General features: G+C 41.3%; 1 protein-coding gene and 1 non-coding gene across 2 annotated transcripts; one reads left to right on the top strand and one right to left on the bottom strand.

The window, feature by feature from the left end:
* Positions 1-66,468: 66,468 nt before the first annotated feature.
* On the bottom strand, positions 66,469-142,258 carry GALNT1 (polypeptide N-acetylgalactosaminyltransferase 1). The gene is made up of 12 exons (XM_040264867.1): positions 142,189-142,258; positions 132,401-132,642; positions 122,466-122,640; positions 100,722-100,888; positions 93,713-93,920; positions 89,109-89,279; positions 86,891-87,008; positions 85,238-85,418; positions 84,102-84,241; positions 75,272-75,370; positions 74,662-74,796; positions 66,469-68,684 (listed from the first exon to the last, which is right to left on the bottom strand). Exons 2-12 carry the CDS (start codon positions 132,537-132,539, stop codon positions 68,538-68,540), a joined length of 1,680 nt encoding a protein of 559 aa, XP_040120801.1. The 5' UTR covers positions 132,540-132,642; positions 142,189-142,258; the 3' UTR covers positions 66,469-68,537.
* On the top strand, positions 94,650-94,722 carry TRNAG-CCC. Its single transcript has one exon. It is a non-coding gene; the product is annotated as a tRNA-Gly (tRNA).
* Positions 142,259-144,179: the final 1,921 nt, after the last annotated feature.

Below are 144,179 nucleotides of genomic sequence, written 5' to 3'. Positions count from 1 at the left end.
ACTCAACTCTGTTTGACTTATAAGTGTCCTCCTGTTGGTCTTTGATGAATATCAACAGGCCCAGACCCAACTCTCTGTGCCGATTCAGGCAGCCGGGGTGGCTGGGTGCCCTGGAGAGACTGGGCCCCAGGGAACTGAGGCTGGGGGACCATCAGACCATTCTAAAGAAAGGGCTGATTATCTAAAAAGGGCCTTACATGACTGATGACATCATAGCAAGACTACCATGCCCCTCTCCCAACCTGGTTCCCAGAAAAGACAAAGCAAAGAAAAAAATCAGAAATCTCACAGGAAACAGAGATAAAAAACAGAATGTCTAAAGCTGAAGCATATTCTTCACTAAATAAATTACATGGAAAAAAGAGTTGGAAGGGAAGTTATACATTAAGAGACTTAAACGCTTTATCAACCAACAGGGAAGTGTGGCGCTTACGTGGATTCTGATTTAAACACACCGTAAAAATAAAGTCATTGATGAAATGTAGGGTTCAGAACAAACCTGTCCCAAACGCGCCATTTTTGCATGAGGACTCCTTTGAGCTAAAGGCAATCGTGATCCTACAGGTTCAAAAGAAACTACTGCCCCTCCCTTAAGTGCCTGGAAGAATTTAAATTGGAGATTTTTCCCAGAAAAGAGTCATCACCAGCAAGAAATTGTATCTAAGGGTTCCCATCTGTGTGATAGAGCGAACATCTAATTACCAAACACGTGCCCCTCTTATTGTTCTGTGAGCTTCCAGTCTCCAGAAGCCCCATTCCTCAGCTCAGGATGGCACATCCCTCATTTTACCTGTCTCTGAACCTCTCATGTATGTGTGGTTGAAGCCAAGCAGGACACTCTGGAGCCCTCCTGGGTACCAAAGCTTTTCTGCGTCCTGTGTTTCTTGTTTGTCAGAAAAAGGTTTCAGCCTCCTAGATCTTCCCTGAATTCCAAAGGGCAGATTCAGTCAGTTACCAACAGGGAAGTGAGGGAATGCAGAAACAAGGGGAGGATAGTCAAGAAACTTTAGTGTGGCAATACAGCAGGGTCCTAGCTCCTCCTCAAGGGATGTACAGAGCCATCTGATACACGTCTCTGAGTTCTATAGGAACGAAGGTCCCCACCCAGGGGGAGGATGGTAACTTCAGGCTGAGCTCAAGCACGTGGACCCCAGATTGGTCAGAACCGAAAGACTGATGAGTGAGATTCCTGAACCACCACCCTGTCATCTCACCACCAACCAATCAGAAGACAGTCCCGCACCTGCATCCCTCACCCCAAATTTCGCCTATAAAAACTCTTCCGTCAAAGCCATGTGAGAGTTTGAGTCTTTGCAGCATGAACTGCCTGCTCTCCCTGACTGTAAGCCTCTCTGCTCCAGACTCCAACATTTTGGGGCCTCACTATGCTTTGGACACATGAACTTGGCTTTGATAACAGGATCTCTGACCCTCTTGTGTATGTGGGTTCCTGTATGTACAAAATTAAAATTTTTTATTTTCTCCTGTTAATCTGTTTCACATCAATTTAGTTCTTAGACCAATCAGAAGAATCTAAACATGCAGAGGAAAGTTTTCATCCTCGCTGACAGAAACAATCAAGGAAAGAAGACTATTGACAGTGCATTTGATATTACGAGAGAATTATCATCAAAAGTTTCTAGATGTAGCCATTGTATTGTGGTTATAATGACATAAAAGATTCTTTATCTTTCAGAGATATATATGGGAATATTTTTAGGTGAAACACTTTGAATTCTGGAATTTGCTTAAAAACAATCATCTGAGAATTGGGGTAAAGATGAACCAGGACTGGCAGATATGGAATTGCCAAAACTGTATGGGAAATATATAGACATTTATCATTCTATTAGTTCTCCTTTTGCATATGTTTGAAGATTTCCACAATAGAGAAGAAACAAACAAACAAAAAAAGAAAACATAAAAACATAAAAATTCCTAACGTACATAACCTCCTTGAACCTTGAAAAAATGCCTCAGTTTATTTAGACCCTCCTGATGCCCCTAGCCAGGAAGATGTCAGAACAGTTTTCTGAAAGCCTATGGACACAGGAAGAAGGCTTTAGAAAATGTCATAAACCTTAGAAGGATCGTAAAGCAGGGAGGTAAGAGGGCAGCCCGAGCGTGGGGGTACAGGGCTGTCTCTCCTCCCGAATCCTCTGCACCCACTTGAGAGAGCCATTGGTATCCATGGACAAGGCCTTTCCACCAGCCAGAAATCACCTTGTTGGGCGTCTTGTTTGGGGGGGAAATCGTCAATGTGAATGGAGAACTAATAGAATGATAAACGTCTGTATATCTCCCATACCGTTTTGGCAATTCCATATGTGCCAGTCCTGGTTCATCTTTACCCCAGTCCTCAGATGATTGTTTTTAAGCAAATTCCAGAATTCAAAGTGTTTTGAATTCTATAAATATTCCCATATGTATCTCTGAAAGATAAGGAATCTTTTATGGAGGAAATGCAGGTGGCAGCTCTGGGTCAGATTTGGCCTTGGAGGGCAGGGGGTGGCTTGCCTTTGATGCAAAGGAGCCCTCCAGTGACCCAGGTGACAAGTGGGAAGTGTGCCCCAGGACAAGGGAGCAATTCTGTTTGAGTTGCTGGCAGACTGGAGGGCGGGGTGTGGAATTTGACTCCTGGAGGCAAAAAGCTGGAGCTCAGGGTTTTCTCTAAGGGCTGTTGCTTAAGGGGCTGTGACTTAAAACAACTCCCTCTGACATTAACTTGATGTGATTCTTGGGGGAAGAAATTTTTCATCTTAAAGTTCACTCTGAGACCCAAAGGCAGCTTGAAACAGAGCGTTCTTTTTTCTTCGCCAGGAAATTTCCAAGGGCTCTACTGCTTTTGAGCAACTTATCTCGCTTTTCATATTTTTGTGAGACTTGTTGCTTTCAGCCTCTTTGATGTATGATATTATTCCATCTTAGTAATAGAGTGTAGAACCTTTAGGCTTTACAAATAATGGGCTTCACCAAGTCCATGTAACTGGGGACTCTTTTAATGAAGGATGGATGAAAACTGTGGCTAATAAAGATCTGTTTGCTAAAAACAGACAATTGCCAAGGCAATTAATTCACCAGGAAAGGGCACATCAAGACAGTCCTGAAAAATAGGCACAAGCCAGGGTCACATCTTCTGAGCCTTCTGGAGTAACAGACCCTTCAAGAATCTAATGGAAGATATGAATGCCTCAGAAAAATGCACAAAATGCTCACTCACACATATTTTACCTAAAATCTTAGAAGGTTCACAAGCTGCAGGAAAGCTCAAGAACAACACAGAGCTGGGAGGAGGCGATGGATCATTTACATCACAAAAGAACTCTGCTTCCAAAGAAGATTTGCTCTGGACTCCAAAATACGTCCTGGTGTGTTCCAGTTGGTTTATTTGCTTTGCAAATATTTCATTTCTATGAGACTTTACAGGTAAGACACTATTTAATGAGTTCAAGCCTACTTCCCTCACTGATCCGTTAATGGAACAACACGTTCTTTTAACAGGTGCTTATTGTGTCCCGTTTCTGTGCCAGGCCTGGGGCCACAAAATAGATGCAGCTTCTTCTGTCTTGTGGAGTGTAGGGGAGCAGCTGAGCAAGAGAGCGAGTCTGGATTGTTCCGGGCTGTGTCTCCAGCACCTGGGACAGCTCTCAGGACTAGTGATTGGATCAATGTAGGCTTCCCTGGGGGCTCAGCTGGTAAGGAATCTGCCTGCAATGCAGAAGACCCCGCATTGATTCCTGCATCAGGAGTTCCCCTGGAGAAGAGGTAGGCCACCCACTCCAGTCTTCTTGCCTCAAGAATCCCCATGGACCGAGGAGCCTGGCGGGCTACAGTCCATGGGGTTGCAAAGAGTGGGACAAAGCTGAGCCACTAAGCACAGCACAGCACAGGAATGAATATAAAGCTAAATACAAAATACCGTGAAGAAAATGAGTGCTAGAGAGGTGGTCAAAGGGTGGGGGTGGAAGGCAGAAACCTCAGTGGAAGGAGGTCAAGAGGAGTCAGGGAAGGGGGTCCCAAGAAGGAGGAATTTAAGCTGAGCCCTGATGGATGAGACATGGGGCAGAGCATTTCAGAAGTGAAGACCAGGGAGTGCAGAGTCTCCAGTCAGGTGAGGTATACCTCGGTGAGGACACGTGATGGGCCTGGACCATAAGAAGGACCCAGAGGACTTCCCTGGTGGTCCAGTGGTAAAGAATCCGCCTGCCAGTGCAGGGGACCCAGGTTCGATCCCTGGTCTGGGAAGACTCCACAAGCTGCAGGCAACTAAGCCCAAGTGCCCTAAAGTCCCTCTCTGCAACAAGAGAAGCCGCCACAATGAGAAACACACACACCACAGCTAGAGAGTGGCCCTCGCTCACTGTGACTAGAGAAAATTGCCCACAGCAAAGAGCCAGCACAGCCAAAAATTAATCAATTAATACATATATGCTCAGTTGCTCATTCATGTCTGACTCTTTTTGGCCCCATGAACTGTTGCCCTCCAGGCTCCTCTGTACATGGGATTCTCCAGGCAAGCATACTAGAGTGGGTAACATTTCCCTCTTTAAGGGAAGCTTTCCAATCCAGGGACCGAACCCAGGTCTCCCACACTGCAGGCAGATTCTTTATCATTTGAGCCACCAGGGAAGCCTAAGTAGACTGAAGTGGGTAGCCTACCCCTTCTCCAGTGGATCTTCCTAATCCAGGAATCGAACCAGGGTCCCCTGCATTGCAGGCAGATTCTTTACCAGCTGAGCTACTAGGGAAGCCCCACATACATCCATGGTGCCCCCCAAACCACAGATAACATGAATAGAGCTCTTTAGGTGCCCTGCTGGAGCCCCATTCTATACTTGAGGTGAGGGGGACCTCTCATATTAAATCTTGGGCCTTTTTATGCCCTGGACTAGGTATTGGTGGGAGAGTCACAGGGCTTCTGAAGTTGTCCTGGACTGTGGGCTTGTGTGCCACCAGGGAACAGGGGGCAGCTAATGAATCTGCTGCCTTTGCACTACCTTTGACAATAGTGTTACACATAGATTTATGACCCTTTGTTATTGTTGTTGTTGTTTAAATTGGAGTATAGTTGATTTAAATGATGTGTTAGTTTTAGGTGGACCACAAAGTTAATCAGTTATGAACATATATATATAGCATTTCTTTTTCATTTTCATATTCTTTTCCCATATAGGTTATTACAGAAATCTGAGTATAGTTCCCTGTGCTATATAGTAGCTTTTCAGTCAGTTCGTCACTCAGTCATGTCCGACTCTGTGACCCCATGGACCGCAGCAAGCCAGGCTTCCCTGTCCATCACCAACTCCTGGAGCTTGCTCAAACTCATGTCCACTGAGTCAGTGATACCATCCAACCATCTCATCCTCTGTCGTCCTCTTCTCCCACCTTCAATCTTTCCCAGCATCAGGGTCTTTTCCAGTGAGTCAGTTCTTCACATCAGGTGGCCAAAGTATTAGAGTTTCAGCCTCAGCATCAGTCCTTCCAATGAATATTCAGGATTGATTTCCTTTAGAATGGACTGGTTGGGTCTCCTTGCAGTCCAAGGGACTATCAAGAGTCTTCTCCAATTCCACAGTTCAAAAGCATCAATTCTTTGGTGCTCAGCCTTCTTCATAGTCCAACTCTCACATCCATACGTGACTACTGGAAAAGCCATAGCTTCGACTAGAGGGACATCTGTTGGGAAAGTAATGTCTCTGCTTTTTAATATGCTGTCTAGGTTGGTCATAGCTTTTCTTCCAATGAGCAAGCATCTTTTAATTTCATGGCTGCAGTCACCATCCATAGTGATTTTGGAGCCCCAAAATGGAAAGTCTGTCACTGTTTCCACTGTCTCCCTATCTATTTGCCATGAAGTGATGGGACCGGATGCTATGATCTTCGTTATCTGAATGTTGAGTTTTAAACCAATTTTTTCACTCTCCTCTTTCACTTTCATCAAGAGACCCTTTAGTTCTTCTTCGCTTTCTGCCATAAGGGTGGAGTCATCTGCATATCTGAGGTTATTGATATTTTTCCTGGCAATCTTGATTCCAGCTTGTGCTTCATCCAGCTTGGCATTCTGCATGATGTACTCTGCATAAGGTAAATAAGCAGGGTGACAATATACAGCCTAGACGTACTCCTTTTCCTATTTGGAACCAGTCTGTTGTTCCATGTCCAGTTCTAGCTGTTGCTTCTTGACCTGCATACAGATTTCTCGGGAGGCAGGTAAGCTTCCTGAGGTATTCCTTGGGAATGGTGTTCCCATCTTCCGGATGGTATTCCCATTCCTTTAAATGTTTTTCTGGAATTCTCTTGCTTTTTCGATGATCCAACAAACATTGGCAATTTGATCTCTGGTTCCTCTCTTTTCTAAATCCAGCTTGAACACCTGGAAGTTCTCAGTTCACGTACTGCTGAAGCCTGGCTTGGAGAATTTTGAGCATTACTTTGCTAGTGTGTGAGATGAGTGCAATTGTGTGGTAGTTAGAACAGTCTTTGGCATTGCCTTTCTTTGGGATTGGAATGAAAACTGACCCTTTCCAGTCCTGTGGCCACTGCTGAGTTTTCCAAATTGGCTGGCATATTGAGTGCAGCACTTTCATAGCATCATCTTTTATGATTTGAAATAGCTCCCCTGGAATTCCATCACCTCCACTAGCTTGGTTCATTGTGATGCTTCCTAAAGCCCACTTCACTTCACTTCACATTCCAGGATGTCTGGCTCTAGGTGAGTGATCACACCATTGTGGTTATCTGGGTCATGAAGATCTTTTTTGTATAGTTCTTCTGTGGATTCTTGCCACCTCTTCTTAATCTTCTGCTTCTGTTACATCCATACATTTCTGTCCTTTATTGTGCCCATCTTTGCATGAAATGTTCCCTTGGTATCTCTAATTTTTTTGAAGAGATCTCTAGTCTTTCCCATTCTATTGTTTTCCTCTATTTCTTTGCATTGATCACTGAGGAAGGCTTTCTTATCTCTCCTTGCTATTCTTTGGAACTCTGCATTCAGATGAGTATATCTTTCCTTTTCTCCTTTGCCTTTTGCTTCTCTTCTTTTCTCAGCTATTTGTAAGGCCTCTTCAGACAACAATTTTGCCTTTTTGTGTTTCTTTTTCTTGGGGATGGTCTTGATCACTGCCTTCTGTACAATGTCATGAACCTCTATCCATAGCTCTTCAGGCATTGTGTCTATCAGATCGAATCCCTTAAATCTATTTCTCACTTCCACTGTATAATCATAAGGGATTTGATTTAGGTCATACCTGAATGGTCTAGTGTTTTTTCCTTACTTTCTTCAACTTAAGTCTGAATTTGGCAATAAGGAATTCATGATCTGAGCCACAGTCACCTCCCAGTCTTCTTTTTGCTGACTATATAGAGCTTCTCCATCTTTGGCTGCAAAGAATATAATCAATCTGTTTTCAGTGTTGACCATCTGGTGATGTTCATATACAGAGTCTTCTTTTGTGTTGGAAGAGGGTATTTTCTATGACCAGTGCATTCTCTTGGCAAAACTCTGTTAATCTTTGTCCTGCTTCATTTTGTACAGCAAGGCCAAATTTGCCTGCTACTCCAGGTATCTCTTGACTTCCTACTTTTGCATTCTAGTCCCCAATAATGAAAAGGAAGTCTTTTTTGGGTGTTAGTTCTAGAAGGTCTTGTAGGTCTTCATAGAACCATTCAGCTTCAGCTTGTTCAGCATTACTTGTTGGGGGTTAGACTTAGATTACTGTGATATTGAATGGTTTACCTTAGAAACGAACAGAGATCATTCTGTAGTTTTTGAGACTGCATCCAAGTACTGCATTTTGAACTCTTTTGTGACTATGAGGACTATTCCATTTTTCCTAAGGGATTCTTTCCCACAGTAGTAGATATAATGGTCATCTGAGTTAAATTCACCCATTCCAGTCCATTTTAGTTCACTGGTTCCTAAAATGTTGATGGTTACTCTTGCCATCTCCACTTTGAGCACTTCCAATTACCTTGTTTCATGGACCTAACATTCCAGGTTCCTATGCAATATTATTCTTTACAGCATCGTTCTTTACTTCCATCACCAGTCACACCCACAACTGGGCATTGTTTTGCTTTGGGGTTTGATTCTAAATGCTATTTTGCCTCTTCTTACATCTTGCTGGGGCTTCTCCTTTGCCCTTGGACGTGGAGTATCTCTTTTGGTGGGATCCAACATTCTTCCTTCGATGATTCTTCAGCAGCGAGTTGTAATTTTGGAATTCCCACAAAAGAGGATGAGCACACATCCTTCTACTCTGCCATCTTATTCCCAGCCCATACTCTATTGTATATAGAATATATGCATATATTAGAATATATACATATATCAGAATATATACATATATTAGAATATAGCCCACATACAATAATGTGTATATGTTAATCACAGTATCCTAATTTATCAACGTCCTCCCACATTTCCCCTTTGGTAACTATAAGTTTGATTTCAAGATTTGTGGGACTGTTTCTGTTTTGTAAATAAGTTTCTTTGTATATATATTTTTTACTAGACTCCACATACAAGTGATAGCATATGGTATTTATCTTTCTTCTTCTGACTTACTTCATTTAGTATGACAATCTCTGGGCCCATCCATGTTGCTGCAAATGGCAGTATTTCCTTCTTTTTTCTGACTGAGTGACATTCCATTATATACATGGACCACATCTTCTTTATCCGTTTTTCTCTTGATGGACATTTAAGTTGCTTCCACGTCTTGGTTATGGTGATCAGTGCAGTGAACACTGGGGTGCATTTATCCTTTCGAATTGCAGTTTTCTCCAGATATATGCCCAAGCACAGGACTGCTAGATTGTGTAGTATTAATGGGGCTTCCCTGATGGCTCAGAGGGTAAAGAAACTGCCTGCAATGTGGGAGAGCTGGGTTCTAGAGGAGTTGTTTCCCAGGTGGCACAGTGGTAAAGAATCCAGTGCAGGAGAGTACGTTTGATCCCTGGGTCAAGAAGATTCCCTGGAGAAGGAAATAGCTATCTACTCCAGTATTCTTGCCTGGGAAATCCCATGGACAGAGGAGCCTGATGGGCTGCAGTCCGTGGGATCACAAAGAGTTGGACACAATCTGGTGACTGAACGTGAGCGAAATAGTAGAAAGGAGAAGCAGTGTTGGCTTTCACGTGCCCTGCCCAGGTGCAGGATTTAGAAAGGGAAAAGGAGGAGGTGAGAGCAAATTTGAACCTCACGATACCATGGGGCAGAAAGCTCAGGGAATTGGCATCCAAGCAAGTTCAGTGATTCTCATTTTCATAAAAGGATATTTTGCCTTGGTGATGTCAGAATGGGCAGATATTCTTTTTTTTTTTTTTACCAACTTACATGCACAAAGATGTTAGTTCCTTGCTCCCTCTCTGAGCCTCATTCTAAAGAGTGAGTTTGGGGGTAGACTTTGGGAGTAGTGTGGAGCCCTGAGAGCCAGAGCGGGGAGTGGCCAGGGTTGTGGCAGGTAGTAGGGAGCCAGCCCAGGTGCTAGAGGAGAGGAGGGGCATCACGAGTCCCCTGATGGGACCATCTGGCAGGCGGGGCAGGGCTGAGGGCTGAGAAACCAGTGAGATGCCACTCCTGCCATCCAGGTGGGAGGTGGGAACCTTGGGCTGTCCTCAGGATCAGAGGACGGGCTGGGCCTGAGGCCCAGGGAAGTCTGTTTGGGGGGTTTTCTTAGAGCCAAGAGAGCGAGGGCGTGTGCAGGTAGCCAGGAAGACCTCTTAGCAGTCTTGCTCACTGCTTTCTTTGCTACTTGGGGCTCATCAATGCAAACATCATGTAGGCCTTGGGCACTGGCCCAACCATCTCAGGAGGGCAAGAGCTGCCCTTCTAGGAGTCTTCCCAGCACCATCCTGCCCAGGCTGAAAAACAAGACAGGAAGGAGGCCTGTAGTTACTCTGGGTTGTGTGGTTATCCGTGGTGTGCTGTTATGGGTCAGCAACCAGCTCTTTGAAGGAAAATGGTTGGGTGGGAGGGCATTGCTGGTTTGCTCCCACCAGTTTCATGGCTGGTTTGTTCCCACCAGCATAACCTTACTAAACACCATTATATAGTCCTTTCACCTGTCCATGAAAAAAACAATCAATAGGCAATCTAAGAAAGAAATGGAAAATTTTATTCAAGCCAGCCTGAGCATTATAACCTGGAAGGCAGTCTTTCAGAAAGCTCTGAGGAGTGTTCTACCCATTAGAGGTCAAAGCACAATTACAAGGTTTTTGAGACAAAAGATATATGTCAGGTGGTATATTGACAGTTTGCAGAGAGCTGCACATACAAGGTGACTAGTGGGTCATCTACATCTTAAAATCAAGAAGCAAAGTGAAAAGTGAAAGTGTTAGTCGCTCAGTTGTGTCAAACTCTTTGCAACCCCACAGACTGAAGCCCGCCAGGCTCGTCTTTCCATGGAAGGCTGGTTAATGCAGAAACACAAGAAGGGAGGGAGGAGGCCTGAACACAGAGCAAAAGGTTATGTTTAAATTTTTCTTGTCTTGTCATAAAACGTACATTTTATCTCAACATCATGAATGTGAATGACCTCAGGAACATAGCTGGTATTACCTGGGCCAAGTCTGGTTGGATGTGCAGCAAGTCAAACGCTGAGACACCGAGGTTCACAGCAGAGAAAAGGTTTATTCACCAGGCAGCTGAGTGAGGAGACTGGAGAACAAATCTCAAGTCTGACTCCCTACAGGCAAGGGGCCTGGGATATTTATGAGATAAAGCTGAATGTGGGGAGTGTGGGGAAAGCTAATTGGAGCTAAGAAAAAGGTGAAGTGAAAGTGAAAGTCGCTCAGTCATGTCCAACTCTTTGTGACCCCATGGACTATGCAGTCCATGGAATTTTCCAGGTGAGAATACTGGAGTGGGTAGCCTTTCCCTTCTCCAGGGGATCTTCCCAACCCAGGGATCGAACCCAGGTCTCCCGCATTGCAGGTGGATTCTTTACCAGCTGAGCCACCAGGCAAGCCCAGAAAAAGGTGAGGTGATGGTCATTTTGTGTAGGTGAAATAAGCTACAGACTTCTCCATGGGACGTGTTCAGAAACTGATGCAGTCCATACACTCTGGGGGTGGAATTGGGGCCCTCTCACACCAGGAAGTCACTGAGATGCTTCCCTGGTGGCTCAGTGGTAGAGAATCTGCCTGCCAATGCAGGAGACACCAGTTCTATTCCTGACCCAGGAAGATCCCACGTGCTGCAGAGCGACTGAGCCTGTGCACCACAACTATAGAGGCTGTGCCCTAGTGCCTGGGAGGTGCAACTACTGAAACCCACGTGTCCCAGAGTCTGTGTTCCACAACAGGAGAAACCACTGTGATGAGACGCCCCCACAGCACAGCTGGAGAGTAGCCCCTGCTTGCTGCAACTACAGAAAAGCCTGCGCAGCAATCAACACCCAGCGCAGCCAAATATATAAAAAAGGTCACTGAGCTGACATTTGCTCCTATCCAGATGAAGGGCCAGTGGTCTTAACCAGTCTTCACTGGCTCAAGCTCAAACTGGACATAGCTGAAGCCAAGTGTCTGCAATTACAACTTGGACCAACATCATATTGTTGAGGCTACATGAGGCTTGGAGGATGTGCAAAGTTTTGTGAAATCAACTAAAGAGAGCTTGATGAGTGAAGGCGGGTTACAGGTGTGATGAATCTAACTGATGACTACCCTCTGTTTCAATACTAATACAGCAATAACGCAGTAATGAATTTTAGAGATTTTTCACTTTCATTTTTAGGATAATGTGTTTACTTTTAAGTTTACATAATTTAAGTTTTAATAATAACTGTGGAAGAACTGGCTTCCCTGGTGGCTCAAACAATAAAGAATCTGCCTGCAGGAATCCCAGGTTAGGTTGCAAGTTTCCAGAAAATTTAATAATTAGACCTTGAGAGGTGGTTTTCTGATACATGACATTTCTGATACACCACTGCTGATGCTGAGTATGGGTCCTAGTTCTTGGCACTAAAAGCCCTTTTCCCCAGAGCTCTCCTGCAAGACACACAACTTTCTACTGTTGGGAGCCCTTGTTTCCATGGAGGGAAGCTGCAGAGGGCAGGAGATATGACTGGGCAGCTCCTAAGAAGAGCTCAGAGCAGGGCCAGCCAGACTGGCCTGTGAGAGGAGCATCTTTCCTGTAACACAGGTCCAAGAATTGTTGGATTTTTAACCAAAGAGAACAGGAAAACTCATTAAAAATTTGCATTTTTTCAGTGTCATTTGAGCTGGAATGGCTATGATAAGACAATGTATTGGTGTTAAAATTAAAGTGAAAATTAAGCACACGCCTCCCTATTAGTCAGCAACTTTTAAGGCTATCTTACTGTGAAGTTCAGAAAAAGAGCTAAAGAATCTATTTAAATGCAAATGTGCCATAAAACCGACTAACAGCAATGCGTCTTCAAAACACTCTCAGCCTTTCTTTCAGCAGGCTCTGCTCATCATAGTGTTGTTATTTTTTCAATGTAGAAAATAATATCTCTCAAGGCGGGTGTCATAGCAGTGCAGCTGGTGTGATTACCTGGGGTTTGGGAGGCCCTGACTGGGGGGGCAGGGAATCTGGGGCTTCTTCCGGGAGCAGTATCAGCTCATGTGCCCCTGTGTCTCCTGGGCTGGCAGGGCTCTGGACCCCGGGGGGTTCTTCTGCCTGGAGTTTCCTCCCCGTCCTTCCTAATTACACTGCTGCAAGGAGCCAACCCTTACCTCTGTGTTCCATTAAGTGGGAGGATGTGGTGCCTGGACTCAAGAACTGAATCAGACTTTGCCCAAAGCGACGCAGGCACAGCATCTGACTCAGCAGAAGCCACCTGCATATGCTGACCACGGGCCCACGTGCCCAGTGCGGGAAGGAGGCCGGGAGGCGACTGACCATCACTGTGCCCGAAACCTGTGTCTCCTGAGGGGCCCTCCTGGACACCAAAGGCCTGCTGTGCCCCCGTTTCTTGTTTGTAGAAAAAAGCTTTAGTCTCCTAGCCCTTCTCTGAATTCCAAAGGACAGACTCAAGCAGTTACTAGTTAGGAAAGTAAAAAATGCAGAAACAAAGGAAAAGCGGTCAAGAAACAACAATTCAGTTATACAATTTTAGTTCTTCTCAAGGCATACATCATAATCTGTCACATATCTTTATGTCATTCTTTAGGAACTAAGATGGAGGGTGGGGCCTACATGCTGAGCACAACCCTCTAGACACCAGTCCCTGAAAGGCTGACGATTGATAGGATTCCTGAAACATCATCCTGTTACCTCACCACTCAGTCAGTATAAAGTCATACTCTTTGCAATCCTCACCCCAAATGATGCTTTTACAAACCTAACACCATAGTTGGTCAGTCTTGACCAATAACCCTTTCTTTTGCTGCAAACCTCGGGCTTCCCTCATAGCTCAGTTGGTTAAGAATCCGCCTGCAATGCAGAAGACCCTGGTTCAATTCCTGGGTCGGGAAGATCATTGGAGAAAGGATAGGCTACCCACTCCAGTATTCTAGGGTTTCCCTTGTGGCTCAGCTGGTAAAGAATCTGCCTGCAATGAGGGAGACCTGGGTTCAATCCCTGGGTTGGGAAGATCCTCTGGAGAAAGGAAAGGCTATACCCACTCCAGCATTTTGGCCTGGAGAGTTCCATAGACTGTATAGTCCATGGGGTCACAAAGAGTCAGACACAACTGAGCGACTTTCACTTTCATATACTCTTGGTGAGAATTTAAATGTTATGGCTGCTCTGGAAAATTCTGTTTCTCAAAACGGTAAGCTTAGAGTTACCATATGACCCAGCAATTCCACTCCTAAGGGTATACGCAAGAGAAATGAAAACGTATGTCTGCATAAAAACCTTTACACAAGTGTTTATAGTTATTCATAACAGCCAAAAAGTGGAAAAACCCAAATGTCCATCAGCTAATGAATGAAACCATCAAATGTGATATATCTTTATAATAAAAGGTTGTTTGACTATAAAAAGAAATGAAGAACTTGCACACACTTCAACATGGACAAACCTTGAATACATGATAAGAGAAAGAAACCAGTCACAAAGACCATGTATTATATAACTCCATTCATATGAAATGTGCACCGTAGACAGATCCATAGGACAGAAATTACATTGGTGGTTGCCTAGGGCTGAGGAGTTGGGAGGAAATAGAAAGTGATTGCTGTGATTGCTAACGGATTCAGGGTTTCTTTCTGACGTGTTGATGCGTTCTAAAATTGATTGTGGTGATGGTTACTTAACACTAAATATACCAAAAACTATTGAATTATATACTTTAAATGGGTGACCTGTGTGGTATGTGACTTATATCCCAATAAATCTATTAAAAAAATAATTTGAGAATGAAAGCAACAGGGCTTGGCGATTTTAAAGTACAGCTTTAAATGACAAATTCAGTTCTTAAAACTGTTATAGGACTGGCTTATCTTTCATGTTGTGGGTGAGTCTGGAGAGCTTGTGGTTTCTGAAGATTTGACCTAAGTCATGTAGTCTGTCAAATTCATTGGCACAGAAACATTATTGTTTTAAAGTCTGTGAGGTTTAGAGTTATAGTCACTTTTTCGTTCCTGATTTGGTCATTTCTGTCTTCTCTGTTTGTCAGTCTGACTAGGGGTACATCAATTGTATAGTCTTTCAAAGAACCACCTTTTGATTTCACTGATTTTTCTCTGCTTGTCTATTTTCAGTTTCACTAATAACTGATTCTTATTATTTTCACCTCCAGCTTACTTTGGGTTTATTTTTCTCTCTCTCCTTCCCACACCCCCCCTCATTTTTTTTATAGGCGAAGGTTAGATGGTTACTTTAAGATATTTCTTATTTTGTAATATAAGCATTTCAGGCAATAAATCCCCCTCCCACTTTAGCTACATCCCACAAATTTTGGTATGTTATATATTAATTTTCTTTCATTTTAATGTATTTTTAATTTTCTATTTTAATTTATTTAAATTTCAATTAAAGTGTATTCAATTTAATTTCCTTTGAGGTTGCTTTTTTATGTGTGTTGTATCTTTGGCAGTGTTTGGAAAATTTTTAGTTGTCTCTCTGTTTCTGCTTCCTAATTTCATTATTGTCAGAAAGCGTAGTTTGTATGATTTCAATCCTTTTAAATTTGTGAAGGTTTGATTTGTGACTCACAATACAGTCTGCCTTGGTAAATGCTCCGTGTGTGCTTGAAAAGACTGTGGAGTGTTCTATCGATAGCAATTAACTCCAGTTAGTTGGTGGTTTCTTCAGTTCTATCCTTGCTAATTCTGTTTATGTAACGTATTACATACAGAAGAGAGCTTCTCTGTATAACACATACAAAAGTAGCCAGAGAATTCTTGCCTGGAGAATCCTATGGACGGAGGAGCCCCATGGAGCCCTACAGTCCATGGGGTCACAAAGAGACAGGACTGAACAGCTAACGCTTTCACTTTTTTCAGAGAAGTGTGCTGCAGCTTCCAAGTTTCATTGTGGATATGTCTATCACTCATTTGAAAAGACTCTGATGCTGGGAAAGATTGAGGGCAGAAGGAGAAGGGGACGACAAAGGATGAGATGGCTGGATGGCATCGCCGACTCAGTGGACATGAGTTTGGGTAAATTCCGAGAGTTGGTGATGGACAGGGAGGCCTGGAGTGCTGCGATTCATGGGGTCGCAGAGAGTTGGACACGACTGAGCGACTGAACTGAACTGAACCACCACTTTTCTGCTCTGACAGTTTTTGCTGCTTATATTTTGAAGCTCTACTCTCAGGTGTTTATACATTTAGAAATGTTTTCCCTTCTTGGTGGATTGATTCTTCTAACAATGTGTAATGTCTCTCTTTAAATCTGCTAATTTCTTTGCTCTGAAGTTTGCTTTGATATTACTATAGCTACCCTTCTTTGGTTTGTTGGGGTTTCCAAGGTTGGTTTTTTGTTTGTTTGTTTGTTTTTTCATACTTTCTCTTTTTAACCTACCTATATTATAATAGGGGCTTCCCAGGTGGCGCTGGAGGTAAAGAATCCACCTGCCAGGGCAGGAGATGCAAGAGACATGGGTTTGATCCCTAGGTCAGAAAGATCCCCCGGAGCAGGAAATGACACTCCACTTCAGTATTCTTGCCTGGAAAATGCCATGGGCAGAGGAGCCTGGCAGACTACAGTCCATGGGGCCACAGAGTCAAACACAACTGAGCTCACATGTGAAGGGAGTTTCTTGCAGATAGCAGAAACTCTTTGGGTCATTTTTTAAAAAATCCATCTGCCAAACTGTTTCTTGAATTGGTGTGTTTACCATATTTACATTTAACATAATTATTAACATGCATAGATCCAGACCTCCCCTTTTCGTTTCCCATTTGTGCCCTCTGCTTTTCATTCTTCTGTTTCCCCTGCCTACCTTTGTTTAGGATACTTACACTTTTTTTTGGCTGTGTGGCTGGCATGTGGGAGGATCTTAGTTCCTGAACCAGGGGGCCAACCCCTGCCCCTTGCAATGGAAGCAGAGTCTTAACTGCTGAACTACTAGAGAATTCCCTTAAAATATTTTTAGTACCCCATTTAAGTTATCCAATATATTTTTCACATTACCTCTTCACATAATTTCTTCAGTGTTGGGAGAGACAATTTTCTTTGAGCTCCTTGCTCTCCTATATCTTTTACTGTGCATGCAAAGAGTGTGAAGCCCTGACCCCTGTTTAGCCTGGGTCATTTCTCATCACTGGGTTGGGCACAAAGGACGGAGGATGCTGGTGGGAAGGTGGTGGCCTGCGCAGAGGAAGAAAGAAACCCTTGGGCCCATGCACCAGGCACCAGACGCTGGGAGCCGTAAGTGGCAAGCTCAGGTGTAGACCCTGGAGGAGTGGAGACAGGAGACTGGCCCTGTTTCTTTCCTGCTGCCCCCACCGTCCGCCGGTGGGAAGGGCTAGCTCCGCTGCTGCGTTTGTTCCCTGAGCACCCAGCCAGGGGAAAACGTGGCGTCCTGGTGTAAGGGACTCTCATCACTGTAACCCCTGCCTCCTGTGCAGGTGAGACTCCCGGGTCCATGTTCTCCTGGACTAAGGCTCCCGAACTCAAAGGACAGGGATCTGGCAAAGTTTGCAGAAGGGCATGAAACCTTCAGTGGCCTTGTGGGTGAGGTCCTGTGGGCCATTCACCATCCTGTGGTTGTGACTTCTACCACGGAACGGAGGGGCAGAACCGAGGTGTTGTAGTGCCTTCCCATTGGGTGAGTGACGGAGGGGATTCTCCTGCCCGGGGTCACCACGTGTACAGAAGTGCTAGCGGTACATCTAGGCCACATCGTCCCCTCCCTAAACCATCCCTGGTGGTCCAGCAGAAACAAAACAGAATTCCAGCTAGTGGAGAAAACAGTTTTAACGGTTTAATGGCTGCCACACTACGCAGAGGCATCGCCTAGTATAACAGTGCCACCTGCTGGAAAAGCTACATACTACACTTTTTGTTTTTGGATTTGAGGGCCGTTATTGTGAACAGCTGCGCTCAGTTGTGCCTGACTCTTCCGGTCTGACTCTTTGTGACCCCATGGACTGTAGCCCTACAAGCTAGGCTCCAACCGTATGTGAATTGAGAACTTTCAGATGCACAAACTGGACCTAGAAAAGGGAAAGGTAACAGAGATTAAATTACCAACATCCGCTGGATCATCGAAAAAGCAAGAGAGTTCCAGAAAAGCATCTACTTCTGCTTCATTGACTATGCTAAAGCCTTTGACTGTGTGGACCACAACAAACCGTGGAAAATTCTTCAAGAGATGGGAATTACCAGACCATGTGACCTGCCTCCTGAGAAATCTGTATGTAAGTCAAGAAGAAACAATTAAAACTGGACATGGGTCGAGGGACTGGTTCCAAACTGGGAAAACAGTACGTCAAGGCCGTATATTGTCACCCTGCTTATGTAGCTTAGATGCAGAGAACATCATGCAAAATACCAGGCTGGATGAAACACAAGCTGGAATCATGATTGCTGGAGAAATGTCAACAACCTCAGATATGCATATGATACCACCCTAACAACAGAAAGTGAAGAGGAACCAAAGAGCCTCTTGATGAGGGTGAAAGAGGAGAGTGAAAAAGCTGGCTTAAAACTCAACATTCAAAAAACTAAGATCATGGCATCCGGTCCTATCACTTTATGGCAAATAGATGGGGAAAAAGTAGAAACAGTGGCAGATTTTATTTTCTTGGGATTCACAGTTACTGCTGATGGTGACTGCAGCCATGAAATCAAAAGATGCTTGCTCCTTTGAACAAAAACTATGACAAACCTAAATGGCATATTAAAAAGCACAGACATTACTTTGCCGACAAAGGTCCATGTAGTCGAAACTATGGTTTTTCCAGTAGTCATGTATGAATGTGAGAGTTGGACAATAAAGAAGGCTAACCCTGCTTATTTAACTTATATGCAGGGTACATCATGAGAAACACTGGGCTGGAGGAAGCACAAGCTGGAATCAAGATTGCTGGGAGAAATATCAATAACCTCAGATATGCAGATGACACCATCCTTATGGCAGAAAGTGAAAAGGAACTAAAAAGCCTCTTGATGAAAGTGAAAGAGGAGAGTTAAAAAGTTGGCTTAAAGCTCAACATTCAGAAAATGAAGATCATGGCATCTGGTCCCATCACTTCATGGGAAATAGATGGGGAAACAGTGGAAACAGTGTCAGACTTTATTTTGGGGGGCTCCAAAATCACTGCAGATGGTGATTGCAGCCATGAAATTAAAAGACGCTTACTCCTTGGAAGGAAAGTTATGACCAACCTAGATAGCATATTGAAAAGCAGAGACATTACTTTGCCAACAAAGGTCTGTGTAGTCAAGGCTTGTATGGATGTGAGAGTTGGACTGTGAAGAAGGCTGAGCGCCAAAGAATTGATGCTTTTGAACTGTGGTGTTGAAGAAGACTCTTGAGAGTCCCTTGGACTGCAAGCAGATCCAACCAGTCCATTCTAAAGATAAGCCCTGGGTGTTCTTTGGAAGGAATGATGCTAAAGCTGAAACTCCAATACTTTGGCCACCTCATGCGAAGAGTTGACTCATTGGAAAAGACTCTGATGCTGGGAGGGATTGGGGGCAGGAGGAGAAGGGGACGACAGAGGATGAGATGGCTGGATGGCATCACTGACTCGATGGACGTGAGTCTGAGTGAACCCCGGGAGTTGGTGATGGACAGGGAGGCCTGGCGTGCTGCGATTCGTGGGGTCACCAAGAGTCGGACACAACTGAGCGACTGAACTGAACTGAACTGAGTGCCAAAGAATTGATGCTTTTGAACTGTGGTGTTGGAGAAGACTCTTGAGAGTCCGTTGGATTGCAAGATCAACCCTGAATATTCATTGAAAGGACTGATGCTGAAATTGAAGCTCCAATATTTTGGCCACCTGATGGGAAGAGCTGACTCACTAGAAAAGAACCTGATGCTGGTAAAGATTTGGGCAGGAGGAGAAGGGGGCAGCAGAGGATAAGATGGTTGGATGGCATCACTGACTCAATGGACGTGAGTTTGAGCAAACTCTGGGAGACAGTGAAGGGCAGGGAAGCCTGGTTTGCAGCAGTCTATGGGGTCACAAAGAGTCAGATATGACTTAGTGACTGAATAAAAAGGACTGTAACCTGCTAGGCTCTTCTGCTCATGAAATTCTCCAGGTGAGGATACTGGAGTAGGTTGCCATTTCCTCCTCCAGGAGATCTTCCCAACCTAGGGATTGAACCTGCTTCTCCCACATTGTTAGGCAGATTCTTTGCCACTGAGCTACCTGGGAATCCTATTCACATCTCAGCAGAGCCCTAAATGAGCCTCTCAACCGCCCTGGAGCCTCAGGGTCCTTACTGTTGTTCAGTCATTAAGTTGTGTCTAACTCAGTGACCCCATGAACTGCAGCAAGCCAGGTTTCCCTTCACTGTCTCCCTGAGTTTGCTCAAACGCCTGTCCCTTGAGTCAGTGATGCCATCCAACCATCTCATCCTCTGTTGCCCCCTTCTTCTCTTGCCCTCAATCTCTCCCAGCATCAAGATCTTTTCCAATTAGTCATTTGCATCAGGGGGCCAAAGTATTGGAGTTTCAGCTTTAGCACCTGTCCTTCCAATGAATATTCCGGACTGATTTCCTTTAGGATTGACTGGTTTGATCTCCTTGCTGTTCAAGTGACCCTCAAGAGTCTTCTTCTCCAACACCACAGTTCAAAAGCATCAGTTCTTCAGTACTCAGCCTTCTTTATGGTCCAATTCTCACATCAATACATGACTACTGGAAAAACCATAGCTTTAACTAGACAGAACTTTGTTGGCAAAGTAATGTCTCTGCTTTTTAATACACTGTCTAGGGTGGTCATAGCTTTTCTTCCAAGGAGCAAACATCTTTTAATTTCATGGCTGCAGTCACCATCTGCAGTGATTTTAGAGCCCAAGAAAATGAAATCTGACACTGTTTTCTCTTTTTCCCCATCTATTTGCCATGAAGTGATGGGACCAGATGCCATGATCTTAGTTTTCTGAATATTGAGTTTTAAGCCAACTTTTTCACTCTCCTCTTTCACTTTCATCAAGAGGCTCTTTGGTTCCTCTTCACTTTCTGCCGTAAGAGTGCTGTCATCTGCATATCTGAGGTTATTGATATTTCTCCCAGCAATCTTGATTCTAGCTTGTGCTTCATCCAGATGTACTCTGCATATAAGTTAAGTAAGCAGGGTGACAATATACAGCCTTGATGTACTCCTTTCCCAATTTGGAACCAGTCTGTTGTTCCATGTCCAGTTCTAACTGTTGCTTCTTGACCTGCATACAGATTTCTCAGGAGGCAGGTAAGGTGGTCTGGTATTCCCATCTCTTTAAGAATTTTTCACAGTTTGTTTTGATCCACACAAAGGCTTTGGCATAGTCAATAAAACAGAAACAGATGTTTTTCTGGAATTCTCTTGCTTTTTCGATGATCCAACAGATGTTGGCAATTTGATCTCTGGTTCCTCTGCCTTTTCTCAATCCAGAGAGAACATTTGGAAGTTCACGGTTCATGTACTGTTGAAGCCTGGCTTGGAGAATTTTGAGCACTACTTTGCTAGCGTGTGAGATGAGTGCAATTGTGTGGTATTTTTGAGCATTCTTTGGTGTTGCCTTTCTTTGGGATTGGAATGAAAACTGACCTTTTCCAGTCCTGTGGCCACTGCTGAGTTTTCCAAATTTTCTGGCATATTGAGTGCAGCACTTTCATAGCATCATCTTTTAGGATTTGAAATAGTTCCCCTGGAATTCCATCACCTCCACTAGCTTTGTTCATAGTGATGCTTCCTAAGGCCCACTTGACTTCACATTCCAGGATGTCTGGCTCTAGGTGAGTGATCACGCCATTGTGATTATCAGGGTCACGAAGATCTTTTGGTATAGTTCTTCTGTGTTTTCTTGCCACCTCTTCTTAATATCTTCTGCTTCTGTTAGGTGATACCATTTCTGTCCTTTATTGAGCCCATCTTTGCATGAAATGTTCCCTTGGTATCTCTAATTTTCTTGAAGAGATCTCTAGTTTTTCCCATTCTATTGTTTTCCTCTATTTCCTTGCATTGATCACTGAGGAAGGCTTTTTTTTTTTTTTAATCTCTGCTTGTTATTCTTTGGAACTCTGCATTCAGATGAATATATCTTGCCTTTTCTCCTTTGCCTTTTGCTTCTCTTCTTTTCATAGCTATTTGCAAGGCCTCCTCAGACAACATTTTGCCTTTTTGCATTTCTTTTCCTTGAGGATTGATGGTCTTGATCGCTGCCTCCTATACAATGTCATGAACCTCCGTCCATAGTTCTTCAGGCACTCTGTCTATCTGATCATGGCATCTAGTCCCATCACTTCATGGCAAATAGATGGGGAAACAGTGGAAACAGTGACAGACTTTATTTTTGGGGGCTCCAAAATCACTGCAAGTGGTGACTGTAGCCATGAAATTAAAAGACGCTACTCCTTGGAAGAAAAGTTATGACCAAAGTAGACAGCATATTAAAATGCAGAGACATTACTTTGCCAACAAAGGTCTGCCTAGTCAAAGCTATGGTTTTTCCAGTAGTCATGTATGGATGTGAGAGCTGGACTATACAGAAGGCTGAGTGCTGAAGAATTGATGGTGTAGGAAAAGACTCTTGAGAATCCTTTGGGCAGCAAGGAGATCCAACCAGTCCATCCTAAAGGAAATCAATCCTGAATATTCACTGGAAGGATTGATGCTAAAGCGGAAATTCCAATACTTTGGCCACCTGATCCGAAGAACTGACTCATTTGAAGAGACCCTGATGCTGGGAAAGATTGAAGGTGGGAGGAGAAGGGGACGACAGAGGATGAGATGGTTGGATGGCATCACTGACTCAATGGACGTGAGTTTGAGTAAACTCCAGGAGTTGGTGATGGACAGGGAGGCCTGGCATGCTGCAGTCTGTGGGGTTGCAGAGTCGGACACAACTGAGCGATTGAACTGACTGAACTGATTTGCCATGAAGTGATGGAACCGGATGCCATGATCTTCATTTTTTGAATATTGAGGGATTTGGTCTAAACAAGCCCACCCTATTACATCCACAGTCATTTCCCCCAGAGGGTGCTTTGCTCACAGAATCCAGCACCTTCATCTTGCATCTCTGGCGGGAGTCACCTCTGGTGAGAAAGACTCCATGAAACACAAGAGACCTAGCTAGGTTTTGTAACCTGTAGTTTCCCAGGCTTACAGGGCTGTCCATTTCCCACAGAACACCTTTTAAGATGCCATGACATCTACGCTGGGAAACTCCTTGATGGTCTTTTTACCATTTTAGCCTTGTAGGGTTGGGTCCTTCCCTGCCACCTTTCTCCTGGACAGGCTGTGACCCCTGGGACCTAAGCGCATGGTCCCATGGAGTGTGTGTAAGGGCTGGGCTGAGCCTGAACCACCGTGGCCTCCCCAGGAGCCGAGATCAGCTGCTCATTTTTAAAGCTAAGGCTAAACCTCCTCCCTCAGGACAAAAGGGGTGTGGGGAGTCTGATTTCAATAGAAGCAGGGTATAGTGAATGCCATCGGGACGGTTAAACGCATTTCTCCAGGACCTACTGTGTGCCAGGCACTGACTAGTGGTCACTTTGGGGCACCTTTTCTCCTCGAAGAGGTTCTCACTGCTTTGGAAGGTGCAGTATTGATTCAGGAAGGACAGTGCCCTGTCTGGCTCATCGTTTCTGTGGTCAGCCACACCTGGGGGCTCATTCTCCAGCACCGCCCTCCTCAGGTAGTGCAGGCCAGGGTCTGAGCCAGGCTGAGTGAGGGTAAACCCAGTGACATGGTGTGGGCTGAGGGTGGGGTTGGAACTTGGCCAGAGAGGTGACCGGTCACTGCTGTCCTGGGGCCTGCCCCCAGCCCCCATCTGTCTCACTGAGGTCCTGCTAAATCACAAAGGCTGATTTCTCCAGAAGCTGGCTGTTGTCTCCTAGCTTCTCACTGTTAAAAATAGGTGGAGAGCTGTAGAAATCCAACAACTTGAGATTTTAGAGACAGTTCTAGTCATTTGGCACATACACGCTACTATATACAAAATAGATAACTAAAATAAGGACCTACTGTACAGCATAAGGACCTACTGTACAGCATACGGAGAAGGTAATGGCACCCCACTCCAGTACTCTTGCCTGAAAAATCCCATGGACGGAGGAGCCTGGTAGGCTGCAGTCCATGGGGTTGCTAAGAGTCGGAAACGACTGAGTGACTTCACTTTCACTTTTCACTTTCATGCATTGGAGAAGGAAATGGCAACCCACTCCAGTGTTCTTGCGTGGAGAATCCCAGGGATGGTGGAGCCTGTTAGGCTGCTGTCTATGGGGTCGCACAGAGTCAGACACGACTGAACTGATTTAGCAGCAGCAGCAGCAGTACAGCATAGGGAACTCTCCTCAATACTCTGTGATGGCCTATATGTGAAAAGAATCTAAAAAAGAGTGGATACATGTATATGTATAATTGATTCAATTTGCTGTATGCCTGAAATCAACTCAACATTGTAAATCAGCTATACTCCAACAAAAACTTTTAAAAATTGATGTATACCATTGATGCTTCTGAACTGTGGTGTTGGAGAAGACTCTTGAGGGTCACTTGAACAGCAAGGAGATCAAACCAGTCAATCCTAAAGGAAATCAGCCCTGAATATTCATTGGAAGGACAGGTGCTGAAGCTGAAGCTCCAATACTTTGGCCACCTGATGCGAAGAGCTGACTCATTAGAATGCTGGGAAAGAGTGAAGGCAAGAGGAGAAGGGGATAACAGAGGATAAGATGGTTGGATGGCATCACTGACTCAATGACAGGAGTTTGAGCAAGCTCCGGGAGATGGGGAAGGACAGAGATGCCTGGCATGCTGCAGTCCATGTGGTCGCAAAGAGTCAGACACAACTGAGTGACTGTATTTGCTCTAAAGACCTGCAATGTCTGTCATAATTAAAGTCAGGTGTTCCCTGGCAGATTCATTCATTGCTTCATTAGAAGCAAATTATTTCATGGACTTCAAAAAAATAAGTTGCTTATTTCCAGTGGGTTTGGAGGCATTCAGAGATGTTACTACAAAGTCTTGAGGATCCTCGCCACTGGAATCCAAATTCCCTGTTAGGCTGACAAGCAGCATGCAACTGGGGGTGGGGTGGGCTGCCAGATTCTCTCCCACTCATCAGGAAGGGTGATGTGGCTGGGGTTTCCAGGGTTAACTCAGGAGTCTTGGGCCTTGCTATGGAGTAACCAAATTCTGCTGGGCGTTTTCAGCTGGGGTTCTCAGATGTAGGTGAAATGTATTTTTCACTTTGGGATTATCTGATTCTGGCCTTTTTTCTTTATTTTGCCAAAGTGTTGCTGCTGCTAAGTTACTTCAGTCATGTCTGACTCTGTGCAACCCCATAGACCGCCGCCCACCAGGCTCCCCGGTCGCTGGGATTCTCCAGGCAAGAACACTGGAGTGGGTTGCCATTTCCTTCTCCAATGCATGAAAGTGAAAATTCAAAGTGAAGTCGCTCAGTCGTGTCTGACTCCTCGCAACCCCATGGACTGCAGCCCACCAGGCCAAAGTGTTATAACTCTGTAAATTGTAGATGACTGATAATGCAAAATGATTCTTGTCTAAAGACATGAAAATAACTTTTCATGTTATTTGGGAGCTGGAGAGAGAAGCTCCCTCCGCCCCTCACCCCCACCTCAACCCAGGAGAATTTTGGATCCACTTGCAGGCTAATTTCAATGTTATAATACCCCTCGGGGGCCCCCACCTCCCTCCCACCATTACACCCCCAGCAGTAGCGCTCGCAGAATCCTGGGCTGGTAGAGGGCGGAGGGGGGGGGGGGGGGGGGGGGGAGACATGATGTTCTTCCCGCTTCCTGCGCCCACCTCTGCGGAGCTCTTGGCAAGGAGTCCCCGACCAGGCTTGCCGATGTTCGGGGGAGCCGGGCTTGGCGCCCTAGACGGCGGGCAGCAAGGACCGTCCCTAGTGCGCCCTGGATGGGTAGTGCCGTGGGCCTGGAGTCAGAGGGGCTGTCGGCAGGGCACCAGGCAGGGCCCTGGGCCGAGGCACCCCTGCCCGGTGAGTCTGAGTTGGGAGGATGAAGCCCGGATGAGAACTGGGGTCTGGTTGCTAGGTGGCGTGAGGAGGAGTCCGGGAGGAGGGACCTGCAGCACGCTGGGCACCCAGGTGTTTCCATTCCAGGACCTCCCGCAGGCACTTTGATCTCTCGAGATTCTGCCGGATCCGGCTTCCTCTGGGAAGACCGGCGAAGGTAGCGGTGCCTTGGGCAGGATTCTGCCCGTCTCAGCCTCCCTTCCACCTTGCTGCATTCCAGTCTGGCCTCTGCCTGCTCCTCCATCAGGACCCCACTTACAACCGCCAGCAACCCCTCCTTCACCAGGCCCACCCTTGGCCCTCATGTGACCTTCCTGGTGTTCAAACGCGAGAACATTCCCTGATGGAGGGGCTTGGGTGAAGAGACCCGCTCTCCCCTCGCAGGGTGCTGGCTGTTGGGCTAGTTTTTCAACGAGAAAGCAATATGTTGACGCTATTCTTCAGAGGAAAGACTCCAAGAGTAGGAGTGATATCTCCTGGGACGAATTCGAAACACCTCACAGCTGCTGGCAGCAACAACTGGACCCAAGAATGTGGGTGAGTGCCTGGGATTCTTTTTTTTTCTTCAATTATATGTGTTTGTTTGCACGTGTTTCTTTCTCCCCCTCCCCCACAAAACCTACTGCAAGAACTGCCTTAAAATGACTAATCCCGAGCTTTTTCTGGATTCAAGCACTCAGTATGGGTAGCCCACGGTGCCTTAGGGCCAGCTGTAACCTGTGTACTTATTAGTATGCCTTGGGTTCTGAGAGTAACGGCTGTCTTCCCCTTGGGACTGGCTTGTGCTGTGATGAAGGAGATTGGCTGCAACCGGATGGTGGAAGATGGCCAGGGCTGATAACACCAGGTATTTTTATTAGGTGGGCTACCATTCACTTCTGAATTCCTCTGCCAACCTGACATACCTCGTTTTTTGATTTGAGAATTTTGGGTTGCTGCAGACGTTGACCTTTCCAGATATAGGCTTTGTGCCCCTGTAACCTGTGCTGGTATCCTAGGCTTTGGCCCCTGGGTCTCTGGGCATCCTAGAAGGTGATAGGCTCCTGGTATTCGTGTATGAAGTTCTTTCCCCTGACTGAGCATCGCATGATCCTGCCCTTGCACCTCCTTCGGGACAAAGCCTGGCTCCTCTTTTCTGGGACCCTGGGAAGAACCACCACTGCAGTGTGGCTCTGATGGGTGGCATGAGTTAGATTCGGTACTGAGGGTCTGGGTACAGGCACCCAAATGCCTTGTCAACTAGTTGTCTGTTGGCACTGTGCTTTACTGAGCTTCTTGCTTTGAGATACCAGATCAAGAGGTCATCTTGTTAACATGATTGTGGCAAACTTGCTTTGACATGGTGTCCTAAGATTGAGCAGAAAAAAAGTGGTAATGTGAGGGTGAGAGGGTGGTGGATCCTGACTTGATGTGACACAGCAGCCCACATCTAACACTGAGATTAATTACTCAAGTGGGATCAGGTTTATAGGCAAATAACAATTACAATAATAATTATAAATATTATACATATAAATTATATAATTTTAAATTATGAACAGTGTCATAAATTATGCATCTGTCTAAAAACCAAACAAGCATGTAAGCAATAAAAAGAAAACAGAAAAATTATACAACCTGAATAATAGAGAAAAAACAGATTAAAAAGTAAGTAAAAAAAACCCTTATGGACCTTGTGGATTATATTAATAAAAACAGATCAAACACTTGTTTAACTGGAGCCTCAGAAGATGAGGAAGAGTGCAGGATTGAAAAGGTATTTAAAAAAATTATAACTGAAAATGTCCCAAATTTGAAAAAAAGATAGTCTACAGATTCAAGAAACTGAGCAAGTCCCCAGTATGATAAGCCCAAAGACAGACAAACCAAAACATATCATAATAAAAATTCTTCAAGCTAAAAACAAAGAATTCTTTATCAGTTTACAGAAAAATGACCCCATATCCATAAAGGAAAAAATAATTCAAATGACAATGGATTTCTCATTAGAAATCAGAGGCTAGAGGAAGTGGTACAGCATTTTTCAAGTGCTAGAATTGTCAACCCCAAATTCTATATCCACTGAAAATATCCATTAGGAATGAAAGGTAAATTAAGATATTCTCAGATGAAAAAACAACTAAGGGAATCTGTTCCCAGTAGAACTACTCTAAAAGACTGGCTACAGGAAGTTCTTAAAACAGAAAGTAAATGATAAAAGGAGGAGTCTTAATAATTACCTTATATCTTACACAAAAATTAACTTAAAGATCTACAATTATGAGACTCTTAGAAGAAAACTTAGGAGTAAATCTGTGTGACCTTTAATTTGGCAATGGTTTCTTTCTTTTAGTTAGTTTAAAAAAATTTATTGGAGTATGCTACTGCTAAGTCACTTCAGTCGTGTCCAACTCTGTGTGACCCCATAGACGGCAGCCCACCAGGCTCCACCGTCCCTGGGATTCTCCAGGCAAGAACACTGGAGTGGGTTGCCATTTCCTTCTCCAATGCATGAGAGTGAAAAGTGAAAGTGAAGTCCTCAGTTGTGTCTGACTCTTAGCAACCCCTTGGACTGTAGCCCACCAGGCTCCTCCATCCATGGGATTTTCCAGGCAAGAGTACTGGAGTGGGGTGCCATTGCCTTCTCCATATTGGAGTATAGTGTTGTGTTAATTTCAGGTGTATAGCAAAGGGAGTCAGTTATGCATATACATATTAATTTTTTTTCAGATTTTTTTCCCATGTAAGTGATGATAGTATATTGAATAGACTTCCCTGTGCTATACAATAGGTCCTTGTTGATTATCTATTTTATACATAGTAGTGTGTGTATGTCAGTCCCAAGTGCCTGATTAATCCCCCTCCTCCACATTTCCCGTCTGGTAACCATAGGTTTGTTTTTGATATTTGTGAGTCTGTTTCTGTTTTGTAAATAAGTTCATTGTTATCATTTTTAAAAATTAGACTCCATATATGAGTGGTATCAGTTCTTTATCTTTCTCTAGCTTCTCTTAGGATGATGATCGCTAGGTGCATCCATGTTGCTGCAAATGGCATTGGTTCGTTCTTTTCTATGGCTGAGTAATAGTCCATTGTGTATGTATACCGCATTTTCTCTATCCGTTCCTCCTTCAGTGGGCATTTAGTCTGCTTCCGTGTTTTGGCTGTTGTAAATAGTGCTGAAGTGAACATAAGGTGCACTTTTTTTGAATTTTTTTTTTTTCCCAAATACATGTCCAGGAGGGGAACTACTGGATCACATGGCAGTTTTCTATTTTTTTTTTTTTTTTTAGTTTTTTAAGGAAGCTCCATACTGTTCTCCACAGTGGTTCTACAACAGTGGTTGTGCCATTTTACCTTCCCACCAACATTGTAGGAGGGTCTGCTTTACTCCACATACTCTCTAGCATTTACGGTTTGTAGACTTTTTGATGATGGCCATTCTGACTGATGTGAAGTGTTACTTCATTGGAGTTTTGGTTTGTATTTCTCTGATAATGATGTTGAGCATCTTTTCATATCCTTTTGGCCATCTGAATGTCTTCTTTGGAGAACTGTCTATTTAGATCTGCCCATTTTTTGGACTAGATTGTTTTTTGGCATAGACTGGCATGAAATATTTGTAAAGTTTGGAGATTTTTCCCTTGTCAGTTGCATCATTTGCAAATATTTTCTCCTGTGCCATGGGTTGTCTTTTTGTTTACAGTTTCCTTTGTTGTGCAAAAGCTTTTAAGCTTTTAAGTTTAATTAGGTCCCATTGTTTTATTTTGTTTTTATTTTCATTAGGAAGTGAATCCAAAAAGATATTTCTGTGATTTATGTCAGTGTTCTGCCTGTTTTCCTCTAGGAGTTTTATAGTGTCCATCCTTATATTTAGGTGTGCACTAAATGTATCTTTATTTCTGTGTATGGTATTAGAGAATGTTCTAATTTCACTTTTTACATGTAGCTGTCCAGTTTTACCAGCACTATTTTTTTGAAGTGACTGTCTTTTCTTCATTGTATATTCTTGCCTCCTTTGTCAAAGATAAGTTGCCCATAGGTGTGTGGGTTTATTTCTGGACTTTCTATGCTGTTTCATTGATCTATATTTCTGTTTGAGGGCCAGTACCATATTGTTTTGATGACTGTAGCTTTGTAGTATAGTCTGAAGTCAGGGAGATTGATTCCTCAAGCACCATTTTTCTTTCTCAGGATTGTTATTTGGGATCTTATGTGTTTCCACACAGATTTTTAAAAAAATTTGTTCAAGTTCTGGGAAAGATTCCAATTGGTAATTTTATAGGGGTTGCCTTGAATCTGTAGATTGCCTTAGATAGTATAGTCATTTTGACAATATTGATTCCTCCAGTCCAAGAGCATGATATATCTTTTCATCTGTCTGTGTCATCTTCTATTTCTTTCTTTAGAATCTTACTGTTTTCAGAGTACAGGTCTTTTGTCTCTTTAAGTAGGTTTATTCTTTAGTAGTTTATTCTTTTTGATGAGATGGTAAATGGGACTGTTTCCTTAATTTCTCATTCTGCTCTTTCATTGTTAATGTATAGGCATTAAAGAGATTTTAGTGTATTAATTTTATATCCTGCAACTTCACCAAATTCATTGAGCTCTAGTAGTTTTCTGGTAACATCTTCAGGATTTTCTGTGTACAGTATCATGTCACCAGCAAACAGTAACAGTTTTTAGTTTGTTATTCTATAATAAGTCTTGTTCTTTTCCAATTTGGATTTCTTTTATTTATTTTTCTCTAATTGCCATAGCTAGGAATTCCAAAACTATGTTGAATAAAAGTGGCAAGAGTGTACATCCTCATCTTGTTCTTGATCTTAGATGAAATACTTTCCACTTGTCACCATTGGGAATGATGTGGGTTTGTCATAGATGGCCTTTGTTATGTTGAGGTAAGTTCCCTCCATGCCCACTTTCTGGAGAGTTTTTGTCATAAATGGGTGTTGATTTTGGTCTTAACCTTTTTTGCATCAATGAGATGATCATATGGTTCTTGTTCTTTGGTTTGTTAATGTAGTCTATCACATGAATAGATTTGCAGATATTGAAAAAAAAATCCTTGCATCCCTGGGGTAAATCACACTTAATCATGGTGTACGATCCTTTTAATGTATTGCTGAATTTGGATTGTCAGTATTTTGTTGAGTATTTTTGCATCTGTGTTCGTCAGTGATATTGGCTCGTAATTTTCTTATTTTGTGCTTTCTTTGTTTATGGTATCAGGGTGATGGTGGCCTCATAGAATGAGCTTGGAAGTATTCCTTCCTCAACACTTTTTTCTGAAATAGTTTCAAAAGGGTAGGTGTTACTCTTTTCTAAAAATCTGATAGAATTCACTTGTGTATTCTGGATCTGTGTTTGTTGGAAATTTTTAAGTCACTGTTTCAATTTCAGGTCTTGTCATTGGTCTATTGAGATGCTCCTATATTGGATGCACATGTATTTATGGTTGTTATGTCTTCTTGGACTGATCCCTTGATCGTTATGTAGTGTCCTTCTTTGTATTTTGTAACAGTCTTTATATAAAAGCCTGTATTGTCCGATATGAGTGTTGCTGCTCCAGGTTTCTTTTGATTTCTGTTTGCGTGATATACCATTTTCCATACCCTCACTTTCACTCTGTGTGTGTTCCCACTCCAATCTGTTTGAGTCTCTTGTAGACAGCATACATATGGGTCTTGATTCTTTGTATCCATTCAGCCAGTCTATGTCTTTTGTTTGGGGGCGTTTAATCTGATTACGTTTAAGGTAATTTTTGATATGTATGTTCTGACTGCCATTTTGTTAACCATTTTGAATTTGATTTTTGTAGGGGCTTTTTTTTTCCCCCCTTCCTGTTTTTTTCTCTTCTCTTGTGACTTGATGACTGTCTTTAGTGTTGTGTTTGGATTCCATTTTCTCTTTTGTGTGTTTTTCTATGGTAGATTTTTGGTTTGAAGTTACCATGAGGTTTTAATATAGCAGTTTATACACAGAGAAGATTGTTTTAAGTAGCTAGTCTTTTAATTTCAAATGCATTTTTAGTAATCTGTGTTTGTACACTCCTTCTCTCATGATTGCTTGTTTTGATATTATATTTGTGTATGGATGTTTTCCCACCACGTTTACTTTATGTTTGCCCTTACTGATGATCTTTCCCATTCACAGTTTTCCTATTTCTAGTTGTGGCCTAATTTTCCCACCTAGACAAGGCTATGGTTTTTCCAGTGGTCATGTATGGATGTGAGAGTTGGACTGTGAAGAAGGCTGAGCACCGAAGAATTGATGCTTTTGAACTGTGGTGTTGGAGAAGACTCTTGAGAGTCCCTTGGACTGAAAGGAGATCCAGCCAGTCCATTCTAAAGGAGATCAGTCCTGGGTGTTCTTTGGAAGGAATGATGCTAAAGCTGAAACTCCAGTACTTTGGCCACTTCGTGCAGAGTTGACTCATTGGAGAAGACTCTGATGCTGGGAGGGATTGGGGGCAGGAGGAGAAGGGGACGACAGAGGATGAGATGGCTGGATGGCATCACTGACTCGATGGACGTGAGTTTGAGTGAACTCCCGGAATTGGTGATGGACAGGGAGACCTGGCGTGCTGCAATTCATGGAGTCACAAAGAGTCGGACACGACTGAGCGACTGAACTGAACTGAGAGAATTTTCTTTAGCATTTGTTGTAAAGCTGGTTTCAGTTCAGTTCAGTCGCTCAGTCATGTCCGACTCTTTGCGACCCCATGAATCGCAGCACACCAGGCCTCCCTGTTGCTTGTTTGGTGGTACTGAATTCTCCTAGCTTTTGCTTGTTTGTAAGACTTTTGACTTCTCTGTCAAATCTAAATGAGAGCTGTGCTGGGTAGAGTATTCTTGGTTGTAGGTTTTTCCCTTTTATCACTTTCAAATATGTTTTGCCACTCCTGTCTGGCCTACAGAGTGTCTCATAAGAAGTCAGCTGGTAACCTTATGGCGATTCCCTTGTATGTTATTTGTTGCTTTTTCCTTGTTGCTTTTAATAATTTTTCTTTGTCTTTAATTTTTGTCAATTTGATTAACACGTGTCTCATTGTACTCCTTCTTTGGTTTGTCTTGTATGGGACTCTCTGAGCTTCTTGAACCTGAGTCAGTGTTTCCCGTCAGAGAATCACAGAGTTGGATATAGAAGAGATGGGGGGAGGGGGGGGGAGAGACAGAGGCCACCTGGTCGAGAAAAAGGAGAGTCCAAAAGGAGGAGAGATTGGTCAAGCCAGTAATCTCTCTGTCAGGTAAGATTGGGTTATGAAATGTACAAGATTGACAACAAAAACCAAAAAGCAAAGATTAATAACCTAGAGTAGAGGTTAGATTTTCAAAAATACAATGTTAAAGAGACAAAGCAGAAGGAAGAAAGAAAAAAAAGAGAAAAGATTAAAAAAAATAATAATAATATTAAGAAAAAGAAATAAGGAAAAAAAAAAGGAAAAAAATATATATAAGAAAAAAAAAAAAACAAGATTAAAAATGAAATACCAACAACAACCACGCGAAGACTATATATGGTGTTTGCTTTAAAAAAGTAGAGTCTTTTTTTTTTTTTTGAAAAGTAATAGTTATAGAAATATAAAGTAGAGAAATAGAAGACTTAACAGTTAAAAAAAAGTTTGAGGAAAAAAAAAGAAAGCAAAAAAAAAAAAGGCAAAAAAAAAAAAAGGAATGATTGTAAAAATTGTGAAGATATATCTGGCCCTTCTCTGATGTTGTGGGCCGTGTTGGTCACTTCCAAGGCGTTTCCCTCTGTTTAGCTTCTGTTTGCTGGTCTCTTCAGGGTCTGAATTCCGTCCTGACACATGGAGGCGGTGGAGGACACTTTTTTTTTTTTTTTAGGCTCACTAGTTCAGTCGCGCTGTGGGGAGGGGGGGATGCTGCAAACAAATAGCACTGTCGTGGGCACACAGCGTCTCAACCCCGCTGGACCTGTCTCCCCCCACAACGCACAAACCGCTCCAGCTCCACGGAGCTCAGCCAGGAACCATCCGAGGCCGGCCCCAGGCTTCGTGCACCTCCCCGGTCCAAGCCGCTCGGTTTTGGCGCCCAGGTAACCCTCAGAGGCACAAACTTGTTTGGGACTGCGCTCTGCGCCCCTCCCGGGTCCGAGCAGCTCGGGAGCTTGGCGAGCGCGGTCGCCGGGACTTGTCCCCTTCTCTGTTTCTACTGCTCAGTTTTCTGGGTGTACTGCTGGCGCTCCTTGTGAGGCGGGTGGTGACTGTCCTGCATCCCCTGAAGTCTCAGCAAAGAAGCCTGCCTGCCGCTTTTCAGGTAGTCTCTCCGGGGCTGCGATTGCCCCTTTCCAGCCCTTACAGCTCTGGCTGCCTGACCCCGGCGGGGGATGGTCTGCAGCCGGCTATTTCCGTTCAGTCCTTTGTTCTGTGCGCGGTCCTGGCGGGGTCTTATGTTCGCGCTTTTCGCGTGGTAGCTATCCCCCAGTCTGGTTTGCTCGCCCAAGTTCGTTCGCTCTGGTTACGCGTGGGGCGTTTCTGCCCGCTTCTTACCGAGCGCGGCAGCCCGCGTCTCCCGCGCTTCCCTGCCCTGCCCCCACTTGCTAGCGGCGGCTGCAGGCGTCTGCGCGGCTTTTCCGCTGGGGGAGTTACTGTTGGGCTCATAATCTGTTGGTTTTAATTATTTATTCGTTTTTCCTTCCTGTTATGTTGCCCTCTGTGTTTCCAGGGCTCGCCTTAGACTCGGCAGGTAGAGTGTTTCCTTGTGTTTGGAAACCTCTCTTCTTAGAATTCCCTTCCCGGGACGGGCTTCCCTTCCCGGGATGGAGCTCCCTCCCCACCTCCTTTGTCTCTTTTCTCGTCTTTTATATTTTTTCCTACCTGGTTTTGAAGACACTGATCTGCTTTTCTGGTTGCCTGATGTCCTCTGCCTGCATTCAGAGGTTGTTTTGTGGAGTTTGCTCCACGTTGAAGTGATCTTTTGAGGAATTTGTGAGGGAGAAAGTGGTCTTCCCTTCCTATTCCTCTGCCATCTTAGGACCGCCCTCTCTAGGGTTTTCTATGTAGAGGATCCTGTCATCTGCAAACAGAGTTTTACTTCTTCTTTTCCAATTTGGCTTCCTTTTATTTCTTTTTCTGCTCTGATTTCTGTGGCCAAAACTTCTAAAACTATGTTGAATAGTAGTGGTGAAAGTGGGCACCCTTGTCTTGTTCCTGACTTTAAGGGAAATGCTTTCAATTTTTCACCATTGAGGATAATGTTTGCTGTGGGTTTGTCATATATAGCTTTTATTATGTTGAGGTATGTTCCTTCTATTCCTGCTTTCTGGAGACTTTTTATCATAAATGGATGTTGAATTTTGTCAGAGGCTTTCGCTGCATCTATTGAGATAGTCATATGGCTTTTATTTTTCAATTTGTTAATGCGGTGTATTACATTGATTGACTTGTGGATATTGAAGAATCCTTGCATCCCTGGGATAAAGCCTACTTGGTCATGATGTATGATATTTTTTATGCTGTTGGATTCTGATTGCTAGAATTTTGTTAAGTATTTTTGCATCTATGTTCATCAGTGATATTGGCCTGTAGTTTTCTTTTTTTGTCTGGCATCTTTGTCAGGTTTTGGTATTAGAGTAATTTGTATGGCCTCAAAGAATGAGTTTGGAAGTTTACCTTCCTCTGCAATTTTCTGGAAGAGTTTGAGTAGGATAGGTGTTAGCTCTTCTCAATTTTTGGTAGAATTCAGCTGTGAAGCCGTCTGGACCTGGGCTTTTGTTTGCTGGAAGAGTTCTGATTATAGTTTCAATTTCCGTGCTTATGACGGGTCTGTTAAGATTTTCTATTTCTTCCTGGTTCAGTTTTGGAAAGTTGTACTTTTCTAAGAATTTGTCCATTTCTTCCATGTTGTCCATTTTATTGGCATATAATTGCTGATAGTAGTGTCTTATGATCCTTTGTATTTCTGTGTTGTCTGTTGTGATCTCTCCATTTTCATTTCTAATTTTATTGACTCGATTTTTCTCCCTTTGTTTCTTGATGAGTCTGGCTAATGGTTTGTCAATTTTATTTATCCTCTCAAAAGAACCAGCGTTTGGCTTTGTTGATTTTTGCTATGGTCTCTTTAGTTTCTTTTGCATTTTTTTCTGCCCTAATTTCTAAATTTCTTTCCTTCTACTAACCCTGGGGTTCTCCATTTCTTCCTTTCCTAGTTCCTTTAGGTGTAGAGTTGACTTTTTTCTTATTTCTTGAGGTATGCCTGTATTGCTATGAACCTTCCCCTTAGCACTGCTTTTATAGTGTCCCACAGGTTTTGGGTTGTTGTGTTTTCATTTTCATTTGTTTCTATGCATATTTTGATTTCTTTTTTTATTTCTTCGGTGATTTGTTGGTTATTCAGCAGCATGTTGTTGAGCCTCCATATGTTGGAATTTTTAATAGTTTTTCTCCTATAATTGAGATCTAATCTTACTACATTGTGGTCAGAAAAATGCTTGGAATGATTTCAATTTTTTTGAATTTACCAAGGCTAGATTTACGGCCCGGGATGTGATCTATCCTGGAGAAGGTTCTGTGTGCCCTTGAGAAAAAAGGTGAAATTCATTGTTTGGGGGTGAAATGTCCTATAGATATCAGTTGGGTCTAACTGGTCTATTGTATCATTTAAAGTTTGTGTTTCCTTGTTAATTTTCTGTTTAGTTGATCTATCCATAGGTGTGAGTGGGATATTAAAGTCTCCCACTATTATTGCATTATTGTTAATTTTCCCTTTCGTACTTGTTAGCATTTGTCTTACATATTGTGGTGCTCCTATGTTGGGTGCATATATATTTATAATTGTTATATCTTCTTCTTGGATTGATCCTTTGATCATTATGTAGTGTCCTTCTTTGTCTGTTTTCACAGCCCTTGTTTTAAAGTCTATTTTATCTGATATGAGTATTGCTACCTCTGCTTTCTTTTGGTCTCTCTTTGTGCGGAATATCTTTTTCCAGACCTTCACTTTCAGTCTGTATGTGTCCCTTGTTTTGAGGTGGGTCTCTTGTAGACAACATATATAGGGGTCTTGTTTTTGTATCTATTCAGCCAGTCTTTGTCTTTTGGTTGGGGCATTGAACCCATTTACATTTAAGGTAATTATTGATAAGTATGATCCTGTTGCCATTTACTTTATTGTTTTGGGTTCGAGTTTATACACCCTTTTTGTGTCCTGTCTAGAGAAGATCCTTTAGCATTTGTTGGAGAGCTGGTTTGGTGGTGCTTAATTCTCTCAGCTTTTGCTTGTCTGTAAAGCTTTTGATTTCTCCTTCATATTTGAATGAGATCCTTGCTGGGTACAGTAATCTGGGCTGTAGGTTATTTTCTTTCATCACTTTAAGTATGTCTTACCATTCCCTCCTGGCCTGAAGAGTTTCTATTGAAAGATCAGCTCTTGTCCTTATGGGAATCCCCTTGTGTGTTATTTTGTTGTTTTTCCTTGCTGCTTTTAATATTTGTTCTTTGTGTTTGATCTTTGTTAATTTGATTAATATGTGTCTTGGGGTGTTTTGCCTTGGGTTTATCCTATTTGGAACTCTCTGGGTTTTTTGGACTTGAGTGATTATTTCCTTCCCCATTATTTCCTCAAGTATTTTCTCATGGTCTTTCTTTTTGTCTTCTTCTTCTGAGACTCCTATGATTCAAATGTTGGGGCGTTTAACATTGTCCCAGAGATCTCTGAGATTGTCCTCATTTCTTTTAATTAGTTTTTCTTTTTTCCTCTCTGATTCATTTATTTCTACTATTCTATCTTCTACCTCACTAATCCTATCTTCTCCCTCCATTATTCTACTATTTGTTCCCTCCAGAGTGTTTTTGATCTCATTCCTTACATTATTCATTATATATTGACTCTTTTATTTCTTCTAGGTCCTTGTTAAACCTTTCTTGCATCTTCTCAGTCCTTGTCTCCAGGCTATTTATCTGTGATTCTATTTTGTTTTCAAGATTTTGGATCATTTTCACTATCATTATTCGGAATTCTTTCTCAGGTAGATTCCCTATCTCTTCCTCTTTTGGTTGGTTTGGTGGGCATTTATCCTGTTCCTTTACCTGCTGGGTATTCCTCTGTCTCTTCATCTTGTTTATATTGCTGTGTTTGAGGTGGTCTTTCTGTATTCTGGCAGTTTGAGGAGTTCTCTTTATTGTAGAGTTTCCTCACTGTGGGTGGGGTTGTATGGGTGGCTTGTCAAGGTTTCCTGGTTAGGGAAGCCTGTGTCGGTGTTCTGGTGGGTGGAGCTGGATTTCTTCTCTCTGGAGTGCAATGAAGTGTCCAGTAATGAGTTATGAGATGTCAGTGGGTTTGGAGTGACTTTGGGCAGCCTGTATATTGAAGCTTAGGGCTATGTTCCTGTGTTGCTGGAGAATTTGCGTGGTATGTCTTGCTCTGGAACTTGTTGGCCCTTGGTGGTGCTTGGTTTCAGTGTAGGTATGGAGGCGTTTGATGAGCTCCTGTCAATTAATGTTCCCTGGAGTCAGGAGTTCTCTGGTGTTCTCAGGATTTGGACTTAAGCCTGCTGCTTCTGGTTTTCAGTCTTATTTTTACAGTAGCCTCAAGACTTCTCCATCTATACAGCACCATTGATAAAACATCTAGGTTAGAGATGAAAAGTTTCTCCATAGTGAGGGACACCCAGAGAGGTTCACAGAGTTACATGGAAAAGAGAAGAGGGAGGAGGGAGATAGAGGTGACCAGGATGAGATGAGGTGGAATCAAAAGAGGAGAGAGCAAGCTAGCCAGTAATCACTTCCTTATGTGCGCTCCACAGTCTGGACTGCTCAGAGATCTTCACGGAGTTATATAGCGAAGAGAAGAGGGAGAAAGGAGACAGAGGTGGCCAGGAGGATAAAGAGGGAAATCAAAAGGAGAAAGACAGATCCAACCAGTAATCAGTTCCCTAAATGTTCCCCACAACCCAGAACACACACAGAGGTTCACAGAGTTGGGTAGAGAAGAAAAGGAGGAGGGAGGAGATAGAGGTGACCTGGTGGAGAAAAAGAAGAGTCCAAAGGGGGAGAGAGCAGTCAAGCCAGTAATCTCACTCCCAAATAAAAATGGGTACTGGAGATTGGGTTCTTAAAGGTACAAAATTGATAACAAATACCAAAAAGATTAAAAATCTAGAGTAAAGGTTGGATTTTCAATAATACAATATTAAAGAAAAAAAGACAAAGTCACAAAAATTATAAAATATATATATATGAAGTTTGCTTTAAAAAATAGGTCTCTTTTTTTTTGCAAAGTAATAGTAGGTTATAAAAATGAAAAAGGAGTAATAGAGAACTTAAAAATTAAAAAAAATTTTTTAAATTAAAGAATGATAGTAAAAATGGTACAAATATATCTAGCATTTTCTCTGGTGGTGTTGTGGGCAGTGTGGGATCAGTTCATTTTCAGATAGTTCCTTGATCCAGCTTATATTTCTCAAGCTATGGGCCCCTTCCTATGTAGTCAGTACTAACTACCGGGTTTTAGTCTATTGCACCTGTCACTCCCAAGGAGGTTTCCTCTGTTTCAGCTTCTTCTGTTTGCTGGTCTCTTCAGTGTCTAATTTGCGCCCTGACTCAAGGGGGCGGTGGTGGACACTTTTTTAAGCTCGCTTGTTCAGTCATGCTGTGGGGAGGGAGGGATGCTGCAAATAACACTGGTGTGTGCTCGCAGTGTCTCGGCCACACTGGGTTTGCCCCACTCACAGCGTTTGTGCTTTCCCTGTCTACACTGCTTAGATTCTAGGTTGCTCCTCTGGGAACTGTCGGAGGCCGGCCCTGGGCTGCATGCACCTCCCAGGTCTAAGCCACTCAGGTTCAGGCACTCAGGTAGTACTCAGAGGTGCAGACTCGGTTGGGCCTGCATTTTGTGCCCTTCCCAGGTCCGAGCAGCTCAGGTGACCTGGTGTTTGGCGAGCATGGTCGCTGCGATTTATCACCTCCCCCATCCCTGCTGCTTGGTTTTCTGGGTGTACAACCGGCATACCTTCTCAGGCAGATGTTGACCATCCAGAATCCCAAGACGTCTTGGTTAGCAATGAAGCCTGCTTGCAGTTTGGTAGATAATGCCTCTCTGGGGCCACGATTGCCCCCTTCCGGCTCTGGCTGCCCTCGCCTGCCTGTCACCGGAGGGGGATGGCCGGTCTACAGCCGGCTAGCTCTGCTCCGTCCTTTGTTCTGTGAGTGGGCCTGATGGTGTCCCAGGTCAGTGCTTTTCGCGTAGCTCTAGTCAGTCCTGTTTTCCGTGAGTGGGCCTGGTGGTGTCTTAGGTTAGGGTTCCTCACGTGGTAGTTATCGCAGTCTGGTTTGGTAGCCCAAGTTAGTTCCCTCAGATTGCCCTCAGGGCATTCAGGCCCGGTCCTTACTCTAAGCAATGCAGCCCACACCTCCCTGCCCAGCCCCCGCTTGCTAGTGGCGGATGCAGGCATCTGTGCTGCTTCTCCACTGGAAGTTGCCGTTGGGCAAGTAATCTGTGGGTTTTGATTATTTATTTTTCCTCCCTGTTATGTTGCCCTCTGTGGTTCCAAGGCTTGTCACAGACTCGGCAGTGAGAGTATTTCCTGGTGTTTGGAAACTTCTCTCTTTTTAAAGACTCCCTTCCCAGGATGGCTCCTTCTAGCTGATTTATAGATTGTGTGATGTCCTTTGAGTTGCTCCCTCTTGACAACTGAACTCGCACAGTGTGGTAACCTAGTGATTGCACTGTTTTCATCAGTCGCATTTTTACAAATAGGTAGACTCATTCATTGGAGAAGGGGATGGCACCCCACTCCAGTACTCTTGCCTGGGAAATCCCATGGATGGAGGAGCCTGGTGGGCTGCAGGCCATGGGGTCATGAAGAGTCGGACACGACTGAGTGACTTCCCTTTCCTCTCTCCCTTTCCCGGGATGGAGCTCCATCCCTACCTCCTTTGTCTCTCTTTTATCTCTTATATTTTTTCCTACCTCCTTTTGAAGACAATGGGCTGCTTTTCTGGGTGTCTGATGTCCTCTGCTGGCATTCAGAAATTGTTTTGTGGAATTTACTCAGTGTTCAAATGTTCTTTTGATGAATTTGTCGGGGAGAAAGTGGTCTCCCCGTCCTATTCCTCTGCCATCTTAGGACCAACCCAACTCTGCATGTGTCTTTGTATTTGAGCTCACTCTCATCGTATTGACCTGACTTTCATTACGGATATGGGAGAAGCACATGCTTGTTATTTTTGGTCAATAATAAATCTAATCCTGATCTAAAAATCTCATCTGTACATTCAGGACACAATTAAAGAGAATGAGTGTTAAAAACATAATTGCTTCACTTGAACTGGAAAAATGTTAACCTCAGTAGACTGATGTTATATACATATAAATAGTATAGTATCTTGTGCAAACTGTTTAAAAAATACTATACAAAGAAGTGAATTAAAAAACTATAAGAAATTAAAAACTCTAGGAAAACAGAGACATTACTTTGCTGGCAAAGTCCATCTAGTCAAAGCTATGGTTTTTCCAGTAGTCATATATGGATGTGAAAGTTGGACCATAAAGCTGAGTACCGAAGAACTGAGGCTTTTGAATTGTGGTGTTGGAAGAAGACTCTTGAGCGTCCCTTGGACTGCAAGGAGATCCAACCAGTCCATCCTAAAGGAAATCAGTCTTGAATATCCATTGGAAGGACTGATGCTGAAGTTCCAGTACTTTGGCCACCTGATGCAAAGAACTGGCTTACTGGAAAAGACTCTGATGCTGGGAAAGATTTAGGGCAAGAGAAAAGAGGGCGATGGAGGATGAGATGGTTGAATGGCATCATTGACTCAATGGACATGAGTTTGAGCAAACTCCAGGAGATAGTGAAGAACAGGGAAGCCTGGCGTGCTTTCAGTCCATGGGGTCACAAAGAGTCTGAGGACACGACTGAATGACTGAACTAAACTGAAGTAACAGTGGAAGTCTAAGACCTACAGGATGGAATTCTGGTTTCCAATTCCTCATGCAAGGAGCTTGAAAGTCACCATCCATTCTAACAATGTATAAAAAGCTAAATGGGCTGGAAAATTAACACTTCTTCTTGGATCCATAGAAGGAGGAGGACAGGGCAACCACTGCCCCAAGATTGAAGAGTCAGGTGAATACAGGAAGTTGCAGTTTACCCCTGCTTACCAGAGGAGTAGACTCATGAGCAAAATTCACTGCAGGAACCAGTAACAGGATAGGAAAATCTGAACTGTGATTGGAGGAGTAGACTCATGAGCAAAATTCACTGCAGGAACTGGTGACAGGATAGGAAAATCTGAACTGTGATTGCTGGCAGCTCATGGTGGACAAATCTGAGAGTTAAAAACTCCAGGGCACCCAGGCACAGAGGGACCACCACAATACTGTGCGATTTACTCTCAGGAGCTCAATCAGATCCCCACAGTAAATATCAGAGAAAAATTACCCCAGGGCATCTGGCACAAGGGGTAAAGAAACCATTTTGAAATACGCCAAGAAATCCGTTCTTAACAAAGACCTACCCTCAGGGGAAACTAACAAGTTATTTTATAGAATATCAACAAGCTGATTCTGAAGTTCATATGGAGAGACAGACTAAGAACAGCCAGCACAAAATTGAAGGAGAAAAACAGTATTGGGGGACTGATTCCACCTGATTTCTAGACTTATTATATAGCTATGATAATTAAGAGAGCAGGATATTGGTGAAAAACAGATCAAAAGCCTGGAAATAGAGACCCATAAGTATGGTCAACTAATCCTTGACAAAGAAACAAAGGCAATACAATGGAGCAAAGATAGTCTCTTCAATAGCTGATGCTAGAACAACTGGATAGCTGCATACAAAATAAAATGAACCTGGACCCAGCCCTTACACTCGTCACATAAGTTAACTTAAAGTAGATCATAGATCTGTTCTATTTTGTAATTTTACTTATTTATTTTTGGCCATGCTGGGTCTTCATTGCTGCGTGCACTCTTTTCTAGTTGTGGCGAGTGGGGTTGTTCTCTAGTTGCGGTGCATGGGCTTCTCATTGCAGTGGCTTCTTCTGTTGTGGAGCTTGAGCTCTAGGGTGCATGGTCTTCGGTAACTACAGTGCATCAGCTCAGCAGTTGTGGCTCTCAGGTTCTAGAACATAGGGCTCAGCAGTTGTGACTCTTGGGTTCTAGAGCACAGGCTCAGTAGCTGTGGCCCATGGGCTTAGTTGCTCTGTTGCACGTGGGATCATCCTAGATCAGGGATTGAACATGTGTCTCCTTCATTGACAAGCAGGTTCTTTACCATTGAACCACCAGGAAAGCCCTGGGTCGTAGATCCAAATGTAAAATGCAAAACTATAAACCCCCTAGAAAATAGCATAGGGGAAAAACCTATGTTATTTGGATAGGTTTATAGACTTTGGATATTGTGGTGCCTTTTTTAGATAGAACGACAAAGACATAATCCATGAAAAAAATGATTAGTAAGTTCAACTTCATTAAAGTTTAGAAACTTCTGCTCTGTGAAAGATAGTATCAAGAAAATGGGAAGATAAGACATAGACTGGGAGAATATATTTGCAAAAGACACATCTAGTAAAGGACTATTATCCAAAATATAGAAAGGATTTCCCTGGTGTTCCCGTGATTAAGACTTTGCCTTCCAATGCAAGAGGTGTGGTTTTAATCTCTGGATGGGGAGCTGGGATCCCAACATGCCTCATGGCTAAAAAACCAGAACATAAACAATATAGGCAATATTGTAACAAATTCAATAAAGACTGTAAAAAATATCTTAAAAACATAGAAAGAACTCTTAAACTATACAGATAGCACACAAAAGAAGAAAACCTATAGATCAATATCTGTCATGGATAAAAATTCCAAAAACTTTTAACAAGACATTAGCAAGCAGAATTCACCAATCTGTAAAAGAATTCTACACCATGACTAAATGGGATTTATTCCAGTGATGGAGTGCTAATTAAATATTTGAAAACAGTGTAATACACCATTATGTTTGTTTCTCATTGCTGTCATAACAACACAAACTAGTGGCTTAAAAGCACAGATTTGTTGTCTTAACAGTCCTAGAGGCCAGAAGTCCAAAAATGGGTTTTACTGGCTTAAAGTCAAGGTATTGGTAGGGCTATTTTCCTTTCTGGAGATTTGCAGGAATAATTTTTTTTCACCTCTCCTAGCTTCTAGGGGCTGCTGGCATTCTTGGCCCATGGCCCCCTTCCATCTTCAAAGCCAGCAATGTCCAGTTGAGACTTTCTTACATTGCTCTAACACAGACTGCTCCCTTCCTCCTTTGCACTGAAGGAGGCTTGTGATTACACTGGGACTAGCCAGATAATCCAGGGTTATTTCCCCATCTCAAGGTGACCTGATGAGCACCCGTAAATCCACCTGCAAACTTAATTCTCCTTGGTGAAGTGAACGTAGCCACAGGTTCCAGGGATTAGGACATGGTCATCTTTGGCAGTCATCCTTCTTGCCTGCGTGTAATTAGCCCTCTCGTTGCCTGCTTTTGGGGCCTGTCTTGGGCTTTCTTCCTTCACCTGAGTATTCCCTGTCCACACTGCCCTGCTAATCAGCTCACTGACCTTGTTTCTCTCCCAGGGCCTCTCCCACTGCCCACTTGCTCCGTGGCTTGCTTTTTGTATCTTTCAGGCTTTGGTCAAATACTCCTTTTTGAGGTCAGCTGACCACCTGCTGTTGGATGGCTCCTTTTGCCCTGTCACTTTGTCAGCTTTTTCAGTTTTCATCAAGGCACATTGTTTATTTTGTTTCACTTGATTTTTTATTTGTCTCCCACCCTCCCTTCTCTCGTGAATTCTGTGAAGATGGGGAGTTTACATTGAGTCCCTGAATGGTGTGGGACATAGATGAAACTCTCAGTGTATATTTGGTGAATTAACAAATGACAGTCATCTGCAAATCATGAGAACAAATTGCTGTTCTTGATGACATTCTTGCCTCCTTTCTGTTTCATGTCCTAATGTATTGCCAGAACTTCCGGAACACTGTTAAGTGGTAATGGTGATAGCAGGCATCCTTCTTTTGTTTGATTTAAATAACAAAGTCTCTAGGGTTTTATCGTTAAATATAAATTTGGCTTTTGGTTTGGAAAAATATAAGTTAAAGTACAAGAGTACTTCAAACCAAACATGTTAAACACTTGTTTTGCAACAAGTGTTTAGCTTACTGGTAATGTTTCATCAGCCATCTACTGTCCAATACATTCATACCTTTTCTCTCAAACCTTGGTTAAATTTTGAGACAATCCCAACTAAGTTGAAATGAATGCTTCTTTTAATATAGTGGTGAATTCTTTTCTGTTTATCTTCTATCTAGGAGTTTTGAATCTGCAGTCATGAAGGAGACTGGCTGAGAATTTTCTTTTCTCTCTTTTGGTTCCCTGTTTCAAGTCCAGCTCTTTGTCCCTAAAGCTGCCTGTGGCCTGTAGATCAGTCTCTTCTGGAAGCCACACACTCAGGGTGCAGGACAGAGCCAGGTGGGCTGGGCTGAGTAAAAGTGCTAAAGAGTAAATACTGACTTGTTTCTTCTCACTTTTTGCAGTTTTATTTTTATTTAATTAATTAATTGACTTGGCTGCGCTGGGTCTTAGTTGCAGCATGTGAACTCTTAGTTGGAGCATGTGGGGTCTAGTTCCCTGGCCAGGGATCAAACCCAGGGACCCTGCATTGGGAGCTCAGCGTCTTAGCCACTGGACCACCAAGAATGTCCCACTTTCTGTAGTTTTAAATGTTTCTTTGCTAGAGTCAAATCAAATCAGGCATTGGTTAAGAAGGACCAGATTTCCATTCTTCTGGACTGGGTCCTCTTCCAGCTGCCCTGTACATGGGGTCCTTGGCTGATCTGGCATATAGCTGGGTGCAGCTGCCCCCACCACAGGCTTCAGTCCCAGCAGAAGCAAATAATGAGCACAGCAAAAGGGAAAAATCATTTGTTAATGCCATCTCTGTCAAGGTGTCTTAATTCCCCAGTGAGGCAGGCAGTCCCACAGAGATGAAGGGCCTTGCTAAAGGTCCCTCAGCTGATAAATGGCCCACTTTGAATTTTTTTTAAATTAATTAATTTATTTTAATTGAAGGCTAATTACTTTACAATATTGTAGTGGCCCACTTTGAATTTGAACCTATGATTGCTATGCTGTGCTTAGTTGCTCAGTTGTGTCCAACTCTTTGCGACCCCATGCACTGTGTAGCCCACAAGGCTCCTCTGTCCAAGGGGATTCTCCAGGCAAGTATACTGGAATGGGTTGCTATGCACTCTGCAGGACATCTTCCCAACCCAAGGATCAAACCCAGGTCTTCCACGTTGCAGGCGGATTCTTTACCATCTGAGCCACCAGGGAAGCCCATGAATACTGGAGTGGGTAACCTATCCCTTCTCCAGGGGATCTTCCTCACCCAGGAATTGAACCAGGGTCTCCTGAATCTCAGGCAGATTCTTTTCCAGCTGAGCTACCAGGGAAGCCCAAACCTATGGTTGTCTGACCTCAAAGCCTGTACTCTACCCACAAGGCCACTGTCTCCTTTCACAACTGACCCTCTTGCTTTGGCCATACAGATGTTGTGAAGAGACTGTGTCCCTCGCCTTCTCCCCTCTTCCGATGGCATAATGCAGTACAATATTACCTGCTGTCTTGAAATCTGGCAAAGGCCCAAAGCTGAGGACAGAAAGTGAAGATCCTTTCTGGTCCATGAGGCAGGAGCTGAGACCATCAGGCTTGCAGGGACGTTTCTGTGTGTGACCCAGCCTTCTTCCTTGCGACCTTCAGTAGCTCAACTCCAGTGTCTGAGGGCAGGAAGGGGGTGACTTTTGAAGGACGTCAGTCTCTCCCTCTCCTGAGTGTGTCCCTCTTGGGTAGAATGGGGGTGCTTGCCTGCAGGGGAGCAGGGCAGTAGCCCAGCACCCTGGGCTCACCTGCTTAGGTGGGGCCTTGCTGGGGTTCCCTCCACCACCTGAATAACAGAGAGACTGTATGGTGAGAGCTGCCTGGGGAGAGCCACCCGGGGGGGTCCCTAGTTCCTAAGAGCAAAGAAACAAGATGGCAAAGCCACCTGGGAGTTGGCTTCAGAGGGCCGTTCCCACCCCACCCTGCTGCTCTTGGGTGCAGTCATCATTACTGTTGCTCCTGGCTCCCTGGTGTAGGTCTGAATGTCCACCTGCTGCCAGTTCCTTTCCAGCATGAAGAACTTCTGTCAGCATTTCTTATAGTGCAGGAGTCTTGTCCACAGAGGCTCTCAGGTTTCGTTTACATGAAAATGTCTTTATTTCATCTTTGACTTTTTGATTATTTATTTACTTTTTAAAGTAAACAATTCAGTGGTTTTAGTATCTTCACAGCATTGTATACCATATCCACTATCTAATTTCAGAATATTTTTATAATCTCAAAAAGAAGCCATAGTCATTCCTCATTTCCTCTTCCCCAAGGTGCTGCCAACGGCTAACTTGTTTTCTGTCTCTATGGGTTCCTAATCTGAACACTTCACAAACACAGAATCATAAAATACGTGTTCTGTTGTGTCTGGCTTCTTTCATGCTGCATATTTTCAAGGTGCATCCATGTTGTAGCATACCTTAGGAAGTATTTCATCCTGTTTTTAAAAAGACATCTTTTAAGAGAAAGATGAAAGTGAAAGTGGAGAGTGAAAAAGTTGGCTTAAAGCTCAACATTCAGAAAACAAAGATCACGGCATCTGGTCCCATCACTTCATGGGAAATAGATGGGGAAACAGTGGAAACAGTGGCTGACTTTATTTTTCTGGACTCCAAAATCACTGCAGATGGTGATTGCAGCCATGAAATTAAAAGACGCTTGCTCCTTGGAGGGAAAGTTATGACCAACCTAGATAGCATATTCAAAAGCAGAGACATTACTTTGCCAACAAAGGTCCATCTAGTCAAGGCTATGGTTTTTCCAGTGGTCATGTATGGATGTGAGAGTTGGACTGTGAAGAAAGCTGAGTGCAGAAGAGTTGATGCTTTTGAACCGTGGTGTTGGAGAAGACTCTTGCGAGTCCCTTGGACTGCAAGGAGATCCAACCAGTCCATTCTGAAGGAGATCAGCCCTGGGATTTCTTTGGAAGGAATGATGCTAAAGCTGAAACTCCAATACTTTGGCCACCTCATGCGAAGAGTTGACTCATTGGAAAAGACTCTAATGCTGGGAGGGATTAGGGGCAGGAGGAGAAGGGGATGACAGAGGATGAGATGGCTGGATGGCATCACTGACTCGATGTATGTGAGTCTGAGTGAACTCCGGGAGTTGGTGATGGACAGGGAGGCCTGGGGTGCTGCGATTCACGGGGTTGCAAAGAGTCAGACACGACTGAGCGACTGAACTGAACTGAACTGAAGAGCAGTATTTTAAGTTCACAACAAAACTGAGGTGGGGTACAGATGTTTCCCATATATCCACCTTCCCCTATGCATGCAAAGCCTCCAACGTCACTCACCAGAGTGATACACTTGTTACCAAGGGTGACCCTGCATTGACAAACCACAATCTCTCAAAACCCATGGTTTACCTTAGGGTTCACTCTTAGCGGTGTATATGCTGTGAGTTTGGACAGATGCATAATGACGTTTATTCATCATTATGGTATCATACAGAGTATTTTCACTGCCCGTAGAGTACTCTCTGCTCTGCTGGGCCCTCTCCCCTGTCAACTACTAATATTTTTATTGTCCCCATGGTTTTGATTTTCTAGGATGTCACTGTATTTGGACTCCTACATTAAGTAGCTTTTTCAGATTGGCTTTTTTTCACCTGGTAATATGCATTTAAAGGTTCCACTATGTATTTTTTCTAAGGGCTGAGCGTTGTTTGAATGTACCAGAGTTTATTCATTCACTTTGGTTGCTTCCAAGTTTTGACAATTGTGAATAGAACTATTGTACACATCCTTGGTAGGGGGGGGAGGTTTATGTGAACAAAAGTTTTTAAATCTTTTGGGTAAATACCAAGGAGAATGTTTGCTGGATGGTGTGTTAACAACACGTTGAGTTTTATAAGAAACTGCCAGACTGTCTTCCAAGTGGCTGTACCGTTTTCACCTCTTGGTGTATGAGAGTTCCTGTTATTTTGTGTGTTCCCAGCATTTGGCGCATTCATTTGTGTGTGTGTGGGACAAAACACACAAAGTTTACCATTTTCACCAGTTTAACTGTACGTTAGTGTTACTTATATTCACATTGTTGTGAAAAATCCCCATTAAACAGCAACCCCCTTTTCTCTTTCCTCCAGCCCCTGGTAACCACAATTCTGCTTTCTATTTCAGTGAATTTGACTACTTTAGATATCTCCAAGAGAAAACACATAATATTTGTCTTTTTATGACTGGCATATTTCACTTAGCATAATGTCCTCAAGATTCATCCTTGTAGCAGGTGTCAGGATTTCCTTCTGTTTTGAGGCTGAGTAACAGTCCACCGTGTGATTATGTCTACATCTCTATCTACCTCACATCTCTATCTACCTCACATTTTATTTATCCATTCACATTTGTGTTGTTTCTGTCTCTTGGCTATTGCTAATAGTGCGTATATATGCATGGGCGTGCCAACGTCTTCCTGAGACTCTGCTTTCTTTGGATATATACCCATAAATAAAACAGCTGTATCACATGGTAGTTCTATTTTTTTTATTTTTGAGGAACCTCCATACTGTTTTACATAAAGGTCACACACACAATTTTTCAATCCTACCAACAGTGCACAAGTTCGAACTTCCCCACATCCCTGCCAACACTTGTTATTTTCTGTGTTGTTCATATCACCCATAGTAATGGGTGTGAAGTGATATCTAAAGTGGTTTTAATTTGCATTTTCTGATGATTAGTGATGTTGAGCATCTTTTCATATGCCTGTTGGCCATTTGTATATCCTCTTTGGAGAAAGATCTCTTAAAATTTGTGCCCATGGTTTAGTTAGGCTATTTTATTTTTGATTGATTTGGAGGAGTTCTTTATATATTCTGGATATTAACCCCCCTTTTTCAGATAATGTGCTTTTTACAGATGTTTTCTCCCATTCCATAGCTGGCTTTTCATTCTGTTGATTCTGTCCTTTGACACACAGACGTTTTAAAGTTTGATGTAGCCTTGTTTCTCTATGTCTTCGTTGTTGTTGTAGTTTGTTCTTTTGACGCCATATCCAAGAAATCATTGCCATGTCCAATGTCATGCAGTTTGTTTTTTCCTAAGAGTTTTAGGTCCAAGTGTTCTAGCTAAGATTTCCAATACTATGTTGGGGGTGGGGGGGCGGGAAGTGGTAAGAGCAGATATCTTTCCCTGTTCCTGATCTTGTGGGAAAAACTTTCAGTCTTTTACCCTTAAGTATGATGATAACTGTGGCCTTTTCATATATGGTCTTATGTTGCAATAATTTCTAGTTGTGGTGCATGAACTTCTCATTGTGGCAGCTTCTCTTGTTGCAGAGAGTGGCCTCTAAGCACACGAGCTTCGGTAGTTGTGGCACCCAGGAGGCGTGGTGCGCGAGTTTAGCTGCTCCCCTGGATGTGGAATCTAGAATCTTCCTGGACCAGGGATCGAGCCTGTGCATTGGCAGGTGGATTCTTAACCACTGGATCACCAGGGAAGTCCCTCTCTCATTTCTAATATTAGTTATTTGAGTCTTCTCTTCTTTCTTAATCTAAGGATTTGTTAATTTCATTGCCCTTTACAAAATCCAACTCTGTTTCATTGTTTTCTGTTTTTCCGTTCTCTAGTTTATCTCTGCTCTAATCATTATTATTTTCTTCCTTTTACTCTCTTTGGGTTTTTATAGGTTGAGTCATTTTAGGATTCCAGGAATAAGTCCTACTTAGTCATGGTGTATAATCCTTTTAAAGTTCTATTGAGTTATGTTTGAAGGAAATGGCAACCCACTCCAGTGTTCTTGCCTGGAGAATCCCAGGGACGGGGCAGCCTGATGGGCTGCCATCTATGGGGTCGCACAGAGTTGGACATGACTGAAGCTACTTAGCAGCAGCAGCAGCAGCAGCAGCAGCAGTATTTTGCTAAGAATTTTTGCATCAGTATTCATCCGGGATATTGGTCTATAGTTTTACTTTCTTGTAGTATCTTTATCTGGCTTTAGTATCAGAGTAATGTTAGCCTCATAGAATGAACTTGGAAGTGTACGCTCGTCCTAAGTTTTTGGGAAAAGTTTCAGGAGAATTGGTATTACTTCTTTAAATGTTTGGTAGAAGTCACCAGTGAATCTAGATGGTCTGGGCTTCTCTTTGGGGGAGGCTTTTGATTACCGCTTCAATCCTTTTGCTCACTATTGGTTTGTTTAGGTTTTCTCTTTCTTCATGATTCAGTCTTGTCAGGTTACATGTTTCTAGGATTTTATTTTTTCTTCTAGGTTACCCAATTAGGCATACAATTGTTCATAGTATTCTCTTATAATCCTTTCCCCCTGTGATTGTAATGCCCTCTTTTTCATTTCTTTTATGTATTTATTTGTGGCTGCACTGGGTCTTCATTGCTGTGCATGGGCTTTTTGTAGTTGCAGCGTGCTTCTCTCTGTTTCTCCCTTCAATTCTATCAAGGTTTGCTTCATATATTTAGGAGTTTCGAAGTTTGGTACATAAATATTTATATCTGATAAATCTTCTTGGTGAACTCACCCTTTTCTGAGTGTACAACATCCTTCTTTGTCTTTTGTAGCAGTTTTTAAAAATTTATTTATTTTTAATGGAAGGATAATTGCTTTACAGTATTGTGTTGGTTTCTTCCAAGCACTGACATGAATCAGTTCAGTTCAGTTCAGTTGCTCAGTCGTGTTTGACTCTTTGCGACCCCATGAACCACAGCATGGCAGGCCTCCCTGTCCATCACCAACTCCCAGAGTTCACCCAAACCCATGTCCATTGAGTCGGTGATGCCATCCAACCATCTCGTCCTCCGTCGTCCCCTTTTCCTCCTGCCCTCAACCTTTCCCAGCATCAGGGTCTTTTCAGATGAGTCATCTCTTTGCATCAGATGGCCAAAGTATTGGAGTTTCAGCTTCAACATCAATCCTTCCAATGAACACCCAGGACTGATCTCCTTTAGGATGGACTGGTTGAATCTCCTTGCAGTCCAAGGGACTCTCAAGAGTCTTCTCCAACACCACAGTTCAAAAGCATCAACTCTTCAGCTCTCAGCTTTCGTAATATTCTAACCCTCAAGGCAATGGCACCCCACTCCAGTACTCTTGTCTGGAAAATCTCATGGACGGAGGAGCCTGGTGGGCTGCAGTCCATGGGGTCACTAAGAGTCAGATACGACTGAGCGACTTCACTTTCACTCTTCACTTTCATGCATTGGAGAAGGAAATGGCAACCCACTCCAGTGTTCATGCCTGGAGAATCCCAGGGACGGGGGAACCTGGTGGGCTGCTGTCTATGGGGTCGCACAGAGTTGGACACGACTGAAGTGACTTAGCAGCAGCAGCAGCAGCAGCAGTGCATTCATACATGACCACTGGAAAAACCATAGCCTTGACTAGATGGACCTTTGTTGGCAAAGTAATGTCTCTGCTTTTGAATATGCTATCCAGGTTGGTCATTACTTTCCTTCCAAGGAGTAAGCGTCTTTTAATTTCATGGCTGCAGTCACCAACTGCAGTGATTTTGGAGCCCCCAAAAATAAAGTCAGCCACTGTTTCCACTGTTTCCTCATCTATTTCCCATGAAGTGATGGGACCAGATGCCATGATCTTCGTTTTCTGAATGTTGACCTTTAAGCCAACTTTTTCACTCTCCTCTTTCACTTTGCTCAAGAGGCTTTTTAGTTCCTTTTCACTTTCTGCCATAAGGGTGGTGTCATCTGCATATCTGAGGTTATTGATATTTCTCCGGGCAATCTTGATTCTAGCTTGTGCTTCCTCCAGCCCAGTGTTTCTCATGATGTACTCTGCACAGAAGTTAAGTAAGCAAGGTGACAATATATAGGCTTGACATACTCCTTTTCCTATTTGGAACCAGCCTGTTGTTCCCTGTCCAATTCTAACAACCTATCTTGAAATTATGACTTTCTGTTTTAAACTGATAACATCTTAAGTTTCACCTCTATTCCTTTATAGCTTTACCTCACACATTTTGTATTACTGATGTCACAGTTTATATCTTTAAATATTGTGTACTTAGTAATATAGATTTATGGTTGTTTAAATTTTTGTCATTTAAGTTCTATGGATGAAAATTACAATATTAGAAGTTACTGTATTTGTTCATGCATTTAGCTTTATTGAAGAGCCTTATAATTTCATACAGCTTCATGTTGCTATCTTTTCATTTCAACTTGAAGGACTCTTTTAGCATTCCTTATAGATCAGTTCTTCGCATGGGATCGCAAAGAGTCGGACACGACTGAGCGACTGAACTGAACTGATAGATCAGTTCTAGTGGTAATGAAACTCCTCAGCTTTTATTTATCTGGGAAGGTCTTAATTTCTCCTTCATTTTGACGGACAGTCTTGTCAGATGCAGTATTCTTGATTGAGTTCTTTTGGTACTTAAAATACATCACACTACTTCCTTCTGGCCTTCAAATGTTCTGCCGAGAAATCTGATCATCCTATGGAAGCTCCTTTTGTATGTGATATATTGCTTTCCTCTAACTCCTTTCAAGATCTTCTGTCTTTGTTGTTAGATGATTTGATTGTAATGTGTCTTGATGTTGTCCTTTTTGGATTTACTTGTTGGAGTTCTTTGAATTTCTTGGATATCTGTCTTCTCAGATTTGGGAAACTTTTGGCTATTATTTCTTCAAAGAAACTCTCTGCCCCCTTCTGTCTTTCTCTTATCCTTCTGAGAATCCCTTGATGTGTATATTGGTCCCCCTGAGAATGTACCATAAGTCCCTTAGGCTCTCTTTGGTTTTCTTCATTTCTTTTCTTATTTGCTCCTCCGACTCAATAATTTCAAATGAACTGCCTTCATGCTTGCTTGCTTGCTTGGTCAAGGCAGCTCTCAACCTCCTCTATTGAATTTTTTAGTTCAGTTATTGTATTTTTCAGTTCCAGAATTTTTTTTTTGCTTAAAAAATGGTTTCTATCTTTTTGTTAATATTCTCATTTTGTTCATTCATCATTTTCCTAATTTAGTTGTTTTTTGTTTTCTGTTAGTTCACAGAGTATCTTTATAGCAGTTATTTTAATTTGGGGGATGGTCAGGGAGCTCATTGATCAGCATTTCTTTAGGGTTGGTTTCTAGAGTTTTATTTTGTTCGTTTGGCCTACATTTTCACATATCTTTGTATACCTTATATTTTTTTTTTCTGGGATTTGAGCATTTGTAAGAAAAAACCACTTCACCCAGTCTTTATATACTAGCTTTGCACAAGGTAAGGTCATCACCAGTCAGCCTTGCTGTAGTTTCTAAGATCTCTCAATTTTTATCTCTTGCTCCCCTTGGTGTCTTCCTGCAAAACTGCTGCTCTGATAGGTTGCTTGCCTTCAGTTTCAGCATCTTCCAAATTCTGGTACTGATCCTGTTAATGCTCTGAGTCAGACAAGAGAAACCAGTCCTTCAAGATGCCGCCAGCAAGATGGAATATTGGCGACATAGCAGTGGTAGAAGTGTTAGTCACTCAGTCGTGTCTGACTCTTTGTGACCCCTTGGACTGTAGTCCACCAGGCTCCTCTGTCCAAAGGATTCTCCAGGCAAAAATACTGGAGTGGGTAGCCATTCCCTTCTCCAGCGGATCTTTGCAATCCAGGAGTTGACCCCGAGTCTCTTGCGCTGCAGGCAAATTCTTTACCATCTGAGCCACCAGGGATGCCCCAGTGGCGACATGGTCCTCTCTTTTGTTTCCCTCCTAAAGGAGGAGCAAGAGTTTCCTCTACCCCACGCTGCAGAAGGAAGGGGTGTGAACAGGTGCGCCATGCTGCAGAAGGAAGGGGCGTGAACAGGTGCACCAAAGGTGAGTTTTCCCACCCCTGTTATTGGAGCTCCTTCTTGATTTTACAGTAGTCTGGGTTCCGTAGCTTCTCGGTTGGTCTCTAGACTTCTCACAGAGGTTCTCTGGTTCATATACTGCTGTTAAAGCAATGTCTTTGTGGGGGGAGGTGGGCCTGTAGGATTCTAGTCCACTGTCTTGATGATGTCACTCTCCGGTCGTTGATTCTTTTTTGTGGATAATATTCCATTGTATGGAGATACATTGTATCCATCCCTTTATCAGTTGATGGACATTGGGTTGCTGCCACTCTTTGGCTATTATGGATAATGTTGCTGTGACCATTTATGAACAAATTTTTGTGTAGACCTGTTTTCAGTTCTCTTGGGTATAAACCTAGGAGTAAAATTACTGCCTCTTATGATCATTCCATGTTTAACTTTTTAAGGAACTTGCCAAATGTTTCCCATGGTACCTGCACCATTTTACATTTCTGCCAGCAATATATGAAGGTTCTGATTTCTCTATATTCTCAGCAGAACTTACTGTCTTTTTAAAATGATCTTCCTAGTGGGTGTGAAGTGGTATTTTCCTATAGTTTTGATTTGTATTTCCCTGATAGTTAATTTCATATTCTAATTGGCCATTTTTATATCTTTTTTTGGAGAAATTTCTATCCAAATACTTTGCCTATTATTTGATTATTTGTCTTTTTATTGTTGTAAGAGTTTTTCATGTATTCTGGATAAAAGTCCCTTATTAAATATATGATTGACCAGTATTTTTCCCATCCTCTGGTTTGTCTTTTTACTTTCTTGAGAGGGGCCCCTGAGAACACAGAATGTTTTCATTTTGATGAATTTCAATGTCTATATTTCTGTTTTAATGGAAATAGTGCTTTTAATTCATACCTAATCGATCATTGCCTAGTCCAAATTAATGAAAATTATGCTTATGTTTCTTTTAAGAGTATTATAATTTTAGCTGTTACATTTGGGCCTTGTATCTATTTTGAGTTAATTTTTGTATATGGTATAATATATTGGTCAGACTTCCTTCATTTGCATGTGGATATCCAGTTGTCTCACCACCATTTCTTTAAAAAGCTACTCTATTAAATTTTCTTGGCATTCTTGTTGGAAAATCAATTGACCATAAATGTAAGAGTCTTTTTGAATGCACTCAATTCTATTTCATTGATCTATTTGTCCATATCCTAGTCTAACACTGTTTTGATTACTGTAGTTTTATAGTAAGGTTGAAAATCAAGAAGCTTAGTATTTCAACTTTTGTCCTTTTTTTCAGGATTACTTTGATTATTCTGGGCCTTTTGAGTTTCTTTATGAATTCTAGGAAAAGCTTGTCTTTTTCTGCAAAAGAAAAAAAAAAAGGGACCTGGAATTTTTATAGGAACTTACTGAAACTGTAGCTCAGTTTGGGAAATATCACTGTTTTAACAAGTTTAAGTCTTTTGATTCATGAGTATGTGATTTCTTAAGGTCATCTTTCAGGTTTTTGTTTTTCAATGTGTAAGTCTTATAATTTTCTGTTAAATCTATTCCTAAGTATTTCTTTTTGATACCATTTTAAATGAGTTGTTTTCTTAATTTCTTTTTGAATAGTTCATTGCTAGGGTATAGGAATACAACTGATTTTTGAGTGTTGATCTTTTATCTTGAAACCTTGTTGAACTCATTATTTCTAATATTTTTTGGTGGACTCCTTAGAGTTTTCTGTATACAAGGTCATGTCATCTGCAAATAAAGATAGTTTTAGTTTTTCTTTTTTAATCTGGGTGTTTTTTCTTGCTTAAATGCCTGGGCTAGAATCTCCAGTACAATGGTGCATAGAGATGGCCAGACCGAACATCCTTGTTGTTTGTTTTCCTGATCTTAGGGGGAAACCATCCAGTCTTTCACTGTTAAATATCATGTTAGCTGTGGATTTTCATAGAGGCCCTTCGTTATATTGAGGATGTTCCCTTCTGTTCCAGTTTGTTGAGTGTTTTTTTTATCATAAAAGGTTGTTCAATTTTATCCAATGCCTTTACTGCATCTATTGGGATGACCATGTGGTTTTTGTCCTTTTTTCTTTTAATAGGGTGTATTATATGGATTTCATATGTTGAACCAACCTTGTGTTCTTAGGAAAAATCCTACTTCATCATGGTGTATAATTCTTTAAATATGCTCCTGAATTTGGTTTACTAGTATTTTGTTGATATTTTCACTGATAGTCATCGTAGATATTGGTCTTCTGGTTTTTTACTTTCCTTTTCTTGTGATATCTTTGTCTGGATTTGGTATCAGGATAATGCTAGTCCCATGGAATGAATTGAGCTGTTTCTCCTCCTTTTATGGGACAGTCTGTGAAGGATTGGTGTTCATCTTTCCTTAAATGTTTAGTGGATGCACTGATTTTAAGTAGTGTTTACCCAAAATTCATGTCTATTGAGTACTTCAGAATGGGACCTAGTTTTGAAATAAGGTCTGTGTTAGTTTCCTGGAGCGGCCTTAACAAAGTACCACACGTTGTGGAATTCCTGGTGGTCCAGTGGTTATGTCTCTGTGCTCTCACTGCCAAGAGCCCTGGTTTGAACCCCTAGTTAGGGAACTAAGATCCCACAAACCTCACAGTGCAGCCAAAAACAAAGAAGTAAAAACCCTTAAAGTACCACACACCAAGTGGCTTAAACAATAGAAATCTATTGTTTTGGAGTTTGGAGGCTAAAAACCCCAAATCAGGGGGTTGGCAGAGTTGATTCTTTCAGAGGGTGGTGAGAGGTGATCTGTTCCTTGCTTCTCTCCTGGATTCTCTTGCCCTGAGGCACTCCTTGGCTTGTAGAGGATGTTCTCTGTGTCTTTTCATCCTTTTCCCTCTGTGTGTCTCTCTCTCTGTTCAAGTTTCCCATTTCTAGAAGGACATCAGTCATATTGGATTAGGGCCCACCCTAATAAGCCTTATGGTAACTTGATCGCCTTGGTAAAGACACTGTTTCCAAATAAGGTTGTCTTCTGAGGTGTTGAGGGCTGGAGTTTAACATATCTTGGGAGGACATGATTCAAACCATAACAGTATCTTTGCCGATGTGGTTAGTTAAGAGGTCAAACTAGATTAGGGTGGGCCTCGGTTCAGTATATGTATAGCGTCCTTATAAGAGGAGAGACCCAGAGTATGATGCTATATGTAGAAGAAGGTAGAAACTGGCGTGATGCATCTGTAAGCCAAGGACTGCCAGCAAGAATGGAAGTGAGGAGAAAGGCAGGAAACAAATTCTCCCTCAGCCTCAGTTCCCTGGCTTACCTCCTTCTGAGTATCAAATGCATGTATGTGATTATGCATCACTTTCCTCTTTTTTAAAAAATGTCATTTTATTAAACGACATATATAATTTTTATAATTAACAGATTCTTTATTAAACTGTGCCACATAATGAAGAACTAAGAAGAAATAATTTTTTTCTACACATTGTAAATTTATTACAGAACAATAGAAACAAATAACAGTTATTGGTTTACTCTTTCAACAAGTATATATTTATTCTCTGTGTTCCCAGCACTGTATTTGTCAGTTCAGTTCAGTCGCTCAGTCGTGTCCAGCTCTTTGCAACCCCATGAATCGCAGCACGCCAGGCCTCCCTGTCCATCACCAACTCCCGGAGTTCACTCAGACCCACGTCCATCGAGTCAGTGATGCCATCCAGCCATCTCATCCTCTGTATTTGTCAGTAAATGCTATCAATGATGTTTGGGACAGGACTGGAAAAGGTCAGTCCGATCCCAAAGAAAGGCAATGCCAAAGAATGTTCAAACTACTGCACAATTGCACTCATCTCACACGCTAGCAAAGTAATGCTCAAAATTCTCCAAGTTCACAAATTCAACAGTTTGTGAACTGTGAACTTCCAGATGTTCAAGCTGGATTTAGAAAAAGCAGAGGAGCCAGAGATCAAATTGCCAACATCCATTGGATCATTGAAAAAGCAAGAGAGTTCTAGAAAAACATCTACTTCTGCTTTGTTGACTATGCCAAAGCCTTTAACTGTGTGGATCACAACAAACTGTGGAAAATTCTTCAAGAGATGGGAATACCAGATCACCTGACCTGCCTCCTGAGAAATCTGTATGCAGGTCAAGAAGTGACAGTTAGAACTGGTCATGGAACAACAGATTGGTTCCAAATTGGAAAAGAAGTATGTCAAGGCCATATATTGTCACCCTGCTTACTTAACTTATATGCAGAGTACATAATGTGAAATGCTGGGCTGGATGAAGCACAAACTGGAATGAAGATTGCCAGGAGAAATATTAATAACCTTAGATATGCAGATGACACCACCCTTATGGCAGAAAGTGAAGAGGAACTAAAGAGCCTCTTGATGAAAGTGAAAGAGGAGAGTAAAAAAGTTGGCTTAAAACTCAACATTCAGAAAACTAAGATCATGGCATCTGGTCCCATCACTTCATGGCAAACAGATGGGTTAACAATGGAAACAGTGAGGGACTTTATAATTTTGGGCTCCAAAATCACTACAGATGGTGATTGCAGCCATGAAATTAAAAGACACTTGCTCCTTGGAGGAAAAGCTATGACCAACCAGATAGCATATTAAAAAGCAGAGACATTACTTTGCCAACAAAGGTCTGTCTAGTCAAAGCTATGGTTTTTCCAGTAGTCATGTATGGATGTGAGAGTTGGTCTATAAAGAAAGCTGAGCACCAAAGAATTGATGCCTTTGAACTGTGGTGTTGGAGAAGACTCTTGAGAGTCCCTTGGACTGCAAGGAGATCCAACCAGTCCATCCTAAAGGAAATCAGTCCTGAATTGGAAGGACTGAATTGGAAGGACTGATGCTAAAGCTGAGCTCTAATACTTTGGCCACCTGATGTGAAGAACTGACTCACTGGAAAAGACCTGATGCTCGGAAAGATTGAAGGTGGGAGGAGAAGGGGACGACAGAGGATGAGATCATTGATGGCATCACCGACTTGATGGACGTGAGTGTGAGTGAATTCCAGGAGTTGGTGATGGACAGGGAAGCCTGGCGTGCTGCAGTCCATGGGGTTGAAAGGAGTCAGACATGACTGGACAACTGAACTGAACTGATACAGCTTATCATTAAGTGGTAAGATAGGGTAGTTCAGTTCAGTTCAGCCGCTCAGTCGTGTCCAACTCTTTGCGACCCCATGAATCGCAGCACGCCAAGCCTCCCTGTCCATCACCAACTCCCGGAGTTCACTCAGACTCATGTCCATCGAGTCGGTGATGCCATCCAGCCATCTCATCCTCTGTCGTCCCCTTCTCCTCCTGCCCCCAATCTCTCCCAGCATCAGAGTCTTTTCCAATGAGTCAACTCTTCGCATGAGGTGGCCAAGTACTGGAGTTTCAGCTTTAGCATCATTCCTTCCAAAGAAATCCCAGGGTTGATCTCCTTCAGAATGGACTGGTTGGATCTCCTTGCAGTCCAAGGGACTCTCAACCTGGATAATGATCAAACATTTTGTTAAGAGCAACAAAGGAAAAGATTCTAAGTGAATTAAAAGGGTGCCTGTTTGGAATTGCATGGTCAGTTTCAGAAAGCTTGATAAGGAAGGGGCATTTATTTAAGATATGAATAATAAATGGAAAATAGCTGGCAGATGTAGGATATTTTAGGGTAATAAAGGCACAGCACAAGTAAAAGCCTTCATGTGAAAAAGAGCTTGGTTCGTTGGACAAATTGAAAGACCAGGGTGGTTGGATCATAGTGATCAAAAAGGAAAGAAGCTGAAAATGATGTTGAAGAGGGTGATAGGCTTTTCTGTAGATGATGCAGTTTATTATTAACACAATTGGAAGCTACTACTTTTTTAAAAAACAATATTTTGTTATAAATTTTATAAAAATCTAGCTCTTCCTCAAGTTTTAAGAATAGCTTATAATATTTTAATTTTTCTATTTATAAGTCCATCAAAAGTCTATCAGCTCTGGGAGTTGGTGATAGACAGGGAATCCTGGCATGCTGCAGTCCATGGGGTTGCAGAGTCGAACATAACTGAGCGACTGAACTGACTGATCAAACTTTAGCAATCTTTTTAAGGGGCTTTTGGATGATGAGTGTTCCATTTACAAACTTAAACATCTTCAAATATTTAAAATGTCCTTTGATACATTTAATATTTCATTTTAACGGAATTATATAGTTGATTTTGCCATATTATTTTAGTTTTGGGTGTACAACATAGTGACCCAGAATTTTTATAGCTTTTATTTCATTTAAAGTTATTATGAATTTTTACTGTATTCCCTGAGCTGTACAATATAGCTTATTCCTTTGTAGCTTATTCCTTTGACAAATAGTTCTTTGTACATCTTAATTCCCTATCCCTTTTGCCTTTACCTCCTTTTCTCTCCCCCAGGAACCACTAGTTTGTTCTCTGTCTCTGTGAGTCTGTTTTTATTACAGTCATTTATTTTTAGATTCCATTTATAAGTATGTGCATGCTTACTTGATTCAGTCGTATATGACTCTGTGTGACCCTATGGACTGTAGTCCACCAGGCTCCGCTGTCCAGGGGATACTCTAGGCAAGACTTCTGGACTGGGTTGCTATGTTCTCCTCTAGAGGATCTTCCCAGCTCAGAGATCGAACCTGCATCTTTTGCACTGCAGGTGAATTCTTTACCCACTGAGCCACCTGGGAAGCCCATTTACAAGTGATAACATACAGTATTTGTCATTTTTTATCTGACTTTTTCATTAAGCATAATGCCATCCATGTCCATCCATGTTTTTGCAAATGGCAAAATTGTATTCCTTTTGTGGCTAAGTTGTATTCTGGGGGGGGTGTGTGTGTGTGTTCATGCACAGACACCACAGCTTCTTTATCTATTAATCTGTTGATGGATACTTAGATTGCTTCCCTAAATTGGCTATTGTGCATAATGCTGCCATGAACACTGGGGTGCGTGTGTCTTTTTGACACATCCTCTGTATCACTATTTTAATTTTCCATGTCTCTCTGAAATTAGGTGAAGCAGTTACCTATCCTGGTCTTGAAGGTGTGTCCTTTTTAAAAAAATATATGTGTGTATGTGTGTGTATATATATTTATTTGGCTGCACCGGCTCTTAGTTGTGGCACAACGGTCTTCACTTTTTGTTGTGGCGTGCAGGATTTTTAGTTGTGGCACGTGGGATCTAGTTCCTTGACCCGGGATCAAACCTCAGCCCCCTGCATGGGAGCACAGATCTTAGCCACTGGACCACCAGGGAAGTCCCCTGAAGATGTGTCTTTATATGAGAACATCCCATGCAGTCTGCATGTGCCCAGTAGTTTTGGAGGAGAGCTGGTTCTCAGTTGAGCCTGAGCTGCCTCTGCTCAGGGTGTGCTGGGAGCCACCCCTTTGGTGGGAGCTGAGACTGGATTTGGAAGGGCTAGAGCTAGAGCCAGGTGCCAGCTGGGGCTTCTCCGATGCTCAGTGGCTGTCACTGCCCTCTTGGGACCAGAGCTGGGGCCTCAGGGGATGGAGCTGGAGCCCCAAGGGAGATAGGTTTCTCCCAGGTGTGATGGCAGTCTCCATCTCAGTTTAGGATGCGCCTGAGAACTTGAGGATACACTTGTGTAATTGTTTCACTTTTCTCCTGGTGTGCATGCCTTGGTGAGAGGCTGGGCAGAGGAAGGAGGGGTTGACGCTGCACCACTAAGCTGGCTCAGCCCCCTCCCATGTGTGCCTGAAGACACGTGCTCCAGCAATGCTTATCTCTGTCCTGGAGCTAACTTCACTCTCTCCTGTGTGTGTGCACCAAAGGCTCGCTGGCAATGGCTGTCTCGTCTGGTCAGAGGTAGGGCTGGGGTCTGAGCTGACCTGTTATCTCCAGGTGTGCACACACTCACTGCAAATGGCAGCTTCTGCCTTAGTGGGGAGCTGCACCAGAGGAAGAGGGGCTGGAGCAAGAGCCCAGTGGGGGCTCGGTGGTGTGCTGGGATGGTCCCTGCAGCTGGCCAGAACCCCAGAACTTCTCCACCTGCAGCCTTCACACTGTGATCAGGAGGAAGCAAGTCCATGTATGCTCCTTCAATAATGGGAATCTCCCTTTCCTGTAGTCCTCAGTTAACTCCCACTGGTGTTCAGACCAACGCAAAGGGCTTATCTGCCTGGTGTCAGACTCGAGGGCTGGGATGCCTGTTATGTGACCAGAACCCCTCACTCCCCAGGGAGCATCCCTGTGATCTCCCCACTCCTCTCCTGTTCCCCCCACTAGGGGTGCAGGTCTCCACCAGATTGCCTCTCTTCCCTTCTCACCAGGCTCTGTGGGGTTTCTCTACAGCCTTGGTTGTAGAGGAGCTGTTCTGTTAGTCTCCAGGTTGATTTCAATGGGAGTTGCTCTATATGTAGTTGTAATTTTGATGTGTTTGTGACAGGAGGTCCAGCAAAAAAAAAGGTTAAGCATTCACATTGGGGGCTTATTTCCTCTTTTTGATAATGATTTCATAATTTGTGGGAGGATAGGGGATTGGATGTTTTCAAAGACTTGTATCCTTATGATTTCCAGCAAGTACCATAAATCTGCCTCATATGACTGTCATTAAACTACTGATCTATGTAAAAGCAGGCCTCCTTATTACAGAGGTGGCATCGTCCTCTCACCATTTACACTTGAAGGGACACAATCAGTCAATTCCCCTTTCTTCACAAGGCAGCAGACTTCCTTACCCACCCTTTTGCTTGTAGATGTAACTCCTCTGACTGTCCCAGCTTTATGCAGATCTTTAATTCTCCAACTTTGTTTAGGCACAAGACCTAAGCTCCCTCTCCCCAAACTGGTAACTATTAGGTTGGTGCAAACAAAATTGCAGTTTCGGGCTGTAAATTTTGAATCATTGTAACTAGGCTCAAACACACCTTTATTAATCAAAATAGGAACCATTACAATCAATACATTTTTGCAAATGAGAAGTAAGTTTGTTTATTCTTGTAGCAAAAAAATCTGTGCTTCGGGATTCAACAAACTCTTGGAAAGCATGTTCTGCATCCTTCTGGTTGTGGAAGCGTTTTCCCTGCAAAAAGTTGTTGAGATGCTTGAATAAGTGGTAGTTGGTTGGCAAGAGGTCAGATAAATATGGCAGATGAGGCAAAACTTGGTAGCTGATTTCATTCAGCTTTTGAGGCCTTAATTGTGTAACGTGTGGTCACCAACTCCTGGAGCTTACTCAAACTCATCTCCATTGAGTCGGTGATGCCATCCAGCCATCTCATCTTCTGTCATCCCCTTCTCCTCCTGCCCCCAGTCCCTCCTAGCATCAGGGTCTTTTCCAATGAGTCAACTCTTTGCATGAGGTGGCCAAAGTATTGGAGTTTCAGTAACAACCACATTTATTTAAGAATGTATTCTGATATCAAATGACGAATTTCAACAATGCAAAAACTGCAGTTACTTTTACACCAACCTAATATAGTTCATCCTTGGAGAGGAAAGGCCTTCATATGCAGCAGTATATTTGTGGCTCAAGTTTATGTATCCTTTTCCCCTCAGACTTTAGGGATTTTCCATATTTTCTAATTTACATGTAATAAATGCATATACACATATAGCTCAACAAATTTGGAATATTTATGCATATTACCATCATGTAAACCAATTTATAGAATACTTCCATCATTCCAGAAAGTTCTCTCATGCTCATTTCCACCCTATGCTCATCCAGAGGTTATCACCCTAGTTTTGTTTTGCCTGTCCTTGAACTTGATATAATGTATCAAGCTTTCTTTGCTCAACATTTTTTAGACTTATCCCTATTCTACCAGAAATTCACTTTTTAAAATTGCAGACTGATATCTCAGTGTATGTTAGTTGTTGTGTCCAACTCTGCGACCCCATGGACTGCAGCCCCCAGGCTCCTCTGTCCGTGGAATTCTCCAGGCAAAAATAGTCGTGGGTTGCCATTTTCCTTTCCAGGGGATCTCCCCAACCCAGGGATCAAACCTGGGTCTCCTGCATTGCAGGCTGCTGCGGAAGCCCTTAAATATACCTTTATTTTGATTATTCACTAATCTGTGGATGGATATTTGGGTAGTTCCCAGTTTGGAACTATGAGAATATTCTTGCACAAATCGTACCGTGGGCACAAGCCTTTGTTTCTTTTGGTTGTATCTGTGGAAGTGGAGTCAGTGAGTAAGCATATATTTACCTTTATGAGGAGTTGGCAAGCTGTATTCCAAGGTGACAATATCAAGATGCCTGCACAGTTGCTCCACATTCTCACTATTCAGCAGGTGTGCAGTGCTGTTTCCTTCTGGTTTCGTTTTGTTCTCTGACATTGGGCTTCTTTTCCTGTGCTAATTGTACATCAGGACAGCTTCTGTGAAGTGTGTGTTCAAGGCACTAATTTTTATATTGTGTTGCTTTTGCAATAGCTTTGAAAAGTTGTTTTCCTGTGTACAAATCCTTTGTCATTTGTATGTATTACAAATATTTTCTCCTTGGCCATAGCTTGCCTTTTCACTTTAATAGCATCTTCTTGATGAGAAGGGCTTAATTTTGGTTGTTTATTTTTTTGATCTTACTGTGTGGCATGTAGGATCTTACTTCCCCAATCAGGGATGAAATCTATCAGTGGAAACACAGCCTTAACCACTGGACCACCAGGGAAGTCCCATAATTTTGGTGAAATTTATCAGTTGATCTTTCATGGTTAACATCTCTTGTGTCCTGAGATGTCTGCCTATTTTAAGAGTCATGGAGATATTCTGTTTTCTTCCAGATTTGCTTTACCCTTCTCATTCATTTAGATCTGTGATCCACTCTGAGTAAGTATAGGCTGGTGAAAGCATCAGTGTTTGGTGTTTTCTCATTATCTCATGGGTATCATTATTCCAGCTCCAAATGAAAACACTTCCCCCTTACTTACTGAATTGTTTGTTGAAAAGTCAGTAATGATGTGTGTGGATCTATTTCTGGACTCTGTTCTATCCACTGATCTATTTGTCCTAACTTTAGTATCACACTCTCTTCATTTCTGTAGCTCTAAAGCAAGTCATACAATCAAGTAGTATAAAGTCTTCCAACTTTTTTTTCTTCCTTCTTCATGATTTTCTTGGCTCTTTCGGGTCTATTCCATTTCCATATTTATATATATTTGCCAGTTTCTACAAGAAAGCCTCATATTTTAACTTCATTGATTCTATAGATCAATTTGTGGCCAACCGAGATCTTAACATTATGCAGTTTTTCAATCTGTGAACATATAGATTACAGTTTTCTGTAGAAACTATTCTAGTTTCTCAACAGTGTTTTGTAGTTTTCTGGGTTGTACATCTGTTCATTGCTTTTAAGGTATTTGACTTCTTTGATGATAAACTGCATATTTAAAGTTTAATTCTCAATTGTCTGTGGCTAGTGTATAGACAGTACAACTGAGTTGCCTCACGTCCTCCAAAACTGTTAATTCTGGTAGGTTTATCAAACACACTTCAAGAAATCAGACAGTATGGGCAGTGTCGTAAGACATCTGATTTTCCAGAGTAAAAAGGGATTTGCCTTTTGTATACCTTTTTTCACAGTTATCCCCTCAGAAATAACGACCTTCTTTCTGATTTCCTTCTCCTTTGAAGAACATATAATTCTGGAGTTAAATTTTTTCTTGGTATAGTTGTTGAAAAATGGAGACAGCACCAAATCTTTACAGAGGAACCTTTGTTTTTCAACTGAATGTAGAACAGGGAAATGAGGACATGGCCTACATGCTGCCTCTTATTTGCAGAATGGTGAACAAAGTACTATTTTTCAAGATCCCAATTAGACCAGAAAGACATATTAAATTGGGTTGGGACTAGAGTAGGGTGAACAGATTTGTGAGATTTGAATTATCCTTAACTGTCATATTTATGAATTATTCACTGGTCAATAATCAAATCTTTTCATCATCTTTTTCCTTCATTCCTTTCTTCCCAATTTAATTTACAACAGGGAGTGCCATACTGCCTAATCTACAAATAGCTATAAACAACAGGGATCCATTTTTAACTTCAAATAAAACCAATATAAGGCACAACTATTCAGGAATATTTTATATTTTCAAAGTATTTAGGAATTCTTTAATTAGAAAAATAAAGGCAATGGGATTATCTATCAGGTTCTAAAAGTACCCATGAATGAAATCACTCACATCCCCCTCTTAAAAAAAACAACAACAACACAACAAAACCTTAAATCACATTGTTGGTAAGTTTTCTTACAGTAAGAAATAAGACCAACCTACACTAGGTACAAAATCCTGAAATTCTGAGCATGAAAATAATTTACTGATTAGACATCCGATTTATTCAAGCGTAAGGCCTACCAAAGAGAGAAACACAGCTCATGGAGTAGGGAAAAAAACCCCATCCAGCACTTGCTTTGTCTCAGATTTCCTGGGGACAGAATTTACGCATTCTGTACTACAGCTTCACTCTACAGCAGCCACATGTGCTTGGTATTCACCTGAATATGGTATGAGAAACTTTCTGTACACTCAACTTGGCAAGTATCATTAGTGATGCAACTTTCAGAAAGTCTTAGGCACAAGAAACAGCACTGCCTGCAGTGAGAGTCTCTGATAAAGAAAAGAATATCATTAAATATAATCTTACAAATAGGAAAATACCTGTAATTTTTGCCAATGGATTGCCTCACATATCAGGAAAAATGTTACAATTAGACTTTCTTTCCATGAGATTAAAACGCTAATTTAATTGATACTGAACTTTTAATTGATCCTCAGGTTATCTTGTATTTAAGATTGAAACAAGAAAACCGATGTACCCTAAGTGGAATTTAGGGAAGAAATGCAGGCCTGATAATATGGAATAACAGCTGCACTTCTTTGGTTAACTCATTAAAAAATGCCAATTAAACATTTTCAGTCAGATTTTATTAAAAAAAAAAAGCAGCAGATCAACATTACAATTCAAGAACCTAATCTAGATATGCACTCGACAATGAAGCCCATCCAAATATGGAGTGAAAAAATTTTTCCAAAAACCATCAAACGTATCATCTCCAAATACCCAAATTATAAATCACTTCTGCAGGCCTTCTGTTGAGTGGAATCATAAACAAAAACAGAAGATTTATTGCTGTGAAAACAAATCTGTAGTACAGTAGTATGAATCTTGGGTGTTAAGTAAGCATAATCAGTTGAATCAAGTTAGGAAGTTGAAACTCTAATAAGAAATTTGTGTGTGTGTGTGAGCAAAGTCTGTAAGCCAGTTGACCCAAGAACAACTGAGATATCTAACTTGTTCACTGAGACCAGACACCACTTTAAATCTCCATTTTTTGAAGGCAATTAAAAATGACAATTCCAACAGCCCACAAACCAAAAAAAAAAAAACTGCAGAAAGCAATTAAAACTACGTTCAAAGAGCCACTTTTTTCAGCTCAATTTCAGCACCCCAAGGAAAAAAACATCCATGACTATCACAGATGAAAACAGAATGAATGTCATTGGAATCAGTTATTTTTCCCCACTGAGGTATAAAATCTATATAGAAATTTGATACTATACTATAACAAATTGTACTTTTCATAGTTCTGTTTTAATTTCCTTTAAACCCTGTTTAATATAGTTTGTTTTTTAAATTGTTGTAAAAATGTTTTCATGATTCTGAATCTGGTTCCAGTTCTTTTTCATTTATTTTTATATCAATATTTAATATACTGGCTACCAGTTCTAATCAGAAAAAAAAATCTTAGACATCTCTTCATTATGACAGCACATTCAGCAGAAATCACTGATGTGCAAGCAAACCATAAAAGGTGCAGCTCTCTGGAAAGCGCAGTTCGTAGATTGTTTCAGTCTGAGTATTCTTTATGATGATTCTTGATGAGCGACTCTTTCAATCTTGTAAACATCAGTGTGCACAGTCTCGCTACTACGTAGTTGCACGTCCTGGGACAGGAAGGCTGGTTCACAGCTAGTGGAAGCGAGGGCAGTCTATAAAGTTTTAATGGCTGATAAACCTTACATCCTGCAGAAGGAAAGCACTTTTCCTTTTTTTTGCTACTTAAGAATGTGGCAGAAATGTATGCTGAGGTAGCCCAGTCAGTCCTTACGTTTTCCTTTTTTTGTGTAAATTTGGTCTTAGAATATTTCTGGAAGGGTGACGTTTCGAAGAAGCCACTGCTGGGATCGGCTTCCGTTGCAGTCTCTGATGCTGGGCACCTGGCTGTCCTCGTCTGTGGCTTTATCCAGGCACTGGTTACTGTTCACATGCTGCAGGGTCAATTTCTGAAAGAGACAGGAAACAAGTCTTAATGTGAACGTGGAAAACAGAAACCAAAGCACCTCCAAAGTCATATTTTTGTGATTATGAAGTTCCTCTGTAGAAAAGTGTTTTGTTTTGCAATATGAAATACAGATTATTTAAGACATTGGAGGAATGTATCTATGTAAAGACAGCAACGCTGGGGGGAGGCATGGGGACTACAGAGGATTATGCTAGAGCTGCGATCAGATGACCTTAATTCTAAGTCCCAATTCTGCTGTAAGCTCTGCAATACTGTGGGAAAATCCCTTTTTGTGCTTTGATTTCCTAAAACAACAACAAAGATCTTATTAGTGATTCCCAATTTAGGATCCTCAGCCTATTTTCCAAAAGGTACTTCAAAACTGCTTCATTTTCCCACAAGAAGGCCGTTCAAATTAACTCCGATTCCAAACTTGAAGTTCTTGGAAACTCAGGTCTTTCTGAAGACTAAACTCGTAAGATTTATAAAACAGTCCTTAATAAGTGGCTGACAGATATGACCATGTATCTTCCTCTCTACTTGTTCGCATTCCAGATCTGATGCTGTCATGTTGATTTTTAGGAAAATTTAAAAAAAAAAAAAAAGGACAGATGGGCATTAAGAGACACATACTGACCATACTAATATGATACCAAGCCCTGGTCAGGTGAAGAACTCCAAAGCAACTATGCAGGAAAGCTAATTACTTTACAATATTGTGGTGGTTTCTGCCATACATTGACATGAATCAGCCATGGTGTACATGTGTCCCCCATCCCAAACCCCCCTCCCACCTCCCTCCCCAGCCCATCCCTCTGGGTTGTCCCAGTGCACCAGCCCTGAGTGCCCTCCAGCTTTGAGTGCCCTCAGTTTCATGCATTGAACCTGGACTGGTCATCTGTTTCACATATGGTAATAGACATGTTTCAGTGCTATTCTTTCAAATCATCCCACCCTTGCCTTCTCCCACAGAGTCCAAAACTCTGTTCTATATATCTGTGTCTCTCTTGCTGTCTTGCATATAGGCTGTCATCGTTACCATCTTTCTAAATTCCATATATATATGCGTTAATATACTGTATTGGTGTTTTTCTTACAAGGCCTCTTTTGTACCTATTTGAACTTCAAACGAAGCAAAACCTGATGACTGTCTACAACACAACTATCTTAGCTTTCAGTCATTTCTTCTTCTGTGTTGTGACCCAAGCGGAAGTTGACAAAGGGCAGTGCACATTCGCAGATGTCACAGTTTACTATCAACACCGCCTTCAGGATTAGACACTTAATCCTTATAAATGCTTCAATAAGACGTGGAAGAGTCAGCATGGCTGTGGCTGGTTTTACTTCTATGCACATGCCGTGTAGTTTATGGGTTGAGGGGATGGGCTCTGCAGTTAAGACATTTCTGGAGTGAACCCCAGATTTGTCACATACCAACGACATGCCCGGAAGCAAAACCCTCTCTGAGCCCCAGGTTCCTTATCGATGAAATGGGCGTGAGGAAACATTAAGACAGTGTGCAGAGAGCACGGCCAGCTCAGAGTCACTCGCTGTTGGAACGTTCCACAGCGTCCTGAGCAGCTGCGGACGGTCTGGCAGCCCCGAAAGCCGAAGGTCCCCACGCATACCACTGCTGCCAAGGCCTTTGGTCGTGTGTAGGACGAAAACAGAGCACTTTAAAAAGAACCCCTTCAAACATTCCACAGGCCCTTCAAAGCTTCTCTGGGTGGCCACCTTCATCAGGCCCATTGTCAGTATTAAAGTAAAACGCGTTATTTCACTTATTTAGAATCATTAAAATAAGCTCGTTAACAAAGAGGTTATTGATCCATGCTGGGTATTTACTCAAAATTAAGACAGAATCCCCCTAATTTCAGGGGGCTGCCACTCCCTTCAGGAGACCTGGCTGCTGGTAAGAAGCCCTGTTCAAGACACAGCTGTCTGGCTGCTGACCGCAGGAGAGAGTTCTGGGGCTTGTGACCGTGTAGGGACTGTGGCCACTGTAGGCAGCAGAGGTTCTGCCATCAATGACCAGCATCTGCACAGAAAAGGGGTTATGAAGGCAGTGGACTGACTGTAACCTCTGAAAGGAGAATAAAGCTATAGATATCACTGCATAAAAAATTTGCTGCTCCCTGCCTTTCAATGTAACTGTGATAAAATCTACATTTTCATTCCAGAAAGGACAGGTACAAGCAGTCAACGCAAAAGAGCCAAGTATCATAAACTCTGCAATATGTAATATAAACAAGACTTAAAAGATGTAAGAATATACACATATGGTATCATGCAAAGAATCCTTGTTCAAGAATCCCAGGTCTGTCTGAGATCTGGTAGCACTGTTTACCTGCTTGGTGACCCTGGGCAATTAATTTCTATTCTGGGCTTCAATATTTACATGTATTAAACAAGGTCCTGAATTTTATTTCTAGGATTCCTTTGAAATCTAAGATTTCACAACTTTAGGTTTAAATGATACACTACTGACGTAAATGTTATTTTTCCAGATTGCTATTTTCAACTGGAGGCAGCAGAACTCTGACGGGCCGTCCAGAGCTCCCTGTGCAGTCAGCCAAGTTGTGAGACTCCCGCTGCAGCCTAACTCCTCCTCTGCCCAGTTCTGCCATCTCCCTTTTCACAGGTGTTGATCTAAAGGGTGCTCCCTAATAAACATCCGAACACTAAGCTTGACCTCAGAGTGGAGCCTGCCTCCGAGAAAACCCAGCCTGCTTGCAAAATGCTCCAGGGCTTTTAAAACTTTACACTCGTAACTGGTTCTTTCAAAGTATTGTAAATCATCTCAAGCGCCTTAATTTCTAATCAAACATTTGCTTTTTGAAAAACTGTTGTGGTAGACTGTATAGGTTATACACAGTCTGCCAAAAGCCATTCCCACCCTCTGCCTCCCGGCTACATCATATCATAAAGACTGGAAAAGCAAATGCCTGCTTTCCCAGCCTCCCACAAAGCTGGTGGATCACTCTGAGAAGTTCTGGCCCATGAGACCTAGCAGAGACTGCTGCGGAGGATCCAGGAAAAGCTTTGGCTTTCCTGATAGAGAGGAATTCAAGGAGCAGCGCACCAGTTGTCTTTTCTTGCCTTGAGTTGGGAGTGACACCTTCTAGTGGCCACAAGAAAACGGCCGAGAATATTGCTGCATTGTTACCCCTGACAGCACTGTGTCACTGAATCCGCACCAGAAGCCACTTACCTCCAGACTTAAGGGAAACAACCCACTATTTGTTCATGCTACTATAAATAGGTTTCTGTTACCTATTTAAATATACTGTCATTTTTCAATAAATATATACAATTGGGAGGCTTTAAAAAATATTTTGGTTTCATGATGACTGTGGGGTGCCACTGATATCCACTGTCTGGAGTCAGAGATGCCATATATCCTTTAGTACCTGGGGCAGTTACACCCAACGTGGCAGCAGCATGCACCATGGAAAACTCCAGAAAAGAATATTCAGTCCATTTCCAACAGTCTGCTCACATACATACATATACGTGTGTGTGTGAGACATGGTCTCTATCCTCTAGGCTCCAACTAATAGAGGAGAAAAAGACTGGTAGACAAATATTAAGGTTGGTGCAAAAGTAACTGCAGTTGCATTGTTGAACTCTATTTGTTATTAGAATACAATCTTTTTAAAGCACATTTCTTGTTCTGTTTGCTAATGACTTACTACTTGCTGTGTATTTTATATTATTCTAGAATAGGGTGATGATATTAGACAAAAAGCAGATTCAGGGGATTTTCTTAATCAAGTTCAAAATGGGTTGTAAAATAGCACAGACAACTTGCAACATCAACAAGGCATTTGGCCCAGTAACTGCTAATGAATATACAGTGTAGTGATGGTTCAAGAAGTTTTGCAAAGGAGACAACAGCCCTGAAGATGAGTGCAGTGGCTGGCCATCAGAAGTTGATGACACCAATTGAGAGGATCATTAAAGCTGATCCTCTCAGCTACTACATGAGAAGTTGCTTCATTTGGCATCTGAAGCAAAGTGGAAAAGTGAAAAAGCTCAATAAGGGGTGCCTTCATGAGCTGACCGCAAATCAAAAAAAGTTATTTTGAAGTGTCTTTTTCTCTTATTCTATGCAACAATGACAAATCATTTTTTGATCAGATTGGGAAGTGCATTGAAAAGTGTATTTTATATGACAATTGGAGATGACCAGCTCAGTGGCTGCATCGAGAAAGAACTCCAAGCACTCCCCAAAGCAAAACCTGCACCAAAAAAAGGTTATGGTCACCGATTGGTGGTCTGCTGCTGGTCTGATCCACTGCAGCTTTCTCAACCCTGGCAAAACCATTACATCTGAGAAGTATGCTCAGCCCATGATGAGACGCACTGAGAACTGCAACGCCTGCAGCCAGTGTTGGTCAGCAGAAAGCGCCCAATTTTCCATGACAATGCCCGACCACACGTTACACAGCTAAGGCCTCAAAAGCTGAATGAACTCGGCTACCAAGTTTTGCCTCATTCGCCATATTTATCTGACCTCTCGCCAACCGACTACCACTTCTTCAAGCATCTCAACAACTTTTTGCAGGGAAAACACTTCCATAACCAGGAGGAGGCAAAAAATGCTTTCCAAGAGTCTGTTGAATCCTGAAGCATGGATTTTTATGCTACAATAAACTTATTTCTCATTGGCAAAAATGTGTTGATTGTAATGGTTTCTGTTTTGATTAATAAAGATGTGTTTGAACCGAGTTGTAATGATTTAAAATTCACGGTCTGAAACCGCAATTACTTTTTCACCAACCTAATAACTACAGAGAAGCACAAAATCACAGGGGTCAGAAACAATTATACTTAAGACAAAGAGAGCTAATTTCTGGCTGAGGGTGATGTCAACTCTGGGCCCTCAAGAACAGGCGGGATCTGTCAGGCACAGGGAATAGTATGACCTTAAATATAAAGTAGGAAAGAACTGGATATGGTCGGGGAATAGCTGGTCGAAGATGAAAGTAGACCAGGATTTGTATGTGACATAGTGTAAGCAGAAAAGACAGCCAAAGTCAAAACTTGGTTTGGATCTCATTTAAGGGGTACGGTGAAGCAGGCCGAAGAGAGAAAGCTGTTTGAAGAAACTGAACAGGAGTCCATCTATAGGCAACAGGAAGAGGATTTTGAAAACGTATCTGCTTAGCAGTCGTAAATGCTATAGAGAAGTTAAGCACAAGAGATGTGAAAGCTCTGGCTTTGTATCCAGAGCTGTTTCTGCAGTGTCAGGCCAAGGCAGGAGCCAGGGTTGAAGAACCAGAGGCCTGCGTGTCAGCCATTCACTCGCCGTCATACAACACAAGAGAAGAGTAGGATGGTATGCAGAAAATGAAGTAGCAACAAAAGTCTGTCCCAACGTGAAGAGAAGAAAGCCAGTGCTGGAAGCAGAGAAAAACCACCAGAGAAACCCATCCTGAAGATGCCGGTGCCGGCTCCAGAACGGGAGAGCACAAGCATCAGCTGGGAGGTTAGTCAGGTACGAGGAAAGGAAGGGAGGTTTACTGGAGAGGCTCTGCGTCCTCTCTGTGAGCACCACACCCGGGCGGTGGGGAGGGGGCACAGCTCCAGAGGAGAGCAAAGATAAAGTCACTGACAAATAGGAGGAGCCAGAGAATTTCATTAATGAAACCTACATGTTTAATTCAGTAATTTTAAAAGCCTCCTTACTGTTCCACTTCCACCACACTGGACGGCAGAGCTTGAGGACACACAGAGGGCAGAGTGTGTAGTAACCCAAGGACCCAGGACTGGAGTCAACACTAATTACTGGACAGATTACAACATGTGTGTTTTAAGTTATATTGCGTTTCCTGTCAATTTTGGGAGTATAATAACAATTTGATTTATAGTATGCAGACTCCATAAGAATTCATTTTTTTAGATATGAAGTAGTTTATATAGTATACCCTATGACACACACTTTTATTCCTATTTTCAACTGGAATATAACTTACCACCGGGTCATACTCCCAAAGCTGGTTGCCTTTTAGGTGGTGGCATTTGAGCATTGTGACTGGGCCATTAAGTTTGGAGACATCCAAGCAAAGGTCATCTGTTCTAATTTCTTTGTTGGCAGTGTAAGAGAAAACCTGATAAACAAAAACGCACATATAAGCTTTAACAGCAAAGTAAGTTAGTGTTTTATGTACCCAAGGATCTGGCAGGGAAAAAACAAGTACTGAAAATAAATGCTTTTTGAACTTTTATTAGTATAATAGAGAACAAATGACTCAGAAAAGCCATCACTATTTTTGCAGAGAAGAAAAAATGACCTTAAGTTCTCTGTATACACTGAGTTTATTGTCAAGGGTTGTCATCTGTTTGACTAAAAAGGGCAAAATAAATCTCATGTACAATAATGTAAATACAGTTCTCACAAAGGGCCGTTTACAAATGTTTCATTTTAAAGACAGTCATTAGATTGAAGGCTCCATTCTTCGAAAGGTCTTTATTATTTGCTCTTTAGAGGTAGGAAAATGTTTCCTGAATGATATCATGAGACAAAAAGGGAAGATTAAAACAAATCCAAAAAGTATCCCTTTAAAGCTTTACTAAAATACTCACCTGATTACCTCCCATACCATGACAGTTAAAAATTCCAACTTTTTCATTCTCTTTTCTAGCCATGTTATCTAGACATTGATTTGTTTCCACATTTCGTATCTAGGGGAAAATGAAAAATGAAAACACCACGAGTTAGAGAGGTTCACTAGACAGACACGTACAGATCTACACACACATTAAAACTGATTCAAACTTCCCACTAAATCTTTAATTCCTGAGGCAAGGTCTATGAGTTGGGAGCGGGGGGGAACATCATGGCCTAAGATTCTGTGGTCTAAAAAGCTCTTAACTATTTATATAATAATTTTTGTGCTTCAAGGAGAAATCCTTTAAGTTCTTCTTTCTTTCTTTTATCCCAAGCTGTTCTTCTGGAATTTGTATTTAACTCAGTAAGCTCCACTTTGCCTAATAATTTTAAAGCAACCGAACAACTCCCTGTGGACACTGTTTGCCACCATGATAAGGGGGCAGTATTTTTGTTAACTACTTTGATGACTTCTTAGGAGATTTAAGGTAGGTATTTTCTAAGCAAAGAACCAAGAACTTGGCTTGACTGGGAAGCCTATGCATACTGCAGTGCAAACACCACTCTTCTGTTAGATATCTGTCTATTACTGTAAAAAGCTGAATCAGTCATCAGAATTAGGAAGAGTATTTTAAGCACTGTTCCTTGATATTTGTTTCTCTCTGAACCACTGTAGTTTAAAAGCATATGGCAAATTAACAGACATTTGTAAAGTCCCAAACCTGTTCTCACCCGTTAGCAGGTAAGCCAGAAGAGAAGTGCGGGACAAACTACATGCTCTGCATATGGAAGGTTGTGTGTGATAGATAACATGGCAGTAAAGCTAAAACCACAAATAACTCATTTATTTTCATAAACGTGTGCTGCCTACATATTATTCTGCTATTTTAATAAGGCACTAACAAGTCCAGATGCATTTTTTTTCATTTAAAGATACAATAGAGATAAAATAGTCTAAGTATGAATAACTATTATTCCCAGAGGGTCAGAATAAGAACTAGGGCTTTGACCTAAGAGAGGGGCCTCAGTTTAAGTCCAAATGATCCAGACCCTCTGAGGACAATTTCCTAAGCGTGACTAGGCAGCCCTATGCTGAGGCTGGGTGAGACAGGGCATCCATGTACCTGCTCTGGAGTCCAGCACAGAGTGGACTTAGAAACAGTAATCATCTGCACCGCTGCCTTACCACCAGTCACCTCCATCTGGCCATTCCATCAAAACCCCAAATTCAGTTCAAGCAAATACAGGATTTTCCAAGTCTTTAATGCTAACATTTCTTTACCTGAACATTTTGACATAACCCTGCCACTCCTGACTCTGAGGAGACTCCTGGATATAACATATCACATCAGTCTCCAGGAATTCTTTTACTGCATAATACACGTCATCTTTTTATCCATTATTTTAAAGCAGAAACCTATTACCTCATAAGTAGATTTTATAAAAGGTTTTATACTTAGATACAAATAGGCATGAAAGACATCTTTCTGCACCTCAGTAGGTAGTCAATTAATACTTGATCGCAGCTCTCTTACATGATAAAAAATTTAGTTCCAATTTTGACAAGATGAGTCTTTATCTCATATATCCATATAAATTGATTATTTCCTTATACTGTTGAAAAAGTTACCAATCCCCAGTCCTACATTTTCATTTTTTTTTCTTCCAAATATAGACACAGAGGTTTCTGAAGACAGGTAGTAAACGTCACAGAAATGATGAGGGAAGAACCAACATCACTGTCAGCTTCTCCCTCTCACACGAGATGATTTTTTGGTTAAATACTTACCTTTTACCAAACTGAATATGAATCAAAATTTAAAAAGTACAATTCTCAAGTGTAACTGGACTCCCTATCACTCTGTAACTATCTTATATCAACTTTAGCGATTCTGTTACCATAACTGATGTTGCTAACAATTATAGCAAATAAAGTACACTTACTCTGCACTAGGCATTGTTCTATGAGTTTTACCTGTGACACCTTATACTATTTTATCCATTTCTAAGAACAATTCTGGATTGTTTTCTGACATAAGAGGTCTGGGCCTCCCTCCCTTGAGGATACTACTAACAACTAGATGTGAGAAGTAGAGTTCTCCAAGGACTGGAAACCATGGCTTCGCAACACCTGTCTTGTGGCAATGAACCCTGATCAGCAGGAAGTGGCCCCACTAAGATGGGTGGTCAGGCACTGAATGGTCAGTCCTCTGCTGGGGCTTGACGGCACTGCTCCACAAAAGCGCAGGGGAAGCCTCGCACACTCAGTGAGAAAGCACTTCTGTAGAAGGGCAGCTGTAATGCTTGGTCCCTGGGCAGAGGGGAATCTGTCTGGCTTAACATGTAAGTGGCATCTCTGAGTTGCTCTCCAGGCAGTTTTTCCATATGCTAATTGCTAGAGAAGACACTTTTCAGGGAATATCCTCTTCCTTTGTAGGAATACATGTGGGCTACCTCACCTATGGAGTGTGCGAGATGATTTTTTGAGCACATGAAAAACCAGGATGACTAAGGGTGAGTTTTGGGAACAGTTCTATCCTTTATGATGTCAAGAGGCAGTAGATCATTTAATAGGCTGGTTTGGTGGGAGTTAATTTTGGAGCCTTTGGAAGAAGAAAAAATTAGGGACAAACATTTTTAAAGAAGTGTTGGATTAGATGTTCAAAACTGTAGTTCTATACACAGCCTTAAGGCTATGTAACCAGTCAGCGGCTTTCCAGCGAACTATGGAAGGTAGAAATGGTGGTGATATATACTTGTTTCAATGTTCATAGTAGAATAGAAATAAGTACCAGACTTGTTTACTCAAAATTCGACACTTAAAATCATAACGATATCTGAAGTATGCGGTCGGGGACAATGGCCACACTTTCAAGGTTTCTGGAGGCGGACGGGTAGGCGTGAGAGCTTAGGGTCGGGGGACGTGCAGGGCTGGGCCTCATCACTAGCCATGTGACCTTGCAGGTCAGTATCCTAAGACAGTGATTCCCAAAACTACGATCTGCACAACAGTATCTGCCATTAAACAAAGGATTTTGTGATCAAGTATGTTTAGGAAATACTGGATTAACACCCCCAACTCAATGGACATGAGTTTAAGCTCTGGGAGTTGGTGATGGACAGGAAAGCCTGGCATGCTGCAGTCCATGGGGTCGCAGAGTCAGACAGGACAGTGACTGAGGTGGACTAACAAATTTAAATAGATTTTCTTTACTGAACAACTTCTCAAAACCTTTCAACAGACTCTTGGTAGGGTGGGGACTGAAGGTACAGAAGAATATAAGATATCAAGAGCAGCAATTCCCAAATATTTTTGGCCATAAAATCCACCTCTCCTCCCCTATCTCTTGAGAGACATCAGACATCAGCAGGAGAAGTTGCTGTAAAATCTCATTTTCTCATCTGTAAGCAAGGTAACAGACACAGAACCAGAAGAAACTGATACCCAGTAGGCCCACAATAGCTACTCATTTTCCTTCCTTAGCTTAGGTATACACAGCTGTCACTAAAATGTTATTTTCCACCTTACAAGTTGAGGATTGTGAATGTGAATGAAACCAGGCAAGAAATCAGAGCCTCAGTTTCTCGGTTTCTGCTAGTCTCCCCCAGAATTCTGGCACCTCATTAGGGGGGACGGTGAAAGTAATTAAAGGTATTTTAGGATTTACTACTAAGGAATCTAGACTTACTTTTTCACTCTCTCCTGTGAGAATCATGAGTAACACTGGTTAGGCATGAGAAAGAGCATGAGTGTCAGTGGTTATGAGCACAAGCTCTCATGCCAGACTGCTTGTGTTCAAACCCTGTCTCTTCCATTTTGTGGCTACACCTGAGCCATGCTGATTAAACCACTTCTCTGTGCCTTAACTGACTGACTCGTAAAGGGGGGGATAACAGCATATATATCTCAGAGTGTTGGGAAAATGAGTTAATATTCATAAAGCATCAGACAGATGCTTGACATGAAGTTCATGCTCAGAAAATTTTAGGGTGCAAAAGCAAATGGTCAGTCCTTAACACTGGTTAAACTGTAAAAGACTGGATTACTTGCTTTCTGTGGCTATTGTTTGGACAGTTCAACTCCTGCATTAACAATGATTAGATATCACCATGAAACACATTTATTCAGTTTCAGGTCCTACCAGAGCTATAATTTAGAGTGGGATTTCATGAACCCAGACACATTAAATGTACACCTTCTGATTTCTTTCTGCTCTAAAATCCTTGACTTCAAGTTTCCTTGGGCCCTTATAAGATGACAAGTGATCCTTGATGGGCTAAGTTCTAGTCTCTGGGGAAGGAAAGCTCACACAGGAGGAGCTATGATCATAAGCACAAGCTCCCTGCTGCACTGTGGTGGGTGCTTATAAACAACCCTAGTCCCCACACCAGCACTTCATACCAGCGTGGCCTGGTATGAAGGGCATAAGTGCTTAAAACCAGCTGTTACTAAGGCAATAACAAGCAGGACAGAGAGGGTAAAATCTGTTCTTTATACACAAAGCCAGCTGGCAAGAGGCAGGTAAAGGGCAAGCTTGCCTTGGCAATCAGCTACTGTGGGTTAGACAAGTAGCTCTTTGTAATAAGCCTATATTCTGACCTAGCTGACAATGCCTAAGTGTTGTCCAAAACTGGGTCGGTTCAGAGAAAGAAAGAAAGAAAAAAAAAGCTCCTCAACCTTTATTCTAAAGGTGCTGTGCTGTGCTAAGTCCCTTCAGTCATGTCTGACTCTTTGCCACCTTATGGACTGAAGCCTGCCAGGCTCCTCTGTCCATGGGATTCTCTGGGCAAGAAAGAATACTGGAGTGGGCTGCCATGCCCTCCTCCAGGGGGGTCTTCCCCACCCGGGGATTGAACCAGCGTCTCTTACATCTCCTGCATTGGTGGGTGGGTTCTTTACCACTAGTGCCACCTGGGAAGCCCCAGTTAGAGGTAAGCACTGCTATCAGCCTTCCCATGGCCTCACCCACGCTGGGCCCTCCTTGACTGGAATGAGGCTACAGCAAAGAGAGCAGGTGCTCACTAAGGAGGCAAGGAACTCCGCATACCCCTCGTGTGTGTGAGGTGACTTCCTTAAATCACAACAAAGTTCAGAGGCAGGGAGCTCACTGCAGGCCTGAAGCAGCCTCGCTAACTACCAAGGACGGACACGGGCGTCCACCCTTGCTCTGGCTCTGGAAATGCTGTGGCCAGGCGGCTCCTCACCACCCTGCAGCTCCCCTGTGACCTATTTGCTCCACCACGTCCTATTAATCCTTTTCTGTTTTATGTCTTCCCCTCTTTACCCAAACCCCCATCGCCAACAATCCCCCTTCACTCTCAGCCCACAATCTCGTGTTCAGCTGAAGAATCAAGTCACCAGACAGCTTCCTCTCATGTCCACCTCGAAGTTCCAGCTTCCAGCCCTCAACCCACAGTTCACTTTACTTGGGCCCACTCCTCTTCCTTCCTTCCTGGTGCAGTGGAGGACTGCCTTCTCCCCCCACCACCTCCCAACTTGTGCATCAGAACTTACCACAACCCCCCTCCATGTGACTCCAGCCATCACTGGCTCTTTCCTAGCATCTTCAAATTTTCTCCTTTGTATCACTGCCATCAGCACCATTTCATCTTAGTAAAAATAAACAGAAAAACCCTTCTTTAACCCCATTTACCCCTCCGGCTACCACTCACTTCTCTGTTCACCTTTACAGCACAATTTCTTGTCCATGCTTCTCATCTCTACTTCTTCCCCTAATCTCCTATGAAGCCATCAGAGATCCTGCCCCTCCCAATCTCCAGGGGAACCCGCCTGACACAGTGAGAGGGAGCTTCCGGACAACGTCTCCCTCACCAACCCAGGGGCCAGTTCTCAGGACTCATCTTCCTCCCTTCTCTGCAATGCTCCACACAGTCAATCTCTTCCTCTTTCTTAAAGCAAGTCCTTCACTTACTGGCACATCATTCTCCTGGGTATCTTCCTATTTCAATGCCTGCTCCTTCTCAATCTTTTTAGCTGACTCCCTCTCACCTTCATAAGGTCTAAATTTGGGGTTTTTTAATGTCTTATGCCTCACTCCTTCCCTCTCGTCCATCTACATTCACTCACCCCAAGGTGCTCTCATCAAGTTCTGTGGTTTTAAAAACCACCTATACACTGACAACCCCTAAATTTAGATCTCCATCCCACACTTTCACCCAAACTGCATTTTTTTTAATCCAACTACCTACCTAAAGATAGGAAACCATAAACAAAACAAAAAGACAATCCACAGAATAGGAGAAAATATCTGTACATGATGCCATTAACAAAGGATTTAGTCTCCAAAATTTACTAACAATTCATGCAGCTATCAAAAAGCTAACGACTCAGTCAAAAACTGTGCAGAAGACCTAGACAGACATTTCTCCAAAGACACACAGATGGCCAAGAAAAGTGATATCATTTGGTATTTGGCTTGATGGTCAGCACATGAAAAGATGCTCAACATCACTAATTACTAGGGAAATGTAAATCAAAAGTATAATTAGGAACTATGTCACACTGGTCAGACCAGCCACCATTAAAAAGTCATAACAAGTGCTGGAGATGGTGTGGAGAAAAGTGACCCCTCCCTACACTGGTGGTGGGAATGTAAACTGGTATACTACTATGGAGAACTGTATGGAGATTCCTCAAAAACTAAAAACAGAGTTGCCATATGGTCCTGTAATTCCACTACTAGCTATATATCTGGAGAAAACTGTAATTCAAAACACGCACCCCAGTGTTCACGGCAGCACTGTTTACAATAGCTAAGACCTGGAAGCATCCTAGATGTCCTTCAACAGGTGAGCAGATAAAGAAGATGCGGTAGATATATACAGTAGAAAAAAGAATGAAATAATGCCATGTGCAGCAACATGGATGGATGCAGAGACCATCAAGCCAAATACCAAATGATATCACTTATATGTGGAATCTACAATATGACACAAAGGAATTTATCTATGCAACATAAACAGACTCATAGTCACAGAGAACAGATTTGTGGTTGCCGAGGGGAAGGTGTGAGGAGGGATGGATTGGGACTGTGGGATTAGCAGATGCAAACTATTATATATAGAATAGATAAACGACTGCAGAGCACAGAGAACATATATTCAATATGCTGTGATAAACCATAATGGAAAAGAACATAAAAAATAATGTATATACACGTATGTATCACTGAATCACTTTGCTGTACAGTAGAAACACAACACTGTCAATCGATGATATGTCAATAAATTAAAACAGAAACCGTCCACATCTCCTGGTGCTTAGCAGACAAATTCCTGCTAGAAAGAGACTTGAAGAAATAACAACTGGTCCTCCCACAGAAAAAGGTGAGAGGCTAAAGTACTAATGTCAAAACCTCAGAAAGGCAAACCTGTCAGGGCTGAGGAGACAGAGACTCCTCCGTGCGATTACTCAGAAACTTTGAAAGACCAGGCCTAAGGAGCATACCTGAGCTGGAAGTGAACCAAGTCTTTATACAACTGCAGTCCAGCCCCATCTAGCTCAGTCTCTGTTACAGACTGAACCGTGTCCCTTCAACTTCACATGCTGGAGTCCTAACCCCCATTACGCTCAGAATCTGACATCATTTGGAGACAGGTTCTTTACAGAGGGAGTCAAATTGAAATGAGGTCATTAGCGTAGGCCATCCAGTGTGATTGGTGTCTTTAGTAAAAAGGGAAGATTTAGAGTCAGATGTGTACACAGGAGAACGCCATGTGAAGACGAAGGCAGAAATCAGGGTGATGCTTCCACACACCATGGAATACCACAGACTGTCAGCAAACCACCAGAAGCTAAAACGACGCAGGGGAGAGAGTCTTCCTCACAGGGCTCAGAAACCTGCCCACACTCTGATCTTGGATTTCTCGTCCTTAGAACCGCGAGACCATCCACTCCCATGTTCTGTGCCACTCAGTTTGTGGTATTTTACTACGGCAGCCCTAGGAAACTCCTGGGACTCCTGACTTGATCATACCCTTGGTCTAAGGGAAGGACCCATTTGGATTTCCTATACATAGCACAGCTTTGGCTGGAAGCAGAGTGACTGGCTACCGACAGTCTAGGAACACGGTAAGGACAGGGCACAGGAAATGCTCCCCTGAGGCCGCCCGGCAGTTACACCAGAAGGTGCAAGGGCAAGCCTCTTTCAAACCAGACCCTCCACTATGGGCATCCAAACTTCAAAAGCACAGCTAATTGTGCTGACTAATTATAAGCATTAATAAATAAACTAACAAGATTTGCTTCTGAATTCTAAGAGCAAAGACTAAAGTCATCATCAGAGTAAGCATGCTAACCCACAAGCCCAAATGGAGATTTGGGGCTCCAAAAGGAAAATAAACAGGTGTTAAAAACACAACTTATTATTATACAGTCTTTCTGGAAAAACTCAAGGAAACTGACAAGTTTCCTTGTCAGTTCTTTACAATTCTACTTTGAAGTTCCTCAAACTTTGATTCAATCTAGTTAATGTTAGGATATCACCTTCAGGAATATATGGTTTCAACAAAATGGACCAGTTTGTTAAAATAAGTCTGTTGAAGACATTAACATAACAAAAGTCCAACTGTGAAAGGTGAGAGGTAGAGCCTTATTTTAATAAAATACAACAGGATAAATTAATAAGACTGCAAGTTATGAGGCAGACTGTATCAGCTAACAAAGACTTTCCCATACTTGAGTTTAAGTAATTTTAACATACAGGTACTCCCTTGTTAGAAGTTTAACCTCTATTCTTTTTTCTACAAATCAGTGAGAACCACACAGAATACATTTTTTTTTACCTCTCCCAAAGAGAAATAGTGACGTGGAATCTGAGAATCAGGATAAATATTCTCTAGGTACCAAGAGAATGGTCTGCATTGGAGTTTGTGCCTTAGACCAAGTCTTGATGATATATCTCCATAATCTACCTTTGTAACACCTGGTAAAAGAAATAAGTCACTGAATTATTAATGTTCTGTCAGGTAATACATTTCTATTTGTATATTGCATCTAACAAGCCAAACAGGAAAAGCAATATCATTTTTGTGGTATACCACAAATCTACCTCCCAAGGTATAAAACAAGAAAATAATGTTTTCCAAAGAAAAATTAAATTCATATGAGAACAGTTTACATGCCAATACATACAAATGTAAGTTACATGGGATCACAAAACTTTAATATCTGCTAAGGCAAAAACAAAGATCAATTTTGCCCAAATATGAAACAGATGTTAAACAGAGCAATTGTTTCCAGTCAGGTATTTCTCACACAGGCTCCCTAAATTGTGCACCCACCCCCACCCCAACCCCAGACAGTCTTGTGGTGACTGAAGAGTATAGAATCATAATGTCAGGCAGATTTATAGTTGATGAAACAGCTGTTGCCACAAAACTCTGAAGAGCAGAGAAAAGCTCCTGGAGGCATGATACAGGGCATTGGCCTTGAAATACTTGACCATTTCATGTAAATGTTAAATGTTGCAGTTAGGTTTAAAAAAACAAAACAAAACATGGAAAGTACCTGGGCTAAAACAGTAATTTCTGCAATACTGGATCATGTATTATTATTGTTCCCCTGTGCGTGCTATGTCGCTTCAATTGTGTCTGATTCTTTGTGACCCTACGGACTGTAGCCCACCATGCTCCCCTATTCATGGGATTCTCCAAGCAAGAAGACTGGAATGGGTAGCCATTCCCTTCTCCAAGGGGTCTTCCTGATGCAGGGACTGAACCTGTGTCTCTTGTGTCTCCTGTGATGTAAATATTATACCAGGCTTTTGCTAAGCACTTTCTATACCATATGTAATTTCATTTATTCTTTACAACAACTCTGCTCAAAGCTTCTTTTCCACACCTTTTTACCTCTTCTCAGAATGCATTAGGATCAGACCAAGAAAGTTTGTCTTGTGTTTCTAATGCAAAACAATGCTAACCTGGAGAAATTATATAGAAGAAATTCTTGAATTCATCCATCCATACTTCTGCAAGTCGTCTGTTATTTTTATTGATAATCTGCCCTGTGCCTCCTGGAAACGTGTAGGGTGTAGCTTTCCGAAACACATGTCCAACATGTGAGCAAGTAACAATCTCCAAAGTTCCTCCACACTGCCAAATCTGGAAACAGCCGCAAAGAAGACCCGTTTTAAACATTGACAGTTTAAATAAAAAATTGTTCACATCTACTGAATTTCATGGCTGGAATTTCACAGAATCAAGGGTGTATGTACAGTAGAGCTCCTGCTACATGGTCCCAGAGTCAGTGCTTCCTCAATTTCTGGTTCAGATCAAACCAGAAGCTGAAGGTTAAATTCAGGAAAGACTTGAGGCCCAGAGCAGTGTTTTTTGCTAACTGCAGTCCATCAATCTTAAAAGGATCATAAAATTCAAATTTGATGAACTGCAACCAGCACTTAGTAACAAGGACATACTACTGTTTGATGAAATGTTTACATTATGGGCTGTGTGTATAATGTATTTATTAATATGGCTCATGGTCAAAAAACTTTTGACCATGGAGTGTTCAGTCAGGGCCCTATCTGTTCGTCCTTCTCCAAACCTGTGTCACAACCTATACATTAAATAGAACCTAGGACTCTCAACTTGTGGATTACTCATGAATTACTCAGTGGCCAGTGAGAGCACAGTCTAGTGTCTAGTGAGCATAAAAACAAAAAAAGGGGGTAAAAGAAAGATCATTAAGTGTGGTTTCACATCCTTAATCAGTTATCCTTCTACTCCTTTCAAAATACATTTTTCTGTAAGTTAAAAGTCTATTTACCTGTAGACTATTTTCAATTACATTGCTTTTTGAAAAGTCTTGACTTTATTAAATACTCAGTGTGCCCACTTTAACGTTTTCCCGGGATCATAAAGTGATATAGCCAAACAGGATCTCCAAGATGCTCTAGAGTCCAAACCTCTCCTCTTACAAAGAGCAAGGTGATCCATCAGGAATGCAGTAAGCTAGCAGGGTTAGACTTCTGTGCAGTTCACTATGGTTTCCAATAAGCCACGTGTCTAAAGTTCATTATTTTCAGAAATACACATCATTCTAAAAATAAGTTGATTTTTGTGAACATGAAATGCATAAGACTTAAGGCTGACTGGGTTAAATTAATTTAGAATAATTTAAGAATTATTTTGCCTTTTTCTTTTTATTGAAAAACAGAAAGCTGGTTAAGTGGCCAGGTTTAAATAACAGAGAACAATTCTCAAACCACAAGGACACAGCATATTAAAGAAGGTAAAATTATGTTTTTGGCAGTTAAGGAACAAAGTAGCATTTACTAACTACATGTTATTTTTATTTACTTTAGAGTTTGAATTACCTCCTTGAAAGTAAAGACAACTGGGGAATCCTGTGTAAATTCTACAGGTGGACTACTAATATAACTGAATTATTTGCTTAAAATACTTTAGAAAGAACCTTTAATAGTATCACCAAACTTTTTATGGGCTGAAGGCTGTGAAGTCTGATTAAACTCATATTAAATTCACTTTTTATTTTTTCTTTAGAAAGAACACGAATATTCAAAGCATATTCATATTTGAGGTTATACAGGTTACTTTTTTCAAAGGGAACTTACCCTAAAGGAAATTTCTAGGTTTTCTCCTCCCCAAATATCCATTCCAGCATCATATGTTCCAATTTCCTGAAAGTAATCTCTGTCTATTGAAAAAAGGCCTCCTGCCATTGTAGGTGTTCTGAAATTCAATCATAATACTATACTGTTAATTGCAACAATTTAAAGTTTACCATCAGTTTTTGTTTTTACAAGTAGTTTTATAACTGTTTATTTAACTATGGAATAAATGCTGATTCTCACACTCTTCAGAAACCTTCACAGGCACCAAGAGATTTGTTTTTATGCTGAGTTATTTGGTTTCCAGATATGATCTGCACCCCAGTCATGCTGTCACAGCTCCTGCCTGGACACCCTTCCTTGCCTGGTCCCAAGGGCTCTTACTGTCTTCAGTACCATTCTTGATCCTCAGGTCCTGACTGAGCTTCCACCCTAAACTCCTTAAGTTGAAACTATTTCTTGTAATCTTCATCTGACTGTCATGCACTCCAGAGTTTCAAGCAACTGAAAATGCAGTTGATCATGTTAACCAACCAGACTCATGTCAGCAGCTCTAGCACACCAGGTTTTAAAGGGTGGCAAACACTGCAAAGATGTATGATTAAACAGGATGAAAACAATGCAGCTCTCTTCCTGAACTTTAAGGAAGGAGATGAAGTACAGAATAAATCAATATATTTCTCCTAAAGGGATCATCATCCTGACCAAGTACAGTAAATTCTCTGCCACAAAACATGGCTCAGGTATGCAGAGTGGGTGGGAATAAGTTGAATTAAGCAGAGAAATGATAACAAAGGAGGATTTAAAGAAATGAATACCTAGTACTGGTTTACTTGAAGAATGAGTATGGGAGAAGAATGGGTTCCAACTAGGGAAAATGTAAATAAATTCTAGGGACAGAGGACACATGTAGATAATAGTTTAGGATGAACTGGCCACCTATATAACCCTAAAACATACTCATTCCATGCACTGGTGAGGGAGGTAGCATTTGCTTTTACAGAAGAAATAGTCGTTTCCACCAAGAAGTTAGGACCTACTTTGATTTTAGAAGACAAAAAAGAATGAGAAAGCCTAATATCTTAGGACTCAAAGGAAATAGGCTGACACCAGCATTATCCTTCAGTGCAGGGGTTTCCTGACCTGCAAACCCGTCTGTTTATACATGTAAAACAGGCATTTATACAGGCATCCTGGACTACTGCCCTACCCCCCAGTTTAGGGAAGACTCCTAGCTTTTATCTGATTTTTCAAAGAAGTCTATCATCCGTGAAATGTTTAGCAACCCTTGGTTTAGATGCTGATTTGAACTGTCAGCCAAAGAGTGAAAAAGTCCCTTTACTGGGAAAGCAGGAGAGGACTTGGGCTGGCTAGGGACAAAGAGCATAGAACTAGTGAAAGCTTTCTCCAACTGTCAGAACTGGACTCAATTCAAAGACAGACAGATCTGGGAAGCCTAGAAGAGGAGAAGGCTAAAAAGGCTAACAAGCAAGTCTCAGTTACTATAGAAGGAACAGGCTGATGCAACCAGAATAAATCCTAGGATGGCTCAGAAGGCTCAAGGTCTCTCTCTAAAGGTCCTCAATAGCATGAAGCTTTTTATCCCTTTCTAGAAAAAAAAAAAAAAAAAAATCTATATAGGACCAAATACAGAACAAAAGAAAAAGCAGAAATACATTAATGGATATCCCTTTTATACTTTTGTCAATTCTAGTTATTTTTATACTTGAAACAAGTTTTTTCTAACCTTGTCAGATGGTAGATGTCTGAATTTAAAATCTTACATTTTATTACCCAGTTTTAGGCAATATTTTCACATCTTGGCACTTACAATTACTGAAGGGATGGTTTAAGTTGAATATTATTATCCTTAGTGACTGAATTAAAGCATAAATTACAGATTTACAAACTGTTGTTCATGTAGAAATGAAAGAACATATGCATGTCACTGTCATTTCTCATAGGTACTAATTTATAGAAATGAAAAATTTGAACTTATTTTTTTACTTAAAAAAGAAACTCGTCTTTGAAATAATGACATTATTTCGAATAAATAATGATATTACTTCAAATAAATGAAAAATGGCTCTTAACTTCACATATGGTGAACAAATCCTTCATGTCTTTCAAAATACATTTAAAATCCTTCTAATGTGATTCCCGAAGCTTCACAATCCCCTGCCAGTAACACTTTGGGGAAAATGTTTGACAAATCAATTACCTCACAGGAAGAGTCCGATCACCTTTCCTTCTGTCCATTTCTCTTTGGGGAACAGGATACCAGCGAAAGTTGAGCTTCCAGTTGAACCCGCCGTAGGTCATGTCAGAACCTGCCATGTACTCGAAAGTGTCATCACTGATCACATCTATGATGGGACAGACCACTGTCTTCCTGGAATCATAAAAGCAGATGAAAAATCTTTGAAAACTTTCCTTTTTGAGGTCTGTCATAACAACTACATAACAAGTATATACTAAGTGTTTCTAAAATAAAAATGCATCCTATAATGGTAAGGACAATGGTGAAAAAAATCCCCCACTCTATCCTGCCAAGCTAGCATCATTTATCCTATTTATTTATAACCCATCGAAAATAACCTTCCACCTCTTTTCCATTCAGACTTTTTACATTTTTTGCCACATGAAAAGTACTTCAAATATTTCTACAGTATTAAAAAATAACACTTTTAATGACTACATATTTAACAGTTTTAAGCTAATAACTTTCTTAAAAAATAGACTTTTGGACATTTGTGTTTCTTATAGATTTCTGCGATTAAGAAACTAAGGGGTCATGTTCATATATATATTTTCACTTTTGCTTGAAGAGTAAACTTCTAGGAGTAAGACCAGTGAATTAAAGGAAAGAATTTTTTGTGGCACTGCTCACTACTGCTTTCCAAAAGTGTTTTATGTATATGTATATACGGCGTTCTCATAATGCCATCAACTTTGGGTGCTATTTTCTTGCAATTGTGTAATTATAATAATGTTAAACAGTATCTCTGGGTTTAAAAAAATTTATATTTTCTAATTATTAGAATGAGTACTTTTTATTGCAGTTTGTATTTCTTCATATAAATTGTCTGATCATACACACTAAAATTTTTTTCCTTTTGGTTGTTGCAATTTTTATGAGCCTGAAAAACCACACATGACCACAGCTCCTTCTAAGGAACACTGCCCCTCTCAGAGCCCTTGGGAGCCACATTTTAGAGTATCCTCCCCATCTGACTGGCGTCTTATTTAAGAAATCTTTCCTTACTCCCAAATCATCTTCTCCTATATTACCTTCAAAATGAATTGTATTTTTGCCTTTCACATTTGTCTTTAGTCTTCATGAAACTGATTTTGGATTTTCATGCAGCAAGTATCCAACTTTGTTTATTTCCCTTATGGGTGACCAGCTGTCCTAGTGCTACTTATCTCAGTCTGCTGTAATCATAAGGGCCAGCTCTGTCATAAGTCAGAGGACTGGCTCTGTTTTACTAGTCTAATCCCTGCATCAATACATCACTGCCACAATTAAACAGCTTTAAAATAAGTCTTGATATCTAGTAGGACAGGCCCAGTTGTACCTGACTCTTTTTCATGCGTATTTTAGCTATTGTTTTAAAAAAATATTTATTCCCATATAAATGTCAGCCAGCTTCTCCAAGAAAATTCTGCTGAGATTTCAATTAAAAGCACATTGATTTTATAGATCAAGGTGGGGAGAAATGACATTTTTATATTGACTTTTCTATCCATTAACATTATCCTTCTCTCTGCTCAGATTATTTTCCAGTGAATTTCAACAATTTTCAATTTCATGCATCATTTGTTAAACATATTTCTAATCACAGCCTATGATTTCCATTGCTATTATAAATGGTATCATTTCTTTTCTTCTTTTTACATTATATTTCCTAACTATTCCTGCTGGTATGGAGAAAGCAACCGACTTTTCTGTGGTGATTTTATATTTGGCAACACTGCTAAATTCTTATCTCTACTACTTTGTGTATAGATTACTTTTCTTTGTAAAAAACACATCATTTGCAATTGATAGCACTCGTTTTATTTTTCCTTTCCAATTCTTACACCTTTATTTCTTGTATTATTGCAAAATCTAAGGCTTCTAATAATACTGAGTAATACGAGTAATTCAGGGCATCCTTATCTTGTGCAAAACACTTTCAACATTTCTCTGTTATGTTTACCAGTTAACAAGTGTGTATTTAGCTATCCTTTCTAAAATTTGTAAATTTCCATTCTGTAATAGTTTACTAAGTATTTTAAATCACAAATCAATGTTCATTTAATCATAAATGAACATTTTTTCCTGTATCTACTAAAGTGATTATAGAGTTTTAATGACAGGATTTTAATCACAGTTTCAGAAATACGTTAACATCATCTACTTTGTGAACTGGTTTTGTAATATTAAATTAAACCAAGTAGTAATGATGTGTTATATATACATATATACTGATATGTTATCAGTGTTCCCCCACTTTTTTGGCACCAGAGACTGGTTTCATGGAAGATAGTTTTTCCGTGAAACTGGAGTGGGGAAGTGTGGGTTTGGGATGATTCAGGTGCATTACATTTATTGCACATTTTATTTCTATTATTATTACATCAGCTCCACCTCTGATCATCAGGCATTAGGTCCTGGAAGTTGGGGAACCCTGTGTTTTTTATATATGTTGATATGCTATTAATAAATCCCAGGGGGACTCAGTTTGCTGGTGGTGAGATTTTCGTATTAAGGTTCACCAGTGGGTTTGAATAATTTTCCATGTACTTCTTTTCTGATTTCTTATCAAGGTTATACTAGTCACATAAAACAAGTTGAACTGGTATCCCCTTTTTCTGTATCCTGCTTACAAATTCTCAGGAGAGATCTGTTTTCCCTCCTTCACCCCATATCAAGGTTGAAACAGCCAGGTTGCCTTTGGTGTGACAGAATTCACTTCCCATTCTAACCCAGAAGTACAGACAACAGAAGCCTAGCTTTACGCATATATTTGCTATTTGTCTTCACACTGTAGGCAGGGCCCTGGCCTTGGCTCCTATCGTCCCAACTGTTTGTCTTTTAAGGTAGAAGATCCATATCCCCTAAGTTCAGCAGGAAACCCTACAAGTGAAAGCTGGCTTTAGTGTCTGGACTACTTACTTGTATGTACTTTGTTCTGAGAGCTGCAAAATTTCTTACTTTAGTGCCAACTTGGTGATGCACTTAAAAAATGTGTTTTGTATTTATCCAGAATTTAGCTTTTTCAGTTGGAAAAGCTGTTCAGGATACCTCATCTACCATACGGCCCAACTGGAAGTTGTTGTGTTTGTTATTTCAGGCAATTTCTCTTTCATATTTCTGTCATCACTTCACATTGCTTTCTCCAAGGGTCTAGGATCCTGCTTCATAAAGGTTACAGACTGTCTTTACACAAGAAAACACTTCCTGAATCAGTCCTTTGTTACATACAGAAAACAATTTACAGATATCCTATGTCTTTTTCAGGCAGTGTTCTCCTTCCTAAAGCTACTGTATCTTCTCACTGCCCAGGCAATTCATCTTTGAAAGGGGAGATGTAGGTCCAGCATTTGCTTACAAACAGAATGGATGCAATAACAAGCTCCCACTAAGCTCAACTTGGGGCCTTCCCAGGTGGCACTAGTACTAAAGAACCTGCCTGCCAGTGCAGGAAACATAAGAGACTCGGGTTCAATCCCTGGGTCGGGAAGGTCCCCTGGAGGAGGGCATAGCAACCCACTTCAGTATTCTTGCCTGGAGAATCCAATGGACAGAGGAGCCTGGCAGGTTATAGACCATGGGGTCACAAAGAGTCGGATACGACTGAAGGAACTTAGCATGCATGCATGCTCAACTTGACTAATAAGGGTTTACCCTGCTGAAATCTAAATCTTAATGTTAAGTTGGCACAGCCAGCCTCTGGTTCAAACTGCAATGACAAGCAGAAATGCAACAAACCTAGGTCCTGCAGAATGAAGTTAGTTAGGTTTTTTCCTGATATCTAGGAACTAAGCCAGAGCCCAACAGTAGACAGTTCTTTGAAAACTGCATCATGAAAGACTACAACCATGAGCTTGCACTGCTCCAAATGTTCCATCTGTATTAGCCAGGATTACAGTGCTTATTTTTCATATACAATCAAGCATTTCAGGGGCAACGTTATCTTCTCACCCTCTTTTAACTCTGCGCTACAGGCTGAGAGATACAGCCTCAGTAAAGAGACAGACAGCAGATGACCTGCCCGCACCCTCATGGCAGCCTTAGAGGGCAGGGACGAGTACAGGGCTTTTTATCCTACCACCCCTGAGATAAGTGTCTATATGTTCTGCTCCTGTTCAGTGAAGAGAGCAGACAATAAACATCCTAACAACACGTTTCCTAACCCATCCTTGCTAACAAGACAGTCTGCAAACAGTGCTTCCAGGCTTTAGAATGTGGTCTTCACATTTAGTCTAGAGCAGTCTTCATGGGGCTTCTCAGGTGGCTCAGTGGTAAATCTGTCTGCCAATGCAGGAGACGTGGGTTTGATCCCTGGGTTGGGAGGATCCCTTGGAAAAGGGAATGGGAACCCACTCCAGTATGCTTGCCTGGAAAATCCCATGCACAGAGGAGCCTGGTGGGCTACAGTCCATGGGGTCATGAGAGTTAGACACGACTCAGGAACTGGGCATGAGCACTCTTCAAAGGTATTTAAAAGGAAAACTCAGATGATAATATTTTTATATTTATTTTAAAACAGAATTATGCAACTTACCATAGTTTAACACAAAGGCACTGAAAACAATTTATAAATCCCATAAAATTACCTGTCGTGTTTGATCCTGGCTAAGAGAGGCTCCAGCCACCCCACTGTGCACTCACAGTGCGCGTCTAAAAAGGTGATCACTTGGCCTTTAGACACAGCAGCGCCTTTTAACCTAGCTCTGATCAATCCAGAACGCTGCTCCATTCGAATGACGTGAACGGGTACTTTTAATTTTTTCACGTAACTCTCTAGAGGTCTTTTTAAAAAGTCTGAAAAGGAATAAAACAAATAAGAAAATAACACGAAAAACCTGTGAGCTGGCATTGCCCAGGTGGAAATCAACTTTGGATTGCAGTATTCATTCAACATGTATTTACTGGGCACTGAGGTGAGGCTCCCTGACTCACAAACCCAGTTCACCCAGGAAGGCTTTTTATTTCTTGAGAGAATGTGCCAGAAATGCCTCTCCTTTGTTACAGGAGGCATTAGGCGAGAGCCTCTGGGCTCAGGCTCAGCCAAAGGCATGTTACCACATTTCTTGAAGGAGCTTTCTGTCAGGCTCAATTCTTTTTTTTAAATCACGCTTAAGGATCAGGAACAGAAAGAAGTGGTTCAAGAGAATTAAACCCAGACCTCAATAGAGAGAAGGAACGAATACAATAGCTGTTAAGAGTTCAGAAAACTGTGTGGTTTCTTTAAAGACAGGAGCGAATTGTCTTACAGACCTTCACAGTCTCTAACTACGCAGTTCTTCTTGCACGAGGTGGGGGGTGAGGTCAAGCTAGAAGAGAATGCTGAGCTGTAGCTGCAAGACCAAACAGAAACCTTAACAGACCGTTTGGTCCAAGTAAAAGAGCTTTCAAGAGAGAAGGGCAACTGAAGAGAAAAAGAACATCAGCAGCTATCCTGTAGAGTTCAGAGAGAGGCTGTGCCCTTAAGTCAAGGATTTCCTGCCTCCAGAGTACATAACTGACTTTAAAAGGCAGACAAGGGGGACTTCCCTGGTGGTCCAGGGGCTGAGACTTTGCACTCCCAATGCAGGGGGCCCAGGTTCAATCCCTGGTCAGGGAACTAGATCCCACAAGCTGCGACTAAGGATCCTGCATGCTGTAAGGAAGACTGAAGATCCCATGTGCAATGACTAAAACCTGGTGCAGCCAAATAAATAAATTTAAAAAATAAAAAAGCAGAAAAGTTTCCACTTCCTCAAGGCAAACAGAAGCAGCTGCAGATCAGGTTAGTTTCTGGTAGTTATGCCAGAGAAGCAATGGATGGTGGGCAAAAGTCTTTCCCACTTGTCCCCATACAAGAAGTACAAGGACAATCTCTCCAGGGAAGGAAAATCTTGACATGGAGCTACCAGGATGCCTATGAATACCTCTGTCCATGGGATCTCCATGAGGGCAGGTGGGTATATTAAGGGGATAAATTCTAAATGTGGGGAACCAAAGGGCTTCCTACATATTGGAGAGGGAAAGACAAATAGGAGTGAAATGGTTCTTGCTCCCTGGAAGTGGTAAGACCTGACTGATTCAATAATGGAATAATCAGGGCTATGAAAACAGTGAAAAAGAAAAAAGGCCTCTATGTCCACTATACCAGAACACCGATCCTTTCCATGTCTGCTAACACATTTTCTAAAACATCTGGGCTAAAAAGAGTATCTGAAAAATATGGGGAGAACTCCTACCTGATAACCATGATTTTATGAACCAGAAAGCTATAATTTGATTCTGAGTAAAAAGGTGAGGGTGATGCCAATCCCGATCGAAAGCACCATTGTACCCTTTTATGTCTGTTTAGTATAATGCCAGGCTCTTTACAGACTTTATTTCATTTAATCCTTATAATGACCCTATGAGATGTTATTAAACCTATTTTAGACATGAAATTCTAAGGCTTAGAATATTAAATGAACTGATCAAGATGACACAGTTTATTAAGGAGTAGATCCAACAGTCAAATCAGGTCTGCCTGACTTCAAAGTCCATCTTTTCACCCACAGCAAGAAATCCTGAAAGGAAACAACCAAGGGAAAAACTCAGGACTGTGGAATTGCCCGACCTGATACACATTTAAATTGCTTTATGTTCAGAGTTTGATGAATCTCATGTGATGAGGTATGAGTTATATTCTAGTACATTAGACTAGTCAAGTGCAACTGTATCACAACGCATCTCCCAGTAAGTCTTCCTTCCAGAATTAGTTTGAAGTGCATCTTAAGAATCAAAGCAATCTAATCCCTGAGTCCTGTTATCTTTGAAAGTTATGATACTCTGTCTTGTCTATAATTAAAATTAAAAATGCATGGTCTGGTAGCTCAAAAAAGTTGCTATTCAACAACTTTTCTTGGTATTTTATTTGACAACTTTGTGGCTCTCATGCAATATGACTACAAACTAGGTGTCTTCCTAACAGCTGACAGAGAATTACGTGCTTAGGACTAAGTGGGGGATTCAGTTCAGTCCAGTCGCTCAGTCGTGTCCGACTCTTTGCGACCCCATGAATCGCAGCACGCCAGGCCTCCCTGTCCATCACCATCTCCCAGAGTTCACTCAGACTCACATCCATCGAGTCGGTGATGCCATCCAGCCATCTCATCCTCTGTCATCCCCTTCTCCTCCTGCCCCCAATCCCTCCCAGCATCAGAGTCTTTTCCAATGAGTCAACTCTTTGCATGAGGTAGCCAAAGTACTGGAGCTTCAGCTTTAGCATCATTCCTTCCAAAGAAATCCCAGGGTTGATCTCCTTTAGAATGGACTGGTTGGATCTCCTTGCAGTCCAAGGGACTCGCAAGAGTCTTCTCCAACACCACACTTCAAAAGCATCAATTCTTCGGCGCTCAGCTTTCTTCACAGTCCAACTCTCACATCCATACATGACTACTGGAAAAACCATAGCCTTGACTAGACGGACCTTAGTCGGCAAAGTAATGTCTCTGCTTTTCAATATGCTATCTAGGTTGGTCATAACTTTTCTTCCAAGGAGTAAGCGTCTTTTAATTTCATGGCTGCAGTCACCATCTGCAGTGATTTTGGAGCCCAAAAAGTCTGACACTGTTTCCACTGTTCCCCCATCTATTTCCCATGAAGTGATGGGATCAGATGCCATGATCTTCGTTTTCTGAATGTTGAGCTTTAGGCCAACTTTTTCACTCTCCTCTTTCACTTTCATCAAGAGGCTTTTTAGTTCCTCTTCACTTTCTGCCATAAGGGTGGTGTCATCTGCATATTTGAGGTTATTGATATTTCTCCTGGCAATCTTGATTCCAGCTTGTGCTTCTTCCAGCCCAGCGTTTCTCATGATGTACTCTGCATATAAGTTAAATAAGCAGGGTGACAATATACAGCCTTGACATACTCCTTTTCCTATTTGGAACCAGTCTGTTGTTCCACGTCCAGTTCTAACTGTTGCTTCCTGACCTGCATACAGATTTCTCAAGAGGCAGGTTAGGTGGTCTGGTATTCCCATCTCTCTCAGAATTTTCCACAGTTTATTGTGATCCACACAGTCAAGGTTTTGGCATAGTCAATAAAGCAGAAACAGATGTTTTTCTGGAACTCTCTTGCTTTTTCCATGATCCAGCAGATGTTGGCAATTTGATCTCTGGTTCCTCTGCCTTTTCTAAAACCAGTTTGAACATCTGGAAGTTCGTGGCTCACGTATTGCTGAAGCCTGGCTTGGAGAATTTTGAGCATTACTTTACTAGCGTGTGAGGGGGATTCAGTTCAGTTCAGTTCAGTAGCTAGGAACTATTTATTCAAAATTCATTTTATGAAAATGAAGCCATGGGGGTTAATTGATTATGATTAGAAGATACAACGTCATCTAAAAATAAGGGAGAATCTTATTTATTAGATATCTTTACAGCTATTAGTCTATAAATGGATCCCAAGGCATCTCTACCTCAGGCAGTGTGAGGCTGGCAGAGTAAAGGTCAGGGAAAATTTCGCTGCTCCCGGCAACAACTGAGAAATCTTAGTTAGAATTCAAAAGAGCAAGGAATTTAGAGTGTAATATTAATAAACCTGACTCCTAATCCCTACTTAAATAAGAACCTGTTTCCTTTTGTGTAAAATGAGAAAAACAATAGTCATGTCAGATTAAGAACACTGTATCAATTCTAAGGCTTAAGATACCCTTCTGAGATGACAACTGCATAACTTTGAACATGAACTAGGGATTCACCTAGATTCCATCTTTATTACAGACCTGTAACAGTAAAGTTATGACAGACATGAAGCACATAGCAGTTAAGAGGTCAACCCCTAGGCTTACGGTTAAGTCTCATTTTGCTCTAACAATAAAATAGGGATAATTATAGCACCTACTTCATACTTAATAAGTGGAGCTATTGATGTCTCAGCAGGTTAACTGTGAAATCCAGTACTCTGAGGCCATGAGCAGACTACGCAGGCTACACAACCTAGTTAGGAACTCTATGCAGACAAGGAGGAAAACACAAGGATTAACTGACTGGGGATTACTCTTTCCTTCATTCACTGAATATATTCTGGACTGCTTACTATGTAACAGGCACTGTGGACACTGGGGAGAAAACGGTGAGCAAACAGTCCTTCCTGATGGAGTTATAGTGCCTGCCTGGGGGGGGGTGGGTGTAAATTGTAAAGCTCCAGGGAGTGCTGTGGAGTAGAGTGTTCTGAGAGGTGTTCAGTGGGACATGACCTGGTCTTGGGAGGTCAGGGAAGGCCTCTCTAAATGTAACTTGACTCTGATGAAACATCTGAGCTGAACTGTGGGGATAGGGTGGGCAGGGATTTACAAGATGAGACTGGAGATGCAGGCAAAGACCAGGTCATGCAGGTCTTGGAGGAAAGCTGTTTGCTTGTTTTTAACTGAAGTATAGTTGCAGGCCTCAGAGGAATGATTTTTTTTTTTAAAGTATAGTTGATTTACAATGTTTTCAGGGGTAGAGCAATGTGATTCAGTTACATACAGGTTCTTTTCCAGATTTTTTTCAATTGTAGGTTATTACAGGATACTGATATAGTTCCCTGTGTTATATAGTAGGTCTTTGTTTCGAGGAAAGGTTTTCATCAGAGAAGTGATGTGGTCTGGTCTGCATGTTTAAAAGCTTCCTTCAGGGAGACAGTGTTTATGGGGAGACTAGTCTATTTCATCAGCCGGGTGAGAAATAACGGTGCCTTGGCTGGGCCTCATGAGTAGGAAAGGGCAGACTTAGAGAGCTGGCTCTGGTTCCTGGGCCCATAGTTACCACCTAAACAAGAAGGTCAGACCATTCTCAGTCTGGGCAGCAAGACTGCAGCTATGACCACAACAGCACAACGCCCAGTGGTTTCCAAGTATCAGAAGTGGTGAGCAGAACGCCCGAGGCTTTCCAGGCCAGAAGACACAGAAGAACCAAGTTCTGTGTGAGAGCTGTGCAGTGACAGTTGGAGACCTGCTTGGTGACTAAGAGCCTGACGGCGCAGGGAGGCAGACACCTGCCCACACGCTTCCAACCACAGGTTCACACAGGCCATGGCGATTCAGGAGGGCCCGTATGAGGGAGGAAAAAACAACTGGGGTACGTGACTTTCTTTGCCACTTCATGTTGTGGACACATGCATCCTTCTGATTAGGCTACATCCCACAAACACTTCCTATTTCACACAGTCTTCTCAGGCCTGCAACAAAATGATGGCGAAAACAGGGGGAAATATAAAAACAAATCATTTCATCTGAGGAAAAATATCTCTCCTTAAGGAACATTTAATTTCAAAAGTTTCAACTTATAAGTCAGTCACTCAGAGGACAGAAATGTTTTTATATATTGCTGCTAAACTAACTCTGGCTAATTTTCTAAAAGAGAGATTAATTAATTCCTAGCTAACAATTATTCAGGTGAAATTCATATGTCTACTGTCAATAGTAATTATTTAAGTGTGGTATTCTTAATTTATAACCGCTCTCATCCATTTTGACATTAATTATAGTAGATATTATTAAATATTTCATGCAATTATAAACTATCTCCTTGATTAGATTAAGGAAGTAAGCTACAAAGCCCTTGAGACAGCAAGGCTGTAACTTATTTATTTTTATTTCTACAATCTGGCAAAGGAAGATGATTTAAATTGTTATCAATGTGCAAATTAATCCCAATAGTTAAGACAGGAAGTAATTAAATTTCATCATGCTTAAATGTATATGTTTAATGTGGGCATAGGAAGGAGAAGGTATAATACTTGACTAAACTATCTTAGCATATGCAATGAGAGATTAGGCAAGAAAGGTGAAGATAACAACAAAAAAAGGTTGAAAAGATAAGTCATGAAGTTTCAAGCTGCTTAAGGAGGGAAGAGCCATTTTCTGTAGTTCCCTTCAAATTTTTCTCATGTGAGTATAGGAATATTGGGGAAAGCACATGACACCAATGATCCTAAACAGCTGTGCTGTGAAAAACAAACAAGCCCGTGAAAAATTCTCAGATTCGTGGAAGAATGTCTGGGCCAGAGCCACTGCAGAGACTCATCATGAGATCAGAGACATACTATACACCACTTTCCCACAAGTCCTTTCATCACCCTTTTGTGCCCCACGCCTGACCTTGGGAATGGAGAAAATGGGAAGATCTAGGAAGAACCTAGAGAGCCTGGACTCGCCCAGCTGAGGCTCTGCTCTGCTGGCAGGGACGATTCCCACTGTCCATGCACTAAATCTCTCTTCGTGGCTCTAAATCAGAGCCAGTCTTTCTCCACCAACTCCAGGCTGAGCTTCCCACAGAGAAAATCCTGACAAAATTAAGTGTGTTTTTCTTTTTCCTCCCCCACTGTTATGCATAAATTTTTACAGTTATCTCTTTTTAAAACAAGATTAAGATGTGATACAACTAAATGCTAATTAAAGTAGTATTTTAAGTTTCACAAGGCTGTAAACTGTTTGCATATGTGAATGAGTCCAAATGTCATAAATAACTTTTAGGATAAATTAGAAGCTTGTATAAAATAATTAGGTTAAACTGATAGCAACTATCATTGATAGCAGCTAGTTTTATAAGCACTAATGACAAAACATGTAGATTATTGGCATTAAAATGTAAAATTTACCTCTTTCACTGGCATCATCTACTAGAACAATTTCTTCTAGCATGTGTCTTGGTGAGCGATTAATGACACTGTGGACAGTTCGCAGAAGTGTGCTCCAAGCCTCATTGTGGAAAACAATTACCACACTGGTTGTAGGAAGGTTATCTGGATACACCTTTGTTTTACACCTGGAAACAAAGCAAATGCCTTTGTAAAACTGTTAAGACGGCAAAATCCAGTAACCCAGACGAGGACAGCTGACAGAGGAATAAAGGCGGTGGGCTCTAGGGCTCTAGTGGCGCAACTCTCAGTAACTTCTCATTTATGTAGGTTTTGGTTAATGTTGCATTTAATAAAACAGTACCTAAAGTTATATATGCTTAGACTAAAACTATTTTAAAGATGTTAAACATATTCTTAAAATCAGGCACCTCTCCTCATATGTCTTCTGTGGATTCATTTTAATGGAGAATGTACTAAGGCCATATCACTAATCCCAAAGTGAAAGGGTCTCAAGAATCCCATTAGACAAAAAGTCAGAACTGCTACAGGCTAATAGTTGAATAATCTAAGCAGAAGATTCCCTTCCACAAAGGAAGTGAACTAATATTTACTGAGTATCTACCAAGTACCAAGCACTGAAGCTTCCTAATAGTTTTGTGAGATACTTGGAGCCACAATTCACAGATGAGAAGCGAAGGACGGACCCAGGGAGGCAGTGGCAGGGCCTGACTGTGAGTTTCACAATCTTGATGCTGCCGTTCCACAACGCAATTTCAGCATACATCTTGTTCAGTATAGACTGTGTCTAGAAATGTAGTCATTGGAAAAGACCAAACACAGCCAAAATATCGGCACACAGAATCAATAAACTAGTTCTACATGGTCTCATCTTTCAGTCTTCTGAGCTAGATGAAACTACCAGAAGCAGACTACCCGAGGGCAACAATGGCACCAAGTAACCAGACATCAAGTCATGTGTTTCAGGACATTCTAATATTGCTTAACTGAATCATATTAAGTCATGAGTCTTCTTGTTTCACAAACTAATCCTACTTATTGTTATGAGTATTGGGAAACAGAATACAGCCATGGTGACTACAAAGCTAGCGTACAGAAACAACAAAAAGAACAAAATCCACTGAGACTCAGAGGATGACTAGGTAAATCTGGCATGTACAAACAGTACTGCTCGCTGGGAAGCCAACTGGGTGCACAACCGGGAAGCCAACAGGAAGATGATGGAAAACTCAGAGGTGCCGGCTCTGCAGAAGAGGAGTGGTAAGTCAGATTTATTACTAGGATGACAGGTTAAGGAATTAAAATTCTGAAGCTGTATGGAAAGGAAGAAAGCTATGCAACACTGGAAATGAAGACTAAAATGGAAATCATTCACAGCAGGATGGAAGAATCAGAAAGCAGAGTGAGTATTAGAACCCAGAACAGATGACAAAAAGGATAACAATTTCCTAAATCAAACAACTGAATTTAATCATTCAGAGAAATACAAACTCACAAACATTCTCCCAGGACTTCCCCGGTGTTACAGTGGGTAAGAAGCTGCCTGCCAACGCAGGGGACATGGGTCCCATCCCTGGTCTGGGAAGATTCCACATGCTGTGGAGCAGCGAAGCCCGTGTGCCACAACCACTGAGCCCACGCTCTAGGGCCCGTGACCACAACTACTGAGCCTGCGTGCTGCAGCCACTGAAGTCTGTGTGCCCAGAGCCTGGGCTCTGCAACAAGAGGGGCCACCGCAGTGAGAAGTCTGCACACTGCAGTGAAGAGTAGCCCCGCTAGTCACCAACTAGAGAAAAGCCCTCATGCCGCAGTGAAGACCTCATGCATAGTAAGTACACAGTAAGGAAGTAATAAGACAATAAAATAATAAATAAATGTTATTAAAAAAAAACCCACACGATTTCATAAAAAAACAAAACAGAAAACAGAGAAAATATGGGAAAATCTTTATAAATGATCACAAACAGGTAAACACAAACACACATACTCCCCTCTACTTGGGAAAGCCATAAAGTACTTAAGGAGAACCAGAGAGGCTTTCAGCATTCCAGCTAAGCTTCTCCCCTGAAAGGGCCACCTGTCTTTGTGGGGATGGAGGGAAGGTAACCCTTTGAGAGAAGGAGACACCGAGCTAAGGATGAGCACAGGTTGTGTTATGAAGCCGTCTTCTTCCACTGTGTCCCAACTGAGCACATCCTTGGGGATGAAAACTCGCAAGTGGAAGGCTATGTTGCTTTAAAAACAAACAAAACAGAAAGACCACACACAGACTTAACAACAGGGTGTGGGTTAGGAAGAGAGGGAAAAGAAGACTCAACTTTTTACTGAAATATATAAACAAGTTGACAACTATAAGTATAGAGTTCAATGAGTTTCTACAAAGTGAATGCATCAAGGAGTCAGCACCCAGAAGAAACAAGACCATTACCAACCCCACGGAGGCTCCCACTGCACCTGTTCCCAAGGTGACCACTCCTGTGGACCGCTAGCATTACAGATGAATTTTGTCTTAACAACTTTATTTAAAAGGAATAATACAGAGCAGTGGTTTTCAGGGCTTCCCAGGTGGGCTAGTGGTAAAGAACACGCCTGCCAATGCAGGAGATGCAAGAGATGTGGGTCGGGAAGATTCCCTGGAGGAGGGCATGGCAACCCACTCCAGTATTCTTGCCTGGAGAATCTCATGGACAGAGGAGCCTGGGGGGTAACAGTTCATGGAGTTGCAAAGAGTTGGACATGACTGAAGTGACTTAGTACACACACAAGACATGGGAGCAACCTAAATGTCTATCAACAGATGAATGGATAAAGAATATACATAATGGAATATTATTCAGCCATAAAAAGAGTGAAATAATACCATGTGCACCAACATGGATGGACCCAGAGATTATTACTGAGTGCTAAGATGCTTCAGTCATGTCTGACTCCTCTGTACTGTAGCCCACCCAGCTCCTCTGTCCACCAGATTCTCCAGGCAAGAATACTGGAGTGGGTTGCCATGCCTTCCTCCAGGGACTCTTCCAACCCAGGGACAGAACCAGTTGTCTCTTGTCTCCTGCATTAGGAGGCAGGTCTTTACCACTAGTGCCACCTGGGAAGTCGAGAGATTATCATACTAAATGAAATAAATCATAAAGAGAAAAACAAATACCATATGATATCACTTATAAGTGGAATCTAAAATATGATACAGATGAACATATCTACAAAATAAAAACAGACTTGCAGATTCACAAAATAAACCAAACAAATACCAAAGAGGAAAGGGGGTGAGAGAGGGGTAATAGTAGTTTGAGATTAACATATACAAACTACTATATATAAAACAAACAACAAGGTCCTACTGTATAGCACAGGGAACTATTTTCAATGTCTTCTAATAATCCATAATGAAAAAGAATATGTATTTATATAAACTGAATCACTTTGCTATACAACTGAAACATGACATTGTAAATCAACTATACTTCAATAAAATAAAATTTAAAAAGAACCATTTTCATATGGGTCTCTTTCTGAGCTATCTTATCCCATTAATCCATACATCTATCTTTTTGCCAACATCATAACTCGATTACTGCAGCTTTATAGAATGTCTTTGAATTGGATAATGTATTTCCTCCAAATTTATTCATCATTTTCAAATTTATTTTAGTTATTCTATTTTTTTTGCCTTTTCAAATAAAAATTTAAATCCCTTGCTCGGATTCTGATGGAATTTCACCAAACATCTACTGAGGAGAATTGACATCTTTTTTTTGAGGGGCTACTATGCATCTGTTTTTAAAGAACATTTTTATTTTTAATTGGAGGATGACTGTTTTACAGTCTTGTGTTGCTTTCTGCCATACAACAGTGTGAATCCGCCGTAAGTATACATATGTCCCCTCCTTCCTGAACCTCCCTCCTACCCCCACCCCACCCCACCGCTAGGTTGTCCAGAGCACTGGGTGAGCCTTCTGTGCTATACAGCAGCTTCCCACCAGCTGTCTGTCTGACACAGGGTGATGTGTATGTTTCAGTGCCACTCTCTCAGTTCCATCCCACTCTCTTCTCCCCCTGCTGTGTCCACAAGTCTCTCAGTCTGTGTCCTACGTGTCTATGGATGTGTCTATGTGTTCCTGTCCTGCAAATTAGTTCATCAGTACAATTTTTCTAGATTCCATATATATATGCATTAATATATGATATTTTTCATGCTGACTTACTTCACTGTGTGTAACAGGCTGCAGGTTCATCTACCTCACTAGAACTAACTCAGATTTATTCCTTTTTATGCCTGAGTAATACTCCATTGTACATATATACCACAAGTTTCATCCATTCATCTGTCAATGGACATCTATGCTTCCATGTCAGGACATTGCCTCCATATCCTGACTATTGTAAACAGTGCTTCAATGAACACTGGGGTACATGTGTCTTTTTGAATTATGATTTTCTCAGGGTATGTGCCAAGTAGTGGGACTGCTGGGCCACATGGTAATTTTATTCCTAATTTTTTAAGGAATTCCTGTACTGGAGAACTGACATCTTTTATGTTGAGTCTTCCAACACAGCTAGAAAATGAAGCTTTAGTTTCCTCTCTCTGCTGCATATTTCCTAAGACTGTATCTGTGTTTCAGGTCAAACTGTGGGAGACAGAAAAAGCAAAGCAATGGGAATCTACACATGCTCTTCTAGTCAAAGAGAGGATTTCGCTTCCTCAGATTGCTGCCCTGGACCCTGCTCTCGTGGCTGCGTGCCTTGACAATATTGCCTACGGGCTGAGAGTACAGGGAAGATTAAAAAAAAAAAGGGTTAAAAAAAGCAAACCTTAAGACACCCTCTTTTTGCATCTCAGACCAGAGAGGGCTACTTCTGGGGCTGTCTTCCTGTACCCACAGTGCACTTCTGAGTTTTGGACTAGTAGAATTTTGAGAAGTAGAAAGCAGGCATCCTTTGCTTGCTTCTGACCTTAGCAGGGAGGAGTCCAGTCTTGTTCCATAAAGTGTGATGTGACATTAGAAGCACAATCCATAAAAGAAACAACTGATAAATATGATTTCATTAAAATTAAATTTTCCTGTGCCAATGAGCACATTCTGTACCTAAAGGTATCATTAAACCATTAAGGAAATGGAAAACACAAGCCACAAACTAAGAAAATATTCAAAATCACATGTCTGATATTTATAATTTGTCCAGAATATATAAAGAGTTCTTGCAACTCAGCAACAGGAAATCAAATAATCTAACTTACAATGGGCAACATATTTGAAAAGACATTTCATTAAAGATATAAAAATGGCTGATAAGTACATAAAAAGATCCTCAATATCATTAGAGAAACCCCAATTAAAATCACAGTGAGGTACCACTTCACACCCAGTAAAATGACTATAGTAGAAAAGACAGTAAAAAAGAAGCATTGGTAAGGATGTGGAGGAACTAGAACCCTCATACACTGCTGGTGGAAGTGTAAATGGTGCAGCTGCTCTGGAAAATAGCTTGCCAATTTCTTAAATAGTTGAAGAGTATTATAAGACTCTGCAATTGGGAATTTGCCCAAGAAAAACAAAAACATATATCCACACAAACTCCTGTATACAAATGTTCTTAGTAACATTACTCATAATAGCTAAAAAAGGGGAACAATTCAAATGTTCATCAACTGGTGACAGCAGTAACATCCACACAGCTGAGTAACACTGGGCAATAAAAAGGAACAAAGGAGACATGCCACAATTGGGAGAATCCCAAAAACACTATCCTCAGTCAAAGGACCCAGACACAAAGACTTCACATTATGTTATTCCGTTTATATGAAACGGCCAGATGAGGCAGGTCTACATAAATAGAGCACATTAGTGATAACTTTAACCTGGGGCTGAGAGTAGGAATGGAGAGAGACTACAAATGCACACCAGAGACTTTTTTGGGGTGAATAAAAATTTTCCAAATGAGTGCAATTGTGTGCTCATTTCACATGCTAGCAAGGTAATGCTCAAAATCCTTCAAGATAGGTTTCAACAGCAGGCAAATCTAGTACTTCCAGATGTACAAGCTGGATTTAGAAAAGCCAGAGGAACCAGAGCTCAAACTGCCAACATCCCCTGGATCATAAAAAAAGCACGGGAATTCCAGAAAAACATCTACTTCTGCTTCACTGACTATGCTAAAGCCTTTGTGTGGATCACAACAAACTGTGGAGAATTCTTAAAGACATAGGAATACCAGACCACCTTACCTGCCTCCTGAGAAAACTGTACATAGGTCAGGAAGCAACAGTTAGAACTGGACATGGAACAACAGACTGGTTCCAAATTGGGAAAGGAGTACGTCAAGGCTGTATGTCGTCACCTTGCTTATTTAACTTATATGCAGAGTACATGATGAGAAATGCTGGCTGGAGGAAGCTCAAACTGGAATCCAGGTTGTCAGGAGAAATATCAATAACCTCAGATATGCAGATGACACCACCCTAATAATAGAAAACAAAGAGGAACTAAAGAGCCTCTTGATGAAGGTGAAAGAGGAGAGTGGAAAAGCAGGCTTAAAACTCAACATTCAAAACACTAAGATCATGGCATCTGGTCCCATCACTTCATGGCAAATAGATGGGGAAACAATGGAAACAGTGCCAGACTATTTTCTTGGGCTCCAAAATTACTGTGGATGGTGACGGTAGCCACGAAATTAAAAGAGCTTGCTCCGTGGAAGAAAGGCTGTGACAAACCTAAATAGTGTATTAAAAAGCAGAGACATCACTTTGCCAACAATGGTCTGTATAGTCAAAGCTATGGCTTTTCCAGTAGTCATGTATGGATGTGAGAGCTGGCCCATAAAGAAGGCTGAGTGCCAAAGAACTGATACTTTCAAACTGTGGTGCTGGAGCATATTCTTTAGAGTCCCTTGGACAGCAAGGAGATCAAACTAGTCAATCCTAAAGGAAATCAGTCCTGAATATTCATTGGAAGGACTGATGCTGAAGCTGAAGTTCCAATACTTTGGCCACCTGATGTGAAGAGTTGACTCAATGGAGAAGACCCTGATGCTGGGAAAGATTGAAGGCAGGAGGAGAAGGGGGTGGCAGAGAATGAGATGGTTGGATGGCATCATGGACTCAATGGACATGAGTTTAAGCAAACCCAGGAGATAGTGAAGGACAGGGAAACCAGGTGTGCAGCAGTTCATGGGGTCGCAAAGAGTTGGACATGACTGAGCAACTGAACAACAAACTTTCTAAGAGTGGTGATACCAGGATAACTCTGCAAGTTTACTACAGTTATTAATAAATACTTAAAATCACTGCATCATACACTTTAAATGGGTATATTTTCTGGTTCCAAGAAAGATGGAGTAAGTGCATGCTACTCTGTTATTCCCAGTGGGTGGAACCATAACTCCTGGACAGAATGCATGGAGCAGCTATTTGACGGGACACTGAAATGTGAATGGTAGCAGGTCAACTGGCAAAGGAGATGGTAATTTGAAGTTCCATCCAACCACTGGTGAGTTTTCCATTTTTTTCCTTCTGGTATTAGCCAGGCTGCACTCAAAGGCAACTCCAGAACTAAAAGTGTGCACTAGAATCACAAAGAAAGAGCCCTAAGAGAAGCTCTTTCTGGTCTGAGAGTTACCCCATCTGTAAATGTGTACAGCCCCTGATACATAATAAACACTCAATAAGTGGTATTATTGTTAGTTCTTAATCATCTGAGACTAATTATATAGGATGGAATTGCCAAATTAGATGCCTTGAAATTGTATTAATCTTCTTCCCTAAGATTACACATTACAAGGGTTTTCTTTGACCGTTAATTCTATTGAATTCTTCTTGACATTGGAACAATGTTCTCCTTTGCTACAGTTGCCTTCAAAAATGTGTCCTTGGAGATCCTCTAAGGTGGTAAAGGTTCTGCTGCAAGGTGACCTGACACTCCAGCTATACGAGGAGTTAAGCCTACAGCTCAGACAACCAAGGCTTTTCTGGATTCAGATAAGGGGGTGAAAAGGCTGCTCTCTAAGGGCTGCCCCACACTACTCCTCTTCCACCTCTGGGGAACTGGTCTGAAAAGCACCTGTTGGCCAGCTTTGTCCAGCTCAATGGAGGGGTACTCAACTATCAGTCTGACAGTTCTCATTTAACAGTGCATTGTGAATACACTTCAGAAGCCAGAGAGTGAAGAGTGAAAAAGAGTGAAGATGGAAAAGCATGCTTCGAGTTGTCTTTTCCTGAGAATTGCACTGGGATGGAGAGCTCATTCTCTGGACAGAGGCCTTCTCTACATCCTAGACCAGAGAGTATTCAAAGAACTAGAGTCTTCCAACAACTCCTGTTAGTGTCCTGACTGTACAGATAAGGAACCTGAGGTATGGAAAGGTCAAGGAACTTGTCCAAAGCCACAAAGCCAGTAAACATCAGACACAGACTTTGACGGTATCAAGATATTTATGAGAAATTCATCTAGATACAATTCAAAAAGTGAGAAAAACTAACAGTGTAGATTAAGAAGTTCCTAGTATGTGCACAGGAGCAGTTCCAGAAGAATAGACTGGAGGGCATGGTGACACCGCAAAATTTGAGATTACAACTAGAAATGTCCTAAAAGTGAAAAATAACATGACTGTTTGGATCAAAAGGACACTATATACACTGAGCATGCAGATAAATTCGCATCTTGACAGACTACAATGTGCCCAGATCTCACCATTAAAGGAATAAAAATAAAACGTGCAGCTTCCAAACCAAGAGACAGAAAAACATGAATACTAAAAATTTAGCGAGTTGAAAACATAGCAATTAGTGTTGCAGGAAAGAAAAAAATAAAGATGGTAAGTAAAATATGACTTATTAGATGGAACTTTTTATAAAGCTGTCATTTCTGTAAGTCAAAAATGAATGATTATCAATTTTACTTGGTTCAGCCTTAAAGAAATCTAAATATATCAACAGTCACAATAAATGCACATGCATCAAACTCAACTATTAAAAACAAAGATTATTAGAGTGATTTAAAAATACAGAATTCAGCCATTTAATAGAGGTACACCTAAAACAAAAACCATACAGATGGCTATAAATAAAAAAGGAAAAAAAAGAAAAAAGACGTATCAGGAAAATATTAAACTAAAGGTGACATAACAATATCAAAATCAGGAGGAAAAAAGTCAATAAAGATACAGTGAACACTGAGTTTAACAAATACATGTGCATACGCACACACACACACATACACATAGTAAATTGTCTTAAATGCACCCAATGCAGCAACCTTGAAAAATAAACTAATAGAATGATACAGAAAGAAAAGAAATGTGAAGTCACTCAGTCGTGTCTGACTCTTTGCGACTCCATGGACTGTAGCCTACCACGCTCCTCTGTCCATGGGATTTTCCAAGCAAGAGTACTGGAGTGGGTTGCCATTTCCTTCTCCAAAGGATCTTCCCAACCCAGGCATTGAACCTGGGTCTCCTGCACTGTAGGCAGACGCTTTACCATCTGAACCACCAGGGAAACTGTCAAATCCACAATCACGGTGGAAGTTTTTAATACAATTTTTAAAAATTGCACTTTCTAGATCACAAAGGAGGTTTCAACACATTTCAAAAAGATCATCTTTATGTACAGATCATTAATCTAGGAATCAATAATAAAAAATAATGAGAAAACCAGAAGGCAAAAGGAAATGTACACAGAAAAATTTTAATGTACTTCTAAGTCATCCTGGGTTAAAACAGAATTCAAATGGAAACTACAAACTACTTATAAATGAATAAGGATGAAGGAGCTGGCCACAAATGAAGCAACTTAGCAAGCACACACCACACATGAAACCAGCAGGATGCACTGACTTGATTCAAACATGTAAATTTAGGGTTTGATGAATTACAAAAAAAAATGTTTTAAATTAACAGGTTAAGCATTTAAATTAAGGAAGTGAAAAAACAGATTAAACACAAAATAGAAGAAAACATAGATCTAGAACAAATTTTTTAAAACTGGATAAGCATAAAGGAAAAACTACTCCTCTTTTAAAACTTAAAAATTTCAAACCACTAACAAGACTACCTAAGGAAAAAAAAGAGAAAAACAATATTAAAAATGAGAATAGATACATCATTACAGATCTAGTAAAAATGTTTTAAAATCATGAGGTACCTAAGATAATGCTATGAACAAAACAAAAAAACCAAGCTTTCCAGTTCATCATGAATTACCCAAATTCTAATTGTGATATGGCTAACTAAAGATCATAATCTGTAAACCTTTCCACTGTGTTCTCTGGAATTCATGGTTACTGTCATTAGCAAAATTCCTTATATTCACAATCTTTTCATTGAATATTCCTGCCATATCCTACACTAATTAAAATATCCCCCAAGAATACTGTTTCCTGAGTGTTCTTTCAAGAGAAGGCTGGCCTTTTTCAACATCACTGTGTCACTGAGGCTGGAGGTGGAGGGTAAATATCTCCCTTGTTTCTCACTGCTGTTTCAAGAGTTATGTTTCTCCCTCCTCCTGAAGAAGTTTCAGGTCCTTTAAAGACACTGCTACCAGAAGCTGCCAACCCACCCTTGTTCAGTCACCTGTCACATTCCCGACCAACTCTGTCACTAGTCTCGTCACCGTATCTCTCGGTCATTCTAGTTTCCACAAAGTTGATTTTTCAACAGTTGGCCTCTCAGATCTGCGCTCTGCTCTGCTCCCTCCACCATATCTCATCCACTTTTGTTCATGCTATTCCCTTAAACTGCATCATTACTGATACTCTCCATCTTAAGCATCTCAGTCTCCGGTCACCATTACTCTTCCACCTCCCAGCCCTCCTCCCTTCCCCCGACATCCAGGTTTATTCCAACTCAGCTACTCCAATAATCCCAGATCTTTATCGTCCTTCACTGGGATCTCCAATCCAGACCCTTCCGTCTTCTCACTCGCTGTTACCCTCTTCATGTTCTCCCTTTATTATAATCATCACCTTGTATCTCTCCCTAGTCTATCTCACTAGCTTGGCATTATCCCAATCCTCGCTAAATCCAACTTTCTGCTGATTTTGCACCTTGCGCTGGGGCTGCTGAATTAATACAGAAAACATATGAACATGGTGACTGGTCTCATTTTCAGTTTACAAACATAAACCTCAAGTAGGCTCCTGGCACTAGCCAGTATTCCCACTACAGTTTCTAGTTAACCCCTTCAAACTGCTCATCTCCACAGCGTCCCAATACCTTTCCCACCCTCCTCACACATAGGTGTAACCCCTGTTTCTAATTTCACTGAAAATGCCTTCAGATGAGGATTTCCATACCTTCATCAACACACTGACCATCCTGTAGGTTTCTGTGATCATAAACATTGAGCCTCTTCCCTGTTATACTGGGAAAGTCTGAATTATCCCTGTTCCTATCTGAAACCAATTACATTCCTTTTCATCTACTCAAGTTCAGTGCTCTTGCCATAACTCTCCCAAACTTCCCTGAATGGGATCATTTCTATCAATATAGAAACATGTTGTACTATATGCCCTTGATTGCATGATCCCCCCAGCTTACTGCCCCAATTCTCTTTTTCCAACTACTACATATCAAAAGGGCTTCTGTACTTGCTGTCTCCACTGCTTCCTCTCCCACTGAGCTTCTCCCACTCTTTTCTTATGTTGATTTTACGTGAAGCATAACAGAGTGTTAAAAAAAAAAAACCAACATAAATTTAGAGCGAATGAGTTATCACACAGCAAATGCTCATGTAATCATGACTCAGATGAAGAAATAGGAACACGGTGGGCACCTCCCAAGTCCCTCTTGCTCCTGATATCTTTTCTTTCCTCTCAAAAGCACTCTTTTAGTTTCTCAGAATATATTTTCCAGATATAGGAGATGCCTCTAGGTAAAGGCAGCCTCTAAGCTCATTTCTCTGGGTTCCATCTTCTCTCAGATTTTGGCTCTGAAATTCTCCACTACCTTCTCATCTCTGCCTTCTAACCTTGGGACATTTTCAAGCAAATGCTTTTCATGTATTTTTTCCCAACTTTCTATATGTTCAACTGGAGAGCTGGTCCAGACCACCAGTCACTACAGAAATTGAAAGTCTCCCCATTCTTTTAAATCATGATTTCACTCCTATTACTTCAAAGGAACAATTCTGTCCAATAACCTCCACACACTGAAATCCACTGGTCAATTTAGACGTCTCATGTTACTTCACCTCTCAGCAGATTTAACATAGCTGGCCAGCTCCTCCTTGAGACATTATTTCACCTCTCCTCAGCCTCTTGCTAGATCTTCCTTCTTTTCTTAATCTTTGCCAGCTGGAACCCTAACCTCTTTTTCACCTCATCCACTCCTGGCGGATAATGGCTGGATATCTCAACCAGGACTGTGTCTTTTAAACTCTCTCGTTCCTTTAGTGACTCCAGCTGCAACCTCTCCCCTGAACGCCAGGATTTTATAAATATGTGCTAACAATTCTTGATTTCTATCCCCATATTTCTACTCTCCTCTTCTTTCCATCTTGGCAAGAAATTATCACTATATGAAAACTATCACTATAATTCAGATAGCTCATCAGATCTGTTTTTTTTTTTTTTTGCTCCACACCCAATGTGTCAGCATTGATAGCTTCCGTCTTAAATATACAATCAGAATTTGAAAAGTTCTTCACCTTGACCATGCCTCTATTAATCTTACTCATGACACTCCTATACTCTGCATGAATATCTCATCCACTGCAGCTGGAAAAACATAAACTGGTGAAACCACAGTGGGAGCAATTTAAAAAAAAAAACCCTATGAAATTTAAAGTGCATTCCTCTCAGAGCAATTATTTCGTATCTCTGTGAAACTGACCATAATCCACGGTAACAAATACATTTTACAGTAATCCAGAACATATATACTGAAACAATGATTAATGAAAGATAAACTTATTACATGAAACATACTCTGATATCTTCTATTGTCACCAATTAAAATGCTAGCAGGTACTCACATTGTATATGAAATATCATTAAAAAAAAAAAACTTAAGGCCTAAGGTTTTCTAAATTGATCTCATATCCATTAATAGCTGAAGGGTCATGACCTGCAATTTAAGTTTTTTTATTTGTTTTAATTTGCTTTATTTTTTGGCTGTACCACCCAGTATGTGGGATCACAGCTCCCCACCCAGGAATCAAACTTGTACCCCCTACATTGGAAGCCCTGAGTCTTAATCACTGGACCACCAGAGAAGTCCCACAACCTACATTCGGGAAACACTGTTCCAGAGAAAACTTTTACATCTGTACAAGAGATGTAATAACATGTTGGCTTAAAAAGGATATTTACAGATACTTTGTAACTTTAAAGTAAAAGCACAATCACTGAACTGTGATGCATATTCACACAATGGACTGCTGCAAAGCAGTTGAAATGAATAACCTAGAACTACATGTGATGAGGTGGCCGAACTTCAAAATCAAAGCTTAAACAAAAACAATTTTAAAGTTGTAGAAGAATATGTACATATGCTGTACCAGCATTTGTTAAAACTATGAAACTATACTATGTATTATTTAGGTAGGTAGACAGAAAGGCATGCAGCAACGATAAATGCAAAAAATCAGACCTACAGTTAGGGAGGAATGGAATATAACTGGGGAGGGATACACAAATGGCGTCAACTGTAGCAGTAAAGTTTTACTGCTAAAAACAAAATATGAAGAGAATATGGCAACTTATTGAAATTCAATAAAGTTAGGCATTGGTACAAAGCTTTGTTATCTCCCACAGCTTTCTGAATGTTTAGAGCATTTCATTCAAAAAGATTAATACTTAAGAGACCACCAGTAAAAATGGAAAATGCAAAAGAAAAAAACTTCAACTATTTTAAAACATTTTTTTTTAACTATATCATGTATGTCTTAGGGCAACAGATAAACAATCAGGGAGCTCACTACACTTGTAAAACAAAAAAATTTACATTTCATGAAGCAGGTAGAAAACCACCCTCTAAGAGGATATACAGATACAAAGAGTAAGATTTGGGACTTCACTCGTAGCCCAGTGGTTAAGAATATGCCTCCCAAAGTCGGGGATGCAGGTTCAGTCCCTGCTTAGGGAACTAAGATCCCACATGCTGAGGGCAACTAAGCCCACACGCTCTAGAGCCCACGCACCCCAACCAGAGAAGCCCACTTACTGCAGTGAAGACTCAGCACCGCCAAAACAACAACAAAGAGTAATAATTACAATACTGTTCACAAAATCTTACTTAACTCAAAATATCCATCAGCCTTGGAACTACTATTTACAGAATTATAACAAAGTTACTGCAAACACCTGGAAGAATACAAAATAGTAGGTCTTAAAAACTGTAAGCAGAGCAATTTTCATAAGTTCATCAAAATCATCTAAAAGCACCTTATCCGAAATGAGAAAACAGAATTCTGCAGATTTTGATCTGTTTCCAGAATTTTATCTAATATTAGAAGGAATAGTTAAAATGAGGGGGGAAAAAAAATAACTTTCAGTAATTAGGTCGAGAAAGAAGGGAATCAGAAGTCAGAAGACCTGGATTCGAGCCTGATTCAATTGTCCTGGGCTACAGCAATCTCTCTGAGGCACTTACCAGCAGCCTGCCACATGGGACTGATAATTTTTTTAACCAAATTAAAATTACTTAAAAACTAGAAAGATGAAAAAGCTATTGTTATACTAAACATCTCAGAAATATTTCCATGAATAAAAAAGTAAATAGTTGGCCTCTCAGGGTTTTATGTCTATATTTTTAAGAAGTCAGAAAACAATGGCAAGCAGTTAGTAATTAAGAATTTAACAAATAAAAGAAATTCAAAAGAATAGCTGAAAGACAGCCTAAGAGTTCTCCCTGGAAGCAGAACAGAAAGATGAGAAAAGATAAAAATAAAAGGGACTAAGAGAATCAATGCAAGTAGTCCAAAGCCTGGCTAATAGGAGTTTCAATGAGAGAACACAGACTGATGGGATATATCATTTGCATGCTTAGTAGCTTCTAACTCTTTAAGACCCTTTGGACTACAGCCCTCCAGGCTCCTCTGTTCATGGGATTCTTGAGGCAAGAATACTGGAGTGGGTTGCCACTTCCTACTCCAGGGGATCTTCCCGACACAGGGACTGAACTGGCATCTCCCAAGTCTCCTGCATTGGCAGGAGGATTCTTTACCACTGAGCCACCTGGGAAGCCCAATGAGACATATAATAGACCTGTCTAATAAGCCACAACTCACTTGACTTCAAGGATATTGGCACAAAACACCTTTAACTTACCAATCTACAGGGAAGAGAGGAACATTCAATGGTACCAGTGATGCAATTAGCAAAATGCAGGCTCAGGAAGGACATAAGACACTGTGAAAGTGAGTGAGTCACTCAATTGTGTCCAACTCTTTGCGATCCTATGGACTATACAGTCCATGAAATTCTCTAAGCCAGAATACTAGAGTGGGTAGCCTGTCCCTTTCTCCAGGGGATCTTCCCAACCCAGGGATCGAACCCAGGTCTTCTGCATTACAGGCTGATTCTTTACCAGCTGAGCCACAAGGGAAGCCCATAAGACACTTTACCTGGTCTTCAAATAATAAACCATGAGGGTGAAAAAGAAGAGGGAACCTACAGACTGAGAAAAACTTGAGAGAGATACCTACCAGTTGCAATCCTGATACAAACACTATTAAAAAGGGAAATATATGACATAACTAGGAAATGTAAATACTAACTGGGTATTTCAGGTTACCAAGGAATCACTCACTATTAATATATTTTGAGATATGAAAAATGGTACCATGATTTCTCTTTTTTCTCCCTGATTCTATGAGTCCCATCTTTCAGAGATAAATACTGTAATATTTACAAATGGTATGTCTTTGTCTGAGGCTGGGGAATCTGCTTCTCATCTCACTCACCTGATTGATCTCCCAAATCCACAAACCATGTGGGCTTCTCCAAAGCGCCACTCCTCTCATGTCAGCTGGCTGACCCCAGAGTCACTGATCCAAGTGAGAATAAAAGACCAAACTGGAAACCACAGTGTATTTTATAACCTCCCCTTCATGGATCACAGCTTTTTTTGTGGCAAAAGGGCTTGCATAACTCAGTGAAGCTATGAGCCATGTCTTGCAGGGCCACCCAAGACGGATAGGTCATAGTGAATACTTCTAACAAAATGTGGTCCACTGGAGGAGGAAATGGCAACCCAATCCAATATTCTTGCTGCAAGAATTCCATGAACAGTATGAACAGGCAGAAAGATATGACACTGGAAGATGACACTCCATCACTTGTACTGTGTCCTGCTGGTCATACAGACCAACCCTGGCACAACAGAGAGAGAGACATCCAGAGAGTAAATACAGGAGATGGAGACTGTTGCAGGACATCTTAGAGGATACAAACGAGGCTACACAACAGAACTTCCAGAAATTATTGAAGCAAGGTGATGAATACATTAGGGTTCACATTATTATCTCTATTTTGTATATATTTGAAAATTTCCATAATAAAAAGCATTTCAGAATGTTTTTAAACAAAGAATAAAAGCACACAGATGGAATGAGAAGGTTGAAGGGGAAAAAGGCTCTTCAGCGGAAGTAGTGCTGTGCCACTTCCACCTCCACCTGGAAGCAGCCTCGTCCCACAGAGACCCAGTGGTTGCCAAAAAGACTGTTTTAGCAGCTGGACTAGCAATCCAGCACAAAGCAAGAGTTTTTCAAGTCTGAGAGTTCTCATTAAGCCCCAAATCTGGTATACAAGCATTAAGTATCACATCATTTAAACACTGATCTCATCATCATAAAGTTGTTCACTCTGCAAAAACTAGTGCTTATAATACAATTTAAAACTACTCATTAATAAAAGTATCTTCAAGAACCACATAAAAGACTTTTAAAAAACATTTAATAAAATGTATTGATAGCGGTGATGTATTTAGGGGAATTATCAAAGCACAAAAACAACTCTCCTATAAACAATAATAGTTAAGGTTCTTTTAAACATCACTGAATCTGAGACTTCCCTGAGAAACCTAGCTTGCTTCAATAACTTAAATTATTCAGAAAGTACAGTTTGTGAAAATCTAAGTTTATAATGAAGCTTCTTTTGATTGATGTCCACCTAACCAGTTTGCTAGATGAACAGATACTCTCCAGACCCTTAGTTTAGTTTTTATAGGCAGAGTATGCAACGGTTTCCTTATTCTGACTTCATTCAAACCTGTGCCATGTAATGATAAACGATGACGGCCTTCTGTGAACAATTTTTTTAAAAAATTTCCCTGGAGTATCTTTTCATGTGTTTGTTAGCCATGTGTATGTGTTCTTTGGAGAAATGTTTGTTTCAATCTTTTTCCCACTTTTTGATTGGGTTGTTTTTCAAATGGTATTGACTTGTCTGAGCAGCTTGTATATTTTGGAAATTAATCCTTTGTCAGTTGTTTCATTTGCTATTATTTTCTCCCATTCTGAGGGTTGTCTTTTCACCTTGTTATAGTTTGCTCTGCTGTGCAAAAGCTTTTAAATTTAATTAGGTTCCACTAGTTTATTTTTGTTTTTATTCCTATTACTCTATGAGGTAGGTCATAGAGGATCCTGCTGTGATTTATATCACAGAGTGTTCTGTTTTCCTCTAAGAGTTTTACAGTTTCTGGTCTTACATTTAGGTCTTTAATCCATTTTGAGTTTATCTTTGTGTATGGTGTTAGAAAGTTCTCTAATTTCGTTCTTTTACATATAGCTGTCCAGTTTTCCCAGCACCACTTACTGAAGAGGCAATCTTTGTCCCACTGTAATATACTTGCCTCCTTCTGTCTAATATCCTTGACTCCTTGCCTCCAAAAATATGGTACCCATAGGCATGTAGGTTTATCTCTGGGCTATCTTGTTCCATTGGTCTATATTTCTATTTTTGTGCCAGTACCATACTGTCTTGATGACTGTAGCTTTGTGGTATAGTCTGAAGTCAGGAAGCTTGATTTCTCCAGCTCCATTTTTCTTTCTCAAGATTGCTTTGGCTATCTGGGGTCTTCTGTGTTTCATTATGAATTGTGAAATTTTCTGTTCCAGTTCTGTGAAAAATGCCATTGGTAATGTGATAGGGATCACACTGAATGTGTAGATTGCATTTGGCAGTACAGTTATTTTCACAATATTGACTCCCTGGAGTTAATGAGTTTTTTTTTTTTCTTCTTGTGATAGTTTTCTATGTAATTATTACTAATTTTCCATTGCCTTCTCCAGTGGACCATGTTTTGTCAGAACTCTCCACTATGACCCAACTGTCTTGGGTGGCCCTGTACTGCATGGCTCATAGTTTCATTGAGTTACTCAAGGCTGTGATCCATGTGATCATTTTGGTTAGTTTTCTGTGACTGTGGTTTTCATTCTGGAGGCCATGGGATGGCATTCTTGCTTTTCCTGTCTGTTCTCTGATGGATGAGGATAAGAGGTTTGTGCAAGCTTCTCGATGGGAGGGACTGGCTGTTGGGAAAACACATCTTGCTCTGGTGGGCAGGGTCATGCTCAGTAAATCTTCAATCCAATTTTCTGCTGGATGGGGCTGTGCTCCCTCCCTGTACTTTGGCCTGAGGTGGACCAGTCCTGGAGTCTGCAGTGTCCATGACAGAGATAGAGGCTCTGTGATAGGGCTAATGGCAAGAGGACTTATGTCAACAGGCTATGCCTGCCAGGACTGCTGCTGCCAGTACCCCTGACCAGAAGGCAGGCCACTGTTGGTTCATGCCTCTGCAGGAGACAAAACATGGTCCACTGGAGAAGAGAATGACAAACCACTTCAGTATTCTTGCCTTGAGAACCCCATCAACAGTATGAAAAAAAGGTAAAAGGATGTGAAACTGGAAGATGGGCACTGTCCCTGCAGGTCAGTAGGTGTCCAATACTCTACTGGGAAGAGCAGAGAAATAGCTCCAGAAAGAGTGAAGAGGCTGAGCCAAAGTGCAAATAATGCCCAGATGTGGATGTATCTGGTGGTGAAAGTAAAGTCTGATGCTGTAAAGAACAATACTACACAGGAACTTGGAATGTTAGGTCCGTGAATCAAGGTAAATTCGATGTGTTCAAACAGGAGATGGCAAGAGTGAACACTGACATTTAAGAATCAGTGAATTAAAAGGGATGGGAATGGGCAAATTTAATTCAGATGACCATTATATCTACTAGTGTGGGCAACAATCCCTTAGAAGAAATGGAGTAGCCTTCCCAGTCAACAGGAGTTCAAACTGCAGTACTTGGGTGCAGTCTCAAAAACAAAAGAATGATCTTGGTTCATTTGCAAGGTAAACCATTCAACATCACAGTAATCCAAGTCTATACCTCAACCACTAATGCCGAAAAAGCTGAAGTCGAACAGTTCTATGAAACAACAACAAGTCCTTCTAGAACTAACAGCAAAAAGAGATATCCTTTCCATTATAGGGGACTGAAATGCAAAAGTAGGAAGTCAAGAGATACCTGGAGTAACAAGGAAGTCTGGAGTACAAATGAAGGAGGGCAAAGGCTAACAGAGTTGTGGCAAGAGAATTCACTGGTCATAGCAAACACCCTCTTCTGGCAACACCAGAGATGACCCTACACATGGACATCACCAGATGGTCAAAATGACTATATTTTTTGCAGCCAATGATGGAGAAGCTCTATACAGTCAGCAAAAACAAGACCTGGAGCTGACTGCAGCTCAGATCATAAGCTCCTTATTGCAAAATTCAGACTTCAATTGAAGAAAGTAGGGAAAACCACTAGGCCATTCAGGTATGACCTAAATCAATCTCTCATGATTATACAGTGGAAGTGACAAACAGATGCAAGGGATTAGATCTGATAGACAAGAGTGCCTGAGGAACTATGGATGGAGGTTTGAAACACCGTACAAGAGGTGGTGACCAAAATCATCCCCCAGGGAAAAAAAATGCAAGAAAGCAAAATATAAGAAAGCCTCCTGTCTCAGGAGGCCTTTCCAACAACTGAAAACAGAAGAGAAGTGAAAAGCAAAGGAAAAAGTTAATGGATATACCCAACTGAATGCAGAGTTCCAAAGAATAGCAAGGAGAAATAAGCCAACCTTCTTAAGCGAACAATGCAAAGAAATAAAACAATAAAATAGGAAAGACTATACATCTCTTCAGGAAAATCAGAGATACCAAGAGAACATTTCGTGCAAAAATGGGCAAAACAAAGGACAGGAATAGGGCCTAACAGAGGCAGAAGAGATTAAGAAGAGGTGGCAAGAATACACAGCAGAATGGTACAAAAGAGGATTTAATGTTCTGGATAATCACGATGGTGTGGAGACTCACCTACAGACAGACATCCCGGAGTGTGAAGTCAACTGGGCCTTAGGAAGTATTACTACGAACAAAGCTAGTGGAGGTGATGGAATTCTAACTGAATAGTCAGTCTTTGCTTCCTCCAAGCTGCTTAAAGTTCTGAACTACACTTTCCATGTTTGAGAGTATTCTGTGATGTCTAGTATTTCTTGGTTATCTATCATTAAAAATGGAAGGCCAAAAAACTGACTGTAAGCTCTCAGTGTGTGAGGCTTTCTGACTATGAGTCTCCTTCATTGGCGTGATCAGGCTGCCGTCACTGAATTGGAGAGTCTCTGATGTCAGTGTCTGCAGTTGTTTTCCTTTTCTTTACGGCTAGTCCAATTCTGTTGAAAAAGATCTTCGAATCTCTTGCCTGGAGGGATAAAGTTCAGCTGCTGGCATTACTGTGAGCCACAGAAGGCAAGGTGGCTAAGGGGGTCTCAACAGCTAAAATGTTCACTTTATCCACCTTTCTCTGTACAGTTCCTTTGCTTTTAGCAGCACCCGTTGTCCTCTAGTCCAGATATCTTGTATCATATGGCACAGCTGGACATTAGGTGCTGATAGGAGTGTAAGTTAGTACAACCATCTTAGAAAAATGTGCTAAAGCTATGTAAGTGTATACCCTATTCCTTTCCCCAATATATACACCAAATAGAAGTGAGAGCCTAGGTCTTCCTAAAACATTCACAGAAATATCACCATAGCCTTTATTCATAATAGTGAAAAAGTGGAAACAACCCAAATATCTATCAGTGTATAAGTTATGGTACGTTCACGTAACAAACCACCATACTGCCATGGAAAACAGTAAGTTTCTGATACACGCAACAACATGGATCTCAGAGACACCAGACTATAAACAGTATAGATTCATCTATAAAAAGCTCAAAGAAAGACAAAGCTAATCTATGTTTAGAGATCAAAACAATGGCTGCCCCTGGGGTTGGGAGTACTGACCTGAAAGGAACATAGGAGAACTTTTAGAGGTGATGAAAATGTTCTATAATTTGATTTGGATGATGATTAGACAAGATAACATGTATGTAGCAATTCACTAATTTGTATGCTTATGACTGTATACTTCACTGTTTTAAGATACACACACCTTAAAATGATCCTTTATAAAATTGATTATATAAATGCTTTGGTAATAATGAGGTTTAAAATCCCTACTAAATCCATCAAGATAAACAATTATCTTTCAAAGCTTAAAACACATGGTCCCAATGATCTCTAGAACTTGAGATATTATTTTATCAGCATTTAATTATTTCTTAAGTGGGGGGTGGTGGTAAGAAGTAACTCAGCAATGTAACATTCATTTCAAGAATAGTCAACACTGAAGTGCAATTTACTGAGAATTCAGAACATACTTTTCATTCACATTAAATACTATCAGGACCACACTAGCTAGGTACTTACCCTTCTAACCTAACATCTGGTAAGGATCTGTTGAGTGCAATCATCTCACTTGCCATTAAATTGAACTGATTGATTTTAAACATCTCTTTCATCTTTTCTTGGTCCTCTTTAGGAATGACGACTGGTTTCCCCATTTCTCCAGGACCTTCATGAGGCTTTTGTACTGGCTCTAGAACTAAGAATAAGGAGGAAATGTAACTAACATTAATTTTATAGTAATTAATTCATGTCTCTGTTGAATAACATTTTAGTTTAAACTATGCCCTCAACAACCAGAGCCACCTCTGAGCCCATCCTCTACCAATCTGAGACACAGCCTAGGGGCTGCCCTGTCCCCTGCTTCCACACTGTGCCCTGACTCCAGACCTTCTCACCATGCACGACTCACCTGAATCACTGCATGGCCTTGGCACTCCCATCTCGAATATTGTGGCCACAGTAACTTCTCTAAAGCATAGTCTTCACTGTGCTATTCCCATGGTCTCTGGGAGTCTAATCTCTTTAACAAGGAATTTAAGTTTCCAAACCTCCCACCTGCTGGGCTCTCTGCTTCCCAGCCCCCAGATGCTCACCCTCCCTCAAGCAGCACCTCCTGCTCTCCCCTCTGTGCCTCATGTCTACTTGCATCAGGGCCTTTGCTCACACTGGCCTCCTCCCTTGGCACCTCCCACCTCTACCTGTGCAACACCAAACCCACACTAGTCCTTCAAGGCCCAGCTAAGATTGCTTCTCTCTCGCACGCAGCTTTTCTGCATCTCTCTCAAGTGACAGCTTACTACTTTTGATCACATCATTTCATCCAGGGCTCTATGTCTCTAATCAAATGTTGTTGTTTAGATGCTCAGTCATGTCTGACTCTTTGCAACCCCATGGACTATAGCCCGCCAGGCTCCTCTGTCCATGAGATTTCCCAGGCAAGAATACTGGAGTGGGTTGCCATTCCCTTCTCCAGGGGATTGTCCCAAACCGGGGATCAAAACTGCATCTCCTGCACTGGCAGGAAGATTCTCTATCACTGAGCCACCAGGAAAGTCCCTCTAATCAACAGCTCTCCCTAATATGATTGCTAAACATGCCTATGACACCCCACCTAGCTAGATTATGATTTCTTTTTTAGTTGGAGTTTTTTGTTCATTCATGTACCTTCTGTGGAGTTTAGCAATGTTTAATAGGCATTTTATAACTATATGCTAAATTAATACATAAGTACAAGTGTTATTCAAAATAAATCAAAATGAAATCCTAGAATAATAGAAGACATTATAATAAGCATTATGCAAGGTGGAACATCAAGAAATGTAATTCTAATCAAAAGTAATGTTGTCTCTTAGCATAGACTTGTTCCTCAGTATCCACAAGGGCCTAGTTCCAAGACTACTGTCACCCCGCCCTGTAGATACCAAAATCCGCAGATGTGCAAATCCTTTATATAAAAAGGTATGTGATACAATCACCCCTCTGCATAATCCACAGATACGGAGGACTGGCTTTATTAGTAAAAAGAAGAATATTTCTGACCAGCAAATCCCAAATCTTGTTCCTAGTTATGTACTTTTGAGATATTAAAAAGTGTTCCAAGAAAAACGTGTTCTAGAATATATTAAATTTGAAATAATTGTGTTAAACTTCCCACCTAAAAGGGATGGATAGAGAATGAGGTGAGGGTAAGAATGGGATGAAACTGTTTATACATTACTTATTTTTTAAGCTGAATGTTTTATTCTCCTGCAGTGTGTTTTTAAGGCATCCCCCCAAAGTCTCTGGATGGAAATGTCTGAAGACATCGTGGCAGTAGATGAACCAGGAGTTCTCTTCAGACAGGCTTTGTCTGACCAAGAACAGCTCTTGTCGGCAAAGCTAGCCTACAGGATGATTGTCCAGTGCAGGTACAAAGCAACCTATCCATACCAGAGCTGCAGAATATTACTCACTATGCCTTCAACATAAAACATAAACAGGACATAAAATCTGTTTTAAAGAACTATCAAGGAAAAAATGGTGTATAATAACTGTCCCCATTCTCAGAGCTTAGAAACTGTGATTTCAGGAAGGAAGTTAAAATATTAGGAAATAACTTGAAAAATCATAGGAAACTCCTGTAATACAATTTTAAAAAACAAATCCTATCTAATGTTTGCCAAGTAAGCTCTTTAAATATAAGAATTTTTTAAAAATTCTCAGTGACAAAAATTTTCAATGACAAATATAATAAAAACTATAAGTACAGAAACATAATGCTCATATAAACTTTTAAAAAATAGAAAACCATAAATTATTAAACTCTCGGAGTCAATTCCTACCTACCTGTCTCTGAAAATAAAGAGCAATGAACAGATTTGGGGATTGGGACACTCAGGGGTCAGTACAAAGCACTGGAGTTCTGGAAGTCACACTTACCTTTTGTGCATGGCACAGAAATAAAGAGTAGGTGGGAGACATCTAGTGGCCCTGGTTATAAATATCCTTCAGTTACCTGTACCCTATTTTAGTATAAGATGTTGCTTTAAATAAAAGCTAAAATGGAAACATTCTCACACTGCTCAGTTTTTAAATTTTTAATTGAGTATTTAGTTATACAGAACACCATCTGTAACATATTTTTGCCTGTGGCAAGGTGAGGTGGAATAGATTCTGAATGTAATCAAGTCCCTGGACCCACTTAGCAATTCACAGGAAATACTACTGGGGACAGAGGACATGATTTAAAAAAAAACATTAACGGAATGAAATCCTGACTGTGGAAAACTGGAGAAAAGAAAAGCTTCTTCACCAACAACAACAAAGCGGGGTGGGGAGGACAAAAAGAAAGAGGTACCATGTATCTATGCCACAAGACTAGCTTTGCATTGACAGCTGTTGAAGACACGATGGGTATGTGGAAGTTGCTCAGTCATGTCTGACTCTTTGTGACTCCATGGATTATACAATCCATGGAATTCTCCAGGCCAGAATACTGGAGTGGGTAGCCATCTGGTAACCCGTCTCCAGATGATGGGTATATGGGAGATCAATTTTTCTCATTTTGTTTCCATTTCAAATTTTCCATGAGGATTGGGGGAGTATGAAGGAGCACTCAATAAATTACAGTAAGAACTAGTAAGACTAGTAAGTACAAACTTGATTGCTTATAGCCTAAAAGACTGTATGACCAGAAAATTAAAATCCTGCCCCATCATAATGAACTCCAGCCTGAAGTCTTAAAGATTGGGGAAAACTGTACAACACACAAAATCTTCCTGACTACAATACTTTACAAATTTGATCAGCTGGTACTTATTAACAACCTGAATATCTAGTGTAATACCCACATTACATACTTTAACCTACTGATACATGTGAGTTTTCAGAGCCACATTTAAAATGACCATTAATCAAAAGTCTCGTGACTACTACTTACAGAACCCACCACAATACCTGAATTTAAAATTATAATATCCCAAAGAATTAAAGGGGGACCAGTAAACTAACCCATTCCAGTACTCTTGCCTGGAAAATCCCATGGATGGAGGAGCCTGGTAGGCTGCAGTCCATGGGGTCACTAAGAGTAGGACACGACAGAGTGACTTCACTTTCATTTTCACTTTCATGCATTGGAGAAGGAAATGGTAACCCACTGCAGTATTCTTGCCTGGAGAATCCCAGGGACAGAGGAGCCTGTTGGGCTGCCATCTGTGGGGTCACACAGAGTTGGACACAACTGAAGTGACTTAGCAGCAGCAGTAAACTAATTTTCTTTGGCAAAGATGCCAGGATAAAATGCAACTAGTTAATGAATATTTTTATTACTAACACACCTGCAAAAAGCAACTAACAAAAAAGATAGTAATACTTACTTAACTTCCCTTGTTTTCTACTTACCAGTCTTTCATGTAAATTAAAAAGAGATCGGTGAAACTTGTTTGAAAGCAATGGAAATGGGTTTGGATATTATCATTTTCCTGAACTGAAAAAAATACTTTCTTTGGCATAAAATTTCATATGTAGATCATTTCTAAGAATAAAATCAACTTTGACAAGGGGGTAACTAAGTGTTGTTCTGAAGTATTATGTGAAAACACAATACTAACATTTTATTGTATACTTCAGCTAAACTTCATCTACATGACAAGGTAGAGAAGTTTCATTTCTTAGAAAATTTAATTATTAAAAAAAAAACGAACTACAAGTTCACTCTGACTGCTGCCAAATGAGATTTACATATACAAACCACATGACATACCTTAGCTTTAATACATCTTACAAATTTCTACAATATGTAATGGAAGTAGAATAAACCCTGGTGGCGGCTCAGTCATAAAGAATCTGTCTGCAGTGCAGGAGACCCAGGATTCGACCCCTGGGCAGGAAGATCCCCTGGTGAAGGGAATGGCTGCCCACTCCAGTATTCTTACTTGGAGAATTCCACGGACAGAGGAGTCTGGTGGGCTACAGTTCATGGGGTCACAAAAAGTCTGACATGACTGACTGACTAACACTTCCACTTTTTCAAAGTTACAGGATATCCATTTGGGAAGCTAAAAAGCTAAAAGCATTTCTCCCAAATAATTTTCTTAGGCGATCATAATTTTTCCTGTTTTTATGCACTATATTTCACTTACTCCAAAATATTTCCCCCATATTTTAATATCTCTGAAATTGGGACTTGGCTTACAATGATAATTGAAATGTTTCTGCTTTCTTAGTGTTATATAAAATAATAAGTATTATATAAACAAAGCAAATTATCTAATTTTTTAACATTAAAATATTATTGCATGTAACAAAATTTATTGATAACTCTCTGCTACCTCAATATCTGTCAGTTTTAACCCTTATTGCAATTTTATATTCAATTCATTTGTAATGTGTACAAATAAAACTCTAAATACACTAAAAGTCTGTTAATAGTTTCTGAAAGCCTTTACTAACAGTATTTTAAATTTTTTAATCATCTAAAGTTTCTTCTATAAAATATGTACTCAAAGTCTTCCTAATGTGACAACTGAAATAATTCTAGCATAAGCGCATAAAAACTTGAATAATCAGTATTTTAGTAATCTGAAAATCATGTACTGAGCTGGTATAAAGGATTAATTCCTACTTGAAAGTGTATCTGTAAAAATACTGAATGTTCTATGCAACATCCAAATCCATAAACTGAATGAGTTAATTCCAACAAGGCAGAGGAGTTGCAAAAATACTCCTAAGACATAACTTGTACTAATTTTATTTTTCCAAGGGCAATTTTATCTAATTCTCTAGTGAAAGAAGAATTTTCCTATTTTCAGAGAGTCTGGTGTATAAAACACAAGTAAATATAAAACTATGAGAGAGAACTGCTCCAGAATATAAAACAGAATAAAATCAACCCTGTGTATCAGACACAGACAGGCCTGCTGGTACCTGATGTAGGTAAGTAGCGAGTACATGTAAGACCCTAGGATAATCTGATGAACATTATCAGAGGGATAATGAATCCATTCTGCTTAACTGCACACAACAGTATAAAGAGCAGAATTTGGTGAATTTTACCAAATTGGCACTGTAAAGCAGTTCAGAAAGGAGGTCCTTACAATACTGAGACAACTGCTCTAGAGTGTCATATCTGCTCATTGTTTAATTTGGTTTTTCAAATGCCAGAGAATGAAGATCCTGGAGACCTTATGTATTCTAACAGAAGAGACTTATATTCTTCCAGGTCACTGACTGTACCTGCTAATTCCACTAAGAAGGTCTACATCCTTCATGCCATCGCCTGTCAACCCTCTCCCAGCTACTTTAGTGAAAGATCTCTTCATCGGCATCACAATCTCTCAGCAGCCGTATAATGATAGCAGTAACCTTAGGGTTCCTACACTACTTTGGACCTCCTAGTGCCCACTGCACTGAAACATCCCATCAGAGCAGATTTTTCAAACTGTTCTTGCTTGGCAGCCATTGTCCCCCTTCCCCACTCTTTTCCTTCAATCCTTTGAAACACAGTTTGAAAAATGGATGCTTTAGGGCCCCATCTAGAATCACTGGCCTCTCATAAGTCTCTCCCTTCAGCTATTAACTCACCTCCTGGCATCGTACTGCTCAGCCTTCTCTCATCCTGCCACCGCTGACCTCTTTCTCAGTCATCCACAGTATCCTGCTATTTCCACATAGTAAATATCAAGTTTCCTTAACACAGAGGTCCCATTCACCAGACTTAAACCTGACTCTCCCACAAGGCCCACTAAGCTCACAACACTCACTTCATTCTCCTTTTTTCAGGACATGCTGTTGTCTCTCATGGCTCCACACTGCACTCTCAGACCATATCTCCTTTACTCTGTACTTCTATACTTTGCATAAAAGCTACTCCTCTTCTCTGATGCTCATATCACTAGTGGTTTTCAGAAGCATACTAACCTTAGAATCCTCTTCAAGGATAAATCTTTTCTTATGGTTTTGATACCCCACTGTCTCCTCTGCTGAGAATTTGTTCTTTCAAGTATTACTTCATTCCTTTATATTTTAAACCTCTTCAAAATACATAAAAAATACATCTGTACACAGAAAACCAACTTTAGCTCCATTCCTTTCTTCTAACTATTGTACTCTCTCTGTGTGTCAAACCTTCCTAAAAGGATAAGCTACACACCAGTAAATATCAAGTCCACTGGTACTGAAATGGCACTTTCTAGGGTAACAAGACGGAGAAGGCAATGGCACCCCACTCCAGCACTCTTGCCTGGAGAATCCCAGGGACGAGGGAGCCTGGTGGGCTGCCGTCTATGGGGTCACATAGAGTCGGACACGACTGAAGTGACTTAGCAGTAGCAGGGTAACAAGAAACCCCATTAGGAAACATATCACAACCACTTTTTCATCTCAGGTGAAATCCCTGAACATCCATCCATCATGCCTGGATTTCCATGACCCTACTCCCTCTGGCTTTTCCATTGCCCCTGACTTCCAGAAGCCTTCTCTCCCCTTGCTGACCCTCCGTGATCCTCTCCAACTCTTCCTATCTCTCCCGCACACTCCGGAGCCCACAGCACCGCCCCCGTGCTCCACCCCAGCCACTCTCTGCTGCAGAACGCAACCCCCAGCCCCCAGCACCTCCACATGAAATGCTCCAAACACAACTCGTCCTCTGCCTTCCCACTGGAGCCGCTCTGCCTCTGGGGGCCCTCCTCGTATCAATTTACCCAAAGACGGAGACCTGAGAGCCATGGGAGACTTTTCACTTGCCCTCAGCTACATTCAGTGACTCCCCTGCTATGTAAAGTCCACTATCTACAAACTTCCCATGTATCATTGTGTGCCCCGTTTTAGTGTGGGCCCCAAGAACTTCTCCAAACTCTCCCAGCAGTCTCACAACCAGTCTCAGATGTCTCGCTCTCTCCCACTTCCTCAGCCTAGTGGCCACTCTGTTCTGAAAGTCGGGATCCCGTCAGGTTACTTGGTCCCTTCTTTGAAATCCTTCGATGGCATGCCTCACCTACAGGATAAAGTGCAAAACCCTCGGCATGTTATAAAATGCCTTCTGCGATGTGGTCTCTGCTGACCTCCCAGCCTCATCTGTGCTCTCTCCTCACGCTTTCTTATCCATCAACTCTGTTCTCTCATGTGCTTATCTTGTGCATGCTTTCCTCCTTTGCTTGGGATATATTCCCTTCACCTGTCAAACCTAACAAACACCCATGCACCCTGATACTTTAGCCTGAGTGTTACTTCTCTGCAGCACCTTCTCAGAGGCCTCACGGTGTTCCTTCCTCCCACACACCTCTAGTGTGCTATCTACCATATCACTGAAAGTCGCTCAGTCGTGTCTGACTCTTTGTGATCCCATGGACTATACAGTCCATGGAATTCTCCAGGCCAGAAGACGAGTGGGTAGCCTTTCCCTCCTCCAGGGGATCTTCCCAACCCATGGATTGAACCGGGGTCTTCTGTACTGCAGGTGGATTCTTTACCAGCAGAGCCACTAGGGAAGCCCAAGAATACTGGAGTGGGTAGCCTATCCCTTCTCCAGAGGCTCTTACCGACCCAGGAATTGAACCGGAGTCTTCTGCACTGCAGGTGGGTTCTTTACCAACTGAGCTATCAGGGAAGCTATCATATCACTACTTGTCTATTATTCTTCCTTTGCTATCGGATTGGGAGTTCCCCAGAGGGAGAAACTATTTTGTACTGTTGAAATGTGTATCACTAGCACGTAGCACACTGCCCAGCACATAGCAGTTTACAAAACATTCAAAAGATTACAAAACACTGGTGAAGACCTAGTGTGTCTTCACCCACTACAGAGGTCCTGGTCTGTCTTATGATTGTGCCTTTCCATTTAAGATAGAATACCATGAGTTCCCACTATAAATGGCAATGGGTTAGGGTGGAATGAGGGGAAAGTTTATCTGCTGCATTTGGGAATCTCCTAATTTTTTAATAGTGAATAGCAATACCTGCCCTCTCATTTAAATGTCAACAGAGTTTACAGCTCTAACACCAGTTAAGGTGGCCGGGGTCTTGTCACACAACAAACTTACTAAGCAGGAGGTCCTTAAAGGAAACCAGGAAAGTCAACAGATAGGCTGACCTTGTATAAAAGTGTATCATATTAAAAATTATGGGGAAGATAAAAATTAAAAAGTTAGGGGTTAGCCTAGGTATTACTAAAGTTCAGTATTAGCAACTGAGACTAATTTTAGGCAAATTTCCCATAAAATAAACAGAACTGGTTATATAATGGGGAAGATAAAAATTAAAAAGTTAGGGGTTAGCCTAGGTATTACTAAAGTTCAGTGTTAGCAACTGAGACTAATTTTAGGCAAATTTCCCATAAAATAAACAGAACTGGTTACATAATCCCATCTATAAAAATTATAGTACGTAGGCAAGTTTTAGATTATAAATTTTAAAGGACCAGGTACCCTCGATATTAAAGTGTAAAATACTTAAATATGGCTGTATATTCAAATAAAACATTTACATATAATTCCTAAAAATAGAATTATTGTTTAGCCAGATATTCTATAACTAACCAGACAGAGTGCATGGCCCAGAATAGCTAAATTACCAACTCACAATGCAAAGTCATTTTCATTTTGTTTAAAAATAAGTAAATAAAAGGAGGCATTTGTTTTTTGGTTTAAACACAGAGTCTAAAATGGAATTTTTCAGGTGTCTCCTTCCTTTTCCACGCCAGAGACTGCAGTGTTCTCAACACAGCACTGATTTTATAGTCTGATCTTTTCATAAGCTCTCCCTAAAAGTGCTAACTGGAGCTATCGACAGCATCAACAAAATGAACTCACCAGACCACGTCTACCTAAAATAACTTCTTCCCTTAGGACTGAGATAGGAGGGCTAGAGAACTCTCTCTCTCATGCCTGATAATGCAGTTTTAACGCTCCACTCAGCATTATGACATTAGGCTAATCTCCTGTGCAGTTTTGGTAGTCCCAGCTACGCGATTCCCTACATTATTTGGTAATACGACTTCCAGAAAATTAACTACTTTTAACACTGAACACTGGAGGAGGCTATGGCACCCCACTCCAGTACTCTTGCCTGGAAAATCCCATGGATGGAGGAGTCTGGTGGGCTGCAGTCCTTGGGGTCGATAAGAGTCGGACACGACTGAGCGACTTCCCTTTCACTTTTCACTTTCATGCATTGGAGAAGGAAATGGCAACCCACTCAGGTGTTCTTGCCTGGAGAATCCCAGGGACGGGGGAGCCTGGTGGGCTTCCGTCTATGGGGTTGCACAGAGTCGGACACGACTGAAGCAGCAGCAGCAGCATATGACACTTTAATACTGTTAGAAGAACCCACTGGAGAACTGATAGAAATATGATCACATACATAGAAAGCCAGGCATTACTATTAATCTAAAGAAATGTTAAAATTCATAGTTTCCAAATTAGTTATTTCAAACAAGTAACACATGTATCAAAACAGGCCCATTATTATGAAATGTCACTCACCATCCCCAGCAGGAAGTCCTCGCTCTTTTTTTTCATCACATTTGTTGCATTCACTGAAGTAAAGCAGCAGGAACATATCCAAGAGTACCCAAATCAAGGAGGTGGCTAGGACCACCTTGCAGTATGCAAATTTTCTCATGGCACTTTAAGTCAAATGCAAAATTTTAAAATATATATATATAAATATACAAAGATCATGAAAATTATTCCAATCCAGTTTCATCAGAAATCACTTTCATAACCTACAGACAGAAAAAGAAAAAAGAAATTCAGAACCTAAAGCACAATCGAAAGATTAATATGCATATAAAATTTTACTATGAAGAATAAGTTTTAAATCAGACTTCAAAAAATCTTGTAAAATATATAAAAACTGATAGTATCAAAAACATGCAAATAACTCCTACAAATCAATATACACAATAAAATAGAAAAATGGGTAAATGATGCAAACAAGCACTTTGCAGAAAGGAAACCGGAAGAGCCAATAAACAGTGAAAATGGGCTTGATTCACTACAATTAAGAAAATGCAAATTAAAACAGTGAGCGACTATCTCATATCCATTAAACACGTGGGGCTTAACTGCCTTCTATTCAACTGCTATATTAAACGCTCAAGTAAAAGCTAAGCCATTAACTGCCACAGCGGTTTAAGAAATCAGTAATTCCCAGTCCATTTCAAACACTCCCATTCAGTTCCATGGTCCAAGGATTTATATGAGCTCTCCCGGTCGCTGTACTACATCAGTTTAACTGGAGTGATTCTTATCCCTCTGTCCCACTGAATCCCATTCTAAAAATGCTAGTCACCAGCCATTCAGAAACAGACTCATGGAAAGCGCAGAAGAAAAGGGCATCAAGAGATCTGAGGCCTGGACTTGGCTCTGACAGTAACTGCATAGACTTCCCCGAACTTTCGCTTCTATGTGCCCCACTCCCACCCCAATCTGTTGCAACATCTTGAGAAAACGACTGGAGGGATGGTCACCAAATCTGGGACGGCTAGATTGGAAACACTCCTGGCACGTTGGCACTTGTCTGGGGGCGCACTGGAACAGTTCCAGGGACCTCAGACGAGGAGTCACTGCATGGAGCCATGGGCACCAAGGCTCAAAGGCGTGTGTCAGTGCTGACCAGGAGACGGAAGAATCAAGTGCACTTGGGGTGGATGGAGGAAACACTTGGCGCAGGTGCCCCCCACTGAAAGCCAATGTGTAGATGCTCTGAAGGGCTGGGATGCTCCAGGGGGGCCCAGGAGCTTCTTACAAGGGCAGTTTATGTAGCATGAACCCAGGATAGACCAGAGAGTTTATCTATGAAAAAGATAAAACTTCTCTCCTACCTTACGAAGGGGCTAGCCAGCAACCTGAAAAGCACCCCCAAAATACTAGGTGACACTTGTAACTGTGAAGTGTTATTTCTACTCACCTCTCTGGGGACTATGATCTCTTGCCTAGTGGTCTCCTTCCATCAAACCAACACTCCCCACTTGTACCCTGAGAACAGGGGTGCCACTGTTGGATTCTTGCCTCAAGTCCCTCACATGGGGTGAGCAACCACTACTAACTCTAGTGACTGGGGTGAGGGGCAAGGCCAAAAGGATTACAACGCACAGTGTCATGGAACAACAGATCTCTCCAGAGAAGCCGATATAGCATGTATTTCAAGCCACTTCACGTGCAAGGCTACCTCTCTTGGTCACTGGCAAAGTAAGCAGTCTAACTGCTGGTGCGCTATCTGGGACGCAAATGTGGCTCTGTGTTCTCTAAAACCTGCTGATTGTTATTTCTTTCAGAGCTTACAGCCCAGAACACTTAAATGTAAGTCTTTATAACTCTGTACCCATCCCTGTTTAATTTTTCCAAGGCAGCACAATTAGATTCTAAAATTGAAGATGAAATGCAGTGGGTGTGTGTGTATTTGGAAGGAGAGCAGTACAGAGAAAGCAGGAGGTGCAGGGAGAAAGGAGAATAAAGAAGAGGCAAAAACCTCTGAAACCTTGGGCCAGAGATTCCTCAGATACTAACAATAAAATGCACAAATCATTAAAAAAAAAAAAAAAGACTGGACGTTGGACTTAATAAAATCTGCTCTTCAAAAGACAGTTAAATAAAAAACAAGTCACATATGGGGAGAAAATATTTACAAATGACTCATCTGATAAATTACTTGTACCCAGACCACATAAAAAACTCTTCAAATACAGTGTTTAAAAACCCTAATCCAAAATAATGGGCGAAAAGTTCAAACTGTCACTTCACCGGAACAGCAATTCAGGTGGTAAACTAGTACAAGAAAAGATTTTCAACATTGTTAGCTATTGTGTGTGTGCACTCAGTCAGATCTGACTCTTTGCAATCCAGGGACTGTGGCCTGCCAGGCTCCTCTGTCCATGGGATTCTCCAGGCAAAAATACTGGAACGGGTTACCATTTCCTTCTCCAGGGGATCTTCCTGACCCAAGGATTAAACCCATGTCTCTTGTGTCTCCTGCACTGGCAGATGGATTCTTTACCGCTAATGCCACCTACTAGGGAACTGCAAATTAAAAACACAGTGAACCACCACTACGCACCAATATAAACAGCTAAAGGAAAAACAAAAACTACCAAATGCTAGCAAGAAATACTGTAAGTGGACCACTACCACACTGCCAGTGGAATGCAAAATGGTACAGTCTCTCCGGAAAACAAAGAGTTTTTCTCCCATAAGAATCTTACATAAGAAAAAGGATAATGTACGTCTACACAAAGACTTGTACACAACCTTTATATCAACTTAATCATAACCATCAAAATCTGGAAACAATCCACACGTCCACCACCTGGTGAATGGATAAACAAACTGTGGTACTCTAAACAGTGAAGGACTTCAACCCAGAATCCAGCAATCAAAAAGAACTCTCGATGTACATGCAACAGCACTGATGAATCTCACAAGCCTTATGCTAAGTGAAAGTGGTCAGTAGCAAATGGCTGCATTTTGAATACTATATGATGCCATTTATATGAGATAGAAACCAGATCAGCCATTGCCAGGGGCTTGGAAGAATAGGGGACTGCCCTCAAAGGACAGTGAAAACTTGTGATAATGGGAAACCCTCTACTCCCAGCTTGTGGTGGTGGTCATACAACTGTGTCTGTTTGTCCAAACGGGTACGACTACACTTAAAAGGGTGAATTTTACTGTAGATAATAAATTCAACCTTAATAACCTTAAAAATAGGTAAATACAGAAGAGGTGAGGACCCTTCAAAGAAACAATTTAAATTTTAGGAGGATAACTGTTGTATATTTCTTCAAGTACCTAAAACACTATTACCAATGGGCTAAGTACCCTCCTAGTCATTCAGAATAAATCAGCAGTATGTCTTTTTTTAAGTAATTGTATTATAATTACATATTCTTAGAACTTTTGGAATGAGTTCTGGGTACATGGTTATAGTATTACAGAACCAAATAAAAATTTTAATACTATTTATTTTTGCCTGCGCTAGGCCTTCGTTGCTTTTCGCAGGCTTTCTCTAGCTAGGGTGAGCGGGGGCTACTCTGCGGCGCCTGGGCTTCTCCCTGCGGGGACCTCTCTTGCTGCGGTGCATGGGCTCAGTAGTTGCAGTGCACAGACTGAGTTGCTCCAAGGCATGTGGAATCTTGCTGGACCAGGGATCAAATCCATGTCCCCTGCATTGACAGGCAGATTCTTATCCACTACACCACCAGGGAAGTCCAGGTATATCATGTTTTAAAACAACTGTAACATCTATTTTTACTCAAATATTTTAATGTCTTAAATGTCCCTACAGGAGGAAAAGACTGAAATGTTTGTGACCATAAAGGGGAAGCACGAGAGATCTCTGTGGTAATGCTGCTGAGATTTTTTTTTAAATTAAACTAATATGCTCAACAGACATTCTAACCTCTCTTTCCAGCACAGCCACCAAGTATACTGTCTTAGACAACCAATGTCTTAATGATCACTTCAAAAAAGGCCTCCTGATATCCACAAAGCTGTGTCAGAATGCCACATATTGTTTTAGACGTTACTACTGTTTAAAGAAGAGAGAAAATAGACACAGGCTGAGGTGCTTCCTGGCTCATGATTCTGACTCTTGCTCTGCCCACCCTACCCCTAGGTCTGGTAACAGACCTAGTCCCATGGGCACAGGACAGCCAAATGAGCTGGCCAGGCCAACCACAGGCCCTCAGCCCTTCACTTCCCGAGTCACAGAGCTGGAAGCCTGTGCTAACCTAGTGCTGCAGTCAGCTACACTGCCCGTCGCGGGGAGAGAGCCGAGCTGCAGTCCAAGAGGGCGAGCCCAAACGGAGGCACGCAGGACGAGAGGAGGGTCCCGTAGTGACTGAGTCCCTGTCTCTTCTCTGGCTCTCGTCACCACTCAGGAATCCTTCTAATAATCCCCTTTTCCGCTTATGAGAGTTTGAACGGGGTTCCTGACAATACACCTGGGATGCGGAAGCAGGGGGATTGGGGGGGGGGGCAGAGACAGAGGAAACCTAAAGTCAGAGAGGCTCTAGTCCACTTCTGAAGTTCCTCTCTACGAGTCAGAACAATTATACATTATGAGGCACACTATGCTACTTGAAAGGACACTGAATTGCTTACAAGTGGAAAAATCTGAGACTTGCTTTTCTTCTAACACTACATTCCTCAAGCCCATTCATGCTGCATGTAGTTGTAGTCAGTTCCTTTTCACCACTGTATAGTACTTAATTGGCTTATATTAATGTAATCATACACTATGGGGCTAATCATAGTTTATCCCTTTCATGCTTAATAGGCATGGGTTTATTTCTAGGTTTATGCATGTTTCCTGGTACACATGTGCCAGGGGTCAGCAAACTTCTGCAGAGGGCCAGACAGTAAACATTTTAGGCTTTGCGGGACATAAGATCTCTGTGGCAACCACCTGAATCTGGGGTTGTACCACAAAAGCAGCCGTGCTATGTAACCAAGTAAGTGTGACAGCATTCCAATAAAACGAAGCTTATTTATGGACATTAAATTTGAATGTCATGTAATTTTAAAATTATAAATTATGAAATTATTTCTTAACCATTTAAAGATGTTAAAAATCTTTAATTCATGAGTTGTCACAACCCTGACCTAGAGTACATACCTAGGGATATTAGGTCATGAGACTACACATATTTTCAATATGACAACATATGGCAAACTTGCTTTCCCAGATGTCTAAAGCAAAATGAGAGCTCTGGATGTGTTATGTCCTTGGCAACACTTATTGATGTCAAACTATTTAATTTTTTGACAATCTGGTAAGTGTGTAATTTGAGTTTCCCCACCATCTCTGACATTTCCATTTCCTCTTCCTAATATACCCACTGAAGTTTATTCTATTGGGTGAAGTTGTTTTGTCTTTTTCCTATTAGTCTGTGAAGATCTTTATACAGTCTGGATTCTAATCCATGTTAGTTACATGTACTACCAGTATCTTTTCCCAGTTTATAGCTTATATTCAAAATAAAAGGTGTCTTTTGTAGTTCATATTTTCTATGTCTTAAGAAGTTTTTCTCTACCTTCAGTTCAGTTCAGTTCAGTTGCTCAGTCGTGTCCGACTCTTTATGACTCCATGAATCGCAGCACGCCAGGCCTCCCTGTCCATCAGCAACTCCCGGGGTTCACTCAGATTCACGTCCATCTAGTCAATGATGCTATCCAGCCATCTCATCCTCTGTCGTCCCCTTCTCCTTCTGCCCCCAATCCCTCCCAGCATCAGAGTCTGGGTATTGTTTTTGCTTTGGCTTCATCCCTTCATTCTTTCTGGAGTTTTTTCTCCACTGATCTCCAGCAGCATATTGGGCACCTACTGATCTGGGGAGTTTCTCTACCTAGAGATCATTAAAAATATTTTAATGTCTAGAAGTTTTAAAGTTTTACCTTTCCAGTGTAAGTACAGATTCAATATTACTTTCTTCCATATGGATAACCAAATGTCTCAGTACTGTTTATGGAAAGTTCAATCTCTCCCTAAAAGTGTGCAATACCAACTTTGTCATAAGTCATGTTTCTGAGGTTCTACGTTCTGTTCCATTGGTCTGCTTATCCCTATACCACACAGCGTCTTAATTATAACTTTACAACAATTCTTGGTACCCAGTAAAGCAAATATTCTCACCTTTTCTAGTTGAGTAGTACCTTGGCTACTTCTGACCCACTGGCCTTCCTTAGCTATGCTGACCATTTAATTACTTAAAATGACATTCCATCTACTGTTAAAAGAAATCCAGTAGTTACAAATGCTTACATGTCTATGGTGGAACAATTTCACTGTTCTAAGAAAATAAACCAATTAAAAATTCATAGAAGTCATAAAAAAAAGAAGTTGGTGATGAGAAGAGGAATTAAATTCAAGAAGTCAAAAGAAAAGTTCTAAAAATGTTCTTCAAATGACATTATTAAAATAAATGTATAGTATCTAACCTTTATGTCTACTACTTTGTTATTCCTTTAAAAAAACAAAAACAAAAACCCAGTATTTTAGAGTCCCAATCATTCCATGCTGCTTGGATATTTACTGAGTCTTGGCCAACTCTGTTCTTGATACCATGTCAGACACTGTAGATGGTAGGAGCATGAAGGCAATGATCCACACCATGGAAACTGTTATCACACTATTAAATACCAGGGTAAGAGACACGCCATTCACATTACAAAAGAGAAACATCAACTCAGGAAACCTGGCAGGAAAAAGACATCCAGATAGGGAAGTTTCTAAACAGGTTTTATCAGACAGTGTAAGACACTACACTTTGCTGCAACAAGGTTTTCTTTAAATTTTTTCTACAGATGTTTTGTTTCTTTCTCTCCTTTAGCTAAAATCCTTTAAGGGCTTCCTGATGTCCTGCCATTTTGTTCTGAAGAACACCATTTGTAGGACTTATACCTGAGAGTTCTCACTAAAGAAATTCCATGATCAAATAAGTTAGGGAAATGTTACTTCCTCGATTTGCTCAGAGAGATTCAGTCTGTATATTACTGCACCAGAGGTTCTACGAAGCCCTGCATTGAGGCAAGCTGTGTGATTCTGTTAACTCAGAACTTCTCAGATTCAAGCATGGAATCTTCCTTAACTACTGTGTCTTCCTTTTTTGCATAACACAAAGCAGTTTTCAAACAGCAATAAATAAACTAGTGAAGACTGGCTTCAAATCCTGGAAGCAGGTAACTTTTAAGCTATGAGTTATTTTCTTTCTGCAAAACTATTTCTGTAAAGCTGCAAACTGAGTAAAAAAAGAAATCCCACTGTGTCTAAAAGCCTCTCATGAGGCTGACTTTCATAGAGAGAAGGTCATGTGCAATTTTGTAATATTTTAATTAATAAAATTAATATTGTTAATTTTGTGCTATTTTGATTTAACATAACATATACCTGTATATAGTACAAATGAAAAGTGAAAGTGTTAGTCACTCAGTCATGTCTGACTCTTTGCAACCCCATGGACTGTAGCCCACCAGGCTCCTCAGTCCATGTAATTCTCCAGGCAAGAATACTAGAGTGAGTTGCCATTCCCTTCTCCAGGGGATCTTCCCAACTCAGGGTTCAAACCTAGGTCTCCTGCCTTGCAGGCAGATTCTTTACTGTCTAAGCCACCAGGGTTTGTGGACAAAATGGGAAATCCAAAAGTCACCATTATATATAAATCCCTAAAAGAAAAGAATCTAGAAGCTTCCCTTGAGGTAAGTGAAATTTGTCAACTATTTCTACTATCAGTTATTTTTTTTCAAGTGTGGAGTATCATATTCTACAGAATATATCATTAAATTTTGCATTCAGCAAATGCAACATTATTTCACATGGAAGTCTGTGAGGAAAGAGTTAACACAGCAGGTGTGTTCTACCCTGTCCATGCTAAGCCCAGGGGGATGCCTAGGGCCGTGGCAATGACCCCTGGCCAAATGCTGAGAAGAAACTCCTGGAATGTTCATGGTTATTTGTTAAGGATGTTAGAGGTGGTGAGTCAGGATGTACCAGGCTATCAGCATTGTTTAAAGAAATCACTAAGATTTATGACACGCACCTGGTGTCTGGTCTGGGCCCAAGTCTCAGCTGCCAAAGCTGGCCACATGGCAGGAATACGCCTACGTGACCAGCTGGCTACCAACAGGAGCTCCAGGCTGTGACACTCGTGTGCTTCCCTGAGCAGACACGTCTTGTACATGCCTCTATCATTCACAGCTGGAGGGGAACTCGTGTTCCTGTGATTCTTACGGAAGGAAGACTCAGAAGTCCACACCTGATCTCGTCAACCTTCACCTATTTATATCTTTTTTCTGCTGTTCTTGCACTGTATCTTTGGCTGTAATAAAAATGCAGCCGTGAGTACAACACTATGTTGAGCTGTGTCAGTCTTTCCAGCAAATCGAACTAGTGGGCAGTCACAGGGCCCCCAAAACCAACACCATAATACCTACTTCTCTCATTCCTTTCCAGAAGCTGCATGATCATAAGGACGATATCCTTGAATGAATAAACCAGCGTACAGCATAAAAGCTAAGACATACGCCTGAGATTACTGTCTTTAGGAAGGTCTGGTTGCAATGTTAGCCTTTGGCTGGTGTTTGGGAACTTGAGTGATACACAATTTCCTAGGCTGATATAAATCTTACCTTAAAAGATAAGTGGGCCTCACTGTGCTGAAACTGCCTGTACAAACAATATGATTTATGCAAAACATCTCTTTTCCTTCTGGGAGCCTGAAATTTTGGTACATGCTAGGCGGTGCCTCCATTACCAGGTCCGATAAAAACACTGGCATTCAGTCTAACGAGTTTTCCTGGTTGACAACACTTCACACGTGTTGTCAAAATTCACTGCTAAAGGAATTAAGCTTACCTGGAGGAATTAAGCTTATTCCACGGGGAGAGGACTCTAGGAAGATAGTAACTGCTTTCCTCCAGATTTCACTTCTTCCCTTTGCTAACTCTGCTTTGTATCCTTTTGCAGTAATAAATCTTAGCTATTATTCAGAGATCATATGCTGAATGCTATGAATCCTCCTAGGCAATCACTAAACCTGGGGGTGGTCTTGGGAACAGCCAACACAATCAGCATTTTAAAACAGAAGTGACGATCTATTAGGCCAAATGCTAAAATTCACATTTCAATCCCAGAACATATTAATATCAGTAGTGTGCTCCTAGCAATTTTACTTTATTTGCATAAACCTGGGCCTCTTTATTCCTTGAATGAGAAAAACATACCCACATCACAGTCCCTGAATTAAATGCAGGAATGCACAACACACTCACAGTAAACACTTGGTAATTAAATAGTAATTCTAAGGGCTCTTTCTTAGATGAAACAAAAAAATCACGAACATTTTATGTCTGTACTGATGTACTTGGAGTCCTGCAAAGAGAAGCTCAGAGACAAACTTGACCCCTTCATCTTCCTAACACTGGCGCCATGAGGGCGTTCCAGTCCACACGCCAGGATTACTGGCTAAGACAAGCAGGTTAAACCCTATATAATATGTATCTTTCTATTTCTAAACATGGTCTTCATTTAGTCTTCACATTGCTTTTGTGAATGAGAAGTGAATGTGCTAATTAGTACCACACGTGGCTATGCTTGATGGTTATGTTTCTCAAATTACTGTGCTAGGATTTTAGTACAAGCCACTCACTTTCTGGCATGTGTATGAGGCATCAAGTCCAGTCAGGGTAAATCTGAACCTGTGCCACTGTAAGAGCAAATGCAATGTAAAGAGAAGTCCAACCCTGAAGTCATTTACGCCCAGGGATCAACTTACCCCAAAGTGGCTTTTCAAATGAATTCACATCCCAAATCCACATGTCCCACATCTCCTGCTGAAAAATAAATTTCCTAAAATCAGTTTATTACAGAATAACTCTCTCCTCCCCGCTTTACTTCAGCCACCCTATTCCACTGGACTAAGGGCCAGCCACGTCACCTGAGGATGAGGAGCACGTCTTACTCAGCTACTTCCCCCATGCTGAGCACAACACCTGGCACAAAATGTGTGTTCAGTTAATGTTTATTACGTGAATAAGTGAGTCAATGAATACAGTATTTCTGAGATCCAACACCAAGCTCAGTGGAAATATTGTAAAAAGTATTTTTCCTCTTCTTGGAAATGTACAAGGATATTAACTCCCCTGGTGGGAAGGTCAAGGACTCACAGATAGTACCTGTTCCATACCCCATCCCCAACTCCTGTTTTTCACAGCATTAGACCTCTAACTGAATTCAAGTGATCATTCTCTGCTAGACTACCTATTCTTGACTGGTCCCAGCCAACTGTGACTGTTCCACTCCTCTTGCCAGTGTAAATAACCACATCTCAACCAGCAAGATCTGAAGGGAAATCTGTTGGGAAGCATTCAGGAAAAGTTACGCTCCCTCATAGACAAGCGGAAGGAGACACTATTCTGCCTTTGGAACACACTGAGAAGTGCTACAGCCATCCTGGGGGCATGAGGGGAGCCAACATCAACATGCTAAGGACGACAAGGTGAAAACAGAAAGCAAAGGGACCCTGACTGTCCCCAGGGGCCACTAACAGACTAATCCTGAAACTGCATAGGGCTGAACTTCTTGTTACCAAAGGGATAAAGCTCTGACTGTCTAACTGGATATTCTGCAATACTACAGTCAAAAGCATGCCAATACATCACTATGCAACCTATAATTATTGATTTAGATAGGAATGTAGCCTGTGAAGAAAAAAATGAAATGTAAACCAGTGGAGGATCCAAATTAGGGAATCTACTTTTTTTTTTTTTTTTTTTTTGGAATCTACTTTTAAAGGAGATTCCACAGAAGGAGAATTTCAATATAAATGTAACAGCTGCAAGATAGACCCTGGTGTGTTAAATGCCCATTCTTAGCAATCCTTAACCCTATCAGAGAATCACATATCCTTAATTCATTCAGACTCTGATAAGTAACAAGGATGTACAAGACACAACACTGAGTAGTTTGATGTAATAAACATAAAAAGGGCTCAGTTTCTGCCTTCAAGGAGCTTGCAGTTCAGAAGGACAGATACTACTAGGAAGTTCGTATGACACTTTACAGTTTACAAAATGCTTTTCTATTTCTGCAACAGGTGCCAGGTTACGAGAGCCACAGCGCACCAAGGAGAGAAAATGGTAAAGGAGAGCGACTGGGGGATCGGTCTGAGTTAGGGAAAGGCAAAAGGAGATTTCAGGTGGACAAAACAATAGGAGTTAAAATGGGGAGACAGAGAAGTCAAGGGACTTCTGGGGACAATGAACAGAAAAATGGGGAGATGTGGTTACGTGTTTGGAAAAGGGAAATCTCATTCTACTTGAGACATCAAGTAGAATGAGTATTAAGAAAGAGACTTGTCTTGGTAGTTAGCACATTATGGTGATGTCCTCTCACGCTAAGGCGTTTGAAGAGCAATGGTCAGGGGATGTTCCCCCATGCTTTTAATTTTATCTCCTGAGTTCAAATGCCAACTCATTACAACAGAACACCGTGGTTTCAGAAAATTTACTTCTTTCCTCCTGACCACAAGCTCAGATACAAGGAAATACACTGCCACCATCAGCAATGGAAAAACTAGATTCTGGGGAGGAGTTTCTGGCAAGTAACAGATCCAGGAGAAACCTTCTCCAGCCCAGAGGCCCACCTTATCTCCTGGCCACAGAGCCCTCAAAGTCTCCAAGGGGAGTTTTGTTTCACATTCTGCCAGAACATCCATCTTAGCCCTGAGTTCCACAATGCTGCCCTCTTCCCTTCAAATCATCACTC

The sequence above is a fragment of the Oryx dammah genome, unplaced genomic scaffold (genome assembly GCF_014754425.2).
Source record: "Oryx dammah isolate SB20612 unplaced genomic scaffold, SCBI_Odam_1.1 HiC_scaffold_22, whole genome shotgun sequence".
Lineage (NCBI taxonomy): Eukaryota > Metazoa > Chordata > Mammalia > Artiodactyla > Bovidae > Oryx > Oryx dammah.
The sequence above is the reverse complement of the archived record's forward strand: the minus strand, read 5'-3'. Positions and strand labels throughout refer to the sequence as shown.

Coding starts and splice junctions, on each gene's coding strand:
- GALNT1 (XM_040264867.1), bottom strand. CDS start 132,539: ATGAGAAAATTTGCATACTGCAAGGTGGTCCTAGCCACCTCCTTGATT. Junction 122,641..132,400: donor AGGACTTCCTGCTGGGGATG/GTGAGTGACATT, acceptor CCTTATTCTTAG/TTCTAGAGCCAGTACAAAAG. Junction 68,685..74,661: donor TTTGGGAGTATGACCCGGTG/GTAAGTTATATT, acceptor TGTCTCTTTCAG/AAATTGACCCTGCAGCATGT.